This window comes from Panthera tigris, chromosome C1, assembly GCF_018350195.1.
Source record: "Panthera tigris isolate Pti1 chromosome C1, P.tigris_Pti1_mat1.1, whole genome shotgun sequence".
NCBI lineage: Eukaryota > Metazoa > Chordata > Mammalia > Carnivora > Felidae > Panthera > Panthera tigris.
In genome coordinates this window covers 91,735,026-91,879,204 of record NC_056667.1, presented here as the reverse complement: position 1 = coordinate 91,879,204, position 144,179 = coordinate 91,735,026, and the positions used below count along the sequence as shown (strand labels likewise).

The following is a 144,179-nucleotide window of genomic DNA, read 5'->3' as shown; positions in this document are numbered from 1 at the left end:
GACTTAGTACATACTGTGACCTTCAGTGTTGTCCATTATTGCTTTCTAAAAAGCATTTAACATTTTTATTATATTCTAAATTCACCTTGAAAATGTTAATGCAGTCTTACTTTCTAAATCTGTTAACTTTTCACTTCCCATTAGGAATCTCAATCCTGATAACAGTTTCTGCCAGAGATATTTTGTGTGGCTGCCGGCCTTGTAGCATGGCCAGGATTACAGATGGGATTGATCTAGTTAGCAGATGGGTCATAAACTTGATACCAGATTTTTTTCAAGCTGTTAACAAGAAATAGGGAATATTTCAGAGGTTGTACTCAAACCTTTGAAAATCATGTAAGAAGAGAGTAACTGTGAATAACAGCCCCTTCTCTGTATAGCTTTTGTACACCCATCGCCCCTTCTATGTGTAACTGTCTCACTCCTGGTGCTTTTGGCAGGGCAACCCTATGTGGCCATGATTTATACCAAGTGATGTTGGCTGTCTGGCCATAGCTAGTTGGACCAGAGGTAATACTGATCGACATGCTAGCCAGTGACCTGTGATAATGGCTCCCTCTGAATGAGATGAGCTGGGGCTTCCAGATCCTTGCTGGAATTTGGATGGGGAACATAGGGAAATCAAGCAGTTAGCAGTAGATCCTAAAGCAAAAAGAAAGGAGTGAGATAGAAAAGGAGTCATAAGAGGGGCACCTGGGTGGCTCAGTCGGCTAAGCAACCAACTCTTGATTTCGGCTAAGGTCATTATCTCATGGTTCATGAGTTTGAGGCCCGTGTCAGGCTTTGCACTGGCAGTGCGGAGACTGCTTGGGATTCTCTCTGTCTCCCTTTCTCTCTGCCCCTCCCCCTCTCATTCTCTCTCTCTCTCTCTCTCTCTCTCTCTCTCTCTCAAAATAAATAAATAAACTTAAAAAACAAAAGGAATTATGTGGATTCAGCTGGGTTCATACCCAAATTCTGAAGAAGCAGGGAAAAAAAAAAATGAGCAAGGACCTATTAGAAACAACAGGCCCAGGCTCAGTCTATGCATCAGGCAACTCTTGATCTCAGGGTTGTACATCTGAGCCCCACGTTGGGTGTAGAAATTACTTAAAAATCTTATTTGAAAAAAAAAAAAAGAAAGAAAAAAAGAAAGAAAGGAAACAACAGATCCAAAATGGAATCACTTTCACTAAGCCTCACCAAGACTTAACAGCTAACCTAACTGCAGTTACAGCCTCTTCTAGGAATGGATTTTTAAACGAATCAGTCTGGAATTTCCTGATCAGCACTAATAAGGTCATCTGTCTGATAAGACCCCCACCCTGTACCCAGGCTTGAAAGAATCAAGTCTTATAACTTTCTTGTCCCACCCTCCTTCTGCCTATGAAAGCATTTGGTACAACTCCTAGGACCTCCCTTGGATTTGCTAGATGGGATATGACTCATTTATGGATCCTTGAAAAAAGCTAATTATATCTTTAAATTTACTCAGTTGATTTTTTTTTTTTTAGCAGACCTATCAAGTTGAGAAAAGATTAAGTTCTCAAGCCAGTGTACTATGAAAATGCAGCATTTTGATATAGTTTCCTCTAAAAATTCCTTAAGTATACAATTCATATGGTTTTGTGAGGTTTGCCTGGATGCATGGACATTCATATTGTTTTAAGGGATTCACTTTCCAGATTCCCAATTTCTATATCTGCACTTTCCTAAAACCGACCTTCTTCACATCAGTGGTAAAATACTGGTTCTCTGTTCCCTCCTCCTCCTCTTCCACAATAGGTTTCTTCTCCCACTTTGCAAAAGAAAGGTATACATCTCATCCATCAAAATCTTGTAATGGTGCATTGTCCTGGGGTATAAACACCTCAGGGTGCCAAACAAAGTGCCATGTTGGCACTGGTGTTCATAAAGTAACTGACTCTAATGACTAGGTAAAACATCCTTTTTCAGGTGGGGAAGACAGTTTTTTCAAGGTGAGGTGGTATCCAATAAATAAGAGGAGGGCCTAACAAAATTGTCTATTAAGAGATCATTAAAAATAATTTTTGGGGTGCCTGGCTGGCTCAGTCAGAAGAGCATGTGACTCTTGATCTCAGGGTTGTGAGTTCAAGACCCACATTGGGTGTAGAGGTTACTAAAAAAAATAAACTAAAAAAAATTTTTTTAGTGTAATATCACCAAGTCAGCTTGGCATTGTTAAACAAACAAAAAAAGTCCAACTGAATAAATTTAAAGATCTTACTGGCTTTATTCTATGATCATGAATCAGGCAGCATCCCATCTAGCAGATAGAAAGGAGCTCTAAGGAAGACTTTTATAGGCAGGAGGAAGTGGGACAAGGAAGTTATTCCAGCAAGAAGATGATTGTTTCAGCCAAGCTCACCTTCTTATGGGGGACCACAGGGGGTCTGTCAGGCAGATTACCTCACTGGTACTGACCATAAAATTCTAATATTTCTTTTTTTTTTAAGTTTATTTATTTATTTTTGAGAGAGAGAGAGTGAGAGAACACAAGAGCAGGGGAGGGGCTGAGGGAGAGGGGGACAGGGGATCCTATGTTGGGCTCAAACTCATGCACCATGAGGTCATGACCTGAGCCAAGGTTGGAAGCTTAACCCTAAGCAACCTAGGTGCATTCCCCTAAATAATCAAATCATATAGAGCAGTTGGAAGACATTTTCTCACCAAGAGAGAAAATATCAGCCCCCAGCTGTAGCTGGAACATGGTGAGAGCCAGACTGACCTGGGCTCTCAGTCTAGTTCTGCTGCTTATGGAATTTAGATCTTGGATAACTTTATTTATTTATTTATTTATTTATTTATTTATTATTTTAAAACTCTTTTATTTTTGTAAATGCTTATTTCTGAGAGAGAGAGAGAGAGAGAAAGAGAGAGAGAGAAAATGTGCCAGCGAGTGGGGGAGGGGAAGAGAGAGAGAGGGAGACAGAGGATCCTAAGCAGGTTCCGCGCTGACAGCAGAGAGCCCGACATGGGGCTCAAACTCATGAATTGTGAGATCATGACCTGAGCCCAAGTCAGGTGCTTAACCAATGAAGCCACCCAGGTGCCCCATAATTTTTTAAAGTAGGCTCTATGCTCAATGTGGGGCTTGAACTCAGGACCCTGAGATCAAAAGAGTCGCATGCTCTACTGACTGAGCCAGCCAGGTGCTCCAATCTTGGGTAACTTTAGGTCTCAGGTTTTTTTTTTTTTTTTTTACCTGTAACATAGAATCATTGGTACCCAGCTTGCAGGTTCTTATGAAGAGTAAATGGATACTATATGTGCAATGTCTAGCACCACATATACGCTCTGCAATTGCTTAATAAAAGTTATCTATAATGAAGTACTAATTGTTGCTTTACTCTTATGGACTTATTTCCTGGAATCTAGCTCTTTTTGATTCTTCTTGTGGCTTTTATGGCCTGAGACATAAAAGTGTGCCTTTTTGAGGTAGAAATTTATCATTTGTAGCTTTGAACGCTTTTTATTTTTATTATTTATTTGTTTTTAAAAATATTTTTTAATGTTTATTTATTTATTTTTGAGAGAGAGAGAGCCCAAGCGGTAAGGGACAGAGAGAGAGCGATGGAGACACAGAATCCGAAGCAGGCTCCAGGCTCTGAGCTGTCAGCACAGAGCCTGATGTGGGGCTCAAACTCATGAACCTTGAGATCATGACCTGAGTGGAAGTTGGACGCTCAACTGACTGAGCCAGTCAGGCGCCCCTGAATGCTCTTTTTAAATTTGGTAATTTCCCACATAATGATATTCGTCTCAAGATAGAATCCTCACCCACACTGTAAGGGTTAAATTGTAGTGTAGGGCTAACCTGTAGCCTTAAGAAATAACAGCTTTGTTTTAAAACTATAGGTTAAGAGATAACAGCCTTATCCTATCAATCAAGGGATGGATTAATGTTTGATTGGATTGGGGCCAGGGCATGTCTGAACTGTTTCCACCCCCATCTGGGAACTATTCCTTTGTTCTGTTCCCAGGTGATGATAAGACGATGTGGTCGGCTATAAAAACTCTGTACCCCGGCTGTTCGAGACCACACTCTGGTCCAGAGTGTCGGTCCCGATCAGTTGGCCTTGCCTCTTATTGCAATAAACTTTGTTGTGACTGTCACTGGTGCCCGTAGCATTCTGTTTCAGGAGTCGTGTGGATGCAACAATACCTCCCCAAAAGCTTGCATACCAATACACTGACTGCCGGATACAAACTCTACTCAACTTATCAGATATACCCATAGAATTAGTTTCAAAAGTGAGCAATGGAAGAAGGTGGCCCCATGTCTAGGGATTAATCTTTTGACAAGTATGGTAGCAGAGGTGGCAGAGGTTCTGACATCCAGTGCGGAGCCTCAGATGGGCCAACTGGTGTTTTTGGTGGTGGTGTTTTTGGTAAAAAATCCCCTTGGTGGTTGGGTCTTATTCTAGGATGTATACAGTAGTTGCTTTCTCTACTTTTCTGAGAGATTAGGTGAGAATTCAGTATCTTATCATAAATTTCTTGCCACTACGAGCTCTGATTTAATACATTTCTAAATAAATAAATATCAGAAAACTTTATCTTCATTCCACCCATCCCATCTTTTATCAGATCACCAGTTTGGTGTTAAAAGTCATTTTGGGGGGAGCCTGGGTGGCTTAGTCAGTTAAGCATCTGACTCTTGGTTTTGGCTCAGGTCACGATGTCACATTTTGTGGGTTTGAGCCCCACATCAGGCTCCATGCTGACAGCATGGAGCCTGCTTGGGATTCTCTCTCTCCCTCTTCGCCACTTGCTCTGTCTCTCTCAAAAATAAATAAATAAACTTTAAAAAAAAGTCATTTTTGTTTTAAAAATATCTTAGGGGTGCCTGGGTGGCTCAGTCAGTTGAGCATCTGACTTCAGCTCAGGTCATGATCTCATGATCATGGTGGGTTGGTGGGTTCTAGCTCTGAGTCGGACTTTGCAGTGACAGTGTGAGGCTGCTTTGGATTCTGTCTCCCTCTCTCTCTGCCCCTCCCCCACACACTCTTGCTTTCTCTCAAAAAGAAATAAACATTAAAAAAATGAATAAAATATCTTAAATTTTATTTAAAAAAAATTTTTTTAACCTTTATTTATTTTTGAGACAGAGAGAGACAGAGCATGAACAGGGGAGGGTCAGAGAGAGGGAGACACAGAATCTGAAACAGGCTCCAGGCTCTGAGCTGTCAGCACAGAGCCCGACGCGGGGCTCGAACTCACGAACTGCGAGATCATTACCTGAGCCGAAGTCGGCCGCCCAACCAACGGAGCCACCCAGGCGCCCCTAAAATATCTTAAATTTATACCATTCTTTAGATATTTTAATTCTTCGTTTCTCTCACTTTGATAGATCTTTTTAATTCTCATTCTTCAGATACGGAACTTGAGGGCCACCAAGTTATCTGTCCTACTTCCTCTCCAACCATGCTTCTCTATAAGAAGTCCTGATCTTCCAAACCCACAGAGGGAGCCCTATGTCCCCCGTGAGCTTGAACAACCGCTCAGCCCTTACATGTGATTGACCCAGGAGTGGAGATTTGACCAAAGTGGACCAAACAGATCTCTCCTGTTGAGAGTGAGGACCACCATGTGCCTGAGGTCTTGCCACACTATATTGAGAGTGGGATCAGAGTAATTGTGATGTACAAGCAACTCCTCTAGACCTGATCCTGGCAGGGCAGATCCAGGTTTTGTGGGTTTATACAATGTGGGGGAAAATATTTTTATTTAACTAATTAATTTATTTACTTTTAAAGTTTATTTATTTTGAGAGAGAGGGAGAGAGAGTGAGCCAGCACATGTGTGCGCGCGTGAATGGAGGAGGGACAGTGGGAGAGGGAGAGCAAGAATCCCAGGCAGGCTCTGTGCTGTAAGCATGAATCCCATGTGAGGCTTGATCTCATGGACCGTGAAATCATGACCTGAGTGGAAATCAAGAGCGGGATGCTTAACAAACTGAACCACCCAGGCATCCTACATGATATTTTTAGTATCATACAGAGTATAAGCTGGCTCACAGACATCTGCCTTTCTTGAATATTGTAACTTTCTCTGAGTTACTATCTATGAATGAGAAGCCCCAGATAGTTTATAGCCCTGAAGTTAGAGGTTAACTTGTGGAACATTGATAAGGGGGGATAATCTTTTATTTCCTGCTTGATAACAAGGATACTCCAAAGGTGTTTTTTTTTTTTTTTTTTTTTTAAGTATGGAGGTTCCTCAGAAAGCTAAAAATAGAACTACCCTATGATCCAGCATTTTGATATTTACCCAAAGGATACAAAAATACAGATTTGAAGGGATACATGCACCGTGCTGTTTATAGCAGCATTATCAACAATATCCAAAAAGAGGTCAAATTTTCAATGATGAATGGATAAAGAAGATGTGGTACACACACACACACACACACACACACACACACACACACACACTGGAATATTACTTGGCGATCAAAAAGAATGAAATCTTGCCATTTGCAACGACGTGGATAGTGCCAGAGTGTATTATGCTAAGTGAAATAAACCAGTCAGAGAAAGTCAAATACCATATGATTTCTCTCATATGTGGAATTTAAGAAACAAAACAGATGAATATATGGGAAGGGGGAAAAAAGAGGGAAACAAACTACCAGAGACTCTTAATGATAGAGAACAAACTGAGGGTTGATGAAGGGAAGTGGGTGGGGGATGGGCTAGATGGGTCATGGGCATTAAGGAAGGCACTTGGGATGAGCACTGAGTGTTGTATGTAAGTGATGAATCACTGAATTCTACTCCTGAAACCAATATTGCATTGTATGTTAATAAACTAGAATTTAAATAAAAATGTGAAAAGAAAAAAACCCAAACAAATGTTACATTTTTATGGTTTGGTAGGGTATTACTCACTTTTACATACAGCTTAAAAATCTTATTTTATTTTTTCTTTCCCTATGAACACTATACACCTCTAGTTACTCAAATCCTTTTTAAGCAGCTCTGTCATTCCATTGGTTCCCTCACTGATGAGTTAAATAAAACTTTGTCCCATGGTCACTATTTATTTGTATGAGAATTATGCTCTTAATAACATGAGAATTATATTTTACACTATGCATGGAAGTGACTGAGGAACAACACATTACATGTATTCCCAAATCAACTTCTTAGTGACCGATCCCCCCAATGCCACATGACCCAAGTGGAATTATGACAAATGGGTGTTAGAGGAAAAAGAGAGCAGTCTTTATCAAATACAATTAAATGCAAAATTTATTTTAAAAAATGACCATGTAACAAGTGGTAGGCCCTCTCAGGACCTTAGAGGGTCTGATTAAGTGAGGGATAAATTGAATGAGATTGTTTCTCCTCTAACTTACTTAACTTCAGCTATTACATATTAAATTACTTTTTCTTCATAATGGCTCCATATTAATTATGTGGTTTAAAAAACTGTATTCCTGGGGTGGCCTGGGTGGCTCAGTTGGTTGAGCGTCTGACTGCAGCTGAGGTTGTGATGTCATGGTTCCTGGGTTCGAGTCCCACATTGGCTCACCGCTGTCAGCGCAGAGCCTGCTTCGGACCCTCTCTCCTTCTCTCTGCCCTTCCTCAGCTCATGCTCTCTTTCTTTCAAAAATAAATAAACATTAGAAAAATTATCTTCCTACTATAACAATCTTCAAACATTCGGTGCAATGCACTTGGGGAGAATCCTTTTATTAAAAGGCATTCTCTTGATACTGGACCACTTGCTTACACCAACAAAAATAAATGCAAAATGGATTTAATGTCTAAATGTGAGACAATAAACCATCAAAATTTAATGTCTAAATGTCTAAATGTGAGACAAGAAACCATCAAAATCCTAGAGGCCAACCCAGGCAGAAACCTCTTTTACCTCAGCCAGAGCAACTTCTTACTAGACACGTTGTCAAAGGCAAGGGAAACAAAAGCAAACACTAACTGGGGCACCTGGGTGGCTCAGTCGGTTGAGCATCCGACTTCGGCTCAGGTCATGATCTCACAGTCTGTGAGTTCGAGCCCCGCGTCGGGCTCTGGGCTGATGGCTCAGAGCCTGGAGCCTGCTTCCGATTCTGTGTCTCCCTCTCTCTCTGCCCCTTCCCTGCTCATGCTCTGTCTCTCTCTGTCTCAAAACAAACAAACAAACAAACAAACAAACAAACACATTAAGAAAAAAAAGCAAACACTAACTAGTAGGACCTCATCAAGATTAAAACTTCTGCACAGGGAAGGAAACAATCAACAAAGCTAAAAGGCAACCAATGGAATGGGAGAAGATATTTGTGAAAGACATATCTGATAAAGGGTTAGTATCCAAAATCTAGAAAGAATTTACCAAACTGAACACCCAAAAAACAAATAACCCAGTTAAGAAATGGACAGAGAAAGGGGCGCCTGGGTGGCTCAGTCGGTTAAGCGGCCGACTTCGGCTCAGGTCATGATCTCGCGGTCCGTGAGTTCGAGCCCCGCATCGGGCTCTGTGCTGACAGCTCAGAGGCTGGAGCCTGTTTCAGATTCTGTGTCTCCCTCTCTCTGACCCTCCCCCATTCATGCTCTGTCTCTCTCTGTCTCAAAAAAAAATAAACTTTAAAAAAAATTAAAAAAAAAAAAAAAGAAATGGACAGAGACATGAATAGACACTTTTCCAAAGAAGATATACAGATGGCCTACAGACACCTGAAAAGATGCTCAATATCACTCATCATCAGCGAAATACAAATCAAAACCATGATGAGATACCACCTCACACCTGTCAGAATGGCTAAAATTAACAATACAAGAAACAGTAGGTGTTGGGGCCCCTGAGTGGCTCAGTCGGTTAAGCGTTCAACTCTTGGTTTTGGCTCAGGTCATGATCTCACATTTTGTGGGTTTGAGCCCTGAATTGGTCTCCACACTACTGGTGTGGAGCCTGCTTTGGATTCTCTCTCTCTCTCTCTCTCTCTCTCTCTCTCTCTGCCCCTCCCCATGTCCTGTGCACACTCTCTTTCAAAATAAATAAATAAACTTAAAAAAATTTTTTTTCTTAAAAAAAAAATTAGGTGTTGGTGAGGATGCAGAAAAAGGAGAACCTTCTTCCACTGTTGGTGGAAATGCAAACTGGTGCAGCCACTCTGGAGAATAGCATGGAGATTCCTCAAGAAACGAAAAATAGAACTACCCTATGATCCAGCAATTCCACTATTAGGTATTTACCCAAAGGATATAAAAATACAGATTTGAAGGGATACCTGCACCCCAATGTTTATAGCAGTGTTATCAACAATTGCCAAACTATGCAGAGACCCCAACTGACCATCGACTGATGAATGGATAAAGATATGGTTGTATATATATACAATAGAATATTACTCAGCCATTAAAAAGAATGAAATCTTGTCATTTACAACAATGTGGACGGAGCTAGAATGTAATATGCTAAGCGAAACATGTCAATCAGAGAAAGACAAATACCATATGATTTCATTCATATGTGGAATTTAAGAAACAATACAGATGAACATATGGAAAGGTAGGGGGAAGAGAAGAGAGGGAAACAAACCACAAGAGACTCTTTTTTTTTAATTAATTAAATGTTTTTATTTATTTTTGAGAGAGAGAGAGACAGAGACAGAGACAGAGTATGAGCAGAGGAGGGTCAGAGAAAGAGGGAGACAGAATCCAAAACAGGCTCCAGGCTCCTGGCTCCAGGCTCTTGGCTCCAGGCTCCAAGCTATCAGCACAGGGCCTCATGTGGGGCTCAAACTCATGAACCGCGAGGTCATGACCTGAGCTGAAGTCAGATGCTTAACCGACTGGGCCACCCAGGTGCCCCAAGAGACTCTTTTTTAAAATTAAAATAAATATTTAATGTTTAGTTTTGAGAGAGAGAGAGACAGAGTGGGAATGGGGGAGGGACAGAGAGAGAGGGAGACACAGAAGCTGAAGCAGGCTCCAGGCTACGAGCTGTCAGCACAGAGCCCTCTGAGAGGCTTGAAGTCACAAACCATAAGATCATGCCTTGAGTGGAATTCGGAAGCTTAACAGACTGAGCCACCCAGGTACCCCAAGAGACTTAATGATAAAGAACAAACTGAGGATTGGTAGAGGGAGGTGGATGGGAGATGGGCTAGATGGGTGATGGGTATTAAGAAGGGCATTGGTGGGAATGCTAGCTGGTGCAGCCACTCTGGAAAACAGGGAGGTTTTCCAAAAACTGTATGGAGGTTCCCAAAAAAACTAAAAATAGAACTACCCTACGACCCAGCAATTGCACTACTAGGCATTTATCCAAGGGATATAGGTGTGCTGTTTCGAAGGGACACACACACCCCCATGTTTACAGCAGCACTATCAACAATAGCCAAAGTATGGAAAAAGCCCAAATGTCCATCGATGGATGAATGGATAAAGAAGATGAAGATGTGTGTGTATACACACACACACACACACACACACACACACACACACACACACACACTGGAGTATTACTCACCAATCAAAAAGAATGAAATCTTGCCATTTGCAACTACGTGGATGGAACTGGAGGGTATTATGCTAAGTGAAATTAGAGAAAGACAAAAATCATATGACTTCACTCATATGAGGACTTTAAGAGACAAAACAGATGAACATAGGGAAGGGAAACAAAAATAATATAAAAACAGGGAGGGGGACAAAACAGAAGAGATTCATAAATATGGAGAACAAACAGGTTGTTGGAGGGGTTTTGGGAGGGGGGATGGGCTAAATGGATAAGGGGCAGTAAGGAATCTACTCCTGAAATCATTGTTGCACTATATGCTAATTTGGATGTAAATTTTAAAAAAATTAAAAAAAAAAAAAGAAGGGCACTGGTTGTGATGAGCACTGATTGTTGTATATAATTGATGAATCGCTGAATTCTCCTAAAACCAATATTGCACTGTATGTTAACTAAAATTTAAATTAAAAAAAAGGCATTCTTACTCATTTCTTTGTGACTTGATTTATTTCCTTTCCTTAGAACTCCCTTTTCGCCATTTCACCGTATACAGCCCAGCTGAGAAGCCACTTCTCTGTAGATTTCTCTGACCCACTCCTATCAAAGGCAGAATGAATTGTCCACTCATTTATGATCCCACTAGTTTTTACCTATCTCTCTCATAGTACTTATTTCACCCACTATAATTCATATTTTTGTCTCCAGCCAGGGTCAATGGAAACACTAGGGAGAACTTGTTCAATAATACCAAGAGATATCAGGGAATGCTTCATAGAGAAAGTATCCTCTGCAAATGCATAGCTCCTGAATACTTTCATTCTATAAATATTTTTTAAGTATTTATCATGTACTCCAGGAATATGTGGTTGAAGTAAGATATTATTCCCACCCTTAAAGCACTAGGTAGTGCTTTAGGTAACAACGCTAATCAACACAGATTTTTGTTGAAAAGCCGTATTCAAAACATGAAAAAAGATGAATGGCAATGCGTACCTTATTTTCTTAAGTGGTGAGTAGACTGCTGAATAATTTTAGCTTGTCCCCCCCCCCCCAATTTTTAAAAGTAATTCTACACCCAATGACCCTGATTCAAGAGTCACGTGCTCTATGGAGTGAGCCAGCTAGGCGCTCTAGCTTGCCCCTGCAAAAAAGCTTGTATTGGCTAGGTAGATTAGATGACTGTCCTGGCACAATTCTTTCCCATGCAATGTTTTCCTTACCTTGGACAATGTAGATAGCTAAAGATTAATGGTTTCTGACAGTACTGCTTTTGCAGCACTTTACGCTTCTTTTAAATCCATTAGCTTTTTTTTTTTTTTTTTAATATCATGGTAAAATGTGTGACAAGTAGTGTGATTTAATCAGGAGCCATCTAATGTCTGATATGAAGAGGGGCTGACAAATAAACAAAGATCTAATGAAGTCACATTTAACTCCTCTGCTATTTTCCCACAACTTTTCCTTTTTGGTGGCTTTTATTTTTATATTTTTTAAAGGTTTATTTATTTTTGAGAAAGAGAGCGCATGCATGCGAGTGGGGCAGGGGCAGAGATGGGGGACAGAAGATCTGAAGCATGCTCTGTGCTGACAACTGTGAGCCTGATGTAGGACTTGAAACCAAGAACTGTGAGATCATGACCTCAGCCGAAGTCAGACACTCAAACAACTGAGCCCTTTCTGGTGGCTTGTAAATGGCTTTTGTACTCAATTGGAACAGGGGAAAAAAACAGACTTTTGGTAACTTAAGGATCTAACCAACAATCATTTTTTTTTTTCCCAACAATAATTTCTTGAAGGCCAACGAAGTAGCCAACACTGTTAAGTGGGGTAACATTTATCAGAGTGGGTCATTAGTAAACATTTACTGAACACAATTTTTCTATTTTTTAATTAAGTTTTTTGTTTTTGTTTTTTTGTTTTTTGAGAGAGAGAGAGAGAGAGAGAGAGAGAGGGAGTGGGGGAGGGAAAGAGAGTGAGGGAGAGAGAGAATCCCAGGCAGGCTCAGTGCTGTAAGTGCAGAGCCCAACATGGGGTTCGAACTCATGTACTATAAGATCATGACCTGAGCTGAAGTTGGACGATTAACCAATTGAGCCACCCAGGTGCCCCTCTCTCTTCCTTTAAAGAGTTAAAAACTTTAAGGGGTGCCTGGATGACTCAGTTAGTTAAATGTCCTACTCTTGATTTTGGATCAGCTTATGATCTCATGGTTCATGGTTTGTGAGATCGAGTCCAACATTAGGCTATGTGCTGACAGCATGGAGCCTGCTTGGGATTCTCTCTCTCCCTTTCTGTTTGCCCCTCCTTGGCTCCTGTGTGCATGTCCTCTTTCTCTCAAAATACATAAATAAATATTTAAAACAAATCTTGCAACATGAGCAGGGGAGGGGCAGAGAGAGGGGGACAGAGAATCCCAAGCAGTCTCTGACATTAGTGAGCATGACCTGGGGCTGGAACTCACCCCAACTGTGAGATCATCACCTGAGTTGAAGTCGGATACTCATCCAACTAAGCCACTCAGATGCCCCAATGCTTGATTTTCAATCCTCTTTTCTCCATAGGTTTTTACATCTACTAAAGGTACCTCCATGTTTTTCAATTGATCACACCAGAAACTCGGTAAATATTTTGGGGGGAGGGGTGCGCCACAACTTGTTTATGACAAATATTCCACATCCATGACCTTCCCCGGTCAGAAGTTCTCTGAGATAATGCTGTCTTGGCCAGATCCAGAATGGAATCATCTGACTGGCCTCTCCTGAGAATGGCCCTACAGATAGTATAGATTTTAAAGGGCCCATTGACCTGCCTTTCACCATTTCAGCCTCAGTCATGTTCATCTGGTTGGACACAATGATGTAGTTGCTAGCAGAGTGTTTCTGCAGCTTGTGCAGGCCCAGGAACTTGCCTGCGGCCTTCTGCACATCCAGGTCGCACCTGGGGCTACCACAGCGAGCAGAGGTGCACAAGGCTGGGAAACATCCCTGAGTTTTTCACTCCTTACGATCCACCATATCATTATGAAATTGTTAGTTTCACTGTCAAGGTAGGTTCGGACTCTGTCCACACCATTAGACTTTCCCTGCTGTTACAAAGTCCAGGCCTTTCTTGTACCTCTTCTGACTTACTGAAATGGCCTCCTAATGGTTAGGATGCTTCCACTTCTAGGGGCCTCCAATTCATTCTCCACAAAACAGCCAGAGGGGTTGCCTCTGGTCCAGTTCCCAGAGCCAGATCCTGAGACGGGAAGATTTATATGCAATTAATCTTCCCCGGGGAGAAGCTGTGAGGGAAATGGGGGAGCAGGACTGGGAGGAAAACAGGCAATATGCAATTTTGGGTCAAGTACTGTGGATAATAGCCTGATACCTCAGGGGAACTCTGGAGTATAAATTATACCCTATAGTTCTAACTTGAGGAAAGGAGCTGATTATTTATTTATTTATTTATTTATTTATTTATTTATTTATTACAGATTGACTCTTTTTTTAGTTTTTTTTTTTTTTATATTAATCTCTATATACTAACATGGGCATCAAACTTATAACCCCACGATTAAGAGTCGTATGCTCTTCTGGCTGAGCTAGCCAGGCACCCTGAGGAAGCCAACTTTTATATATCCACACTGCTTAGTTGTTGGCAAATGCTACCCAGGGGAATGTAAATTCTCAAGATACTTCCAGCTCTGTGTGTGTGGGCAAAGCTGCTCTCAGTCCTCAGGCAGTTAGCTAACATGGCTCATCTGGGTCTGGAGGCTTCTCCTCTAAGATAGTTCACCCACATGGCCAGCAAGACAGGTTGATGCTGTCGGCCAAAGGGGCAGGGAGGGGGCAAGTTTTGGCTTCTCTCCCTGTGGGCCTCTCCATGGGGCTGCTTGTTCTTCCTCATAGCATGGCACCTGGATTCCAAGAGACAAGAGGTTGTGAGAGGGTGGGCCTATGCCGGCCGACTCCATCTTGTTCTGTGTCCTTCACCTTGACCACACCTCCTCCCCTTGAGTAACCCCCCCCCCCACCTGCCTAACAGGACTTGGACCCTTCCCCAGCCAATTGGCTGAGGCCATAGCCATTACCTCACCAACTGCCCCTAGGCCCCAATAAAACCTTTGTCCTTTTGAAACTCGCTCTCTCTCCCTGGTATCTCATCGCTGCATCGGTGCAGGTAGGGGATTGAGCTCGAGCTAGCTCGAATAAAGGCTCTTTTGCTTTTGCATCGGACTCGGCTCCCTAGTGGTCTTTGGGGATCACGAATTCTGGGCATAACATTTGGGGGCTCGTCCGGGATCCCCAAGACCCCCGAGGGACCCCCAACCCGGAGAGCCTGACTGGCCATGGTTAGTGTCTGTCTGTTTGTTCTGTCTTTTCTGTGTGAGCTCATTTCTGGAATTCTAGTAGTGCCCGACGCGGTCTAAGTGGACGCACTGGAGGACCACGGGCCGGGAGTTTCGGAAGACGTTCCGATCCTCCCTTCTGGAGGGACGTGGAATCCCCTCATCTGTTTTGGAGGGACGTGGAATCCCCTCAAAGGTCTGAGACGAGGTGGGTCGCTCCCGCTGGTCGGCGTGAGGCCGTCGTCTTTGGAGGGACGTGGAATCCCCTCATCGGTTTTGGAGGGACATGGAATCCCCTCAAAGGTCTAAGCTAGCTTTCAGTTTTGCTTCCATGGAGTTGGAAGACTTTCTAGGGGCCCTCTGTTTGTCTGTTTTTGTGTTTCTCTGTTTTGTCCTGTGGACTTACTGGACAGACGTTATGGGAAAGACTCAGACTACTCCTCTAAGTATTATGATTGATCACTTTAAGGATGTGAGGGGAAGAGCTAACAACCTCAGTGTGGAAGTCCAAAAGGGTCGGTGGCAGTTTTTTTGTTCTAGCGAGTGGCCAACTTTCAATGTCGGATGGCCACCAGAGGGGACCTTCAACCTCCCTACCATCCACCGAGTCAGGAGTATCATCTCTCGGCCTAAGACATGCCATCTTGATCAGCTCCCTTACATTATCACTTGGCAGGACCTTGTAGAAGACCCACCCTCTTGGCTTAAGCCCTTCCTAGCCCCGCTCCCTCCAGAGCCAAAACCCATTCTTGCTTTGCAGGGGACAAAGAAGAAGAAAAGTCTTACCCAGCCTTCAGCACCCCTCTACCCTGTCCTACAGGGGGGTACTGAAGAAGAATTAATTTTTCCTCCCCCGTATAACCCCTCTAGGATGCTGGAAGAACACCATCCTCCCCCTCCGGGGGAGGCAGACGCTGTTCCGAGAGCGGGAGGCGGAAACGCTCCAGTGGGAAGCCTGCCCTTTACCAGACAAAGGGCTCAGAGGGAGCAATCTGCCTCCACCGCCGACTCCACTATTCTGTCCCTGCGAGCCACCGGACCCCCAGACACGGAGGGGAATCAGCCCCATCACTATTGGCCTTTCGCCACCAGTGACCTCTACAATCGGAAAGCTCAGAATCCTAAGTTTTCCGAGAAACCGGCAGGGCTTATTGATTTATTAGACTCTGTTCTTTTTACCCATCAGCCCACGTGGGACGATTGCCAGCAGCTTTTGCAGGTCCTGTTCACGACTGAAGAAAGAGAAAGAATCCTCAATGAGGCCCGAAAACTAGTTCCGGGCGCAGACGGGAATCCCACCACCAACCAGGCTCAGATAGATGCCTCCTCCCCCTTAACTCGGCCCCAGTGGGATTTCAACACGGCAGAAGGTAAGGAGAGGCTCCGGGTCTACCGCCAGACTCTAATGGGGGGGGGGGGGTCTCCGAATGGCTGCTAGAAAGCCAACCAATTTGGCCAAGGTAGGAAACGTACAACAGGGAAAAGATGAATCTCCTGCTGCCTTTTTAGAACGGATCATGGAGGCATTCCGTACCTATACCCCCATGGATCCAGAGGCTCCGGAAAGCAAGGCAGCTGTTATCATGGCCTTTGTAAACCAATCGGCCATAGACATTAGGAGAAAATTACAGAAAATAGATAGACTAGGAGAAAAAAGTCTGCAGGACTTACTGGTGGTAGCTGAAAAGGTATATAATAACTGGGAGCCTCCTGAGGACAAGCAGGCTCACGCCATGGCGGCTGCCAGCAGTAAGCAGACTCGAGACCTGGCCAGAATACTACTAGCTACCACTGCTGACTTCCCCGAGGAACGAGACCGCCGTCTCCGGCAGCTGGCAGACGACGCAAGAAAAGGTAAAAGAACCACCAAGGGGGGGAAGCAGAGGCTGCAGAAGGATCAGTGCGCATACTGCAAGGAGATAGGGCACTGGGCCCGAGATTGTCCAAAAAGGGCCGGTGGGAAGGGAAGCAAGACTGATCGAGTAAAAGTCCTAGAGCTAGATGAACTAAGTGATTAGGGGAGTCGGGGTTCGGACCCTCTCCCCGAACCCAGGGTAACTCTTAAAGTGGAGGGGACCCCTGTTGACTTCCTTGTCGACACCGGAGCACAACATTCGGTCCTCCGCACCCCACAAGGAAAACTAGCCAGCAAGAAGTCCTGGGTACAAGGGGCAACTGGTATGAGCCAGTATTCATGGACTACCCGAAGAATGGTAGATATGAGAATGGGCTGGGTATCCCACTCCTTTATGGTAATACCAGAATGCCCCTACCCGCTGTTAGGACAGGACTTACTGACCAAGATTGGAGCTCAGATAACTTTCAGACAAGGGGGGGCCTTAGGTCACCAATTGCAAGGGCCACCCCATCCAGGTCCTGACCATGAAACTGGAGGATGAATACCTCCTCCACCAGCAGGCGCTCCCGAGAGAGAATAATATAGACAGATGGCTACAAGAATTCCCCTCGGTTTGGGCAGAGACGGGGGGGATGGGACTAGCCGCTCACAGGACCCCAGTCCTGGTAGAGCTCAAGCCAGGAGAGAGTCCGGTAAGGATCAAACAATACCCCATGTCTCAGGAGGCCCGGAAGGGGATCCAACCACACAACCGGAGACTACGAAGCCTAGGGGTACCAGTTCCTTGCCAGTCTGCCTGGAACACCCCCCTACTGCCGGTCAAAAAGCCTCACACAAATGACTACCGACCGGTACAAGACCTCCGGGAAGTAAATAAGAGGGTCGCGGACATACACCCAACTGTTCCCAACCCATATACTCTCTTGAGCTCCTTGGCGCCCTCCAGGGTCTGGTATACTGTACTAGATTTAAAGGATGCCTTCTTCAGTCTGCCGCTGGCACCCCAGAGCCAACCCTTGTTCGCCTTCAAGTGGCATGATCTGGAGGAGGGCTACAGTGGGCAACTCACCTGGACACGGCTACCTCAGGGATTCAAAAATTCACCCACCATCTTCCAAGTCCAAGATTCACCAACAGGACACCAAAATAGAGCAAGTTGTAACTGCCTGCAAGACCTGCCAACTCACCAACGCGAGAGCCACATCAAATAAAAAAAGAACCAGTCTCAGAGGCACCAGACCGGGAGCCCAATGGGAAGTCGACTTCACTGAAGTCAAACCAGGAAAGTATGGTTATAAATATCTTTTAGTATTTACAGATACCTTCTCTGGCTGGGTGGAGGCATACCCAACCAAGCATGAAACGGCTCAGACGGTGGCTAAGAAGCTACTAGAAGACATCTTACTCAGGTATGGTTTTCCTGCCATGGTAGGATCAGACAATGGACCAGCTTTTATCTCGCAGGTAACACAGGCAGTAGCCAAGGCGGTGGGGGCAAACTGGAAATTACATTGTGCTTATAGGCCCCAGAGCTCAGGACAGGTAGAAAGAATGAATAGAACCCTAAAAGAGACCCTTACCAAATTAACCATGGAGACTGGCGGGGACTGGGTGACTCTCCTACCGTACGCCCTTTACCGGGTTAGGAACACTCCTTACACTCTGGGTTTTACTCCCTATGAGATCATGTTTGGCAGGCCACCCCCTGTTATTCCCAGCCTTCGAGCTGAACTTATTGCTGAGTTTAAAGATCAAGAACTTTTTCTTTCCTTGAGAGGGCTCCAGAGGGCGCACGAGGACATTTGGCCGCACCTCCGTGCCATCTCTGAGGCTGGCCCGACCCCGACACCTCATCAGTACAGGCCGGGAGACTGGATCTACGTCAAGAGGCACCACCAAGAGACCCTCGAGCCGCACTGGAAGGGACCCTACATCGTGGTGTTGACAACCCCCACCGCTCTCAAAGTAGACGGCATCGCGACCTGGGTCCATCACACCCACGTTCGGCCAGCGGACCCCTCCTCGATCTGGAAGGACTTCGTCACGCGATGGGCCATCAGTCGGGACCAACACAACCCGCTCAAGCTCAAGATACAGCACATTCGACCCACCTAATATTGGTAACTCTGTTAACTCTGCTTGTCATTGCTCATGCTGCCGGCAGTCCCCATGCCCCCCAAAACATCACCTGGCAGATCACAGACACCAGCTCGGGGACAATACTTAATCAGACCTCCCAGAGCCACCCCAGGGACAGTTGCTTCCCAGAACTTTGCGTAAACCTCCAAACTCTGTTCCCCTTGTCACCATAAATGCAGCCGGTCCTATGATTGGGTCCCTAAGCTACATGACAAGGGGGGAATGAAAGGGCAGGCCTACGCCGGCCGACTCCATCTTGTTCTGTGTCCTTCACCTTGACCACACCTCCTCCCCTTGAGTAACCCCCCCCCTCACCTGCCTAACAGGACTCGGACCCTTCCCCAGCCAATCGGCTGAGGCCACAGCCATTACCTCACCAACTGCCCCTAGACCCCTATAAAACCTTTGTGCTTTTGAAACTCGCTCTCTCTCCCTGGTATCTCACCGCTGCGTCGGTGCAGGTAGGGGATTGATCTCGAGCTAGCTCAAATAAAGGCTCTTTTGCTTTTGCATCGGACTCGGCTCCCTAGTGGTCTTTGGGGATCACGAATTCTGGGCATAACAGTTGAAGCTACCAGTTTCTTAAAAAAAAAATTGTTTTTTATATTAGAGAGAGAGAGAGAGAGAGGGAGGGAGGGTGAGTCGGGGAGGGGAGCAGAGGGAGAGAGACAAAAGAATCTTAATTAAGCAGGCTCCAGACTCAGCATGGAGCCTGATGCGGGGCTCCATCCCATGAGCCTGGGAACACGACCTGAGCCAAAATCAAGAGTCAGAAGGTCAACTGACTGAGCCACCCATGCTCTCCAAAGCTTCTAGTCTCTTAATACCTGGGCCCAAAACTGGCATTCTGGTATTATATTCATTGGTAAAAATCATAAAACTTATTCAGACTCAAAAGGAGAAGAACTAGACTCCACTTATTGATAGGAGTGTCAAAGAATTTGGGTATCTTTTTTTTTTTCTTTAAAAAATTTGTGAGGTGCGCCTGGGTGGCTCAGTAGGTTAAGCATCTGACTTTGGCTCAGGTCGTGATCTCACGATTCATGAGTTCAAGACCCTCATTGGGCTCTCTGCCTTCGGCCTGGAGCCTGCTACAGGGGCTTCTGTCCCCTCTCTCCCTCTGCCCTTCCCCCTCTCCTTCTCTCTCTCTTAATAAGTAAACTTTAAAAAAAATAACAAATTTGAATTTGTGCATCTTAATTCCCCACCCCCATGCAAAAAAGGTGGTTTTATTAAAACACTGGGACAGGACCTGTGGGCAGGGAGAGCTGCCCTTCCATCTTAACCTGTCATAATCTTCCTTCTGGCCACAAGCTGTTTACATTCCTTTTACGTGCAAAATGCGATAATCTTCTCTTCAGACCTCTAAATATTTCAGCCTATTTTGAGTATCAGTTTCTATCTGGCATCCAGGATAACTTTTGGTCACTTATTGCAAGGCAGACTCATAAAAGAGGATGTCAACTACCTCCATTTTGACCTGTGAGTACACTGTAACTAAATTCTTCTCTCCAGCTTATCTCTTAACTCAGGCAAAAGACCCTGTAGGCAAAGCATCCCTTGGTGGGAACCAAAAGTACCCCTCAAGGAATAAAGACTGCTGGGAGCCAGCAAGACCCTGAGTGATTGACCCTAACACAGTGCTTGACCTGACCTTTATAGCCCACCTACTTGTACCACCAACCTTTGTCCCACATTTTCCTTGCAGTAACCTGGAAGTATTTTCAGCACTTTGGAGATGAGAAGTTAGTTAGTCCTCTGTTTTCCCAGTGTTGGCCTCATTGACATGAATTCCTTTCTCGTTTCACCAATGCTTGTCTCTCTGCCTTTGGATTTTGTCAGCAGTGAGTGGCCAAGCCTGGTCTGATTGGAACCCTTGTAGCCCGGTGCTCTTGCACACCCAGTTACACACCGCAGTTCCTGGACTTTTGTCTTCTTCACTCAAACCAGTACTTGGTCCATAATAGGTACACTCCACATAGTTATTGAATGCGTAATCTTATTTTTCACTTATCAACTGAAAAAATTTCCAAAGGTTAGAGAGTAGTATTAAATGGTTCATGGGTTCGAGCCCACACGGGGCTATCTGCTGTCGGCACAGAGCCTGCTTCAGATCCTCCGTCCCCCTCTCTTTCTGCCCCTCCCTGACTTGCGCTCTCTCTCAAATATAAACACTTAAAAAAGATAAAAGCACACACACACACACACTTATGTAGAACTTATTATTGAAACCCTTGTTATAGATGTGAATGCATTCACCCAGAGACCTCCTCTTAGTTGGCCAAAGTCCAAGACTTTATTTTATAATAATAATAAGTAGCAACAGACAAAAGGCATCAAATCTAATCATTCTTTAACTTATCCAAACACTGTTTACTGAGGGCCTGCTATGTGCCAGGTAGACAGTGCTCTGACACTGCAGATACAACAGCTAACAAAACCAAGTCCCTAGTAGCTAACATTCCAGGGGGAGGAAACAGACAATAAGCAAGTGAACAAATACTAGCCTATCAAATGGCAATTAAGTGCTGAGGCAAAAAACAATGCAGGGTAAAGAGAAAGGGAAGAGGGGTGGTGGAGAGAGATCTATTTGGCCTATTTGACTTAAACTCATTCTGAAAGCGTAGAGCATGGTCTGTATCTCAGTGGGACTTAGAATCTGGGGGCAGAAGTTAAGATGAGGTACAGTGAAAAAAGAAGATGACAAAGAGTAAGCCAAGGTATTGGCCACGGGAAGGAACAGATGCAACTGACAGCTTGAAGAAGTCAAGATTTGGTGATTGTCCAAATGTGGGAGGGGTGGAAATGGACAGAGCCAAGGAGGATTTTCAGACTGAGAGTAGGAGACCAGGAAAATGATGAACTAGGCAAATTTGGAGAGGGAGCTGGACATGAGAATTCAAGTTCATAAATGAGCTGGCTAGCAGGTTAAGGCAAAAACTCTAGATCCAGGAATCCTGTACAGGCCATTAACTTAAATTCTTTAAATATTTTAAAATTGTGGTAAAATATAACACTGAAAATTTTTTTCCCAGTTTAAATTGATTCAACAAGTCTGTTATGCTGAAACTTACCATCTTATTTAAAAAATTTTAAACATTGGGGCGCCTGGGTGGCGCAGTCGGTTAAGCGTCCGACTTCAGCCAGGTCACGATCTCACGGTCCGTGAGTTCGAGCCCCGCGTCAGGCTCTGGGCTGATGGCTCAGAGCCTGGAGCCTGTTTCCGATTCTGTGTCTCCCTCTCTCTCTGTCCCTCCCCCGTTCATGCTCTGTCTCTCTCTGTCCCAAAAATAAATAAACGTTGAAAAAAAATTAAAAAAAAAAAAATTTTAAAAAATTTTAAACATTTATTTACTTTTGAGAGAGAGAGAGAGAGAGAGAGAGACAGAAAGAGAGAGGACACACAAGGGGGGGGGGCAGAGAGAAGGAGAGACAGAATCAGAAGCCGGCTCCTCCCTGTGAGTGCTGAGCCCAATGTGATCCTCGAACTCATGAACCATGAGATCATGACTTGAGTGGAAATCAAGAGTCAGCCACCCAACTGAATGAGCCACCCAGGTGCCCTAAAACTTACCATTTTAAATATACGGTTCAGTGGCATTAAGTATATTGATATTGTTGTGCAACCATCACTTCACCACCCATCTACAGAACTTTTCCACCATCCCAAACTGAACTCTGTATCCATTAAACAACAACACTCCATTCCTTCTTCCCCCCAGCCCCTGGCAACCACCATTCTACTTTTCTGTCTTTATGAGTTTGACTACATTAAGTGTCTTATATAAATGGGCTCATCTTGAAGGGGAGGAAAAATAATGTTCCCTCTATCCTTCTGAGTTTTTGGCTGAGACCCCTGTAATACAAAACATATTAAGGGGCCCCTGGCTGGCTCAGTTAGTGAAGCATGTGACTCTTGATCTTGGGGTTATGAGTTTGAGCCCCACATAGGGTATAGAGATTACTTAAAAGATAGATTAAGAAGAGAAAAACAGACAAGTTTATTAACATGCATACCTCATGTATACGTGGGAGATACCTGGGAAGAATGAGTAACTCCCGGAGAAAGCCCAAACCAGGCCTTTAAATCCCATCTTCAATAAAGATAAAAGAAAGATGTTGGGGTAGGGGTATTGGGGGAGGCCAGTTATGGGAGGTTACCAGGAAAAGCACAGTAAACAAGGGTGATTTTTTTTTTTTTGCATTTTTTTAATGTTTATTTTTTAGACAGAGAGAGAGAGGCAGAGAGAGAGGGAGACACAGAATCCGAAGCAGTCCCTAGGCTCTGAGCTGTCAGCACAGCGCCTGATGCAGGGCTCAAACTCAAGGACCCGAGCCACCCAGGTGCTCCTTAAATGTTTATTTTTGAGAGAGGGAACGGCACAGAGAAAGGAAGACAGAGGATCCCTTTTAAGGGCTTTGCATTGACAGTAGTGAGTCTGATGTGGGGCTCAAACTCAAGAACCATGAGATCATAACCTGAGCTAAAGTTGGATGCTCAGCCGACTGAGCCACCCAGGCACCCCTTATTGAGCCACTCTCTTAACCATGAGAATAAGTCAGTTAAGTTAAAGAGTTGTGCCTCATTTCATGAAGTGGTGTTGTAGGTGAGATCCTAAAGTTAGGCCATATGGAACAAGCAATCAGGATTTAATAAGAGGCATTTATTAAAATTTTTTTTTTTAATTTTTAAAAAATATTTATTTTTGAGAGAGAGAGAGAGAGAGAGACAGAGAAACAGCACATGATCGGGGGAGGAGCAGATAACGAGGGAGACAGGCTCCAGGCTCTGAGCTGTCAGCACAGATCTCCACGTGGGGCTCTAACTCATGAACCGTGGGATCATGACCTGAGCAGAAGTCAGAGTGCTTAACTGACTGAGCCACCCAGGTCCCCCAGTAAAAGAAAAACAGAAGTTATGGGATAGACTACAAAGTGAGTTTTTGGGTGCAAAGGGGCAGTTAATTGAGAAGATTTCTAGATGCTGGACTTGAAGCATCTTCAGTCAGACTGAGGAGAGGCAGTGGTGACCATAGATTTTCCTGGGATGCAGTGTGAATGTCTCTGGTGATGTCACCAGGTGTTCTAGTGAACTTTCTGGTTTGGCCCATATAACAAGGCACAAAGGTTGTCCATACATGAAGTGTTGTGGTGACTTCCATGGAACTCATATCAAATTAACCAGCTTTGGCTTTCAGGGCTTTTGGAAAAGGACACTTTGTGTTATTACTGATTCCAAGTCAGAAGGATGGGAGAAAACTGATAATGTTAGAGAGTCAGATATTGGAGCAAACTAGAAAAATTCAAGATCCAGTCATTTGCAGGTAGATAACAAAACCTCAAAGACAATGAACAGGACTAAAATCTGATATTCATTAAAGTGTGCTACTGAAAATTATTTTTCCTTGTTCCCTTGCCCCCTTCCAGTATTTGTCCTTTTGCGACTGGCTTATTTCACTTAGCATAATGTCTTAAAGGTTCAACCATATTGTAGTAAGTTAGAATTTCCTTCCTTTTAAGGGCTGAACAATATCTCATTCCATATATATGCGACTTTTGTTTATTGATGGGCATTAGGGTTGTTTCTACCTTTTGCTACTCTAAATTCTGCTGTGAATATTGGTGTACAAATATCTGTTCAAGTCTCTGTTTTCAATTCTTTTGCATATACACTGTTAATAGGTAAACTGAAGCATACTGACATTTTTAGGAATTTGAAAAGATTAACTCAGATCAGGTAGGTCGTAACCACCGTCAGGAACTAGAGGAAAGACCTGTATAAGGAAGATGCCAAAGCAAAGCAGGGAAATTATTTGACTGGTTACAGCTTAACCAATTACCTTATTTGGGAAAGCCTAGAGATCTGTTTGCCCTTGGACATTCTTAGGTTTCCATGTTTTAACCTTGAGACACTTAGAGGTTTAGGTTTGCTTATGTAGGGCTGCCAAGGCACTAGAGTCATCTCAGTCTAACGGCCTCCTTGTTTAATTAACTTAAAAATACCCAGAAGTGGAATTCACTTATTAACTTGTAAGGTTCTGTTTAAAAAAAATTTTTTTTAATGTTTATTTATTTTTGAGAGAGAGACAGAGACAGAGTGTGAACAGGGGAGGGGCAGAGACGGAAGGAGACACAGAATGGAAGCAGACTCCAGGCTCCAAACCATCTGCACAGAGCCCGGGGCGGGGGGTGGAGGGGGGGGGTGGGTTGCGGCAGGCAGGCTCCAACTCATGAGCTGTGAGATCATGACCTGTGCAGGAGTCAGCCGCCCAACCGACTGAGCCACCAGGAGCCCCTGTATGGTTCTGTTTAAATTATACATTGTGTAATAAGGAATATGCTCCTCTAATGAAGACAGTCTGTTCACATTGCAGTTTTAACCCCAGGACAATAGGAACCTCTCAAACAGTGAAGCTTGAGTTATATGCTTTTTACTATGAGACTAGACCCTCAAAACACCAAAAACAAAGCTTGTGTAATCTAACCTTGTGATATTCCAACACCTTTAGCACCGTCCTTTGCATATTGTAGGTGTTGTTTGAAAGTACAGTTCTAATATATAATTTATGATATATCCGGGGATTATTAATTCATTGGTAAACACCAGCTTTTGAGTCTTTTAAATGGAGAAAAAAAAATTTTTCCCAAAGCCGGCGGCTTCGCATCTCTCCCCTCCGCCTCCTTAAACCCTTCCATCACATACAATAAAGAAATAACCGATTATAAAGTGTCAGGTTAAATGTCTGGCAGGAGAAGGACAGGATACAGTAACTTTTCTAGGAGATCATACAGTTGCATCCCCAGCATGCGTAAATTACCAGTTGGAGGTTTGGGGGCTGAAAGAACGTTCTTCTGGGCTTAGATGTTATTGGGCCAACTTTACTCAGCCCAGCGTCCTCTCCAGGCCCCTGGGGATTGTTCTGAGGATCGGAGAGGCGGCTGAATCGGACACAAGCCGCTGGCCGGCTCGCGCTCCGCCTGGCCGCTCACCTTGCTGCCTTCCGCTGCCGGGGACCGTTTTCTGTTCTTTGCTGCGAACGGGGAGAGCCAGGAACCCAACAGCCGCCGGAGCCCGCCGCCCCGCTCGCGGCCCGCAGACGCGCCTGGGGCGCCGCCGCCTCGACTCAACAGTCTCGGCTCCTGGAGGGCCGGGGCTGGTCGAGGTCGCGCGCCAGTGCGGGGCGTGGCGGTAACAGTGGTCTCTACAGAGGTTCCGAGGGAAGGCTAGAAAATGGCCTCGGGACATGCGCTACAGCGGCCGTTAAGAGACGCAAAACCAACGCTTTGGAACCTGGAGCCCGGAGAGGAACAGGGCAGGGCGCGGAGCCCGCGAGCGCCACCTACCCTGAAGATTAGGGAGTACCGCGGAAGAGCCGGCGGCGCAGGTGTGGGCGGTGCAGGTGTGGCTCCGGCGGGCAACGCCCCGCGGCGAGGCGGTGCTAGCGGAGGCTCGGGGGCGGGGCCCGAAGTTAAATAAATACAGTGGCGGCGCGGCGGACCCACTCTGTTTTCTGCGCTTTGCTTTGCTGCGGTGGTCGAACTCCTTACGCGGAGGTAGGATGTAGGGGGTATCGTGCCCTATGCAGACTTTGGCATTGGGTCGCTTGGGGTTGGGGGTGGCTTGAGATAGGACTTAGTGAATAACTGAAAAGTGAGGTGATTGACATGCTTACGTTTTAGGCTGAGAACCATAATTTAGTTTCAAGTCCATCTAAATTGGATAGATGTTGATGTGTTTAGTTTATCAATTACTTGGGACATCCCCCCCCCCCCCGCCCCAGTTTGATTTTGGTCATGTGTGAGCAAGTGCTTGAAAGAAATTCAGGGGAGAGGGGTGCCTGGCTGGCTCTGTTGGTGGAGCATGGGACTCTTGATCTTAGGGTCCGGAGTTCAAGTCCCATACTGGTTGTGGAACCTACCTAAAAAATTTGAAGTTGAGGGCTTTAATGAAATAGTCACAACTGATAGGATTGTTCAGTTTGTATCAACTTTAACAGGAACTGGGAAGAATGTGTGTTACTGCATTTAGCCAGAATTGCCCTAGTGAAGTCACTTGGGCTTTCTGTGCTTGTTTCTTACCCGAAACCATACTCAGTAAATTCTGTGGATTAAATGGTAATATGTAAAGAGAAGGGAGGAAGCCTGCTTTCTCCCTTTCCTTGCCTTTTTTTTAAAACTTAGATTATTTTTTTTAAACATGTTTATTTTTGAGAGAGACAGGATGTGAATGGGGGAAGGGCAGAGAGAGAGGGAGACACAGAATCTGAAGCAGGCTCCAGGCTCTGAACTGTCAGCACAGAGCCCAATGCCGGGCTTGAACTCAAAAACCACAAGATCATGACCTGAGCTGAAGTCAGACGCTTAACTGACTGAGCCACCCAGGCACCCCACTCCCTGTCCTTGTCGATTAATACAGTTCTTTCTTGTCCAGGCTCCTCTTTATGAGAACTAATATTTTGTGTTTACAGAAGAGTTATTGCTGATTCATAGAACTTGAAGGAGAAATCTGCTTTTTGTCTCAACGAAGCTTCAAACTTGGAAACAAAATGGAAAAAAACAGCATGGAAGAGGTAATGCTGCTTTTCTCAACCTACTTGTATGAGTTATCTCCCTGAGAGGTATTGTGAGGTAGTTAGAAGTAAAATCCATCAGATTTAGTCCCTAACATTTCCCAGGGTGTTGGTTGGGATTGAATAAGAATCTACATAGATGAAATTTCACATTGGTGTATCTGAAGTGGAATAATTTCTGGTTGTTAAATTAAAATCTACATTAGACACATCTTTAAAAAATGTATATTTTTGAGAGCTACTGGGAGAGAGGCAGAGGGAGGGAGACAGAATCCAGAGCAGGTTCCTCTCAGTGCAGAGCCCGATGAATTGAGGCATTTTTTTTGTCTGAAGAAATTTGATTTTGGCCACGTGTAAGCAAGTGATTGAAAGCAATTTGGGGGTGCCTGGCTGGCTTAGTCGGTAGAACATGCCACCCTTGATCTCAGGACTGTGAGCTCAAACCGCACATTGGGCTCTGTGCTGGGCGTGAAGCCTACTTCAAAAATGTTTGCATTTATTCTGGATTAATCCAGATATTATGATTAATCATTCCTCATGTTAAAGAAATTCTGACACTTGTAGAAGTGATTAACACAACTCAATGAAAAAGGAAGGCTTTTCAAGGACTGAAATAAACATGACAGTAGGTAGGGAAGGTGGATTTGGGTTTAACTCCTATATTCAACAGTTTGTGATTTATAGCCTATGGGATTTATAGTCTATGAAGACCACAAGGGTGTCAGGGTCTTGCTAAGATTTAACAGGAATCGGGATTAAGGCAGCCCAGGGGGATCAGATTACAAAAGTGGTGGTGAGGAATTTGATCTGATAAGAGTTTAATGAGCTATTTAGGGTAGGGAATTTTTGTCTCAATTGACTTAGTAAAAACTGGGCTAATAAGCAAAGACTAGTCAAGACCTAGTTAGAAGAGGTTTTAAGGAGCCTGACTTCAGTTGGGTCAAGAAGTCTTTGTCAGTCTCCTGTCTCCAGTCTTGGCAGTTCACTCCGCTATAGGTCCCTTGTGGCTAGGAGACTTTATTGTTATTAAATGCATTCATTAGGAATTTTGCTTTCGGCAGACTAAACTCTAGGAAAGCATAAAGCCAGATTCTCAAAAAATAGAAGGCTTAGATGAACTGGAGAGGAAATGCAGTATCACATAGTGGTTGAAAGGCCAAGGTATTCTACAAAGTGGGGAAATTAAGCTGGTTTTTCCTCGTGGAGTTCCTGAAGTTGGGCATGATTGAGAACACTTTTTTTTTTGTTTAAAGTTTCAGCGCAGCACTGTTCCACGCAAGAACGTGATCGAGTTCAGACCTCCATTATACAAACAAAGATACTTCTTTGTTAAAGATATAGTCAATCAATATAAACCAAAGAAGGTAGGTATTTTTCCTTTATTTTAAAATAAAAGTTTATCTATTTTGGGGTGCCTGAGTGGCTTAGTCATTTGGGTATCTGACTCTTGATTTCAGCTTAGGTCATGATCTCATGGTTTGTGAGTTCAAGCCCCACATCAGGTTCTGTGCTGACTTGTGGAGCCTGCTTGGAATTCTTTCTCTCCCTCTCTTTGCTCCTCCCCTGCTCGCCCTCTATCTTTCTCTCAAAATAAACATTAAAAAATCTATTTTGAAAAGAGTGCGAGTGGGGGAAGGGCAGAGAATCCCAAGCACACTTTGTGCTGGAAGATCATGACTTGAGCCACCTAGGCACCCCAGTATTTCTCTTTTCAAACACTGAAGAGGGTCTTATGAAATGTGTAGTCAAAAAATAGGAAAAAACTTAAGGATTTAGCAAGTGTGTTTAGAATATTCAAAGATTTGTTACAAGGGAAGGAAAGGGATTAGGGCAATAGGGAGAACCCTGACTGTAAGATCAACCGGTATCCCAGTAGTTGGGAAAAAAGGTTTTTGTATAAAAACTGGGTGTGGGGAAGTGGGATAAAAGGGTGGGTACAATTTAATTCCCCTGAGGCTATCCTGTTTTCTAGGAGGGAATCCTTGAGTAGAGGCTGCCTTCAAGTTAAGGCGTGTGTGGGAAGAAGAGCTTTAGCTAGTTGGGCTAACAAGAAATTGGGTATACTATAGAAGCACAGTTTAAAGCTGCTAAGACTGTAATTTGCTCTCTGGGATTAGGTTTTTTAAGTGCTTGCTATGTAACCCTTCTCCCCCATAGGTGTGCCTGCTTCAGAAAAGAAAATTACTGATTGCGGCCAGGGCACAACATTGTGGTTTACCTAAAACATTGAAGGAAATGATTTTGCAGTCAAACACATTTGAGGACTGAGTATAGGTTGAATATGCCTTATTTTTTAAAGTTTATATTGAGAGAGGTGCCTGGAGGCTCAATAGGATAAGCATCTGACTCTTGATTTCAGCTCAGGTCATGATCTCACAAGGTTCCTGAGTTTGAGCCCCATACCAGGCTCTGTGCTGACGGCATAGAGCCTGCTTGGGATTCTCTCTCCCTCTTTCTGCAGATCCCCTGCTCACATGCTCTCTCACCCTCAAGCGTTAGAAAAAAAGTATTTTGAGAGTGAGCAGGGGAGGGGCAGGAGAGGGAGAGTCTGAGTGGGGTAGAGGCTGAGAGAGGGAGAGAATCCCAAGCAATCTCTCCATTGTCAGCACAGAGTCTGCCACCCAGGCTCCCCTAAATGGGCCTTTATTACTAAAGTATAGTTGTATTCCCCTTTTCCAGAGGAGAATTAGTGGCTTTTTGTATTTAATAAATTTAATAAATTTAATATTTAAAAAACATATTTTTAACTTAATTTTTGAGAGAGTCCTGGAGAGCGGGAGAGGCCCAGGAGACAGGATCCAAAGCAGGCTCTGTGCAGTGAGCACAGAGCCTGATGCTGGGCTCAAGAATTCAACTGTGACTGAGCCACCCAGGCACCCCCTTAGTGGTTTTTTTGAAAGCATCCTGGTAACTGCTGTAATGGAGAGTTTATGTAATCTTCGTTTTCTAACGGGATGAATTTTGAGGTAAACTTTAGTCTGTTTTTTAAACCCTTTGGAAACCTTTTTGTGCATTTTAAGATATATGGAATCTTTCCTGAGTATCCAGAAATAGTTCAAATCCCCAGATATCCCCTTTAGACTGGATTAGAGCCAATTAGCTACACTAGAAACTGATTTGGGGTATCTTTGGTATTGGGTACCTTTAAATGTCATTAAATTTTTATCTTAATTTCCTTTTCCTAAATTGGCAATCAGAAATTTAGGTGATACAGCTGTGGTAAATGAAGACTTTAGGGCATGATTAAAAAATCCATTTAAGAGTACATAACATTCACAATAAGGGGAATAGGTTAACAAGACTGTGGATAAATTATAAAGCACTGGTAAAGATCAGGCTCTGTCCTGATGTTTGTAGGCACCCTTTTTGTGTGTTAATTATGAAGCTCAGAGGTATAAAGTTTGTATAGGGTACCTGCTTGCCATGTGTGCTGTCTCTGTGCCAGGCCCCCTAGGATGCTCTTGGTACTCAACCTGAATTAGAATTTACTTGTAACAATCCACAAATCTGCCTCACCGCCAACCCATCTAATATCTCAGATTAATTTCCTTTTTGTGTACCTTTTTTCTACCAAAAAGATCTTGGCATAGTGGTTTATTATATTGTAATTTATTTCTAATACCCAGTTTCCTATAAAGGCTTTGGTCATATTTGACTTCTGGCTATGTCTTCAATGTTCTGTTTCATCTGTAGGTTGCAGACTTGGGGTGTGGTAACGCCACACTCTTATGCATGCTGAAATTCCATAGTTGTGTTCAAGAACTTGTTGGAGTAGATCTCCTCATGGATCGTCTGTTAGATTGGAACAGGTAATTCAAGTGGCAAAATCTTAAATTTCTTTCTTTTTTTAAAAAGTTTATTTTATTTTGAGAGAGTGGGAGTTGGGGAGGGGAAGAGGGGGAGAGGGTCCCGGGCAGGCTCTGAACTGTGTGGAGTCCCACATGGAGCTTGAACTCACAAACTGAGATCATGACCTGAGCCGAAACCAAGGGTGGGACGCTTTACCCAGCCTCCCATGTGCCCCTAAATCTAATTTCTTTAATGCTGGACCCCAAGGCAACTCATTACAGAGGATTTAAGTTGCCCCAGGTCTTTTAATTTAATTCAAGGCAGAGCAGCTCTTTGGTCTCTCTCTTGTACACATTTTTTCAGGAATGTTTTTCCTCTACAGAACAAAAATTTGAAATCACTGATCCAAAGGGAGTGGGAAGACCAAAAATATTGAGCAACAACAATATTCAAAATCTTGTTCTCATTGGCCAATTTTGAGAGGAAGTTACCCCTATGCTTAATGCATCAAGTCATGGAAAACTGATATAGGGAGATAATCATCAAAAGATCAGATTTATAGCTGGTGAGATAATTCTAAATTAGAGTGTTCAAATGTTCCTTCTATATTTTTGCAGTGATAAGTTGTCTCCATCAATAGGGGATCATTTAGGTCCTAGGGACCTAGATTTGAGTATTGTCTTGTATCGTGGCTCTGCTGTAGAGAAAGACTCCCGCTTGCTTGGATTTGACTTGATAACATGTATTGAATTGTAAGTATTCTTACTGTGTTGAAGTTATTAGAAAAATGTGAATTAATCTCCGTAAATTAGTGTCCTAACTAGATTTAAGTCCTCTTAATTCAGATTTGTAAAGTATATGCTTGACAGTTTGGACTGGCTTTTTACTAGCATGTTTTGGGGCTTTAATTCAGAAATTTCAAATTTACAGGTAAGCTGCAAGCAGTGCCAGGATCACCCTTTATGCAGATTCACCTATCAATTTTCTCCCCTACCCTTTTCTGAATTAATTAAGGGTAGGTTTTACCCATCATAGCCTTTTGCCGCAAATTCAGAATGTATTTAAAAGCAGGGGTGTTAAATAACGAGTCCCCCCTCACTTCACTTTTAATAAGAATACTCATGTTTTGGCTCTTGGTGATTATGCCTTCCTGGAATACTGTAGAACGGTATTTGGGTCCTTCTCTGGGCTTCCATTCACAGAGGCCCAACGTCCATTTGTCTCCCCAGTGATGCTAATTTTGATAACTCCCCCAGTCAAGGTATATGTTCCTACTGGCTGCCTGTATTAGCAGTTGATCTTGTCCTTGGGTGTGGGTAGACAACTCTACTGGGATCTGTTGCTGAAGCCCACAACTTATTTAAGACATTCTGGTCTTATGGCCCTGCAGGGCTCCTGGGGAGCTTGCCAGTCTTCCCTTGCATGCTTGAATCCATTGTTCATTGTTGGTGCTGCAGACTTCACATGTAGTCTCTGGCACTTGGCTATTCATCCTGGTGTCTGGGTTTGTCTGTTTTCTCATTACACATTCACTGTCCTGGTTGGTCTACCACAGAAGTGGTTGTCTTTGCGTCCTGCCAGGGAGTGGGCAACATGGCTGATGGGCAGAGTGAGAATATATGAATAGTTGATTTTTAGGTCATGTAAGTACTATTATATATTCAGAGAGGGGATAAATCAGTGTAGAGATAGAAAGTGTTTGCTAAATCAACTAGGAAAATAATTGCAAGAGAACTTCATTCTGTCATTCCCATTAACCATTTCAGAATAGAACATTTGGATTCAGAAGATCTGGCCAAGTTTCCCGAAGTTGTATTTGGGTACTTTTCTCCAGGCATGGTTGTCATCAGCACACCAAACTCAGATTTCAATCCCCTGTTTCCAGCATCAACCTTTAGAAATTCAGATCACAAGTTTGAGTGGAACCAAACGCAGTTTCAACACTGGTGAGTTCATAAAGTGCTTCTTTGTTTTTTTGGGGGGTGGGGGATCCCACAGGAGTTTAAAGTACTATGAAGTCAATCTTGACCCCTATACATTACTGAAATTATTTTATCATAATAAAATTCCCAGGATGCAGCTTAGCAATTAATAAGATCCTAAAGGGACCAGCATATTTTGGCAAAATAAATGGGGGAGTTTATTTTTTATGTCCCACAGGCAAGCGTGGAAAAATGGGGTGCACCAGGTGCTTTTTTATATGAGAACATTAGGAGTATCTGTGTGGAGGAAACAGAACAGGGTGTGGGGAGGTGAAGATGTGCTTCATGCCCTTCATGTGCAGGGGTGTTTCCTCCCAGGAGCTTGAAGGGTGGTCATGTTTCTGGCATTAACTGCAAACCCTAACAGGTGTTGGGACTGTAGTCATCATGGTCTTATTTACTCCTAAATTCTCCGTAACTTTCCCTTTCTCTCATTGTGATCACTTGGAAACTGACACTCATTATCCTAAAGCACCTCAGAAGTAAGCAAAACCTGTGATTTGGCACTATCTGGTGCTGTAAGAATTTGCAACGAAAGTATTTTAGTTGTATTTACGCTCTATTCTAGTGGAGGTTCTTTAACAGAACCTCTAAGTTTCAGAAGATGGTTTCTTGTGATTTCAGGGCTTCAAATGTGGCAAAACTCTATAGTTACACTGTAGAGTTTACTGGTGTGGGTGCTCCACCACCATGGGCTAAGCATGTTGGATACTGTACCCAGATAGGGATCTTCAAGAAAAAGCAACCGGATCCTGGCAGCTGGATCCTGGCAAAACCAACTGGATCCCGCGTTTCAGAGCCAGAGGAACATGCTTATCAAGTTGTGAGTATTCTTTGTGAGGTAGCTACTGGGGCAAAAAGCACATAGATTAGGATGGTTAATTATAGTGGGTACAGAGTCCCCACTGTAGAGATAAGTGTAAATGACCTTATTTTGAGATTGACCCTAGGAAGATCCTTCATGCTCACAAATGGTGTCAGAGTTGGTCTACTGCAGTCCAGCAGACCACCTGGCCTTTTTCCGTATCTCAATGTGCACCACAGAGAAAGACCTGGAATCCTAGAAAGCTTCCAAGTGGTTGGGCCAGCTACCCCCCATTGTAATCTGTCAGGATCAGCAGCAGGAAAGAGGAATGCCAGCAGACTTCCTCCACAGCGTGGCTCCGGAAATGACTGTTGGCAGCTGAGCCTCTAAGCTTAAGCTTCTTAGACCCTTTTGGTTGGGTTCAGGAGGAATGGTGAAGAATAAACAACACATTTCCCTTTTTAAAAAATTTTTTTTTAACGTTTATTTATTTTTGAGACAGAGACAGAGCGTGAACAGGGGAGGGGATAGAGAGAGAGGGAGACACAGAATCTGAAACAGGCTCCAGGCTCTGAGCTGTCAGCACAGAGCCCGACGCGGGGCTCGAACTCACGGACCACGAGATCATGACCTGAGCCGAAGTCAGCCGCTCAACCAACTGAGCCACCCAGGCGCCCCAACACATTTCCCTTTTAACAATTTTTCTTTGCCTTTTTCCCTCTAATATCAAGTATAGGAACATTGGGCTAGTGTGAATTTGTGAATAGTGTGACTTGGTGGTGGCTTTTGTGACTTTGATCTTGATAATTAGAATTTTTAAAAGCAGATCAGATAATGTCTGTCAGTAGTTTGATTCCCATTATACTGTGGCATTTTGATTTGCCTTCAGGTTTTTACAGCCTCATTCCCGAGTTTACAGCAAAAACACTTCCTCCTGTTTGTATTGTGTACGGAGGTGTTAAAAGAAGTCGAAGCCATAAGACAGAAGTATGTCTGGATTATGAAGAGAAAGGAATCCAGTGAACCCGAGTCAGAAGAAGACACTGACAGTGGCTTGGTCAGACGGCCCGGATTATTCCTCACCGATGCCCAAGTAGCCCAAATAGAGAAGTCCCCCAAACCCTACTCTGTGGGAAAGAGGTTTTATGTACCCCTGAAAAGACTTATTGGTTATCCGAAGGTGAACCGCTTGGTTGCTGATGTGTCCACGCTGAGAACACTCCTTGCTGAAGGAATTCCAATGCGACTGAACAGAGCTCATACTTCAGTGCAGATCGACTTGGACCCTTACGATTACCCTCACGATTACCGTTAGTGAGCGGGAGCTATCTTTATGTCCTAAAATTCATGATTTTAAGGATAGTTAGGCTCATTTAGAAAATTACAGTCATAACATAGGTAGCTTAATTTTGATATTAACCTCGTTACGTGTTTTTTTTAAATGCTTTTTCGGGTGGATGGTGTAAGTTCACAGTGTGCGTGTTCAGGTTTTTTTGTTAGACCCATGTTGATGTGACATTAAAATTTTTAAAAATAAATGGAGTTATCAATGTTTAAAGCTTTTCCCAGGGAATAAGAGTAACTTTAAAATCTTCTTAGGATTCCCTACCTCCTTTGGGCTAAATTCTGACCTGTAATACTTAGATAAAACACAAGACAGGGTGGGGGGGTGGGGAGGGGAGTGGGTGTTTGAAGGGAAGAGAAGCCTCAGAAGCCCTGTCCAGTTTTAGAGCATCATCCTCTTCGGGTAGTTTTCTGGTTACAATTGGGGTAGTGGTCTCCATTGGGAGAGAAATAGAGTTTCACACAATGGGGAGAACTGGTCTAAATGAGACACTACTTTCTGAAGTATAGGGAGGGGTGTAGGGTGTAAGTTGCCCACACAGGGCAGCTCTATCACCAAAGGGACTTAATTCATCCACTTTCCTGTTCTGATGCCCCTTGGGATGTTTTAGCTTCCACTTGCATATTCCTAGTCAGGAGAAAAAGGAAAAGGGACAAAGAGCATGTGCCAGCTTTGGGTAAAGTTCTACACTGTTAGGCTCTTGTTGAGCGGATTGAAGTCCTCCTTACCACCTGGGGAAGCTGGGAGGTGTAGTCTGATATTCTGGGAGGGCGTATGCCCACTTGACACTCCTGTGAAGGGACAAGGACAGAAAGGACATTGTGGCAACTGCCACAACGGGCATATCTTCAACTAACCTGGGAGAGACTGGCTGTGCAGTGTTGGTGCTGGGAATGGCGTGCTGGGGCAGATTTTTGAAGCCTTTTTGAAGGGTTAATAAGTAGATGGAAAGTAGATTTGGTGAAGGCAGGGAGGGAAAGAAGGGATTCTGGAAGAGAATCTGATCACTGTAACCACTCCTATTTTTTTTTAATTAAAACACTTAAAAAAAAATTATTCGGAGAGAGAATCCCAAGGAGGCTCCATACCATGGGTCTTGAACTCACAATACTGTGAAATGGTGACCCGAGCCGAAATTGGGTCAGACACCCAACTGAGCCCCACCCCCCAGGCATCTGGTGATCACCGTAACCACTGTTAACCAGTTGTTCTTAAATATAGACTGCTTCATCAGTCCCCTACCCCCCTTTTTTTCTTACTGATTTTTCCCTCTTGAATGCATAGGACCAATAGATTTACCTTTGCTGCCCTCCCCTACCCACACAAAAGGCCCTGTCTGTCCTCCCCTTTCTAGGCCTCTGCCTGACTTTCACCCTAGGGTTTCCTTCTCATCTGTGTTAGAGCCAACATCTTAACCCCAAGGCCAACGCTTTATCCTGTTGTCCTCCAGGCTAATTGATCACTGTTCAAGCTTCATCACCTGAAAACTCATGGCTGCTATGGGTGATGGAGCTACAGTCTTCCCAGGGCTCCCCCATGTCTTGGTAACAGCAGCACCTACATTCTTCATGAAATTGGTCTTTACCTTCTATTTTGATAGAGGCCTTTCTCTGCACATGGAAAGCTTCTGTTAATGCTCTAAGCCAGGGGTCAGCAGATGTTCTTGCAGGGACAGCAAATCTTTGCAACCTTGCAACTACTGAGCTCTCCGGGAGTTGAAGTGGAATAGCAGCCAGACATAATATGCAAACAAGTGCATGTGGTGTTCCACTGAAATACTTACTAAAAAGGCAGCTGCTTGATGTTGCCAATAGTTTGCAGTTTTTTCTTTTTGTTTTTTAAAACAAAGCTATCTACTCCAACCTTCTGCAGCACAGAAATGAGATCTCTCTAAAGGGACAAAACCAAGTAGAGACCTGCTTTCGTACTGCTGTAAAAGCAGCCAAAGTCAGGTTTGCTAAGGGAATTTTTGGCCCACTTGTGTGTATGCCAGGAGCAATTAACTGCTTCACAGAGTTCTTGTAAGCACTAAGAAGACTGCGCCTGGCCCAGAGAAATGTTCCTTTATAAGGCAGCTGTGTTAATCTTAGGGATGTTAGGTAACTTCAGTATCTGTTCAGTAATAAGGCTCATTCTTGTATCTGGCTAGTCAGTTCTCACATCAATGCATGTTGCAGGTCTAGAAGGTGAACAGTCCTTCCTTAAGGTTCTTTCTGAGACAACCATCAAATACCTGACTAAAAAACAGTGGTAGGGCACCTGGGTGGCTCAGGTCAGTTGAGCATCTGACTTCGGCTCAGGCCATGAGCTCATGTCCATCCGTGGTTTGAGCCCCACGTCAGGCTCTCTGCTGTCAGTGCAGAGCCAGCTTTGGATTCTCTGTCCCCTTCTCCCTGCACCTTCCCCATTCTAGCTCACTCTCAACCATTTTTAAAAAGTGGCAACCCTATTAACTTCTATGTAGAGAATTTGCTCCGTATACAGCATGAGTTGTATATACTTCAGGCCAGATTTGAGAGGACTCACAGGTAATTGAATGTGGGGAGCTGCTCAGATGAGAAGCCTAGTCCTCTCCAACCACTACCTCTGTTACACCTGCTCTCCCTTTACTACCTCATCCTAGGGCATTCCCTCGTTCTTGTAAAACCCACCACCCCGGGGGGCAGGGGCAGTGCTGGATGGCCACCTCCCTTCATCCCTATTCTGTATTTCTGAAAATGGTTTTCTAGGAGCTTCCCAAGAAAAGGGGACATGAAGGCAATTTTAAAATTTTTGTCTAAAAATGTCTCTTTACATAAGAATCATGTCTTGCTATGAATGGCTTTTTTCTCATTTGGTGAGCTGTGTATTAGCTGCCACCCCCCTCCCCTTTTTTAAGTTTATTGTGGGGGAGGGGCAGAGAGAGAGAGAGAGAGAGAGAGAGAGAGAGAGAATCCCAAGTAGGGTGTGCACCATCAGCCTGGAGCCCAACTTGGGGCTCTGATCTCATGAACCATGAGATCTTGTCAGATGCATAACCAACTGAGCCACCCAGGTGCCCCCCGTATGTAAATGGTAATAACTATTTTTTTGATGCAGCTTCCTTTATCATTAGCAATGTATTTTATAAATTCATTAAAAAGAATGAATACACACAGATGGTACAAAACATGAACAGTAACGCAAGTTCATGCTAAAAAAATCTAGACTGATTATTAGGACAAAAAAAATGTCTCTCAACAGTTTGCATACCCCCCATTTCACTCCCTAGGGACAACTATCAAAAGTTGTTAGCTTTCTTCAATTAACTGAGAATACACACAGATTCCAGTGTTGCAAGAACCAGTGACTTTTTCTGTGGGAATGGTTGTTCCTTTTTCTAGGAAAACCCTTTGAATGGACCCCAGGGTTTTGTAAATATAGAGGCCTCGAAACATTTCAGATGACTTTGCTCCAAGGAATTTCACTGCACTGAATGGCAATAAAAAATGTGGTTCTGTTGGAGACCATTTTATCTGCAGATCTTTTTCTTAAGAGGGAGAGTTGTCAAGACCACAGTTCACCTCCCAGAGTAGGTGTGAAATGGGTTACAAAGTATTAGAACACCCTGGCCCTTGATCTGAGTGAAGGTTTGTCTCCAATTTTTCTTTTCATGGTCTAAAAGTGTAAGTTCTCACGGCACTCTGTCTTCAAGTTTGGTTTCCATGCATTCTATTTCCATGCAGTTGAGATATAAAAGTGTGCAGCTCCTTGAGGCTCAGCTCACATGCTGCCCCCCTCTGCTCCCCACCCTCCTCTGTTCTCTCACTTCCAGTCTCAGGTACATCATATCCTGCACTTGAGCTCTCTTTGAAGTACTTCTGTCAGCCCCTTGGGCTCTCAGTTCTGTTGCTGATTGTCAAGGAATAAATTCCTAGAGGTTTTTTTTTGTTTTGTTTTTTGTTGTTGTTGTTGTTGTTGTTGTTTTTTGAGAGACAGAGAGAGAGAGGGAGGGAGGGAAAGAAGTGGGCTCACCCGATGCTGGACTTGAGCTTACCCAATGTGAGACTTGAACTCATGAACTGTGAGATCATGACCTGAGCAAAGTCAGATGCCTAACCTACTGAGCCACCCAGGTACCCCTATCAAGGAATAATTCCAAATGTAATTTCCTCAGCTAGATGACAACAAAAGCACCTTGTTACATGGGTCCTGTGCATTTAGCTGCTGACAGATCAGGGAGGAGCATGGTGCAAGGTACGAAGTTCAAGGATGCCAGATGTTAACTATGACTGACATCCTTTATTATCTATAGGCTACACATCTTTGGGGATATCCCAAAACAGGGAACACTTACGGGTATTGTTGATCTAGCAAAACAAGCTGGTAGGAGTCAGAAGTCTAAATGTTAGTTTCACCTCTTGTGCAACTACTTTTTGAAGACTGTATGAAGCATGCAAGTTAATATACTTTTTTAAATTTTTAAAAATTTATATTTTAATTTACATCCAAGTTAGTTAGCATGTAGTGCAACAATGATTTCAGGAGTAGATTCCTTAATGCCCCTTACCCATTTAGCCCTTCCCCCCTCCCACAACCCCTCCAGCAACCCTCAGTTTGTTCTCCATTTTTATGAGTCTCTTTTGTTTTGTCCCCCTCCCTGTTTTTATATTATTTTTGTTTCCCTTCCCTTATGTTCATCTGTTTTGTCTCTTAAAGTCCTCATAAGAGTGAAGTCATATGATTTTTGTCTTTCTCGGACTAATTTCACTTAGCTTAATACCCTCCAGTTCCATCCACATAGTTGCAGATAGCAAGATTTCATTCTTTTTGATTGCTGAGTAATACTCCATTGTGTATATATATCCACATCTTCTTTATCCATTCATCCATCAATGGACATTTGGGCTCTTTCCATACTTGGGCTATTGTTGATAGTGCTGCTATAAACACTGGGGTGCATGTGTCCCTTCGAAACAGCACACCTGTATCCTGTGGATAAATGCCTAGTACTGCAACTGCTGGGTCGTAGGGTAGTTCCATTTTTAGTTTTTTGAGGAACCTCCATACTGTTTTCCAGAGTGACTGCACCAGCTTGCATTCCCAAGTTAACACACCTTTTATACATGTTTTGAAAGTTACCCGTCAGCGCTCTATGCCCATTTGTTGGGTTCTCCCTGTGCCTGTGAAACTGTGCATACTCCTGCATCACTGCAGTTCTCTCTGCTTCTCATCCTCCTGTCAGGACCCTCGCTGGAAGTAGTCAAATTAGGGTCTGATCCTTTTATTGGCTTTTCCAGAAACACTGCATTCCTACTTCCACACCTTGGCTTCGATCCAATCAGAAATTTTGCTTTTGTTGGATAGGCTGTTATTCCACTATCTTTGTCTAGCCTCATCCCTCTGGAAGCCATTTATCATGCTGACCATCCACTCCTTTTTGGTAGGAATCCTCATGAACTGAGCTGACAGAATCTTTTAATTCCAAACTGAAGGAAAGTAATTTTACCCAATTTAAGCAAAGACTATAATGCTTATTTTTTTGCAAGTATATCACATTATGTAGAATTCGTACTGAAAAGGGGCAGCTGCCTGGCTCAGTTGTTTGATCTCAGGGGTTGTAAATTTAAGCCCCGTGTTGAATGGAGAGAATACTTAAAAATTAGTAGTGGGGGCGCCTGGTGGCTCAGTTGGTCAAACATTCGACTTCAGCTTGGGTCATGATCACTTGGTTCATGAATTCAAGCCCCATGTTGGGCTCTGTGCTGACAGACAGCCTGGAGCCTGCTTTGGATTCTGTGTTTCCCTCTTTCTCTCCCCTTCCCCTGCTTGCGCTCTTTCTCAAAAAATAAACAAACATTAAAAAAAAGTTAGTAGTGGGGCGCCTGGGTGGCTTGGTCGGTTAAGCGTCCGACTTCAGCTCAGGTCATGATCTCACGGTCCGTGAGTTCGAGCCCCGCGTCGGGCTCTGTGCTGACAGCTCAGAGCCTGGAGCCTGTTTCAGATTCTGTGTCTCCCTCTCTCTCTGCCCCTCCCCTGTTCATGCTCTGTCTCTCTCTGTCTCAAAAATAAATAAACGTTAAAAAAATTTTTAAAAAGTTAGTACTGAAAAAATTTAGTGTAGTTTTTCTTTGTCTTAATTCCATGTTGTATTGGGAAAGAAGGGCAGACACAGGGTCACTTTGGGAGAGTTGAACTGAATCACTGAATTTAAATACCACAAGGTGGCACACTTTTCCCATTTAAAAGTAACTGCACTCAAGAGCTCCCCAATATAAATACGCTATAAAATAACTTGAAATTTTTTGCAATGATACTTGGAAATCACTGCTAAATGGCTTAAAGATGTAGTGGTGAAGTCAGTTTAAGAAATGGTTAAGGAGAGGGGTGCCTGGGTGGCTCCATTCTGTGCTGACAGCTCAGAGTCTAAAGCCTGCTTTGGATTCTGTGTCTCCCTCTCTCTCTGCCCCTCCCCTGCTCATGCTCCGTCTCTCTCTGTCTCTCTCAAAAATAAACAAATATTTTTAAAAATTTTAAAAAATGGTTAAGGAGAACTAGGAGTTAAAAGTACATAGGAATGGGGTCTAAAGTAATTCATGCAGGAAGGTCTCTAACACTTCCTTGTCTGGTGGGCCCATATGGAGTAGATGTCATTGATTTGAGGAATGTCCATAGTTAAATCTTTTATTTTTCCTGAATTTTTGTTACATTTTGTGTAATGTGGGATGGATTAACTCCACTAATGATTTCCTATCATGCAAATGTAAAAGATTTCATTTCCTTACATGTGTCCACACCAGGTATGTGAGATGTAGGTACAGGAAGGAAGGAGTAAAATGTAATGAGGTGGAATAAGGGAGATAAAAACACTGGTGTTGAGGAAAGGTGGGATAAGTCAAGCAGGCTGGGCCTGGGAACTCCATGCTTCAGGTGTGGGCAAAGTAGTATGAGGGCAGAGCAGAGGGCCCTGCCAGGTTCTGCTGTGATCTGGCACAAAGTTATCCCCATCCCACTTAGGCCAGCAAGCAGGATCTTTCTCCTTAATGCACATTACCTCCCATAACCTGCACTGTCCAGGAAAGCCATGGCAATCTGCAGAGAGAGAGAGAGAGAGAGAGAGAGAAAGAGAGACAGAGAGAGAGAGAGACAGAGAGACAGAGAGAGAGAGAGAGAGAGAGAGTGTGCATGCACACATGCACACATGCACACAGGGGAGGGGCAAAGTGAGAGGGAGGGAATCCCAAGCAGGCTCCACTCTGTCAAAGCAGAGCCCCAGGTGGGGCTCAGTCTCATGAACTGAACCGTGAGATCATGACCTGAACAGAAACCAAGAGTTGGACGCTTAACCCACTGGGCCACCCAGGCGTTCCTGAACCATTGCTCTTTATTTAAATTGCTATTGTAATTTGAATGACAGCAAAGGGAATGTCATGGCATTGTTTTTCATCTGTGAGGACCTAGTCAAAGGGAGGAACAGTCTGTACAGTGGTGACACTGAGTATCATTTAAATGAGGGTCTTAACCTAATAGTGGCACATTTATTGACCATCTATGTGTCTCACACTAGAATTAAGCTCTGTACGTAGCTGCTGCACAAAGGCAAATTTTGGCTTGATAATAGTGTGACATGTTTTTCACACTTCATGGGCTCTTGCTCACAACACAGAAGAGTTAGTGGTAGTATTATCTCCATCCTAGATTAGAAAACAGGTTCAGAAGGGGGCTTGGATTCAGTCTCAGGTCTGTCTTACTCTACAGCCCATGTTCACACCACTGCAGGGTGAACCTCAGAGTTCAAAGAAGGATCTTTCACCAGAAGATTCAAGTCTGTGCTATACCATCTGCTAATAAATGAGGGGAACCTCTCAGGAAAAAGTTACACTGTTTTACTTCTGTTTTCTTACCTTGGCAAGGATCTGATGGATTTCTGGCAGAATCTTAACTGACATTTTAAAGTATAAATACTGTAAAGTTTAAGATGATTTTTATTGAAGATTCACCTTAACATTATTACAAATACAATAAAAGGGGTTTTTTTTTTTTGGTAAAAAAATTTCCTGGAATTATAGTTGTACAGTAAAACAAAGAAATACATAAATATGAAGGTCATTTTCCAAGTATTAGAACAATACTAATGGAATCACTTCCATAACAATTTTTTTTTTCGGTAAATATTTACATGATCACCCACAAGCATACCAACTTCCAGAATAAGACATATTTCCAAAAAACAATCAAACAATATATCCTAAGTCTTTCTCTGCATGGGATTTGGTCAATGAATATCAGCAAGAGAATTTTGTTATATATATATATAAGATGAACATAAACATTTGTAAATGCAGACTATGCTGTCTGTGTAAATAAAAAATTTTGCCAGCTTTGTCATACAGGGAGTATCTAGAGACCATTCACATGATTAAAATATACTATGTATATATTATCTTACGAAAAATCACATATAAGGTAATAATAAGGCCTTTGTTTCCAGAGTAGTCTTAAAATAAGGTTAACAGGCTTAATTTCATCCTTTATATTTTTAGAGTTCATATTCTTAAACATCTTGGCTATTAAAATTATGCATAGTACCTAAGCCAACACAGAAAGCGGCATAACAATTTCAGTTACAGTACTTGACTATATTCACATGACGTACCATCTAAGAATTGACCAAGTATAATTTCTGAACTGTCCCAGTTTGACCTGTTAAAACAAAATGCAACCCCATCATATGAGCCCAGTTTCTTTCAAGCATATTATAAAAGTCTTAGGAAGCCTAACAGTTCAGAGTACTTAAATGAAGTATTTTTTTAATTTTTAATTTTTTTAAATGAAGTATTTAATACTGTCAGCTTGAGCTTGCAAAGTGATCTAGTTGGCATGGAAATCTCAGTCTAAAATTACTTCTGGATGTTTTATGTTTTGGTTGGTGGTTCGTTGAGGATTTGTTTTCTTTCTAGAAACAAATGGGCTAAGGTGGTGGATCTTGATGGCTCACAGTTTTCATGAAAAGCAAAACAAAACAGAAGAATCTAGTTTGGATAACATTACTCTCATGGTATTTCCTGGAATGGGATGATGGACTTCAGGATTTTTGGTCAAGACTTTCTCAGATTTTAAGTACTAATGCATATCGGTTGCTTGTATATGGAAGCCTTCAACACCACAAAGGGGAGTCAACCATCAGAATGCAAACTGATGGCCTAGGGCTGCTCTGCCTGCCCCCTTCACATCCGCTCTGGTCTCAGTTACCAGCTCAAGTCATGGGAAGTGGGCTCCTGACCAGCTTCTGTACTTCCCCCAAACAAGGTATTTAAGATTTCTGTATCTAACCACAAATATATAGCTTTAATATGCCGTTATGTTTCTCTAGGATAGGATTAGAAAGACAAGGTTATATATCTGCAAATTCTCTAAGACTGGGTGATTTGAAATTTGATTTTAATATTAAAAATCAATTTATTAAAATCCATTTTTTCAAATCCAATTTTCTAAACTCCAAATGGAACCAAAAGTGCACTTGGTATTTAAAAGGCAATTTTTTTCAGTAGTTACATGGTTACATGTTCTAAGAAAAACCAGAAAAGTAAGGCAGACACTTAAGTGAACTTTAACAAATATTTTCAGAGGACTGTAATGAAATGTGATTGCAAAGTATCCCAATGCAACACAAAATAATATGAAACCAGACTTGCACTGATTTTTCCCTAATCAATTTTTCTATTTATTAAAATGATTTCTGGGGTGCCTGGGTGGCTCATTCGGTTAAGTGTCGGACTCTTGATTTCGGCTCAGGTCATCGTCTCACAGTTTGTGAGTTCGAGCCCCTATGAGTTTGAGCCCCTGCATCTGTCTGTGTGCTGACAGTGCAGAGCCTGCTTGGGATTCTCTTTCTCTCCCTTTCTTTCTGCCCCTCCCCTACTTGCACAGTACATGTGTGTGTGCGAGTGCACACACTCTCTCTCAAAAATAAACATTAAAAAATAAAATGATTTTCTACTACATAAATCAAGATGTATCTGGTGGCTAAAATTATAAAGCCATGATATTTATGCATTTCAAGATTTCCACATTTTGTTTTTAAAAAATAATTCTGTATCATTTTAAATACTGGGAGTCAGTCTTGTATAAAGGTATCAGGCTGAGCGCAGGCAAGATGGACAATGCCTGGATTACAGCATGTTTTACATATCTGAAGAATGTCTTCCCTGAACCTTGCTTACAATCTATAGTTCTTATTTTCAAAACTGCAAAATTATTTGCATTAGTGCCAATGAAAAATATAGTCTAGAAATAATATTTTGAAAATAGAAAAATATGTTTTTAATACATCATAAATATCTCCAACACTACCTTCTTATCTCTGTTAAATACTTTGACACCCCCCCCACCCCCGCAACACCCCCATAATATATAATGGACGGATCAACTCACTTGTTAATCACAGAGAGCAAGCAAGTCTTTACCACTTCAGCTAACATTTTCCTTGGTTAGACTAAAATGTTCAGGTCACATTTTTTCCTTTCAAAACAAAACAACAAAAGTATTAGTAACGACTCAGAAAACCTTATCTCTCAACATTCAAAATATTCTAAAATGGAATTTAACCTTTTAAAAAATATCTAGGTGCAACAGTAGTACTGGATTAATTTGGAATACCTAATCCTTGAATTGTTAAAAAACCGAAAACTGTAACATGAACTACTCAAATTTTTCTAAACCTTTAAATTTGGGTATTGAAATATTTTAATATGTTTTCCCTTTACTTTGCCAAAACAAAAATACCTAGACCAAAATTATTCAAACATACCACATTTTTTTTGACATGGTTTTGAAAGTAAGGACTGGGAATTACTGGTTCTAAAGAATCTACATTTTTCTTCAGTAACTGAATGATTCCAAGAAAATTAAAACTCGTCATGTAAGACCAGAAAAACTCTTCCCACCTGATAAAAAGATGATCTATCTTTCGAGCTTGTTAAACTGGATCCAGATCAGATAATACTTGAAAAGCTGCATTGGATTATGTTATATTTTATTGTCTCAAAACAACAACTGTTATAGTAAAGGAAAAAACATACTATCCCATAGTGGGGAGTTAAAATAGAAAATCACGAGTCTATGTCAGTAATGTCAAGCAGCTGTCCCCTGTCTTATCTGCCACCTCCTTGGAACAATTTTCAGTTTCAGATAAGTCTGAACTTACACAGAAAAGGCTGCTTGGTTTTTGATGCTAAGGTTTTTCTCCTGTTCTGAATTTTGACTCATGAAACCAGCAGATATTATTCAGTGAATAATAGAACAGCTCTTAAGGTGCCTCATGGGAGCCTACCATATTGAATATTAAACTTAGCTTGAATCTCATATATAGTGCTAGCGGGAGTTGTGCAGCTCATCTAACATTAACAAGTAACAATGCATGCTGCATAATAATGGCGTTACACTCATTCACACATCTCAGACTTAAACACGCTTATTCCACTTGTGACGGATACGTTTAGAATTAAGCATTCTCCACGCTTTGACTGTAGTATAGCATTTCCCCGAAGGATGAACACCCAAACTTTCTATCAATTATTTAACCAAGAAGAGTTAATAAACCTAGTACAATACCATAGGTAGTATATAATATTATGGAAGATATCCTTAAGAGATTGTAACTATCTTGACAGAATTTATAGGGTTCAAGACATTCACTTACTATCTCCCAAACATTAAAATTAAATAATTAGAGCCCAAACCTGTTGAGCACCTACCTCTACTACAGGTTTTACACTTCAGGACTGAGCTATACTCAGACGTATAATGTTGTTTTCCCCACCTGGCTGTTTCAAAAGAAAGAGCAGGCTTTCACTATCATGTGCAGTGACCACAGAAGCTGTGTGCCTCTAAACACACGTGGCACAGCACCTGGATACTACTGTTCTGATGTTCCCTTTTGGTGGGTGGGACAGGATGGTGGCGCACACTTTCACAGAAGGAATCAGTGTTGGCTTTCCTCTTGATAGAGGAACGCGCTTCATGTTTCAAATATGTTCATTTTCTCATAAGTGCTTGAATGAAGTGCCTTGACAGCTTGATTGCGCATGTCTCAAACCCCCAGGGAAGAAGCTTCAGTTCACCAGCTTGACTTCTAGCGTTTGATCACAACTTGTTCATAAGCTCCAGACCCCACCCTACAACCAGAGGAAGAAAAAAAACCCTTCAAAATCTTGAACTGTAATGTTTGAAATTGTTCTAATTAACCTTGCACTCAAAGAGTTAGGTGCATTAGGCATTTTCTACTAGATTTGATTTCCACAAGGTTTAAAGATATCACAGATAGAAAACACTTGAAATATTAAATGTTTAGGATTAGTACACTGGATTAGTCTAGACACACTTATTCCTATAATAATCTAGTACTGTTCCTAAATCTTGACCTGTGGCAAGAAATCTTTTCTTTAAACATGTTTATACATAAATCTTAAAATCAGTCTTATCCTAGGGCATATACTGACTGGCAATTTACCCAGGCCTTGCAGAGTTATGGGTGATAGTTTTTAGTTGCAATTATAGTGTGATGTCTTTTTTGTTTGTTTTATTTATTTTGTGAGAGACAGCACAAGTTTGGGAGGGGCAGAGAGAGAGAGAGAGAGGGAGAGAGAGAATCCCAAGCAGGCTCTACACTGTCAGCGCAGAGCCCCATGTGGGGCTTGAACCCACGAATTGTGAGATCATGACCTGGGCTGACGCTTGGATGCGCAACTGAGCCACTCAGGCACCCCTACAGTGTGAGGTCTTTAATGCATCTTCCTGGAAAGTGTGAGAATTTTTTTTAGTCAACATGCCAATGTTTTTATATGTAGTCAGTAACGTAAATTATACCCGTGTAATACAGATTTGAAGTGAAGTGATCTTGAAGAGAGGTTTATTTCTTCACTAGCTTGGTTTGGCAGGCTGCTGGTTGTCCCTCTGAATCTATCTTCTCCTTCTTCGCAGTTTTAGCTGGCAACAGGCTGTCCAGGCTGCTCAGCTAGAGGCCACATTTCCTAAACGCCTTGTTGATAGGTGTTGCCATGTGACTGTTTCATGCCATGGAACATGAATGGGGATGTGTCAACTTTGTCTCACTTGCTTAAAGAGCAATTGCTTGCCTTGGACTGGTAGCAATCCAAGTTTGACCACAGGTAGGGAGGATGGTGAAGGGCAAAATGGAGGGCACGTGCATCCATGAATCACCTTTTACAGCAAAACTCTCTGTCCTAACAGCCTGGCCACTGTATTCTCATTATACGTATCTGTGATAGCAGCTTTGCCGCAAAGCTGCTCTGCCTTGATATTCCAGGTGCTAACTGACCTCTATCAATAAAATATGGAGAATACTAAAAATTTAAAATTAGCAAACTCTGTGAATAAAACAGGTGTTTAAATGAAGTAATGACCTCATCAACAAAAGGTTTGTTACTCCTGATGTACCCAGAACCTTGGCCCTATGTTATAATGGAACACACATGTTCCCTCTATTGTTTCTTCATCTGGGAGGATACAGGTTTTCTACAAGTCTGTAAAAGCACAGTGTCTTTTTGATGGTAGCTGGATTTATTTTTAGATGAGGACTTTTGACCCCTCGAGCAATCAGGCAGGGAGCTGAGTGGTGGTGTTGCATGGAGGGGAGAGTATCACTGCTTTCAGTTTTCACCAGTACCTATCTCCTCATGTGTCAGGATGCCAGGGGCCACACAACCTGACATTTCACTCTGAGAATTCCAGAGACCAGTAAGACCAAAAGCAAACAACATGGTTGGTCTCTTCCCATAATGAAATTTTAAGAGGAAATCCTAAAAAAGTGGGAGTAATGCAGTGGTTACCAGGCCACTGTGTACTGACTTGGAATTCTCAGTTGACTGCTTAGAGGCTCCTGTTCTTACAGATTCATTCTGCAGAAGAAACAGGAACATCCTTAACGGAACACCAGTGAACACCCATTCACAATTACAGATATTGGAATTTGAAGGAGTCTTGGTGAGCCCCACTGCACCCTGGCTGTTAGATGCCCTAAAACTGTTCTACTCTGGCAATAATGTAGTAATAGGAACCAGACTTTCCCTCCTGTTGTAAATAGCTATAATATTTTATAGAACATATAAAACAACAGTTCATATACTGGACAACAAGCAGCACAGGACTGGTCCTGAGAGAAGGGAAATCAATGAAGAAAAGTCTAAGACAGTTTCCTTCAGGGTCCTCCCAGCCTTCACTGCAGGAAGACAGAACCCAAACATAGCCAGGTGGTATTTATGTATGTATGTATATATGTATGTATGTATGTATGTATGTATGTATGTATGTATGTATGTATATATGTATTTATTTATTTATATTTTACTTTCTAAGCAGGCTCCATGCTCAGTGTAGAACCCAATGTGGAGCTTGAACTCACAACCCTGAGGTCAAGATCTGAGCTGAGATAGAGAGTCGGACGCTTAACCAACTAAGCCATCCGGGTGCCCCAGCCAGGTGATCTTTCTGAGTGTGGGAGTCACAGGTCAGAGCACAGGGAGGCTGCGGGCTGGAATTTGTGGGTTAGGATAACAGAAGGAGGGGTAGGGGAAAATAACGGCTGGAGAATTTCCAAATTTGATGACAACTGTAAACCCACAGACCCAAGAAGCTCAATGAACCCCAAGCGGAATAAACACAAAGAAAAACCCAGGCACATCATAACCAAATTGCTAAGAACCAGTCAGTGATAAAATCTTAAAAAGGTAGCCAGAGATGAAAAAAAAATCACATGGAAGAATAAAAACCGAAATGAAAGCAGACTTTTTTGTCAGAAACTATTGTCTCAAAGGCAAGCAAGGAGCAGCCTGTGCAAGCACTCCCAGGCCGGTTGGGCTGTGTCCACTAGACTTTAAGTGTATGACTGGGGATACTGCTCCCCCAAGTCTCTACTACTCTGCTCTGTTCTCTTCATTTTCATGGGTTTACTTTCTTAACCACATATGGTTCTTGTGCCTCTTCAGTGCCTGAGTAAATGACTCTAGTTTCATCTTGTGCTGCCAGTTTCTCTCTCAGAATAGATCTAATGCTAACACATTAGTTTCTCTGAGACACACCAGCTAGTTATGGAGAGTCTATGTGCACAGGTATTGTGCTGGACACTGCAAATAGCTTGATCTCAATAATCCTGCAAGAGAGACCTTTAATTAGTGTATATGGAGTACTGCATACCAGATTATGTTTTAGTCACTTATATGTCTTACCTCACTTAATTTAGGCCTTGTAACTCTTACGAGGTGGGTTCTGTTATTGTCACTATTTCGTAGGTGAGGAGACAGGCATAGAGAAGTGAAGTAACTTATCAAAGATGCACGGCTGATACGCAGGAGGGCTTGGGACTGAACCCATGTAGCCCAACTCCAGAGCCTGTGTTGTTAACCCCAGTGATAATGGTTGTCTTTTTGGTGGTAAGTAAGAGATGTAATTTGTCAGGATCATAGCTAAACTAAGCTAAGCTGGGTCATGATGGTTAAGCCAGGAATGAAATCCATGTCAGACTGCATGGCCCATTCTCTTTTCACCATGATACACTGTCTCTAACATTCCTCAGGCTTTCAGTGGCATGTAACATTAATCATCTACTTCAACCCTTAATTATCATTTTAGGCTTTCATGCATTAGGTGATGATTATTCTTTTTTTTTTTAAATGTAGATTAAAACAAATTTTTTTTTTAAATTTACATCCAAATTAGTTAGCATATAGGGCAACAGTGATTTCAGGAGTAGATTCCTTAATGCCCCTTACCCACTTAGCCCATCCCCCCTTCCACAACCTCTCCAGTAACCTTCTGTTTCTTCTCCATGTTTCAGAGTCTCTTATGTTTTGTTCCCCTCCCTGTTTTTATATTGTTTTTGTTTCCCTTCCCTTATGTTAGGTGATGATTATTCTAACATTCATTTGGAAAAGGAGTGGGAGCCAGAATTCTAAATGCCTTTAGAGCCTAGGTTATTTCTCAAATAGAAAATTAACCTTCTTTCCTCTTAATAACAACAATATAAACAGCTAGCATATACTGACAGCCTTCTGTGTATTAAGCACTACGCTAAGTATTTTACATAAGTTATCTAATTTAATCAGTAAAATCCTATCAACTAGGCATTATTGGTCACTCCCATTTTTCAGGTGAGGAGAGTAAGGCTGACAGAGGTTAATAGTATCAGTGAAGTCAACAGGGGAGGGACTCTGACTTGGACCCTGAGCAGTCTGAAATGAGAGTACAGATAGCTGTTGCTTTTGAACATTCACTATTTTGGTTCCTTTTGGTTGGAACTTCTATTGTTTGCTGTTCCTGTACCTAAATTAATAAACACTAGAGCTTACTGAGTATATTAGGTCATTTGCTCTTTACAACAATCCCATGATTATCCCTGCTTTTCAATGGAGGTAACTAAAGTTCCATTGAAGTTAAATGATTTACTGAGGCCCCAAGTGGTCTGGCTCAGATATGAACTCAAGCCTCTTTAACTCAAAACACATGGTCTCTCTACCATATAATATGTATTACTGTCTTCATAAATGTCATTTTCTACCTGTTCCTTGCTACTAGTCTCTCCTTGTTCCAACCTCCCCACCCCCATCAAATTATGGCCACTTAGTTTTCTAACACGCCAGTATCATAGATCATTTTCCTGCCAAAGAACGACCAAACTGTGCACATGACAGAAAAGGATACATTCTTTGTTATGGCAACAGAGGCTGTTTATAACCTGGCTTTGAGATTCTTACCAACTTCATGTCCCACAGGCAGCCTTCACATGCCCCCTCCTCAGAGTACCTGTTCACTGGCAACTCCCAAAGTGGGTTATATTATTCATAAGCCAGTAAGGTATGGTGGTTAGGTACAACGAATGTGCTCTGGGCTCAAAGAGACAGGAGTCTGAATCTTGGTTTTATCAGTTATTAGTTTTAAGGCCTTGGGAAAATTATTTAACCTCTTTGTTTTGTCTTTTTAAAGACTAATAATAGTACATCGTGAGTACTGAAAGAGATAATGTAAGAATTGAATGAAGCATATATATGTGCCTAGCACATACGAGTAAATGCTCAGTGTTATATTATATATTTACTATTATATAATTAGATATTATAACTGTTATGCCTATACATTCATTCTCTTTGAATCTACTACCAGGAATATCTGTCTTCCTCACATCCACCTGTTAACCCCCCACACTTACTTTTAATTCTTCCCAACTCTCTCTTCAGGTGTCAAATTTCTAGTAAGTTTTCTCTGAGTGAGGTCCCATCTCTGTTCTCTCAGAGTCTCCTCTACTTCTCTATATTATAGTGCTTATTACACTACTATAAATTTTAGTTTGTCTATCTCACCTGCTAGAAAGAGTCAGATAATAAATATTTTAGGCTTGGTGAGCCATTATGGTCTCTATTATACTATTCAATTCTGCTGCTGTAGCATCAAGGCAGCCATAGATAATACATAAACAAGAGTTGCTGTATTCTAAAAAAATATTTTTACAAAAACCGGTAGTGGGCCAATTTGGCTCACAGGCTGTAATTTCCCAACCCCATATGCTAGACACATAGGCTAGCTGAGGGTGAACTGGGTCTTTCTATCTTGCATCCTTACCCACGACTTGGCCCAATAAATAGCTACTGAATTTAATGAGTGGATAACTCAGTGAGAGTTAATGAAAACTATAAATTGCATTTACATCCTCTATAAACCTTAGTTCAAATTAACTACTTCTTCATGGCCTCTTTATATGTCTCTCTCTTACCTACCTATCACAACTGATTGCAGTTAGTTGCTGATGTAGGTTCTCTGCTATATCCTTTGTAACTTTTGGACTCTGCAACGTGCTGGACACGGAGGAGGAACTCAATAAAAGCAGTATTGGTGGAACAAATGAATTAGAAATTCCTTCAGGTTTTGAGCATTAGAGAACAAAATAACTGTTTTGGACATGGGGGCTCCCCAGTACAACTGTGACTTATTCTGGAACTCTAAATATTACATGGAAATACTGAGTATAAGGGATGCACATAAGGGCAGGGGTCAGAATTCCTTAACTGTCCCAAGCCATCTGTGCTCAGTACTATTTGCTGCAGTACTGGAAATCAGAAGTAAGTCTGGCAGGTGCCTTTTCTTCATCTGAATCTGAATAACTACCAGAATGATGTTTGGTATTCTGAACTTTTCTTAGTATGTATGTTAGACTCTTGTAGGGTGGAGAAAGGGGAGTACAAAAAAGGTTAGTACCAAGTGTATGCTGCTGAGTGGTCATGTAACTGCTCATAACAGACAAGATCACTGACTGAAATGTAATTTTGCTTTGCTCTTTTTAAAATATCAGACTAAGAACTATTTTCTAAACATCGTTTTTCATTGCATCTTGCCCAATGCTCTTCTGGTCCTCTACTAATATGTTCTAAAAACACATTTAAGAAAACCAACAAATAAAACTTATTAAATATAATTTCAAACATACTCAAGATAAGGAAAGCTAAGAGCTGTAATTCTTCTCATGGATGCATTCTATGTATTTTCTAGCCTCAATCTAATACAAACTTTGTAACTTTCACCTTCTACTCAAGAACATATTCTTTATTTAATACGATGCTATCTGGACCACGTACCTATTTGGAAGATGATGGCTGCCGAAGGTCGTACTTCCCCCGGGACCCACAAATAACCTCAGTCCTTCTTCTGCAATTCAATTTAAAATATTTGTTATAGGCACACGTATTACATTATTGTCAAATTATATTCCTATCATATTAAATTCATAATTTACATTTAAGTTTTATTAAATACATTTTTATTTTTTATTTTTAGATTTTATTTTTAAGTAATTTCTACACCCAACATGGGGCTTGAGCTCACAACTCAGAGAGCAAGAATTGCACACTGTACTGACTGAAACAGCCCCAAGAAATAAACTTTTAGAAAGCTACACATATATTTTAAAAACAGGCAATTTAAAAGATATGCTTTTTTTTTTTTTTTTTAAGTAGGCTCCATGTCCAATGTGGGGCTTAAACTCACAACCCTGAGATCAAGAGTCACATGCTGTACTGAGTCAGCCAGGCGCTCCTAAAAGATATCCTAATAGTTATTTCTCATTAACTTCCCTAAAGTTGTTTTTCTTTAAAACTGAGTAAAAAAGATTTCTCTTCCTACAAATTTCCATAAGTAAGGTTTAATTACTTCTCTTTACAACCAGTTACATAATGAAACTAAGTCCATTGCTAACTGCTCTCTATTCATGCCGGCGTGAATAATTACACCTTTCAAATTGGTGGCATGTAAATTTTGCCTCAGTGAAAATGCTGAGGAGGGAATAAAGGATTCTGTGATTCACTATCATCTCAAGATCACTATCCAACCCTGAAAATTACACAGTTGTTGTGTCCAGTTATGATAAAGCAGATACAGATATCTGCTGTAAGGTACATAAACATGGTAGACGTTGATGCATACACAATAAGGCTTCTTTAAAATTGTATGTTTTTAGAGGCATCTGAGGGGGGGGTTAAGTCAGTTCAGCATCTATTTTTTTTTTTTTTTAATGTATATTTATTTTTGAGACAGAGAGAGACAGAGCATGAGTGGGGGAGAGTCAGAGAGAGAGGGAGACACAGAATCCGAAGCAGGCTCCAGGCTCTGAGCTGTCAGCACAGAGCCTGACGTGGGGCTCGAACTCACGAGCTGTGAGATCATGACCTGAGCCGAAGTCGGACACTCAACCGACTGAGCCACCCAGGTGCCCCAGCATCTGACTACTGATCTCAGTTCAGGTCTTGATCTCAGGGTGATGAGTTCAAGCCCCACGCTGGGCATGCAGCCTACTTAATCCACATACCTTCTGCACTGGAATCTAGGCTGAAGTCTTGACTCTGCAGTATTTTCTCTACAATATCATCTGCATCCACTCTGGTGTCATCAACTCGCTTCAGCTGAGATTCTACAGAATCTTGCTTCACTGGGCATCTTTGAAAATAATTAAAAAAATTTTTCCCTTGTTTTTATTATGTTACGAGAACAAAGTTGTTTTTTTCCTCTCCATTTAAACAGAGACTGGAAAAATACCTGTTGAACGGTTCTGAAGCGGTATCTTCTTTGCCAGCTGTATCAAGATTTGGTTCAACTATTTTTTGCTCAATTTCATCACAGGGCTCTAGAATACTTTCAATTCCTGTTGATGTGCTTCCCACTGAGGTATTTCTCCTGTGGCAGAGGTCAGAGAAGCTAGATGACCGGGAGTGGCACGAGCTATACCCTGTTAGAGAAAAATTGCTTTGGGTAAAATACTAACACCAAACACACTGCACGTAAACGTTCTCCCACACCCTGGCAGTTACAAGTAATACTTTAGAACAATAAATATCTAAGGAATTCAACTTCACTGTTAGCCTCTACCTGATACTTTTGACTGCTGGCTTGCATAGCTTGATGTTCTAGAATGTCCACAGGCACCAAGTTCATCTGGAACAGAGGCACTCTTTGCTGAAAGATCTGCAATAAGTCATAACATGATGTTACCATTACTGCCAAGAAGTCAATGGTCAATTTGTATTCTTGTCTGCAGATTTTATTAACTACTAAGTTCATTATCAAGAAAAATTAGTTACAAAGTGAAAAGAGATCCTTTTAAATTGGTACAAGGTAGGGGGCAGTTGGAAGATGGCGGCATAGGAGGACGCTGGGCTCACCGCACGTCCTGCTGATCACTTAGATTCCACCTACACCTGCCTAAATAACCCAGAAAACCGCCAGAGGATTAGCAGAACGGAGTCTCCGGAGCCAAGCGCAGACGAGAGGCCCACGGAAGAGGGTAGGAAGGGCGGCGAGGCGGTGCGCGCTCCACGGACTGGCGGGAGGGAGCCGGGGCGGAGGGGCGGATCGCCGGCCAAGCAGAGCCCCCGAGTCTGGCTGGCAAAAGCGGAGGGGCCTGACGGACTGTGTTCCGACAGCAAGCGTGACTTAGTGTCTGGGAGGTCATAAGTTAACAGCTCTGCTCAGAAAGCAGGAAGGCTGGAGGACAAAGGCAGGGAGAGCTGCTGAGCCCCCGGACGACAGAGCTCAGTTTGGTGGGGAACAAAGGCGCTCGCCAGCACCATTTCCCTCGCCCATCCCCCAGCCAAAATTCTAAAGTGAACCAGTTCCTGCCAGGGAACTTGCTCGCTCCTCCTCTGCGCAAACACCCAACTCTGTGCTTCTGCGGAGCCAAACCTCTGGCAGCAGATCTGACTCCCTCCCGCTGCCACAGGGCCCCTCCTGAAGTGGATCACCTAAGGAGAAGCGAGCTAAGCCTGCCCCCTCCTGCCCCCGTGCACCTTGCCTACCCACCCCAGCTAATACGCCAGATCCCCAGCACCACAATCCTGGCAGTGTGCAAGTAGCCCAGACGGGCCACCCCACCCCACAGTGAATCCCACCCCTAGGAGAGGGGAAGAGAAGGCACACACCAGTCTGACTGTGGCCCCAGCGGTGGGCTGGGGGCAGACATCAGGTCTGACTGCGGCCCCGCCCACCAACTCCAGTTATACACCACAGCACAGGGGAAGTGCCCTGCAGGTCCCCACCACTCCAGGGACTATCCAAAATGACCAAACGGAAGAATTCCCCTCAGAAGAATCTCCAGGAAATAACAACAGCTAATGAACTGATCAAAAAGGATTTAAATAATATAACAGAAAGTGAATTTAGAATAATAGTCATAAAATTATTCGCTGGGCTTGAAAACAGTATAGAGGACAGCAGAGAATCTCTTGCCACAGAGATCAAGGGACTAAGGAACAGTCATGAGGAGCTGAAAAACGCTTTAAACGAAATGCAAAACAAAATGAAAACAACGACGGCTCAGATTGAAGAGGCAGAGGAGAGAATAGGTGAACTAGAAGATAAAGTTATGGAAAAAGAGGAAGCTGAGAGAAAGAGAGATAAAAAAATCCAGGAGTATGAGGGGAAAATTAGAGAACTAAGTGATGCACTAAAGAGAAATAATCTATGCATAATTGGTATTCCAGAGGAGGAAGAGAGAGGGAAAGGTGCTGAAGGGGTACTTGAACAAATTATAGCTGAGAACTTCCCTGAACTGGGGAAGGAAAAAGGCATTGAAATCCAAGAGGCACAGACAACTCCCTTCAGACGTAACTTGAATCGATCTTCTGCACGACATATCATAGTGAAACTGGCAAAATACAAGGATAAAGAAAAAATTCTGAAAGCAGCAAAGGGTAAACGTGCCCTCACATATAAAGGGAGACCTATAAGACTCGTGACTGATCTCTCTTTTGAAACTTGGCAGGCCAGAAAGGATTGGCACGAGATCTTTAATGTGCTGAACAGAAAAAATATGCAGCCGAGAATCCTTTATCCAGCAAGTCTGTCATTTAGAATAGAAGGAGAGATAAAGGTCTTCCCAAACAAACAAAAACTGAAGGAATTTGTCACCACTAAACCAGCCCTACAAGAGATCCTAAGGGGGATCCTGTGAGACAAAGTACCAGAGACATCACTACAAGCATAAAACATACAGACATCACAATGACTCTAAACCCGTATCTTTCTATAATAACACTGAATGTAAATGGATTAAATGCGCCAACCAAAAGACATAGGGTATCAGAATGGATAAAAAAACAAGACCCATCTATTTGCTGTCTACAAGAGACTCATTTTAGATCTGAGGACACCTTTAGATTGAGAGTGAGGGGATGGAGAACTATTTATCATGCTACTGGAAGCCAAAAGAAAGCTGGAGTAGCCATACTTATATCAGACAAACTAGACTTTAAATTAAAGGCTGTAACAAGAGATGAAGAAGGGCATTATATAATAATTACAGGGTCTATCCATCAGGAAGAGCTAACTATTATAAATGTCTATGCGCCGAATACCAGAGCCCCCAAATATATAAAACAATTACTCATAAACATAAGCAACCTCATTGATAAGAATGTGGTAATTGCAGGGGACTTTAACACTCCACTTACAGAAATGGATAGATCATCTAGACACACGGTCAATAAAGAAACAAGGGCCCTGAATGATACATTGGATCAGATGGACTTGACAGATATATTTAGAACTCTGCATCCCAAAGCAACAGAATATACTTTCTTCTCGAGTGCACATGGAACATTCTCCAAGATAGATCATATACTGGGTCACAAAACAGCCCTTCATAAGTTTACAAGAATTGAAATTATACCATGCATACTTTCAGACCACAATGCTATGAAGCTTGAAATCAACCACAGGAAAAAGTCTGGAAAACCTCCAAAAGCGTGGAGGTTAAAGAACACCCTACTCAAGAATGAGTGGGTCAACCAGGCAATTAGAGAAGAAATTAAAAAATATATGGAAACAAACGAAAATGAAAATACAACAATCCAAACGCTTTGGGATGCAGCGAAGGCAGTCCTGAGAGGAAAATACATCGCAATCTAGGCCTATCTCAAGAAACAAGAAAAATCCCAAATACAAAATCTAACAGCACACCTAAAGGAAATAGAAGCAGAACAGCAAAGGCAGCCTAAACCCAGCAGAAGAAGAGAAATAATAAAGATCAGAGCAGAAATAAACAATATAGAATCTAAAAAAACTGTAGAGCAGATCAACGAAACCAAGAGTTGGTTTTTTGAAAAAATAAACAAAATTGACAAACCTCTAGCCAGGCTTCTCAAAAAGAAAAGGGAGATGACCCAAATAGATAAAATCATGAATGAAAATGGAATTATTACAACCAATCCCTCAGAGATACAAACAATTATCAGGGAATACTATGAATAATTGTATGCCAACAAATTGGACAACCTGGAAGAAATGGACAAATTCCTAAACACCCACACTCTTCCAAAACTCAATCAGGAGGAAATAGAAAGCTTGAACAGACCCATAGCCAGCGAAGAAATTGAATCGGTTATCAAAAATCTCCCAACAAATAAGAGTCCAGGACCAGATGGCTTCCCAGAGGAGTTCTACCAGACATTTAAAGCAGAGATAATACCTATCCTTCTCAAGCTATTCCAAGAAATAGAAAGGGAAGGAAAACTTCCAGACTCATTCTATGAAGCCAGTATTACTTTGATTCCTAAACCAGACAGAGACCCAGTAAAAAAAGAGAACTACAGGCCAATATCCCTGATGAATATGGATGCAAAAATTCTCAATAAGATACTAGCAAATCGAATTCAACGGCATATAAAAAGAATTATTCACCATGATCAAATGGGATTCATTCCTGGGATGCAGGGCTGGTTCAACATTCGCAAATCAACCAACGTGATACATCACATTAATAAAAGAAAAGATAAGAACCATATGATCCTGTCAATCGATGCAGAAAAGGCCTTTGACAAAAAAATCCAGCACCCTTTCTTAATAAAAACCCTTGAGAAAGTCGGGATAGAAGGAACATACTTAAAGATCATAAAAGCCATTTATGAAAAGCCCACAGCTAACATCATCCTCAATGGGGAAAAACTGAGAGCTTTTTCCCTGAGACCAGGAACACGACAGGGATGCCCACTCTCACCACTGTTGTTTAACACAGTGCTGGAAGTTCTAGCATCAGCAATCAGACAACAAAAGGAAATCAAAGGCAACAAAATTGGCAAAGATGAAGTCAAGCTTTCGCTTTTTGCAGATGACATGATATTATACATGGAAAATCCGATAGACTCCACCAAAAGTCTGCTAGAACTGATACATGAATTCAGCAAAGTTGCAGGGTACAAAATCAATGTACAGAAATCAGTTGCATTCTTATACACTAACAATGAAGCAACAGAAAGACAAATAAAGAAACTGATCCCATTCACAATTGCACCAAGAAGCATAAAATACCTAGGAATAAATCTAACCAAAGATGTAAAAGATCTGTATGCTGAAAACTATAGAAAGCTTATGAAGGTAATTGAAGAAGATATAAAGAAATGGAAAGACATTCCCTGCTCATGGATTGGAAGAATAAATATTGTCAAAATGTCAATACTACCCAAAGCTATCTACACATTCAATGCAATCCCAATCAAAACTGCACCAGCATTCTTCTCGAAACTAGAACAAGCAATCCTAAAATTCATATGGAACCACAAAAGGCCCCGAATAGCCAAAGTAATTTTGAAGAAGAAGACCAAAGCAGGAGGCATCACAATCCCAGACTTTAGCCTCTACTACAAAGCTGTAATCATCAAGACAGCATGGTATTGGCACAAAAACAGACACATAGACCAATGGAATAGAATAGAAACCCCAGAACTAGACCCACAAACGTATGGCCAACTCATCTTTGACAAAGCAGGAAAGAACATCCAATGGAAAAAAGACAGTCTCTTTAACAAATGGTGCTGGGAGAACTGGACAGCAACATGCAGAAGGTTGAAACTAGACCACTTTCTTACACCATTCACAAAAATAAACTCAAAATGGATAAAGGACCTGAATGTGAGACAGGAAACCACCAAAACCCTAGAGGAGAAAGCAGGAAAAGACCTCTCTGACCTCAGCCGTAGCAATCTCTTACTCGACACATCCCCAAAGGCAAGGGAATTAAAAGCAAAAATGAATTACTGGGACCTTATGAAGATCAAAAGCTTCTGCACAGCAAAGGAAACAAGCAACAAAACTAAAAGGCAACCAACGGAATGGGAAAAGATATTTGCAAATGACATATCGGACAAAGGGCTAGTATCCAAAATCTATAAAGAGCTCACCAAACTCCATACCCGAAAAACAAATAACCCAGTGAAGAAATGGGCAGAAAACATGAATAGACACTTCTCTAAAGAAGACATCCGGATGGCCAACAGGCACATGAAAAGATGTTCAACGTTGCTCCTTATCAGGGAAATACAAATCAAAACCACACTCAGATATCACCTCACGCCAGTCAGAGTGGCCAAAATGAACAAATCAGGAGACTATAGATGCTGGAGAGGATGTGGAGAAACGGGAACCCTCTTGCACTGTTGGTGGGAATGCAAATTGGTCCAGCTGCTCTGGAAAGCAGTGTGGAGCTTCCTCAGAAAATTAAAAATAGACCTACTCTATGACCCAGCAATAGCACTGCTAGGAATTTACCCAAGGGATACACGAGTACTGATGCATAGGGGCACTTGTACCCCAATGTTTATGGCAGCACTCTCAACAATAGCCAAATTATGGAAAGAGCCTAAATGTCCATCAACTGATGAATGGATAAAGAAATTGTGGTTTATATACACAATGGAATACTACGTGGCAATGAGAAAGAATGAAATATGGCCTTTTGTAGCAACGTGGATGGAACTGGAGAGTGTGATGCTAAGTGAAATAAGCCATACCGAGAAAGACAGATACCATATGGTTTCACTCTTATGTGGATCCTGAGAAACTTAACAGAAACCCATGGGGGAGGGGAAGGAAAAAAAAAAAAAGAGGTTAGAGTGGGAGAGAGCCAAAGCATAAGAGACTGTTAAAAACTGAGAACAAACTGAGGGTTGGTGGGGGGTGGGAGGGAGGGGAGGGTGGGTGATGGGTATTGAGGAGGGCACCTTTTGGGATGAGCACTGGGTGTTGTATGGAAACCAATTTGACAATAAACTTCATATATTGAAAAAAAAATAAAAATAAAAAATAAATTGGTACAAGGTAAACAACTGCATTGTAGTGAAATCTAAAAAACTTAAATACCATGGTTTATTGAAGAAATATAGTTTCGGGTGCCTGGGAGGCTCAGATGGTTAAGTATCTGACTCTGGACTTTGGCTCAGGTCATGATGTCATGGTTCATAGGACTGAGCCCTGTATTGGGCTCTGTGCTGACAGTGCAGAGCCTGCTTGGGATTCTCGCTCTCACTGCTCCCTCTCAATATAAATAAACTTAAAAAAATATTTTTTTTCATAAGATTTAACAGCACTCTTAAATAAAACCATTTCAGGGTGCCTGGGTGGCTCAGTTGGTTAAGTGTCTGACTGCGGACTTCGGCCCAGGTCATGATCTCACAGTGTGTTTGAGCCCCACCTTGGGCTTTGTGCTGACACATCAGAGCCTGCTTGGGACTCACTCTCTCTCTCTCTCTCTCTCTCTCTTTCTCTCTCTCTCTCTAAATAAATTAATAAATAAATAAACGGAAAAACAAAAAGCATTTCAGTTTTTATGTTCAGTATTTCTCTAATAAAAATGAGTCAGATGTATTCTTATAAATACAAAATTGTGTGCTTTTTGAGAAAATCCTGCTCTCAAAAATCCATCACAGCAGTAAACTAAAGAGCACGTTGTTACTTTAGTATTAGTGTTGCTAGTGTTAGGCTATAATTTGGGCAAATGTCTGTGGTTTAAATCAACACAGCATGCAATGTAGCAGTGAGAATAAAAGTTCTTAAGAATTGATTATAGTATTCAGTTTCCAAGTAAATGTACAAAAAAACAGTGTCAAAGCCATTTCTAGCAGTTCCCTGATAATGTGCATATTCCAGATGCCAATTATGTATTTCCAGAACCAGGTTTCACAGAATGCAAAACTGTGGCCATTTTCATTAGCATGAACTATTTGAAAACTAGAACTGCTTTTCACTTAGAGGCAAAAGGAAACCAACTGAGTAACACAGCAATTACAGCAGCAGTTCTATAAATGATACTGGATGTTGCTGGACCAAGCAATGCTGCCAAATGAGTAAGCTACTGGAGCAGCCTGGCCCTTCTGCAAAGGTTTCTCACTTCTGGGCAGGCTATAAGATACAAACTCCAAACCAGCATCCCTAGTCCACTTTATAGTGGTCCTAAATGCAAAGCTGATCTATGTGAAGATCTAAACCCAAAGACGTGGTTCATATCAAGAATTATATAGGACCAGGGTGCTTGGATGGCTCATTTGGTTGAGGTCTGACTTCGGCTTAGGTCATCATCCCACTGTTCTGTGCTGACAGCTCAGAGCCTGGAGCCTGCTTTGGATTCTGTCTCCCTCTTTGTCTGTCCCCCCCCCCCCCACTTGTACTCTGTCTCAAAAATAAACAAACATTACAAACATAAAAAAATAAAATCTTAAAAAAATGATATAGGACTTTTTTTTTCTTATTAAAATATTTTTTTAATGTTTATTTTTGAGAGAAAAAGTGAGACAGCATGCACAGGGGAAGGGCAGAGAGAGAGGGAGACACAGAATCCAAAGCAGGCTCCAGGCTCTAAGCTGTCAGCACAGAGCCCAATGTGAGGCTTGAATGCACCAACTGTGAGATCATGACCTGAGCTGAGGTTGGATGTTTAACCGACTGAGGCACCCAGGCGCCCCTAGGACTAATTTGTTAATCGCATCACTACACCTTTCTCTTCATTCTTTCAAATAATAACCCTGCTCAATCACATGAGAGAAGAAAGAAAGCTCCTAACTCCTTTTTCTTCAGGCAACTGAACATTTTAGGCTTTTAACTATTGGAGCAGATCTGAGTGTGGCTGGGAGTTTGCCTGGGGAGGTGGCTCTCAAGGTGTGGCCCGGGGCCCGGCAGCATCAGTGTCACCTTGGAACCCAGGAATACAATTTTCAGGCTCCAACCCCGATCTACCCAATCAAAAACCTCTGGCTGCAGTGTCAGCAACCTATGGTTTAACAAGCCCACCAGGGGACTCTGATGGACACTCATGTTTGGAACCACCAACAGAGAAGAGTGTTCGGTGGGGGAGAAGCAACACCTGACAGGTGGCTGGCAGAAGTTGCTAGGCACACTCCTGTAGTGTCCCGTTCCATCTGTGGGGAGAAGTACACCAAGGGGGTGTGTGTCAATACAACATTGAGTTGTTAATCTACCAGAGCCTGACACTTCAGACGAAACAAAGCACTGGCTCACCCCAAAATTGCATAATTAAAACTCTGCTGATAAATTCTTGGCCCATTTCAAGCCATGTACCCACAGAATTTTTTATTTTTCTTTCCAAGATCTTATTAAAAAATTTTTTTAATGTTTATTTATTTTTGAGACAGAGAGAGAGCATGAACGGGGGAGGGTCAGAGAGAGGGAGACACAGAATCTGAAACAGGCTCCAGGCTCTGAGCTGTCAGCACAGAGCCTGATGCGGGGCTCGAACCCACGGACCGCGAGATCATGACCTGAGCCGAAGTCGGCCGCTTAACCGACTGAGCCACCCAGGCGCCCCTCCGACATCTTATTTAAACTCCAGTTAGTTAACATACAGTATAGTATTGGTTTCATGAGAATTTAGTGATTCATCACTTACATATAACACCCAGTGCTCATCACAAGTGCCCTACTTAGTGCCCACCATGTTTCAGCCCATCCCTCTATTCACCTACCCACCTCCTTTACCCACAGAATTTGAAATCTGGGTGGGACTTTGGGAATCTTTCATGATGTCAAGTGGTGCCATTTCTCACAGATTAAAAAAAAACAGTAAGCTACACACCCGTACCTGCTATTCCAAGATGGATTTTGAGAGTCTCTCCACCTTTTCTATCTTCTTCCAGAGATTCAGATTCACCAGCAATTGGTAGAGACATTGATGTAGAAGGAGGCCTGTAAATAAGTATTTCAAAGGATCAGAACTTGATTAATGATGGGTGAATCAGAAAGCTTGAGATAGTGTTAAAGAATGGTTGTGGAGTCAGTGCACCACTTTAGTAAGGTGCCTGCTTAACGGTACCTCTTTGAGGGTGAACGTCATAAAAATCAACACATACTGTATGAGCTGCCTCAAAACTGGAATACACTTCATGGGGAAAACAAAAGATTTTTACTCAACAAAAAATGTTGAGAGCAGAAAGGGGATTGCCTCCACAGAGTCTGGAAAAGAGGGGCTCTGGTTGTGTGTCCCCGGCACCATCTGTGGAGGATGCTTCAACTGTCAACTCTCAGACAAGGCAGGGAGGTTACCTGAGGCAGAGAAGGTGGTATCAAGACCCTTTGTATCTGAGGTCGGAGGGGAATACGTCATGCTTTCCACTCCAGGGCCTGAGCTCTCTTGTTGGCCTACTAACTTCTTAAATGGTACTCACGGTTTTAACTTCTACCTTCTTCTCTGTCAACGGCTTACTTACCCTAGGGGGAATCTGTAAAGAGCCCCAGTTGTTTAGATTGTTTTTTGGGCTGGATTCTCTAGGGGTAGGTGATGGATAGCTTTTCATTGGCTAATTCAAGGCTCCTATCTCCATGTGGAAGATGTGTAGCAGGTTGGGGCAAATCTGAGTTCTAAGAAAATTTTTTTTTTCTTTTCAATAAAACATCCCTAACTTTTGAGGTTGACAGTCTGGAGGAAAACCACATCTTCCTAGAAACTATCCCTTGGTGACCTGAGGTAAAATAGGGAGGTGGCTGAAGGGATAGTGGGTGAAGCTGACCCACTACGTGGCAATTCCTTTTTTGTTTTTGTTATTTTGTATTTACTGAAATTCAAAACATACTAGCAAAGTACCTCTAAAATAAAGATTGCTAAAATAAACTAGAAAAGTATTTCCAAAATACAGATGCCCAAAAATTAGTTAGCCTGAGTATATTAGTTCTGTTGTTGCTGGAACACATTACCACAAACTTAGAGACTTAACATAAATTCATTATCTTACAGTTTCTGTTAGAGGTCTGACATAGGTTCCACTGGACCAAAACCAAGGTGTTGGCAGGACCACATTCCTTCCTGGAGGCTTTAGGGGAGAACCTGTTTCCTTGCCTTTTCCAGCCTCCAGAGACTGCCTGCATTCCTTGGCTCAGGCTCCTTCCTTCATCTTCAAAGCCAGAAAGGCTGCATCTCTCTCTGACTGTTCTGTATTTCGAATTTCCCTCTAACCCTGACATGCTGCCAATTACCTTTTCTCTTGGATTATACCTCTTCCCTTTAAGGACCCGTGGGATTATAGTGGGTCCACGTGGAGAACCCAGAACAATTTCCCTATTTTGAAGTTAGATTACTACTTTAATTCCACCTGCCACCTCATTCTCTTTGGCCATTTAACTCAACATATTCACAGGTTCTAAGGATTAGGTGTAGACATCTTTGGTGGTGCTGGGGACATTAGTCTACACACATTAATATACTACAGTTTAATATTTTTATGACAGTTCAGTAATTGTCATTCAGTTGCCTTAATACAGAATTTATCTTTTTTATCTATGTAAAACATTAAACTGGCCAGATGCAATAGTAACAAAAAAAATGTAATGCAATATAAAACCCATTGTACAACAGTATAAGTAGTGGTTATTTGTATGCATACGTTCATATATGTATATATAAAACTATACATGTGTACACATGTGTATGTGTATATATTGTGTGTGTACATATATTGTGTGGTAATTCTTAAATTCGTATTATATCATGTCAGTAGAATCCTCTGGCTATTTAGGTCCTTGAAGATACAGACATTTAAGACCGTCATCAAACCTATTTCGAGATTCTTTCTTTCTTTTTTCTTTTTGTGTTTATTTATTTTGAGAGAGAGAGAGAGAGAGAGAATGAATGAATGAATGTGGGGAGGGGCAGAGAAGGAATCCCAAGCAGGGACATAAGACTTGATCTCACAAACCATGAGATCACAACCTGAGCCAAAATCAAGAGTCGGATGCTCAACCGACTCAGCCACCCTGGTGCCCTGAAACCTATTTATAAATTATTTTTATCATAAGGTCTCCTAAATTCCAAAATTGCATATCCTGTTGGGATATTTTCAAGTATTTGTCTTGCAAGTATATTGAAGTCAATATATGCCCAGCTAAGGCCATCTTCTCTTCCTAAATCTGCTTTCTTCTTGTATTCTCCAATTCTGTGAATGTCATCGTAGTCCACAAAGTCACTGAAACTACAGTCCTAGATACTGCCTCTGGGTCCTTCCTACTCACATTTCTCCACACCCAAACAGTTTCCAAATCCCACAGATTTTCCCATGTTTTTCCTATTTGTCATCTTTTCTCTGCCTCCAGTAATTACTTTAGTTTGGTCTTTGTACCTTAAGACCACAAGAGTCTCCTAGCTAGGAGCTTGTTATGAACATGTTATTCTCTGATTAAAAGCATGTCAATAGCTCCTTCCAGATAAAGCACAAACTCTTTATAAGGCCCTTTGTAGTCTGGCCTAGACCTACTTCTTCAGTTACCAAAGGCCGTATTTTTAAATAGTGTGAAATAATAGTGGCCTAAAAAGCCCTGCATTCAATATTCCGTAAGAAAAAGTAACATGCAAAACAAATACACTTACAAAGAATGGAGTCTACAGTCCCAGTCATTAATCACTGATGGTGACTCATGCCTGCCTGTCCTATTTTTTTAATGCCAAGTCCTTTGTTCTTCCTTTCACAGGTGGCCTGATTCCAGTGTCTCCATCCCTCTACCTCTTAGACCTGTTTTCCAACTTTCAGTGCTCCCAGCCTGTGGCCTCTTCCCTTTCTCCCTGTCTCCCTCTGGCTCCAGTCTTTCCTGTTCAGCCTGACTTCAGGGCCACAATACTTTTAGCAATACCTTCAGTTTGGCATCCCTTGTTCTGAGGTCTCAAAACACTTGAAGAACCCCAACCCTTGATAATTTGAGCCTTCCTTCACTAACTTAGTTAACTGGGGTAACTAAGCATTACAGAGAAAATTCAATAATTTTGAATTATTGAATCAGTCCATGGGGATTGATATTAATTATGATCTAAAATCTTAGTGGGGCCTTGGCAGCTCTCCTAAGTCTCCCTACACAACTCAGTCGTGTTGAATAATCACTGTGCTTAACGTGTGTCAGTTTTTATTCTATTACCCCTTTTTGTTCTGAAAATGTTTTTGTATCCCTTATAAGAACTTGTTTAATATAGCTCAATTACAGAATGAAGAGATGAGATTTTATTTTAATGTCACAGCAACGTTAAGAGTATGTGAAAAATGACCTGAAGTGACAAAATTACGTACTTGATATTCATGCCCTGTAACAATGCCATAAACTCATGCAAGACGTTTTCTATTCCTGGAATGTTCTACCCACCTCCTCTGCTTGATAATTTCCTATTCATCCTCTAAAAATTAGCTCAGTATCACTCCCTCAGTGAACACTTCCCTGCATTTCAAGAAAAAGTAGTTAGGGACTCAACCATCCATGCCTCAGTAGCATCATATGTTCTGTGTCTGTCTCCCACAGAAGGAGTAAATTTTTCAGAACAGGGGCTGGCCTTACTTTAGTTTGGTAAATGTTAGCACATGGCAGACAATCAATGCACATGTACAGAATAAATGAGTGAATCCTGGGACTCTGGACAAATTAGTTCCTTAACCTCGGAGCCTCAGGGTCCTCACTTAAAAAATATAGATACTGTATCACAGAGTTGTTTCAACATTTAAATTGGAAGACAGTAATATTTACTAAATCATTTTGACAAATAGTACTCTCCTTCCTTCTAGAATATGAATGTTCCAGAACCCTAGCTATTCAAGAGGATTATCATCCCTAGATCTACTTAACCACCATATTGGCAGATGTCAGTGTAGCATGTATTTTTTCTCTCAAGATATCTTTTTTCTCTTAAAATTCTTAAAAAAAATTTTTTTTTAATCTTTATTTTTGAGAGATAGAGAGAGACAGAGTGCGAGCGGGGGAGGAACAGAGAGAGAGGGAGACCAGAATCTGAAGCTGGTTCCAGGCTCTGAGCTGCCAGAAGAGAGACCAACATGGGGCTTGAACTCACATTCATGAGATCATGACCTAAGCCGAAGTCAGATGCCCAACCGACTGAGCCACCCAGGAGCCCCTCTCTTAAAATTCTTAAAAAGATTTTTATTTTTGTAAGTAATCTCCTCACCCAGCGTGGGGCTCGAACTCACAATCCTGAGATCAAGAGCTGCATGTTCCACCAATTGAGCCAGCCAGGGGCCCCTATCCTTTTTCTTTATTAGCACTAGTGGTTGGCTTTTTTTTTTTTTTTTTTTTTTAGCCAGTTTCATTCTTTTACAAGAGTCGGATATTTGATGATTTGCAGAGAACTACAAAACAGAGAAACAGAGTCCAGGGCAGGTAGGTAGAGGGTGACTTACCAGCTGTCTTATTCATAAATACAGGCCTTATGGTATGAAATATATCTTTCAGAAAATGATACAAATTATGGTAAAGATCCTATGCTCATAAAATGTCAAAACTAGAATTTAAAGGTGAGAATGCTGAAGGTCTGCTGTATTCTTGTTAGTTTCTCTAGGTTTTTGTTTTTTGTTTTAGTTTCTCTAGGTTTTTAATTTTTTTTTTTTTAACGTTTATTTATTTTTGAGACAGAGAGAGACAGAGCATGAACGGGGGAGGGTCAGAGAGAGAGAGACACAGACAGAATCTGAAACAGGCTCCAGGTTCTGAGCTGTCAGCACAGAGCCCGACGCGGGGCTCAAACTCACGGACCGCGAGATCATGACCTGAGCCGAAGTTGGCCGCTTAACCAACTGAGCCACTCAGGCGCCCCGAGGTTTTTAAAAACTTTATATCCTGAAAAATTCAAAGACAGATAAAAGCAGAAAGAATAGTAGGATGAACCTCTCCAGCAGTTACTTACATCTATGTCTTAGAAATATTCAGTCATGTGACTCAGTTGTTTTTGCCTTAGTTTCCCCATCTGTAAAATGAGAACTTGGATTTTATAATACTTTTAAACTGGCTTGATGAAGCTCCTCCCTTAGAGACTTTAGGTAGTAAGGTACTATATATTTTTCAATAGAAAAAACTGATATATTGAGATTTATAATACATTTGAACACAAAGATTTTGTGGCTAAATATTCTGAAAAAAATCACTGGACAAATTCCAACACTCTTTTCAGCTCTAAAGTATTGTGATTTTACATATTTGACATATACTGAAATACAATATAATAAAAACAATTTACTTTATCTTAAAAAAAGTTTTTTTTTTTTAAATGTTTATTTATTTTTGGGAGACAGAGAGACAAAGCGGGAGAGGGGCAGATAGAGAGGGAGATACAGAATTGGAAGCAGGCTCTAGGTTCTGAGCTGTCAGTACAGAGCCTGATGTGGGACTGGAACCCACGAAGTACGGGAACATGACCTGGGCCGAAGTCGGATGCTCAACCAACTGAGCCACCCAGGTCCCCCCTACCCCCCACTTTTTTTCTGTTATAGAGAAAAAGTGCGAACAGGGGAGAGGGGCAGAGGGAGAGACAGAATCTTATTTATTTTAGAGACAGAGAGCATGCATGCAAGCGAGTCGGGGAGAGGGGCAGCAGGAGAGAGAGAATCCTAATCCATGCTGAGCATGGAGCCCAATGTGGGGCTCAATTCCATGACCCTAGGATCATGACCTGAGTTGAAATCAAGAGTTGGATGCTCAACTGACTGAGCCACTCAGGTGCCCTCCAAATAATTTACTTTTTACATCAGTAGTTTAAACATTTTTTTTTTAAAGTTTATTTATTTTGAGAGAGAGGGAGAGAGCATGTGTGCACACACATGCATAGGGGAGGGGCAGAGACAGAGAGGGAGAGAGAGAATCCCAAGCAGAGCCCAACTCTGCTCGATATTATGAACTGTGAGATCAGGACCTGAGCTGAAAAACCAAGAGTCGGATGCTCAACCAACTGAGCTACCCAGGCGCCCCTCACCATTTTTCTATTTGGTCCATACTCAGTATGCATAAGTGCATGGATGGGTCAGAGTTGCTCCTTTTCCACTGACAGTTGTACAATTTCAGATTCAGAGAAAAGAGAAAATAACTATTGGGAGTTTGGTTCTCCTGAGAAATATTTTTATGTATCTTGGGATTAGGTGAGGTCTGTTTATTCTAATGAGTTATAAACATCTTTCCTATAAATATAAATTCTAGACTCTCAGAATTACATTCCCAGAGATAATACAGAACATAAGGTGATCTATTTTTGAACTCTTCAGTATTTGAGTTGCACAAGTGGAGAGATAAAATGGTAGAGAAAGGGCCAGAAAGGGAATATTAAGTTCACGAGAAGGAATGATGAATTCCTTTCCTTCCACTTTGTTTTGCTGCTCATTTTGTCATTTTGCCTTAAACTGATTCCACTAGAAAAACACTGTTACCTAAGAAGCCAAATGTAGCATAGCAAAAATTGTTTAGTCTCGAGAGCAGGATATAAAGAAAGAAGCCAGGAAATTACAGTTCAAGAGATGACAACACAGGAAAGGTAAGTTATAGTAAAATGCATAGTTTAATCAATTGATTTTTTATTAAATATGTATTTTCAACTTTAAAAAACACTGTAAATAGGGAACTATATGGATGTTACTATTAAAAACATGGAAGTTGGTGCACAGGGAAAAATTAAGGTTTTCTTTCCTTTACTAAATATATTTTTCTCAGATATTCAAGTGATATATAATTAATTTTCTTTTGTAATTGAGTGTCTTCAGTATTGCTAACAAGCAAGCCTCTCCCCATTCAGCTTACTCTCTCACACTCTGACAGGACTCTTCCACATCTTTCCTCTTTCCTCAAACCCATCTCCATCTTTCCCGTCCGCACTCTTCAATGATCATCTCATTTCCTATTTCACTAGGAAATAAGGAGAAAATTGAAAATAACTTCTATATGCTTCCATTTCTCATATAACTGCATCTAAAGCCATATTCTCTGCATTCATTGCTCTTGACAATCCAAGGACACCGTCTAGTAACTGTCCTTTTTCTCTTCTGTGTCCCCTCTCTCCCTACTGAACCATTCAGATCTGTACACAAATACTATCTCCCATCTTAAAAAACAAACAAATAAACCCAAAGACCTGCTCTTGACCCTGTATCCTCTTTTTATTTGTAACTTGATTTTCTGTTCTTTTTGCAGCAAAATTGTTTATGCTGTCTCCAATTTTTCTCCTCTCAAGCCCTCTTTAACCCACTCCAAAAAGGTTACAGGCTCCCAGCAATCTATCAAAATGCTTGTCAAAGGCACTGGTGGTTTCTGGACAGCAAATCCAAAGGTCAGTTTCCAGTCCTCATCTTCCATGATCTACTTCCACAGTGTGGGACACAGCCAATACCCTTTCCTTTTCGAAACACGTCTCACGCTTGGTTTTTCAGGACAGTCTTCCCCTTTGGTTCATTCCTTTTCTTTCACAGGTTGTTCCTTTGCTGGTTCTTCCCCATCTCCCCAACCTCTAACACTGGAGTGTCCCACCCCTCAGTCTGTGGTTCTTTTCTTTATTTATAGTCATTCCCTCTAGGTCATTTAACCAAATTGCATGGCTTTAACTGCTCTGTATGCGCTGATGACATCATGATTTCCAAAATTGTATCTTCAGCTCGGGCCTCCCCACTGAACTCTTGGTGTTATGTCCAACTGCCCACATGATGTGCCTGGCTGGATGTTAAATAGGGATCTCAAATGTGACATGCCTAACATCCAACCTCCCAACCCCCAACCTGTTTTTCTTAGAGGCTCTGCTATTTCAATAAGTGGAAAAACCATTTCTCTAGTTACTCAGGCCCTAAATCTTGGACTACTGAAAGAGCCTCCTAACCCTTTACCTATTTCTGCCATTCCTCCTGTCGTTGCTCCCCCAAATTGTCTATTCTCTACCTAGCAGCCATAAGTCCGATAATTTTATTCCCTTGCTCTAAACCCTCCAGGAGCTTATTGTCTCACTCAGGTTATAAGTGGCCGATGAGACTCTTCATCATCTGATGCTATCTCCAATCCCCCTACTCCTCATTCTCTCTGTTCTAGACATACTGGTCTCCTGGCAGTTCCTGGGACATGACAAACACACTCCTCCCTCAAGACCTTTGTCCCTGTTCCTCTACCTCAAATGCTCTTTCCCCAAATGTCTGCATGGTGTGCTTCCAACCTCCTTTAGGTCTCTGCTCAAATATCAGCTTTGCCAGGGAGGACTTTCTTGACTACACTCTAAAACAGCAACGTTTCTCCCCACCATGCCTTCCTACCCTGCATTATTTTTCTCCAAAACACTCATTGCTCTTTTTAAATTATACATGTATGTATTAGCTCGTTATTTGTTTTCCTCTTAGAATACATGCTCCAAGAGGTCAGGGACTTGGTCTATTTTTTTTTCACTGCTGTTTCTCTAGTGTCTAGAATAGAGCCTAGCACATGGTAAGGCACTTAAGAGGTATTTGTTGAAGAAATGAATAAGTCTGCGGAGGTCAAATTAAAACATTTAATTTGTATAGTTTCACCCAAAACTTGAAGATGATGAAAGACTTATAGCTTAAATAATTTTAGACTGTGGGGAGCTTGTTTGGTAAAAGGTAATAGTAACTTCTATGTGGGTCAGGTCAGTCTCCTAGGAAGAGAACAGTCCTTCACTAGTAAATATTATGAAATATGAATGCAAAAATTTAAACAGACAAACAAAAAGAAACCACTTTTATACTTTCAGATAAATAATTCATTTACAGAGCTTCAACTTACGTTTTAAAACATGGGTCTCCAGACATCAGCTGCATACTGATCAAAACCTGAATATTAGGAAAAGAAATGTGATTATAAAAGTTTCCTTGAGAGGAGAAGCCACATTCCGCTCATCTATGCATCCGCCACAGAATCTAGGCCAATATTTTCTGTTTAGAAAGTATTAAATAAAATGATTGCTTAATTGGGTTACATCCAGTATTAAGTTGCTGCTTTATACAGACACAGATTTAAAACCACTTTTTAACATTCAAAACTCTGTAACTGCAAAAATCAGAGTGGAAAAGATGGAAACAAAAAGCAAGTGCTGCCCTAATAACAGTTCTGTGGGTGTGTGCTGTGCTGGTCTAGTTTATCTGTCTTTCCTCCCCAATTCCTGTGGTGCCCAAGTGTCTGGAATGTTTCCCTCCAACTTGCCATATTGTTGCCTCATGGGCTGCCTGAAGTGGCTTGCAAGAGCACAATGCTTCTGGCCCGTGTTGCAGCTTTAGATCAGAATTTAAACCTTTGCTAATGCTTTCTGAAATGCTGCTAGTTGTGACTGTCTTTTAAGACTCAACCACAGCGGGCGGGGGGGTGGGGGGGGGAGGAGGAGGCGCCTGGGTGGCTCAGTTGGTTAAGTGTTGGACTCTTAATTTCAGCTCAGGTCATGATCTTGTGGTTGTGGTGAGATGGAGCCCTGAGTCAGTCCCTGTGCAGAGTGTGGAGCCTGCTTGGGATTCATTCATTATCTCTCTCTCTCCCTCTGCTCCTCCCCCGGATTCACTGGAGCTCTTTTTCAAAATAAACAAATAAACATTAAAAAAAAAAAAAAAAGACAGCCATAGGACCTTGTTTCCTTCTTCTGGGAGTAATAATGATAATGGTAGTAATAACAACAACATTAACAGCAATCATGATTTGAGAATTAATTATGTGCCAGGCATAAACCGTGTTTTATAATGCAAGATTTCACTGGATCTTCAACACTCCTATGAGAGATGGATACTTTCATTTTAAGTTCAGGAGATATATTAGTATTTTCAAGATCAGGTAGCTAATAAAGGGCAGGGCTGAGATCTGAAGCTAGGACTGCACAATACTAAAACCCACGGTCTTTACGAAGAGGAGGAGATATAGTGGCTGACATGTATCCTAATATAACCAACCTCATTTCTTTCTTATTTCTTCACCCCAGTGTCTCCACTACTGTTCTTTTCCCCTTTGAGCACTACACTTTCTAAATGTGTGAGTCTGGGTCTGCTGCGCTGGTAGCCTTATCCCCTCCACCACAGTCTGGTTTCTAACTCTGTCAAAACAGCACTCTTGAGTATCTTTAATGTCTGAGGAGGGAGGGAGATGGCACATGCAGCTCTTAAGAAATTGTGTGGGGAAGCAGAACAGAGAGAGTAGGATAGTGGTTGGAGGAGGTGAGAAACGGTTTTTGTTTTAAACACAGCAGATACTAGAACTGTTTCTCCATATGTTAATGAGAATGATTCACTAGAGATAGAGAACATCAGGAGAAGGGATAGTCCAAGTGGCACTGCTCTGGATTAGGCAAGCTCTGGATTCTTCAACCCAAGGGAAGGGATTGACTTCTGACAGGGAGAGGGGCATTTCCTTCATTGTAACCAGGGCAAAAAGGATAACAGGGCTGGACAGACAGGAAGAATCATAAATTTGGCAATGGGACAATGAGGGCATTTGGTTTAATGGCTTCTGTTTTCTCAATAAAGGATAAAGAAAGACCATCAGTTGAGAGTAAGAGTGGTGTATAGAGATCCAAGGGGAAAGAAGGTATATAATAGAGTCTCTAGAAAAACGGGAAAGGATGCTTTCAAAGGAAGTACAGTTGCTTGATGGCAGGGAGCAAGACTGAAGGAATGGCAGCTGGATGGTTGTATGATGTTCTCCAGCAACATTCGGCAACTAGGACGCAAGTCCAGAGAGGACAGTTGAGTCTGACTGGGGTCGGGGATTACTCAGGGGAGAGCAATGAGGGAGACAGGGGCAAAGGAGCGAGGAATATTTCTGAGCATAGGATAACCATGGATACCAGAATCGAAGCTGGATAAAGAGGGAAGTGGAAACAAGTGGAGGCTGGTAGACAGTGAGAGCGGTCAGGTTAAGAATAGCCAAGTGAACAGTAGACCAAGAGGACTGGAAACATAATAGATGGGAGCAGGGGATACATGGAACTAAAATTCTGGAGGTGGTGGAATTTCTAGAGGTAAGTCTAGACTGTGACCATGGGGTGTGGAATGGAGGTGAAGAAAAGGAAAAAGTTCCTGGAGAAGGGTAGTTTGAGGAAAGAAGAGGTCCCAGGCACATGAGAGATTAGCTAGAAGGAGAGAATGCACAGAAAAGACAGTCTGCAAGGACAGATCACCCACCAGATGGTGGAGCCATCAAAAAATGACGACAGAAGGGATGGAAAGAAAAACTGTGAGCCAGGAGCTAAGTCATCATAAGTAGGAGAGAGAAGGTAACTAGGTGACCAGGAGATGACAGCTCAGGCAGGGACACAGCGTGTGTGATACAGAGTGGTATGATCTATAAAAGAGTAATTTCTTTGTAGGGCCAAGTGGGAGAAATGGTGTGAAAGGATCAATGGAGAGCCAGAAGGAAACTACTCCAGGAGTTGGCCCTAAGGAATAGCAGGGGATGGAATTTAAAATTAGAAGGTTATTTCAATTCCCAGAACACCTGGGTGGCTCAATCGGTTAAGTGTGGGACTCGATTTTGGCTCAGGTCATGATCTCACGGTTCAGTTCGTGAGATCAAACCCCATGTTGGGCTCCACACTGGGTGTGGAGCCTGCTTAAGATTCTCTCTCTTGGGGTGCCTGGGTGGCTCAGTAGCTTAAGAGCCTGACTCTTGATTTTGGCTTCGGTCATGATCTCATGATTTGTGAGATCAAGTCTTGCTTCAGGCTCTGTGCTGAAAGTGTGGAGTCTGCTTGGGATTCTCTCTCTCCCTCTCTCTGCCCTTCCCGTGCTCATGCTCTCTCTCTCCCTCTCTAGATAAATAAACATTAAAAAAAAAAAAAAAAAGATTCTCTCTTTTCCTCTGCTCCTCCCCTGCTTGAGTGCATGCGTGTACACGTGCCTTCTATCTCTTTCTTAAAAAAAAAATAAAGAAAAAAAAGAAAGTCATTTCAATTCCTAATGAAAACACTATTCAGAGAAGGATTATCTTTCTTCTTACACTGCAAATATGAAGAAACTTAGCGGCTTGTTCAGCTTGTTTGGGATCAGTCTAAGAAGGAATAGGGCAGCCTGTTTCTTTGGAGTCTGATGCTTAGACAGCATGGCAACATGAAAAGACCACTGACTACATAATGGTAGAGATGCATTCTGGTCTCTGCTCTGCTACTGATGACTGATGACTTTAGGGAGACAGTTAACCTTCTGAGTCTCAGCTTCTTCATCTGTAAAATGGAGAGAATCTATCCCCATCTGAAGAACACTGTTTATCTTACACAGGTATATGCACGTGCTTTGAAATTTTTTTCAGTTATATTTATTGAAAACAAAGTTTGAAAAGTGTAGGTATAGGGTAATTCTTTGCTCCACTAACTTCTGACCATACAGTTTTTATTAGGAATTATTTTCCTTTCTTATCATTAGATAACTTACCATCAAGGGGTAAACTAACTAAAATACAGCAAAAGGTCTGTCTGGTGAGGCTTACTAGGTACAAGACATTTTACAAACATATTCTGCACTGGTCTCATTTAATACTCCCACCAACCGTATGTGTTCTCTGTGGCCACCACACTATGGGGCTGCTGATGCTACTTGGAAACAATATCGCAGATGCCCAAAGTGAGTTCCACCTGTCACTTTACTAGTTACCAGAGAACCCAGTGACTTCTATGTGCCCACCATAGCTGCTTGGGAAGTCACTTTTCGGGAGTGATACATGTTTTAAGGCATTCATTCATCATGCTCCTTACTGTCAATGAGCCTGATGCTGTAGCAGTTGTATGTACTATTCCCTGAATGTTCACAGCCTCAGAAACACCTTAGGATCATGAAGGTGAACATCTGTTACTTTTTGCTGCTTCTGTGATATGGGTAGCCTTTTTCCCTTGAAGGTGAATATTTCAGTGTGGTGTGGTCAGCTTATGATCTCAGTACGGATTCCCATCTTGCCCTTGACTGTGTATACCTATGCTTATTCAAAGGCAGAGATTCTCATTTGTTGACATGTAAATCTCAAAACATGCTTACTTTAAGAATGGAATTATCCTGTCTTGTATTTTTGGTATCATAGCCTTCCAGTAAACAGCGACGAGTGGTATTTCCTGATCCAGCAAACTCTGCCAGGTTTAGATCTGCAAAGCCCAGCTATGAAAAGAAAGGGAATTATATTAATAGAATATCTACTAGGCTTCTATCATATTCTCCTTAAAATAAACATTCAACCCATGCTCTAGACAAGTTTTCTCAAACAACGGTCATTTGCAAGTGTGGCCATCTTAACAATATCTGCCCCATTATTTGCTTAATGTGTATCTTAAGATTGGCTCACCTTTTTGTTAAAATATATCAGCTTTTCTACTCTTAAGCAATATGATCTCTGAAATCACAGACTTGATGCACTAAATATATATTTTTTCCTGTACACACTGAAATATATAACTGTTGAAGTAAAAATAATGTTTATCAAACAATTAAAATCATTCCAAGTAGCAGCAGTACTCATCCAACACTGTGGGAAACGGCAGCCAACCAGTCATGCATGATCACCTGCATATTCATATAGAAAACTGACCAGACTTTCTTTTCCCCATTCTGGTTCTGGCTCCTTTCCCAGTTAACCACTGGTGACTGAAGATAGTGGCAGGTTATTAAATTCTTACTTTAAATGCAAGAAGTAGAATGATTTAAATGTATCAGACATTTTCTTTGGTATAAGCCCCTTCTCCTTCACCACCTTTCACATTTGCCTTGCTGATCTCTCTTTACCTTTCTTTTCCCCTTCCCCAAAGCTGCACCCCACAACAACGCTCTATGCTGCTATCCAGAAGTTCAGCTGAAAGCTGTTCCTCCCTCTCATTATGACCCAGGTTCTTCTCCATTTTCTGAAGTTACCAATGATTGTCCTGCACTCTTCCCTCTGATGTTGTTCAACTTCTATTTCCCGTCTCCAAGCAGTAAAGAAATATGCCCCACCCCCCCCTTTTTTTTTTTTTTTTACAAACTAAGTCTGTTCTACATGACTAAATGTATATGGAATCTTTTATTAAAAACAACAAAAAATGTTTTGAATTTGTAGTTAAGCACATCTCCCTGAATACCTAATGAAGAGTATTAGCCATTTCAAACACTGCTATGATTTTAAGCTGCCTGTTTTAAGATTTAAAAACACATACTGGACACATATGAATGGCATTCAAGATGAAGATTTTAACTACAGGCTGGAGCATTAATTTAGTAGCTTTTACTAATTTTTTAAAATGTTTATTTATTTTTGAGAGTGAGACAAAGAGACAGAGCATGAACTGAGAAGGGGCAGAGAGAGAGAGAGAGAGAGAGAGAGAGAGAGAGAGAGACCCAGAATTCGAAGCAGGCTCCAGGTTCTGAGCTGTGAGCACAGAGCCCAATAAGGGGCTCGAACCCATGAACTGTGAGATCATGACCTGAGCCAGAGTTGGACGCTTAGCCGACTGAGCCACCCAGGTGCCCCTAGTAGCTTTTAACTGGTACAAAAAGAATGAAGAGTAAGAACTTTGAGACCAATTAAAGGGCCACAATTTCCCAATGCAGTAAGTCAGAACACATCAGGCCACAGGTGACATCTACTTAATTTTCACATGGCTACTCTGGCCTTAATACCTTTTAGGGGTTCAGAAGAATAGCCTGGATGCATCCAGGGCAAAGCCACATCCAAATGAGCATGTGAAGATTCACGTGGCTATTTGGTTGCACATTATCCAAAGGCTCTATTTCATACATTATCCTTTTTCTTTAAACCTCCAGCACCTCCTTTCCATCCAAACTCTCTGGTGATGCCTTGCTTTTTAATTCACTCAGAAGATAAAAGCAATCAAAAGAGCGCTTAACTTCCACAAGCTCTTACTGCTAGCCACATCTACTCACCTGCCTGCAGCTAGGCCTGCTTATTATAAGTGAACTGGCTGTGTTCCGATCTGAGGCCACCCACTGTCCTCTGGCCTACTCAAGTTCACTGCTTCAGGAATTCCTCCCTCTCTTCTGCATTCTCGAGTTTCCCTTCTCTACTGAATCATTCCCATTCCACCATGTGGACCCGCTGGAGTTTTTGCCATCTGAATGAACAAAAGAAAACCTCATCTCACATCTCTGTCCAGTCTGTTGGACTATTTTTCTGCTCCCTTTTATAGCAAAGCTCCTTGAAAGAGTCATCTATGTTGACTGTCTCTGGTCCCTTCATCCTTGGCCACTACCTTGTCAGCTTCACTTCCCCGCTTTCTTATTTATTTATATTTATCTTATTTATTATTTCTTATTTCTTCTGGACACAATGTCCTTTTACTTGCAAATGCCAAGTCCACCTCAAGGCCTTTAACACTAACTGTTCTTTTGCCTGAAACATTCTTAGATCTTGTAGCTTTCTTCCTCACTCCGTTCAGGTCTACGTTCAAATGTCATCCAAGGGGCTTTCCATGACCATTCTAAATGCCTTGGCTCCTTCCTCCCTCTCTAACCCTGTAGTTGTCTCTCTTTACCCCTTACCTGCCTTGTTCTTCTCTTTAGTAGTTGTTACCATATCACATACATACATATTTCATATTTATTTTGTTTACTGTCCATTCCCTCCAACCTTCCATGAGAATATAAGCTCCATAAAGGCAGGAATTTGGGTCTGTTTTGTTTACTGCTATATCCACAGTACTCAGAATAGTGTCAAGAACAATGCCTGCCATATGGTAGGAGTTAATACATATCTGTTGAACAAATACCAGCCCACTGGCCCACTATCCACTATTAGAATGCTGGTATTATAGTGTCACTATGCATAATTCAAGTAAAAAAAAAAAGGTATCTGGTCTGTCATCACTAAGAAAGCATATTAAAAGGTGGGGTATGTCAACGTGATGTTTTAGGCTGCAGGTCAACACTTACTGAGCACCTTTTATGTGCTAGGCCCTGTTGGGGACCCCACAAAACAGTGATGAACAGGACAGATAAGGACTGTCTTGAAAGAGTTTACATTCTAGTGAGGCACAAGATAGTCCACATTTCCTTAGGATTGTCTCTGGCTTCACTGAGATAACTGTCTCATTAAAATGGCAAGTGTACATAGACACTAGCTATATCTGTGGTAGATATTATTTCATTTGGCAAACAATTTTGAGCATCTACATTTCAGGTAACACTAGGCATCAGGAATGTAAATCATTCCTATCCTCAAGGAGCTCATGGTTTAGTGAGGGAAGAAAGAAAGAAAACAAATTCTTATAAAAAGTGTAAGTGCTGGGGCGCCTGGGTGGCTCAGTCGGTTAAGCGGCCGACTTCGGCTCAGGTCATGATCTCGCAGTCCGTGAGTTCGAGCCCCGCGTCGGGCTCTGTGCTGATAGCTCAGAGCCTGGAGCCTGTTTCAGATTCTGTGTCTCCCTCTCTCTGACCCTCCCCCGTTCATGCTCTGTCTCTCTCTGTCTCAAAAATAAATAAACGTTAAAAAAAAAAGTGTAAGTGCTGTGACAGAGGAAGGCACAATTAAAGACAGAAAGGAAAAGAGAATTTCCCAGGGGAAAGGACAACTAAACTGAGTGTTTAATGTTCTAAGAGGTGACAGGACAAGGGAAGGGGGAAGCACATACATGGCAGGGAAAACATCAAGTCACAAGGCAAAGAGGCTAAAAGAGCATGGCACACTCCAGGAATTTTCTGAGCGCAGTATGTCTGAAGCATAAGAATAAGTGAGTGAGTGGGGCACCTTAGTGGCTCAGTTGGATAAGTGTCTGACTCTTGATCTTGGCTCAGGTCATGATCCCAGGTTCATGGGATTGAACCCAGTGTCAGGCTCTGTGCTGATGGCATGGAGCCTGCTTGGGATTCTTTCTTTCTCTCTGCCCCTCCCCCTTCCCTGCTCACACCCACATACCCTCTCTCTCTCTCTCTCTCTCTCTCTCGCTCTCAAAATAAATAAACTTAAAAAAAAGAAACTGGAAAATAATTTTTTAAAAAAGGAGTGAGTATATGCATGTACAGACAGATGATTTGTAAACCAAGATGGATCTAAATGTTGCGTTGAAGACTTTTCATTTCGTTTTCCCTTCCAGGCAATAGATAGCTGTTGAAGAATTAAAAGGGTGAGAATGATTGTGTTTGAATTTCAGAATGATCACTCTGGCAGTAATGTAGAGGATGGATAGAGGGAAACATCAGAGGCAGAACAAAAGATAGGAGGCCAGTGCAGGTTTTAAATAAGAAATAATGAAGGTATAACCTAAGGCACTGGCCTTGGGAGTGGAAAAAAGGGATGGTTTTTAAATTAGAAGGGGGAAGTCACAGGATTTGTCAATCACAGCAGATCCTTTTTTTTTGCTTACCCACCATTATTCAATGTTCTGATATTCCTTGTTAGCAGAACACTGACTTTATTCAAGTGTCCACTCTTAGCTCATCTATGTGCAAAAGAAAAGTAACCCAATCCCTAGCTCATTGTTAAACTGTGAGACTAATCACAAGCTAGCCATGGCAATCCATTCCTATTGTCCATGACTGGTTTAAGAGTGGGGATATCATCTAGTTGTGGCTAATGAAAGCTATGGGGAAAATTCTCTGAGGTCCAACTAGGAAAAGTTTTCTCACTCAAAGCCATACATAGAGAAACAGCTGGATTTTGTCATATGTGAACGTGTGAACTAAAACTCGAGCTACCTGGTGACCATGAGAACAGCTAGCCAAGGACAAAGTCATCACACAGAGAATGGAAGAATGAAAAGAGAAAAGTAACATGGGTTCTTGATGATGTTCTTCACTTAGTGGATTAACTAATCCTGAAGCAGCTCTATCTCATATCTCAACTCTATTTCATACCTACTCGTTTTGTGACATTCAAATCTCTAGGTGAGAAGGGTATTCTGGTGCTTATAGCAAAGAGCATCCTGACACTGCAACCAAGGAGTTTTAAGGAGTTAGGCAGATTTGATGGCTGAAGCTAGTGCCCCATCCTTGGCTCTGATGACTGAACTGATAGAGATACCATCAGAGACTGAAAATAAAAGAGGAGTGTGTGGGTTTCTGGTAGTATTACTAATTACTAACTCCTTCTCTTCAGCAAAGAGGTGAGCACACTCATTAGTAATTCCATTTAGCTAGTAAAGGAGATTAGTGAACATGTATATAGAGTGCTAAGAGAGCACAGAGGAGAGGTCCTAAAACCCTGGAGGTGGGGGAGGTGGGATTGGGAATACTTTCCAGGACAGACTGAATTAATAGATCCTATTGCTTAATGGAAACCAGAGATCATCTTCTAGTAGGGAAGCTGAAATGTAAGAATAACATCCCATAATCAGCATTTAGAAAGAGTATGTCTATAATTTATTGTTGGGTCCAATTGTTCAATCTCCAAGTTGCTTTATTTTATTTATTTATTTATTTATTTATTTATTTATTTATTTATCTATCTATCTATCTATCTATCTATCTATCTATCTATCTGAGAGATCATGAGCTGGGGAGAGGGGCAGATGGAGAGTGAATCCCAAGCAGGCTCCACACTGAGCGTGGGTCTCAGTCCCACAAACCTGGGATCATGACCTGAACTGAAATCAAGAGTCAGATGTTCAACCAACTGAGCAATCCAGGTGCGCCTCCAATTTTTATTTCAATTTGAAATCTATATTTAAAAACAGCCAACTTGAACAGCAATAAGAAGAGAAAACCATTTGAGGGGCACCTGGGTGACTCAGTCGGTTAAATGTCTAACTCTTGGTAGTGGCTCAGGTCATGATCTTGCAGTTGTGATCTCGTGGTCATGAGATTGGGCCCCATGTTGGGCTGTGTGTTGAGTGTGGAGCCTGCTTGGGATTCTCTCTTTCCCTCTCTCTCTCTGCCCCTACTCTGCTCGTGTGTGCATGCTCTGTGAAAATACACATTAAAAAAAGAAGAGCAAACCATTTGATTTTTAAGCTTATAAACAGCAAGAGTCATATTATAAGTTCTAAAAGAGTTAAAAAAATCCACTTACCTTTGCATAAGCTTTTCCACCTTTTAATTCCTGTCAAAGATAAAAAACACTATAAGGATATCATATGATTAAAGATATAAAATTAAATATATGTCAAATAATCCTGAAGTAGATATTTACATATTTACATGCTGGAAAATATTGATAGTAAATTTCTGATGATCTTGAATTCAACTATTTGGATGACCATCCCACCCCACCCCCCAAATTACCAGAATTTTATTTTAGAATTTAACTTAAATCTGAAAGAGACAAATGGTAAGAAGACAAACTAATATTTAATCTACCCTGAAGAAGAAATCACTAAAGTGTCATAGACACACTGTAAGAAATTGAATCACCAAAGAAAAGTGAAATTAGTTATCAAAAAAATTACTTGGTAAGCACATTAGTAACACTGTAGATTTTCATAAGAGTTGAAGCCCCCACCCCAGAGATAACCATTATTACCAATTTTTAGGAACAGTCCAAAAGATGTTATGTATTCCCCTTTTATTCAAATATACCATACTACACACACTGTTCTAGACCTTACACACACACACACACCTCCCATAACATAAATATTGTTCCATGTTAGTATAGAAGCCCTCTTAACTAACGTGACCAAGAGTGGCAAAAGTGGAAAGTAACAAAAACCTAATATATAGATACCTTAACATTTTAATTTCAATTTGAAATCTATAACTACACTAATTTGCCAAATCTCTGGATTTAGGACACCATGCATATGTGTGAATTAAATGTAAAACACTTAGAACAAAGCCCTTATACTCTGTATCGTGTTTGCCATTACATGAGGGTGAACCCTCGATATACGAGGGTCAAACTCTCCTGTCCTGACCTACTTTTAAAAATGTGTTTGTTGAATAGAGTTATCTCATCTTTCTTGCATAAATGAGATATAATGCATTATATACCATTTCCATCTTTTTATTATTGAAGTATAGTTGACATACAACATTATATTAGTTTTAGGCACACAACACAGTGACTTGACAATTCTAAACATCACACAATGCTCACAATGTAAGTGTCATCACCATCTGTCACCATACAGCACTATTATAATATTAGTAACTATATTCCCTTATGCTGTACTTTTCATGTCTGTGACTTATTTTATAATTGGAAGTTTGTACTTCTAAACCACTGATTTCTGCCATCCCTTCATACCCCTCCCTTTGGCAAGCAGGAGTTTGTTCTCTGTACTTATGAGTCTGTTTCTGGGTTTTGATCATTTGTTTTGTGTTTTAGATTCCACCTATAAATTTTTTTTTTTAACGTTTATTTATTTTTGAGACAGAGAGAGACAGAGCATGAACAGGGGAGGGTCAGAGAGAGAGGGAGACACAGAATCCGAAACAGGCTCCAGGCTCCGAGCTGTCAGCATAGAGCCCGACGCGGGGCTTGAACCCACGGACCGCGAGATCATGACCTGAGCCGAAGTCGGATGCTCAACCGACTGAGCCACCCAGGCGCCCCTAGATTCCACCTATAAATGAAATCATATGGTATTTGTCTTTCTCTGACATTTCACTTAGCATAACAATACCCTTTAGGTCCACCCACGTTGTTCTGAATAGCAAGATTTCATTCTTTTTTATACCATTTCCATCCTTGAGGTGGTAAATTTAGGTTCTCTGCTCCTCCCCTTTCAATGGACAGCTACGTCTTTTGGTGCAGTACCAGCCGCGTCCCTGAGACACGATGGTGAAGGTCAGAGGAAACAGATTTAGCCATACTGGGCACCTGGATATCAGGGCTGCCTTTAACTCCAGCAAAGTGGATATTGTCACCATCAATGACCCCTTCACTGACCTCAATTACATGATCTACATGTTCCATTATGAGTCCACCCATGGCACATTCAATGGCACAGTCAAATCTGAGAACAGGAAACTTTTCATCAACGGAAAGCCCATCTCCATCTTCCAGGAGTGAGATCCCACCACCAACAAATGGGTTGATGCTGGTGGTGGGTATGTTGTGGACTCTTCTGGGGTCTTAATCACCATGGAGAAGGCTGGGGCTCACTTGAAGGGTGGGGCCAAAAGGGTCATCATCTCTGCCCCTTCTGCAGATGCCCATATGTTTGTGATGGGCATGAACCGTGAGAAGTATGACAACTCCCTCAGGATTGTCAGCAGTGAGTCCTGGACCACTAACTGCTTGGCCTCTCTGGCTAAGGTCATCCCTGACAACTTTGGCATCACGGATGGCCACGCATGATTCTGTGCCATCACTGCCACCCAGAAGACCATGGACAGTCCCCCTTAAAAGCTGTGGTGTGGTGGCCAAAAGGCTGCCCATAACATCATCTGTTCTTCTACTGGCACTGCCAAAGCTGTAGGAAAGGTCACCTCTGAACTGAATGGGAAGCTCACTTGCATGGCCTTCTGTATCCCCACTCCTAACATGTCAGCTGTGGATGTGACCTGCCATCTGGAGAAAGCTACCAAATATGATGAATCAAGAAGGTGGTGAAGCAGGCATCAGAGGGCCCCTTCAAAGGCATCTTGGGCTACACTGAGGACCAGGTTGTCTCCTGTGACTTTAACAGTGACACCCCACTCTTCCACCTTTAATGCTGGGGTTGGCATTGCTCTCAATGACCAGTCTTTCAAGCTCATTTCCTGGTATGGCAAATGAATTTGGCTACAGCAACTGGGTGGTGGACCTTATGGACTTCAAGGAGTTAAGAGCCCCCTGAACCAGCAACCCCGGAAAGAGAAAGAGAGAGGTCTTCAGCTGCTGGGGAGTCCTTGCCCCAACTCACTCCCCCACCTGACACTGAGAATTTCCCAACCCCTACAGTTTCCACCCTAGACCTCCTGAAGAAGGGGGAACTTGTGGAGCCCTACCTTGTCATGTACCACCAATAAAGTATACCATAGGGCTCCTGGGTGGCTCAGTTGGTTAAGCATCTGACTTTGGCTCAGGTCAGGATCTCACAGTTTGTGAGACTGAGCCTCGTGTCGGGCTCTGTGCGGACAGCTCAGAGCCTTGGAGCCTGCTTCGGATTCTGTGTCTTCCTCTCTCTCTGCCCCTCCATTGCTCATGCTCTGTCTCTCAAAAAATGAATAAATTAAAAAAAAAATTTTTTAAAAAGTATACCATATTCAGCCCCCCCCCAAAAAGTGGTGAATTTAAATAATATGAGAAGCAATCTATGGTAAACTCTATTATCATGAATATTTGCTGCCCTTCCCCTTTCCTGTCCCATTGATGTCAGGCATGGCCATTCCCCTAAATCTACCCCTATTATGAATTATCAAATTATTCTTCTTTCTTAGGTTATTGTGATATCCCTTAATAGCACCTTGCACTAAATAAAACTGTCTAGATGATCCCTGTCTCTTCTAGCTAATTCTTTGCTCCCCTCTACAGCCAAACTCCTCAAAAGACTTCTCAATTTGCTGTATCCCACTTAAATTCAGTCTATTTCAAATATGTTTTTGTCCTCATCTTCCTTCTGCAATTGCTCTTAATGTTATCAATGATACTCATTTTTGTAAAAGCCAAAGTCTCTGTCTTCATCTTACTTAACCCCTCAACAGCATCTGACAAGATGGGCCTCTCCACTTCCTTTCCTACATCATTTTTTTCTCTAACCTTCTGCGGTGTTGCAATGGCCTGGTTTTACTCCTACCTCAATGGCTGCTTCTTCTCACTCTCCTTTGCTGGACCTACTCCTGTTTTAACCTCTGTAGAAAAAATGCTAGTTGTACTCCAATTATCCATTTCCCTGCTCTCCAAAGTAATAGAAACCTGCATTTTTAGATGGGTGTCTGGTTACCCAAAATAAAGTAATGACAACATTTTCTACCTTCCTTTTGTGCTGTGGCAGTATGATTAAGATCTGGCCAAAAGGATGTAATATGTGATATATAGGAATTCTTGCTCCTCTTCTGCTAACAGTAATTTATACTTCCTCTGAGTGTTAGACTGATCTAGGATTTGGTTCAGGGTCTCTTGTCTTCTGTCTATATTATCCCCCTGGGTGAGCCCATTCAGGTCTGTTGCTTTAAATAAAACTGTATGCTGGTAACTCTCATGTCTCTGTCTTTATTCTGACTTCTCCTGAGTACCAGATCAGTATCTTCAATTTTTTATTTTTTAAAGTTCATTTATTTTGAGAGAGAGAGCAAGTAAGCATGCATGAACTAGAAAGGGGCGGGGGGGGGGGTGGAGAGAATACCAAGCAGGTTCCATGCTGTCAGCACAGAGCCTGATGCAGGGCTCAATCCCATGAATGATGAGATCATGACCTGAGCTGAAATCAAGAGTTGGACACTCAACCGACTGAGCCACCTAGGTACCCAGACCAGTATCTTTAAATGAGTACTGGACATCCTTGCTTGGAATCTCACAGACACCTCCAATTTAACACGGCCAAAACAGGCCTGCTGATTTCTGCTTATTGGTCCCCCAAATTATTTCACTGTGAGCCTTTACCGTTTTAATAAACAGCACAATTACCTATCTATATGCTCAGGCAAAGGTCTAAGTTATCCTCAATTCTTTCCCCCTCATTTACCACACCCAATCCATTAGTGGAGGGGTCTACCTTGCAGAATCCATCCTGAATCATACCATCTCTGTATGGTATGCCATACCAATAATGCCATACCAATGCAAGCATTGCTCACCTGAACCATCCACACTACCTGTATGGTCTATCTGCAATGCATCCTCCACACAACAGAAAAGTCATCTTAGATCATATATCTCTCCTTACTAAAATCCTCAAATGGATTCCAGTTATAATTAGAATGAAATCCAAACTCATTACCTAATCTACTGCCTCCAACCTCACTGACAAGAGCTTTCCCTCTCCATGTTACCATCTTCCAGCCTGGCTGGTCTTCTGACATTTAAACATGCCCAGATTTGTTGTTTATCCTAAATGGGGTTCACAGTACTTTTGAATCTGTGGCCTGATATTTTTCATCAGTTTTAGAAGATTCTCCACCACAACTTCTTTCCTCTCTTTCTAGGGCTCCAATTATATTTATATTAGACATTTATACTATTTCCCATGTCTCATATTCTTTTCTGTGTTTTCTACTTTTTTGCTCTGTGATTTTGTCTATATATCTTCTTTTGTCTTATTTTCCAGTTTTACCAAACCTCTTTTCACTTCTGATAAACCTGCTGTTAAATCCATCTGTTGAGATTTATTTTCATCTATTGAGCTTTAAATTTTAGTTATTTTTCAGTTCTAGAATTCAATTTACTTCTTTATGGTTTCTAGTTCTCTAATAAAATTCCCCATATCATTCACTTATCATAGTTACTGTAAAAGTTTGTCTCTGATCCTCCCAAGACCTGTATCTTCCATGGATCTGTTTATTTAAATTTTAATCTGTTTTTATTATCTATTTTCCTTTTGATTTTGGTCATGCAATCACATCTCTTGGTATGCTTGATAAGTTTTGTGCATGATCACTTGAAGAAGTAATGTGAGGTTTGGAGTAATGTTATTTTCCTTCAGAGAAGATACACATTTGCTTCTGGCAAGTTCTTATAAGGCAGATCACCTTCATCCAAGCAGGGATTAAGATGACTAGAAGCTGAGTTTCATTCTTTTTACAGGCTGATCTATATCCACTACACAGCTTCTAGGTTGAAACTCATAGAGAATCCCAATGAAAAGCTCAGGGTATTTACCAAGGCCCTTCTTGATGATGGGTCCTGGACTCCAGTTTTTGTTACTTTAGTCCTGTAAAATTGCTGTGATCTCAGCTAGCTTCTTAGCCTCTAGATCGCTGCTTTCAGCTCAGCTTATTAACCACTGCTTACAACTTAAATGCTCTGAGGGAAAAAGCAATGCCAAATGTCAGGCTCATCTCTTTATACTTCCCTTGTCTATGATTCTAAGCTTCTTAAGGCATTACTGCCATGGCAGCTTCTGATACCTTCAAGAAGCTGTTTTTTACATGCTGCCTCGTTTTTCTGGTTGTTCTCAGAGGGACAGGAGGTCTTTAATAAGCTGGTCCATTAATTTCAGAACCATAAGTCTCCAGCCTTATTATAATCTTAGGGCCTGTTACAGATCGCATTGTGCGTTTCTCCCCCAAACCTCTAAAATATTTTGAAGTTCTAACCCTCAATACCTTGGAATGTGATATTATTTGGAAATACACAGTATTCTGTGTAATCTAGTTAGAATGAGGTCCTAATCCAATAAGACTGGTGCCCTTATAAAAAAAAAAAAAAAGAGAGATTTGAATGTAGATATAGATACAGAGGAAAGATGATGTGGAGACACAAAGGGAGAAGAAAGCAGCCACGTAACTGGAGTGATGCATCTACAAGCCAAGGAATGCCTGAGGCTACCAAAAGGTAGGAGAAAGACACGGAACAGTTTCTTTTCTGGAAGCTTTAGAGCAAGGCCCTACTGATTTTCACTTCTGACCTCCAGAACTATGAGACGGTACATCTGTGTTGTTTTAAGGTACCCAATTTGTGGTATTTTGATATAGCAGCTCTAGGAAACTAACACAGGGCCTCTTTACTTGAAGGTATGGGATGGTTACTTTCATGTGCCAACTTGCTGGGTCATGGGGTGCCCAGATATATGGTTAAACACTATTTCTGGCTATGTCTATGAGTGTTTCTGGATGAGATTAACATTTTAATCAGCCAAATGAAGAAAGCAATCTGCTTTCCTTAGTGTGGGTGGGCACCATCCAATCTGTTGAGGGCTTGAATAGAAGAAAGAGGAAGAGGAAGGTTATAGTCTTTCTCTCTCTCTCTACCTGTCTGAATTGGGACACTGGTCTTCTCCTGCCCTCAGACTAGGACTTAACACCATTAGCACTCCTGGTTCTCAGGCTTTGACTTGAACTCACACCATTGGTTCCATGGTTCTGAGGGCTTTGGACTCAGACTGGAACTATGCCACCAACATTCTAGGGTCTCCAGCTTGCAGATGGCATATTGTGGGAGTTCTCAGCCTCCCTAACTGTGTAAGCCAATTCCTTATAATAAATCTTTATCTATATACCTATATCTTGACTCTATTGATTCTGTTTCTCTGGAGAACCTTGACTGATACAAGGCTCTACTCCTCTATTTTTTAAAAAACATGTTTATTTTGAGAGAGAGAGAGAGAGAGAGAGCATGAGCAAGGGATGGGCAGAGAGAGAGAGAGAGAGAGAGAGAGAGAGAGAGAGAGAGAGAGAGAATCCAAAGCAGACTCCATGCTGTCAGCACAGAGCCCAACGCTGGGTTTGATCCCATGAACCATGGGCTCATGACCTGAGCTGAAATTAAGAGTTGGATGCTTAACCGACTGAGCTACCCAGCGCCCCCCAGGTCCTACTCCTTTAGACTGGTCTTTCCCTAAATCTTTACAAAGGTACCTCCTCTTCAAATGTTACCTTTCAGAGAAGTCTGCTGACCCTTCGCCTAATTTTCTAAAATGATCTTCTCTTGAGTTATTCTCTATTATCTTATTGTATTTTATATACAACACTTATCACCATCTCAAACAATCTTATTTGGTTACATGTTTACTCTGTCTTTCCTACCACTCTTCCCCCCAGCTCCAACCAGAAAGTAGAGTCCTTGAGGGCAGGAACTCATTCCAGTTCACTACGGTCCTTTAAGTGCCTAGAATAGTACCTGACACTTTGTAGGAACTCACATATTTGTTGACAGGTGATAGACGGCTTCCCTGTGTCCTAGGCAGCAGAGAGCATTATCAAGCTTTTGGGTTGTTGTTAAATTTATAGGTAAAAAAGGATGATTTGTAGCTTTACTGTATGAGTGAGATTGAGTAATTTTTTATATGTTTGAAAGCTATTTATATTTTCCTTTTTTGTGAAATATATTTTCCTCCTCTTGCCTGTTTTTCTAAAGGATTATTGATCTTTTTGATTTATTTGAAGGAACTCTTTCCATACCAAGGAAATTAGTCCTCTGACATGGTTTGGACGTTTTCCCCTAATTTAGGACTTTGCTTAAGGTATTTTTAAAATGTTTACTTACTTGAGAGAGAGAGAGGGAAAGAGAGCACATGAGCAGGGGAGGGGCAGAGAGAGAGGGAGAGACAGAATCCCAGGCAGGCCTTGCATTGCCAGCATGGAGCCTGGCTAGGGGCTTGATCCCACGAACTGTGAGATCATGACCTGAGCCAAAACTAAAAGTTGGACACTTAACTGACTGAACCATCCAGATGCCCCCTACTTAAGTATGTATGTATGTATGTATTTTTTTTTAATGTTTATTTATTTTTGAAGGAGAGAGACAGAGTGTGAGTGGGGGTGGGTCAGAGAGAGAAGGAGACAGAATATTTTTAAAAAAATTTTTTAATGTTTATTTATTTCTGAGACAGAGAGAGGCACAGCATGAGTGGGAGAGGGGCAGAGAGAGAGAGGGAGACACAGAATCAGAAGCAGGCTCCAGGCTCTGAGCTGTCAGCACAGAGCTCGATGCGGGGCTCAAACTCACAAACCGTGAGATCATGACCTGAGCCACAGTAGCTCAACCGACTGAGCCACCCAGGCGCCCCAGGAGACACAGAATCTGAAGCAGGCTCCAGGCTCTGAGCTGTCAGCACAGAGCCCAACATGGGGCTCTAACCCACAAACAGTAGGATCATGACCTGAGCCAAAGTCAGATACTCAACCGACTGAGCCACCCAGACGCCCCTAAGTTTTTTTTTTTCCCCCTTAAGGTATTTTTTTGCAATGCAGAAAATGTTCATATAGATGAGTTTACTAATTTTTCTTTATGGGTTCTTACTTTAATTCTCATGTGGCTTCTTCTCTTTTTTTCACTGGATGAAAGACAACGAGACTGGAGTGATTCTCTTGGATCCAAAAATGGGCACCATGTGGTGAAGATGGCAGAGCTACTCTAGTAGTCCTGGACCCCTTGGCTATTACCCAAGACAGACATACATTTCTATCTTGTCTACGTTATTGTGTAGTTGGCTTTCTGCTTCAGCAGCTTAACATACGTACCATGATACACTAAACATCATTAAAAAAATATTTGAGAGCGAGTGCACGCCAGTGGAAGAGGGGCAGAGAAAGAGGAAGAGACAGAACCCCAAGCAGGCTTCATGCTCAGCGCAGAGCCCAACACCCTGCTTGAACCCACGAGTGGTGAGATCATGACCTGAGCTGAAATCAAGAGTCAGACACTTAACTGACTGAGCCACTCAGGCACCCCTACACCAAACCATCATAGTCTGAGGAACTGATTTCAGATGAACAAGTTTTACCTCAAATTACCAAAAAAAAAAAAAAAAAAAAAAAAGTGTTTTGGTAATAGACTTTGAATGTTTTTAATTAGCAGTTATGCTTTACTCTGAACTGGTTATATGTTTTCTTTTTATTAAAATTGAAAGATTAACTGGTCACCTTTCAAAAATCATGACTAGAACCCATTTAGTAAAGGTTTCAATATTAAGAGCCACAGCAATAATTAAAGTAGAAAGAGAAGATGGTAGGATGCTTAATTACATCTTGGTTAACCCCTGTAACTTCTAGACAAAGAAATTATACCCTTAATTTGGATGAGGAAACTGATTTTTAGTAAGTCAGGAAAACTGCCTAAGGTCTCACAGTGAGTAAGTGGCATATCTGGGATTCAAACCCAGATCACTATGATGACACACATCCTGTCACTGAACTATACTTCCTTTAGGGAAGCCTCTGTGCAATTATTGTGCTCCAAGTCAGACTGTTTAGAGATCTGTTTTCAGTAAAGGCTTAAAATCTACAAATGTATACATGTATTTTTGTTATATCATAAATGAGTAGATTAAGCAATATAAGAATTTAAAACATAGCCACACAAAACATAGTGCTATCAGTTGATTCAAAAAGCAGAATAAGGTTAAAAGTACAACTTTTTATTTGATAAAGGAGAACACAAGACTGGGGTGGAAAAGAACAAGGCAAGGGACTCTTGCTTTTCATTCCAAGGCCTTCTCTAATTTTTGAACATGTATATGCATTATTTTGGTAATTTAAACAATTTATATAAAGTGGAACATAAAGGTTATTATTATTTTTTAATGTTTACTTATTTTTGAAAAAGAGAGAGAGAGCGCTCGCGCGCAAACAGGGGAGGGGCAGAGAAAAAGAGGAAGACACAGAATCTGAAGCAGGTTCCAGGCTCTGAGCTGTCAGCACAGAGCCTGACGCAAGGCTCAAACTCACAGACTGTGAGGTCATGACCTGAGCCGAAGTCGGACGCTTAACTGACTGAGCCACCCAGGTGCCCCATAAAGGTTAGGTTTTAAAGCCAGCAGTTTAATTCACCCGTAGTGGTGACAAATGGATTCCCTCTTTTCACCCCAAAAAAGTAGGATCACATGTTTTTATATATATTAGGTTGAACCATCTGAGATTATCATCTTTGTAGATTATTTGTAACATGTCTCAACCTAATATGTGGAAAGGAAATGATGTAAAAAATAAAACATGGCCTTGGAATTAGAAAGATGTGTGTTTGAGTCCTCAGTTTGCCATTTACTAGCTGTGTGAATTTGGGCAATTGACAGCCTTTCTGAGCCTCAGTTTTGCTGAAAGTGGAAAAAAATGACACCCATTTTCAGGGTTATTCTTAGACATAATATATGTAAAGTCCCTAAAAACAATGCCTAACAAAGAGAAATTCAATGAATGGGAATATAAATATATATATATAGCCACCCCCTGCAAATATTCAAATAGGGTTAACACTTAAATGTATAATGATGGTGAGATAAGGTTCCTGTATAATAATTTATAACTTCAGATTTTAAAAATTGTATTTGTCACACTAATTTAAATTACTGCTGCAAGTGTGAAGTGAAATTACATAGAGCAGTTCCAACAATAAAGTAGAGCTGAATAAAGTAGAGCTGACTATGGAACTAATTATGGTTTCTGAAAGGGGAGACGTAATAGGCTATTTTTATACCTTCCTCACAGATACTCTGTAGATACAAGGATCCAGGATGCCTGTGGTGGCACTTGCACTCATTTTGCACATAAATGAGAACTTCTTTCTCCAGTGAACACAGTTTGCCTGCACCACTTCCCTGAGGGAACAAAAAAAAAAAAAACACACAAGAAATTACTATTGATGACAGATTAAAAAAAGCGCACACACTCTTTCACTCAGGTCTGTAATGCAGAAGTGGTAAAGTAAAAGACCGTATTTGGAAACATGAAGAAAACAAATCTTAACAATGTGATCTGAAAATCTCTAGTTTTAATTATCCACAGAAGCTTAAAAGTGAAATTACTTATCAATTTAATCAATATAAATTGAAACTTCACTACTCATTCATTCAGCACATAATACATGCCTATTTTAGGTGTGCTGGCCATGTGCTAGGTGTTTGAAATATGAAGATGAGAATGACCACATTCCTAACCTTGGAGGGCTTATAGTTGACAGTATGAGAGACAGAAATATAAACAAATAGTTATTCTGAAATAAACTGCTGTTACAGTTTTACTCCTGTAAAGGAATATGTTGTGCTTCAAGGAACTTGGTTGTTCCTGTCACTGAGATCATTAACATATCAGGAATCAGAGGCAATATTAAAAAAAAAAATCCCTCTATTTAACTTAAAAAAAAATTACATAAAAACTTTTACAGATTTCAAGTTGAGGGCATGTATTAACCTCTGTTCCCTCTCCAAAACATTCTATGTTAATTTTTAAGGCATCATTTAGCAAGGACAAAGAGAATCAGAAAGGAGACAAAAATAAACGACCAGGGATGAGGAAGTGATAGTGATTTAGCAAATCCAAGAAAGCTGAACATTAAGCTAGTTAATAGTGAAGCCAAGAGCAGGTATCTTAGGCTTGTGATGAAGTAGAATGAAGGAGAGACAAATGGCAGAAGAACTGACTGAAAGGTGTTTTAGAAAGAGACCCTCAGATCTTCCTGACTCCTACAGAAGACAGATTTATTTTCCTGATGAGGTAAAACAGGGGGATCTCTGTACTACCTGACTTGAGGGCAGGTATTGAAAATGGCACCACAACATGATCATATTGAGTCGGGGGTTGGGTCGGGGGTTGGTGGGGGGGTACACAAGATGAAAGATAACTTACTGAATGCTGAGACTTCCAACCTTTGTCCCCTAACCTGGCTCCTCAGAATATATTCTTTAACGTTTTATTTATTTTTGAGACAGAGAGAGACAGAGCATGAACAGGGGAGGGTCAGAGAGAGGGAGACACAGTATCTGAAACAGGCTCCGGGCTCTGAGCTGTCAGCACAGGGGCACGATGCGGGGCTCGAACTCACGGACTGCGAGATCGTGACCTGAGCCGAAGTCGGCGCTCAACCGACTGAGCCACCCAGGCACCCCTAGAATATATTCTTTAATAAGATATAGGAAGAACAATCTCTGGGGAATTACAACCAGCCCCAAAGAAAAGCTCTAATGAGATGTATGTTGATGGTGACAAAATTGCTCTGTCTGCTCAATCTACAGTAAATACCTGAGTCAATGAACACTCTCCACATATACAAAGCTGCTGAGCAACTTTTGCTGCCTCATAGTTAAATATGAGCAAGCACTTGAGGAAAGACTCTTAATATGAACAAACTGAGACCAAAATGAATAGCAAAAAGGCAACCAAATCTATACTGGAAGAAGAAAAAAGAGTCTCAGAGAGACAGAAACTGCATCTACCATAAAAGAATAGGATGCTATAAAGCAGGGTATATAGAGAGCTAAAAAGTACTCATGGAAATCAAAACTATTGTGCTTAATATTCTATTTGTCATTCCATATCCACTCTACTCTTCTCTGTGGCCCAGGATCCTGGTCTTTAGGGACTACATCAACCAGGCTCACTTGCACTCTGTCACTGAATGTAGTAAAGGGACAAACACCAGGATAGAGGGTAGGAGACAGAAGGTGGCATGTTTATTCCACTGGCTCTTTCCCTGTCAGACCATGTGGGAAATGGGTAAATGATTAGGGATTGCAGTTTTCTACAGTATGTCCACAGAAGTTAGACTCTAAACTATATGCATTTATAACTTTGTTAAAATAAAAACCAAATCAACAAATTAAGAAACACTGTCAATCGAGTGCCTGGGTGGTTCAGTTGTTTAAGTGTCTGACTCTTGATTTTGTCTCTGGCCATGATCTCACAGTTCATGAGTTGGAGCCCCACATCAGGCTTCATGTTGACAGTACGGAGCCTGCTTGGGATTCTCTCTCTCCATCTCTCTCTGCCTCTCTCTCTGTCCCTCCCCCACTTGTGCACAAGTGCACTCTCTCTCTCAAAATAAACAAACTTAAAAAAACCCACAGTGTCAAGTACTGGAAAATCTGAAAATGAGAACAAGAGTATGTAACACTGCAAGCTATTTTTCCCCTAACTGCCTAAAAAAACCAAAACTGAAGGTATCTTAAAGTGTTATTCAGACAGTTATTCTAGAAATTATGTCATATGTACAAAAAGTCCATTAATACTAACTGCAAAACTCTAAAACTTTGTTTATGTTCTACTTTTCATTTGTTTATGAAATAATAATTCCTCAACAATACTAATTACAGAAACACATCTTTAGATCTTTATCTAGTTTAAAACACCTTATAAGGCAGCAGACTTTACATACCAAATAGTATATGCTATCAGTTACACAAATGGGCAGTTTTAGCCTGAGTAATAAAAATAAAGGAAGTCAGGGCACCTGGGTGGCTCAGTCAGTTAAGTGTCTGACTCTTGGTGTTGGCTCAGGTCATGATCTCATGGTTTGTGAGTTCGATCCCCACATTGGACTCTGTGCTGGCAGTATGGAGTCTGCTTGAGAGGGAGTCTCTCTCCCTCTCTTTCTGCCTCCTACACACACTTGCTCACTCTCTCTCTCAAAATAAATAAATAAATAATAAATAAAAGAAGTCAAGTGAACTCTGTGTTTGTCTTAAAAAACAAACAAGCAGGAAGGGAATATTTACAAGAAATACAGATCTAGTTTATCTAGAGATTAGAGGAAGGCCACATGAAGTCTTGTGGGTCTGGGGAGAGATTAAAAAACAGCAGAGCATCATAAATTTGGGCAGATAACTGAAGTTATGGTGTAGAACAGAGATGGAGAATATGTTTTCATAAAATATGTGACATTGAATCTTAAAGGAAAAAATACACCTCCATAACCCTCTGTTCCCACCTACTTACTACCACTCTTTCCCTTCAGATCCAAGCTCTTTGAAGATGATACTAATGACGATGATGACAACAATGACAACATTTATGAGTGCTTGTTACACACCAGGCATTGTTGCAAATACCTCACATATATTAAGTCATTTAATCCTCAAAACAACTTATGAGGAAGGTACCATAAGGTCCATTTTACAGATAAAAGAATGAGGATAAGGGATAATTAAATGATTGTCCAAGGTCACTCAGCTAAAAAGGGTTGGAACTAGAATTTGAAGAACTGCCTATAGTGTAGACATTTTCCATTTCGTCATTTCTCAGTTACTTTTCAATCTCCCTTAAGAAGGCCTCTATCCTCCAGAACTCTACTGAAACCACTTACTAGTGAGCGGCTAGTTGCTAAATCTAATTGGCTCTTGTTTTTAGCATAGTAGTTGACTCCTCTTATACATTCTTGAAATACTCTAGTCCCTTTCTATTTCTGTGATTATTTCTTTTCACTTTCTACTTCTGCCTCCTTAAAATATTGATGTTCACTAAGGTTCTACATTCTTAGCTTTCTTTTCTTTTCACTCTTATGGCCTTAGTTACTATGTGTGTACTAAGAACATACAAACCTAAAGTCTTTGCCTTTAGTCCTTGGATTCATATATCTACCTACTCACTGGCAATTTCCACCTAGTACTTCTAGTCTCTAGGTAAAGCTTTAGGCCTTTGACCTTTGTCCAACAGGATGGTTGTCCATCAGTGTGACTAGTTAAACTAGTAAAATGGTTTGCCCAGGTGCATATGTGACAGGGACTGCCAGTTGCTTATTCAATATGCAGTCTCCTCTCTTCCTTAAAAACAGAAACATGATTTTATTTAGAATGGCAATGTGTCCATTTAAAAGACTGCACCTTCCCATTTCTCTTACAGCTAGAGATGTGCTTATTACAAGCCAATAAGATATAACTGAAGGTTATCTGATATGACTTCTGTAAAGGCACAGGAAAGGTAATTGCTTTGTGTCTTTTTACGCCTCTTTCCTTCCTCTGCCTGGAAAATGTCATGATGATGGTAAGAATGTCAATAGCCATATTGGGCCACAAGGCTACCTGAAGGAAAAGCCATGTGACAGTGGTACACAGAGACAAAGGAAAATGGGTCCAAATAATCATGTGCCCTGGATGGTCTCCCTTCAAAGTTCTTAAGTTTTATTATTTAAAGTGCTTACTTTGGACTTTGTTATATACGGCTAACTAAATCCTAATAGAGCCTACGACCAATCATGTCCAAATAACAGAATCTGCAGAGTTCAAATGTTACACATTGTGGTAGGTGCTCAGGAATCCCAGAGTCCTGTTCTCTTCATTTAATGTTTACTTATTTATTTAGGGAGAACAAGTAGGAGAGGGGCAGAGAGAGAAGGAGGGAGAGAGAATCCCAAGCAGGATCCAGCTATCAACACAGAGCTTGAGGTGGGCTTGATTCCATGAACTGTAATCAGAGATCAAGAGCTAGACACTTAACTGACTGAGCCACCCAGACACCCTTGCCCCTCATTTAAAATTATTCTGGGGGCACCTAGGTGGCTCAGTCGGTTAAGCATCTGACTCTTGCTTTTGGCTCAGGTCATGATCTTGTGGCTTTGTGGGTTTGAGCCCCACACCGGGCTCTGCATTGGCAGCACAGAGCCTGCTTGAGATTTTTTCTCTTTCCCTCTCTCCCTGCCCCTCCTGCACTTGCACTGTTTGTCTCTCTCAAAGTAAACTTAAAAAAAAAAAAAAACTCTTAAAAAAATAAAATTATTCTGTAGAGTGAGACAGTGGAAAATGAGGTACCCAGACTATATCCTCTCAAAAACAATAGAAACTAATATAATTGGTTTCATTTCTCCAAAGGAAACTAATTAATAAAGCTCCAGTAACCAAATCTGAAGAAATGGAGACCCAAAGACTGCTTGACAAAGAATTCAAAATAATCATCTTAAAGCAGTTCAATGAGCTGCAAGACAACACTGACAGACAATGAAAACAAAATCAGGAAAGTAATACATGAACAAAAGGAGAAGTTCAATGAAGAGAAACTATAAAAAAGAAAAAGTCTGGAGCTGACGCACGTAAGGTCTGAACTGAAAAATTCAACAGTGAGCTTCAATAGTATATTTGATCAAGCAAAAGAAAGAATCAGTGAGCTTGAAAACAGGTCCGTTGAAAGTACCTATTTGGAGGAACAAAAAGAAAAGAACAAGAAAGTGAAGAGAACCTCTGAGACTTACAGGAAAGCATCAAAAGAACCAACATATGCATTACGGGAGTTCTAGAAGGAGAAGAGAAAGACAAAGGGGCAGAAAACTTATTTAAAGAAATAATGAGGGCGCCTGGGTGGCTCAGTCGGTTGGGCATCCAACTTCAGCTCAGGTCATGCTCTCACAGTCTGTGAGTTCAAGCCCTGCGTCAGGCTCTGTGCTGACAGCTCAGAGCCTGGAGCCTGCTTTGGATTCTGTGTCTCTCTCTCTCTCTGCCCCTCCTCCACTCACACTCTGTCTCTCTCTCTCTCAAACATAAACATTAAAAAGAATTTTAAAAAATAAATAATGGCTGAAAATTCCCTAAATCTGGGTAAATAAATATCCAGATTCATGAAGCCTAAAAGACCTCAAATAGGTTGAACATGAAGAGTTCTACAGCAAGACACATGACAATTAAATTATCAAAAGTTAAAGACAGAGAGAATTTTGGAGGCAGCAAGAAAAAACCAACTTGTCATATACAAGGGAACCCTCATAAAACTAAGGAGGATTTCTCAGCAGAAACTTTGCAGGTCAGGAAAGAGTGAGATGATATAGTCAAAGGACTGAAATACAAAACTGCCGACCAAGAATACTATACCTGGAAAAACTGTCCTTTAAAAATGAAAGAGAAATAAAGACCTTCTTATATAAAACTGAGTAAGTTTGTCACCATTAGACTTGCCTTACAACAAGCGCAAAACAGTTTTTCAAATTGAAATCAAATGACACTAAACAACAACAAGAAACTATATGGAAGTATAAATCTCACTGGTAAAGGTAAATATCAACAAATTCAGAATAATATAATATTGTAATAATGGTGCATAAGTCACTTTTAACACTAGTATAAAAGTTAAATGATGAAAAATATTAAGAATAACTACAACCACAAAAATTTGTTAATAGATACATACGGTAAAAAAAAGTAAATTCTGACATCAATAACAAAATCTGTTGGGGGGACATAGAAGTGTCAAGTTTTGGTAGGCAATTGAACTTAAAGAACAGACTGTTATGAGAAGTTTTATGCAAGCCTCATGGTAACCACAAAGAAAAAAATCTACAGCAAATACAAAAAAGATAAAGAATCAAAGTATATTACTACCAAAAAATCAGCAAGTCATATAAGAAGACAGCAAGAGAGAAAAGAACCATAAAAACAGAAAACAATGAACCAAATGGCCATAGTAAGTCTTTACTTATTAATAATTACTTTAAATGTAAATGAACTAAACTCCCCAAAAGGTACAGAATGTCTGCATAGGTAATACAAAAACAAAACCCCAAACAAGACCCAACTGTATGCTGGCTATAAGAGACTCACTTTAGATTTAAGTATACACATGGACTGAAAGTGAAAAGGTAGAGAAAGATATCCTATGCAAATGGTAGCCAAAAGACAGCAGAGGTGGCTATATTTATATCAGACAAAATAGACTTTAAGTCAAAAACAAAGATGAGGTCATTATTTAATGATAACAGAGTCAATTCAGCAGGAAGATATAACAATTATAAATGTAAATGCACCCAACATCAAAGCACCTCAATATATAAAGTAAATATTGACAGATCTGAAGGGAAAAATAAACAATATAATAATAGTAGGAGATTTCAATACTCCACTCTATACGGGGACCTATAATAAATAGATCATCCAGACAGAAAATCAGTAAGGAAACAGCAGAACTGAACAACACCATAGACCAAATGGACCTTAAAGACATATACAGAACTTTTTACCCATCAGCAGAAGAATATATTTTTTTTTCCTCAAGTGTACATGGAACATTCTTTAGAGCAGATTACATGTTAGGTCACAAAATAAGTAAACAAATTTTAAGAAGATCTAAATCATTACAAATATCTTCTCCAGGGGCGCCTAGGTGGCTCAGTCAGTTAAGCATCCAACTTCAGCTCAGGACATGATCTTGCAGTCTGTGAGTTTGAACCCCACATCGAGCTCTGTGCTGACAGCTCAGAGCCTGGAGCCTGCTTCGGATTCGGATTCTGTGTCTCCCTCTCTCTCTGCCCCTCCCTCACTTGCACTCTGTCTCTCAAAAATAAATAACCATTAAAAAAAATATTTTCCAACCATAAGGAATGAAACTAGAAATCAGTAACAATAAGATGGGAAAATTCATTAATACATGAAAATTAAACAGACACTTTTCCAAAGAAAACATGCAGATGGCTAACACACACATGAAAAGATGTTCAACATCACTCATCATCAGAGAAATACAAATCAAAACCACAATGAGATACTACCTCACACCTGTCAGAATGGCTAAAATTAAAATTCAGGAGACAACAGATGTTGGCAAGGATGAGAAAGGGGAACGCTTTTGCACTGTTGGTGAGAATGCACACTTGCGCAGTCACTCTGGAAAATAGTATGGAGGTTCTTCAAAAGATTAAAAATAGAATTACCCTACTACCCAGCAATTGCAATACTAGGTATTTATTCAAAGGATGCAAAAATGCTGACTCAAAGGGACACATGCACCCCAATGTTTACAGCAGTGCTAGCAACAATAGCCAAATTATGGAAAGAGCCCAAATGTCCATTGACAGATGAATTGATAAAGAAGATGTGGTATATATATACACAATGGAATACTACGTGGTGATCAAAAAGAATGAAATTTTGCCATGTATAACAATATGTGTGAAACTAGAGTGTGTTATGCTAAGTAAAATAAGTCAGTCAGAGAAAGACAAATATCATATTATTTCACTCATATGTGGAATTTAACAAACAAAACAGATGAAGGACACTTGGGTGGCTCAGTCAGTTAAGCGTCCAACTCTTGATTTCTGCTCAGGTCATGATCTCACAATCATGGAATCAAGCCCCACACTGGGTTCTGTGCTGGGTGTGGGGCTTGCTTGGGATTCTCTCTCTCTCTCTGCCCCTCCCCTAATCACACACTCTCTCTCAAAATTAACAAACAAACAAAAACAAAACAAAACAAAACAGATGAACACATGGGGAAGGGAAGGAAAAATAAAAACAGAGAGGGAGGCAAACCATAAAAGATTCTTTAAAAATTTTGTTTAATGTTTATTTATTTTTGAGACACACACACAACACATGAGTGGGGGAGAGGCAGAGAGAGAGAGGGAGACACAGAATGTGAGGCAGGTTCCAGGCTCTGAGTTGTTAGCACAGAGCCTGATGTGGGGCTTGAACTCATGAACTGTGAGATCAAGACCTGAGCTGAAGTCAGACACTTAACCAACTGAGCCACCCAGGTGCCCCAAACCATAAAATATTCTTAAATACAGAGAACAAATTGAGGGTTGCTGGAGAGAAGATGGGTGGGGGAATGGGCTAAATGGGTGACGGGCATTAAGGAGGGCACTTGTTGGGATGAGCACTGGGTGTTATATGTAAATGATGAATCACTGGGTTCTACTTGTGAAACCAATACTATACTATATGTTAACCAACTTGAATTTAAATAAACAAACTAAAAGAAAAAAAAAGTGGGAAAATTAATTCATACATGAAAACTAAACAATGACCCTGAGTCAAAGAGGAAATTGAAAGAGAATTTAAAAACAATCTCAAGACAAATGTAAACTAAAACACAACATACCATAACTTATGGATTGTAGCAATCCATGCAGTACTAATAGGGAGGTTTATAGCAATAAATACTTTAAGAAAGAAGAAAGATCTTAACCTAACTTTACACCTCCAAACTAGAAAAAGAACAAGCTAAGCCCAAAGTTAGTAGAAAGGAGAAAATAATAAAGATAAATATAACATAAATCAAACATAAATCAAAGAACAGAAAAAAATCAACAAAAATAAGAGGTGACTTTTTGAAAAAAGTAAACAAAATCAAAGAACCCATAGCTAGACTAAGAAAAAAAAAGTCAAATAAAATCAGAAATCAAAAAGGAAACATTACAACAGATATTTCAGAAATAAAAAGAAACAAGGGACTATAATGAACAATTATATGCTAATAAGCTGGGTACCCTAGAACTCAATAAAGTCCTAAAAGCATACAATTTACTAAACCTGAATCAAGAAGAAACAGAAAACTTGAAGAGACCAATAATAAATAAGGAGACTGAATCATGAATCAAAAACTTTTGAACACAACAACAAAAAGACCAGGACCAGACAGCTTCTTGGGTGAATTCTACCAAACTTTCAAAGGAGAATTAATACAATCCTTCTTAAACTCTTCCAAAAAAATAGAAGAGAGATCACTTTGAAATTTATTTTGAAGCCAGCATCAATCTGATACCAAAGCCAAAGACACCACAAAAAGAGAAAGCTAAAGGCCAATATCCTTGATGAGTACAGATGCAAAAATTCCCAATAAAATACTAGCAAACTGAATTAACAACACATTACAAGGATCAATCTATGCAAATCACTGTGATAAACAACAGTAAAAGAGTGAAAGATGAAAAACCACATGATCATCTGAGTAGATGCAGAGAAACCATCACAAAATTCAACATCCACTCATGATAAAGACTTTCAACAAAATTAGTAGAGTAGGAACTTACCTCAATAAAGACCATATAAAGGGACGCCTGGGAGGTTCAGTCATTTAAGTGTTTGACTTTGGCTCAGGTCATGATCTCATGATTCCAGGGTTTGACCCCCAAGCTCAGAGCCTGGAGCCTGCTTCAGATCTGTGTCTTCCTCTTTCTCTGCCCTCCCCCACTCAGGCTCTGTCTCCCACTCTTTCTCTCTCTCAAAAATAAACATTAAGAAAAAAAAAAAAAAGACCATATATGAAAAGCCCACAGCTAACATCGTAATCAATGAGGAAAAACTGAAAGCTCTTACTCTCAGATCTAGTAGGATACAAGGATGCCCTCTCTCACCACTTCTATTCAATATAGTACTGGAAATCCTAGCCAGAGCAACTAGGGAAGAAAAGAAATAAAAGGCATCCAAATCAGAAAGAAAGAAGTAACATCAGCTCTATTTGCAGATGACATGATGATGTATAGAGAATACCCTAAAGACTCAAGAAAAAAATTGTTAGAAGAAATAAACAGATTTAGTAAATTTGCAGGATACAAAATCTAAATAAGAAAAAAAAAAAATCTGTGGTGTTTCTATACACAAACAGCAAACTACCTGAAAAGGAAATTAAGGAAATAATCCTATTCACAATAGCAACAAAAAGAATAAAATATCCAGAAATAAATTTAACCAAAGTGGTAAAAGACTTGTACATTGAAAATTATAAAACACTGATGAAGAAAATTAATGAAGACACAAATAAATAGAAAGACATCCTGTGTTCCTAGATGAGAAGAATTAATATTGTTAAAAGGTCCATTCTACCCAAAGTGATTTACAGATTCAACGTATCCTATTCAAGAATCTCAATGGGATTCCTTACTGAAGTAGAAAAAAACAACCCTAAAATTCCTATGTAACCATAAAAGACCCCCAAATAGCCAGAGCAATCTTGAAGAAGAACAAGGCTGGAGGTATCAAACTTCCTGATTTCAAAATGTATTATAAAGCCACAGCAATCAACAGTATGGTATTATGAAAACAAAACAAAACAAAACAAAACTAGAAATATAGACCAGTGGAACAAAATAGACATCCCAGGAATAAATCCACCCACTAACACTCAACTGATCTTTGACAAGGGTGTCAAGGAAACACAATGGAAAAAGGCCAGTAATATTGGGAAAACTGGCTATTCACATTAGAAGAATGAAATTGGAACATTATCTCACACCGTATACAAAAATCAACTGAAAATGGATTCTTAGGTCTTTAACATAAGACACGAAATAGTAAAACTATCAAAATAAAAAGCAGAGAAAAAGCCTTAGAACTTTTTTTTAATGTTTATTTTTGACAGACAGAGCGCACGCGCGCACACACACCCATGGGGGAGGGGAAGAAAGAGGGAGATACAGAATCTGAAGCAGGCTCCAGGCTCCAAGCTGTCAGCACAGAGCCAGATGCAGGGCTTGAACCCATGGAGCACGAGATCATGACCTGAGCCGAAGTCAGATGGCCAAATGAGCCACCTAAGCGCCCCAAGCCTTTTTCCTTTTTTTTTAATTAAAAAAATTTTTAAAAATGTTTAAAAAATTTTTTTAATGTTTATTTATTTTTGAGAGAGAGACAGAGACAGAGCACGAGTGGGGGAAGGGCAGAGAGAGAGACACACACACACAGAATCCTAAGCAGGCTCCAAGCTGTCAGCACAGAGCTCGATGTGGGGCCCGAACTCATGAACTGTAAGATCATGACCTGAGCCGAAGCTGGCCGTTTAACCGACTGAGCCACCCAGGTGCCCCAAAAATATTTATTTATTTTTGAGAGAGAGAGAGAGAGAGAGAGAGACAGACAGACAGATTGAGAGACAGAGCACAAGAGGGGTAGGGGCATAGAGAGAAGGAGACAGAATCTGAAGCAGGCTCCAGGCTCTGAGCTGTCAGCACAGAAACTGAGGCTGGGCTCAAACCCACGAACCATGAGATCATGACGTGAGCCGAAGTTGGATGCTCAAAACTGACTGAACCACCCAGGTGCCCCCCAAGCTTTTTTTTTTTTTTAAATGTTTATTTACTTTTGAGAGAGAGAGAGAGGGAGAGCGAGTGGGGAAGGGGCAGAGAGAGAGGGAGACAGAATCTGAAGCAGGCTGGGAGCTGTCAGTGCACACAGCCCAACATGGGGCTTGAACCCATGAACTGTGCCACCCAGGCACCCCGAGAAAAAGCATTTTGACATTGGTCTGGGCAATGAGTTTTGGGGTATGACACCAAAAGCACAGGCAACAAAAGCAAAAATAGACAAGTGTGATTGCATCAAGCTAAAAAGTTTCTGCAGAGCAAAGGAAATATCAATAGAATGAAAAGGAAACTTATGGAATGGAGAAAATATTTTCCAACCATGTATCTGATAAGAGGTTAATATCTAAAATATATCAGAAACTCCAACTCAGTGGCAAAAATAAACACCCACCCATACAACACAATTAATAAACGAGCAAAAGATGTGAAAAGACATTTCTTTTTTTAAAATGTTTATTTATTTTTGAGACAGAGAGACAGAGTATGAGCAGGGGAAGGGCAGAGAGAGAGGGAGACATAGAATCTAAAGCAGGCTAGGAGCCTTAAGGTTTTTTTTTTTAATGTTTATTTATTTTTGACAGGGGTTTGGGGGGGTGAGGGGGAGGGACAAAGAGAGAGGGAGACACAGAATCTGCAGCAGGCACCAGGCTCCAACCTGTCAGCACAGAGCCTGATGCGGGGCTTGAACTCATGAACTGCGGGATCACGACCTGAGCCGAAGCCAGATGCTTAACCAACTCAGCCACCCAGGCGCCCCCTGAATAGACATCTCTTAAGTGAAGATATGATATATGAGAAGGTACTTGTAATCACTAATCATCAGGGAAATGCAAATCAAAACCACAATTAGATATCACCTCATGTCTGTTAGAGTGGCTATTATCTAAAAGACAAAAAATAAGTGTTGGTGAGAATGTGGAGACAAAAGACTCCTCTTACATGGTTGATGGGAATATAAGTTGGTATAGCAATTATGAAAAATGGTATGGAGTTTCCTTAAAAATTAAATATAGAATTACCATCAGATCCAGCAATCCCACTTCTGGGTATATATATCCGAAGGAAATGAAATTGGCATCTTGAGATATCTGTGCTTCCATGTTCATTGCAGCACTGTTCACAATAGTTTAGGCATGGAAACAACCTAAGTGTCTGCTGAGGTATGAATAAAGAAAATATCACGCGCGCGCACACACACACACACACACACACACACACACACACACCCCTACACACCCATACACAAATATTCAGCCGTAAAAAAGAAGTAAATGTAGTCACACAGGGGAGGGTAGAGGACATGCTGCTAAATGAAATAAGTCAGACATAGACAAATACCACCTGACCTCACTTATATATGGAATCTAAAATAGTGGAACTCATAGGAACTCAGAATAGGATGGTGGTATCCAGGAGTTGGAAAGTGGGGAAATGGGGACGATGTTGGTCAAAGCGTATAAAATTCAGTTAGGCAAGATGAATAAGTTCTGGAGATCTAATGTACAGCATGGTGACCACAGTTAACAATGCTGTATTGCATACTTCAAATTTGCTAAACGAGTACATCTTAAATGTTCTCACCAGAAAAAAACAGGCAATTATGTGAGGTGATGGATATGCTAATTAGCTTGTTTGTGGTGGTCATTTTATAATGTATACATAAATCAAAACATCAAGTTGTACCTCTTAAGCATATGTAATTAATTTGTCAATTACACTTCAATAAAGATAAAAATTAAAATTATGGATGAAATGCTGTTATATTTTTACACATATTGTACTTATTTTTCATTACCCGTGTAGCCCTACCCAATGAAGCCACAAACAAGCTCAGATCCACAATCCACTTGCTGGGAATTAAGGCACTATCCAGACATGTGAATACTGTCTCCCAAGTAGTAGACTGATATATATGTTTGGACTCTGGAATAGGTTCTTATGTGAAAGTAAGAAAGTTTAGTGAGCTAAGAGATCAGGTTTGCACGAATGAGGGCTATGAAAAGTGTGCCTGATCATTAATTAACTCATAATGTCACACAATAAAGAATCCTTATTGGAGGAGAAATTCAGAAAGCTGAAGACAGAAAATAAGAGCCCAGCCTAACTATACTCTTGACAATACACTGCCAACCACAGTAAATGCTCGATAAATATTTACTGACTAAATGAGTAAATGTCATTAATCAGTCACAAATAAACACACAATTACTTCACAGTTATTCTTAAACCAACCCCTTTCCTGAATCTAGCACAGCTACCCTAATTCAGTCCCTCAACAGCTCTTTCTTGAAATATGGCAACAGCCTCCTACATGGTCCTTACTCAAATCTACCTTCCTCATTGCTACCAGAGAGCTCCTTCTAAAACACAAATTTGATAATGTCATTCCTGTTTAAAATCCTTCACCGCTTTGCCGTATCTTAGAGGATCAGCTCCAATCTCCTTAACATGGCCATGAGGAGGTCCTTGCTTATCTTTAGTCTCTTGACCCTTTCTGTCTCCTACTACTTATTGCTCCCCATTTGCTTCACACTATTTCTCATTTGTATGCCTTGTTCATGTTTCCTTTCCTTTGTATGCCATCCACTCTCCCTTTCAACTCTGACATTTACCAGTTTAATTCTTACTCAGTCAGTCATTACCTGCTCTGGGAATCCTTCCCCAACTCAGCCTTCAGGTGAAAGCTCGGTGTCATGTATGGCGTGGTTTGCCCTAGTTCCCTGTATACCTCAGGGAACCACTGGGTGTCCTAGAGGACTGCCACCCAGGGAAGGAGTGGGCAAGAACTGGCAGAGTTGGCTTTCTCCATCATTCCATTCAGTCCTCATCTCCCAGGACATGGTCCTTTCCTTTCCTTTTTTCTCTGCCTTGTTTCTGGCAGATGCTCCCATGATTACATATATTTCAAATGAACCAATATTTTAAATTAATTTTAAAAATTTGTAAGCTTAAAAAATAGCTGTCTTTGCCCTTTCTTAATAGGAATTCAAGTAGAAATAGATATGACAACTTAATCTTTTTTGATTTTATAACATCAGAGTAATAGCCCTGGAGTATTAAACATTTTCTCTAAATTAAAAAAAAATTGTGTGCCCAAGACAATTATTCAGAATTTTTTTGTGATAATCTTCAGTGTGTATACACACATACGAATATACATGCACATACACACAGCTGCCAGAAAGCTGTCCAAACTATACAAACAAAAAATAAGTGGCAAAGCTAGTTCGTGACAGTTTGTTATACTGATGGGTTACCATGGAAACAAACTCAGACTACTTGGCAACTGAGACAAAAGTCACATTAGTAATGTTTTCCGTTATGTGAGTCATTAACTTCCTATGAGTTTTATATGGCTGCTTACCCACTTTCAAGAAACAAAGAAAGAGAATAGGATTTGTGTTGAAACTGTGGAGAGTCAAGTATTTCCAAGATAAATGATAAAGTTGCTGATTGTGAAATACACAAGGACTTAAAAGAAGATAAATGTTGCTATGGACATTGTTTATGCTTCAATAGTCAAAAAAATCTAAAAAGTCTTTTAAAAATTAACATAAAATAAAGTGAACACTATGGATCCTTGTGACTTTGTTACTGTACCAGCAAACTGCATTACTTAATATTCTAAGAATAACTTGCATATGTATACTCTACACTTATATTTAAAATTATGCCACGTCCTGATAATTTGAAGTATTTTTAACTTTTTAGAAGCAGTGATAAAAAAAAAAACTGCTATGAGGAATGCAAGCTGTTTTTCCAGACAACGTTATTGCCGGGAGGTTAAGAGCTTGTATCCAGAGCCAGTCTGCTTGGGTTCAAATCCTGCCTCTGCTACTTGCCAGGTGTCACACTGGACATTAACCTCTCTGCATTTTCCTTAACCTCTCTGCATTTTCCATTTTCTCCTCCATGAAACAGGGGTGGTAACAATTCCCACACCTCAAGGGAATTTTTGGAAACTCAGTGAATGTGAATTATTACACACAGTGTTTGAACAATGCCTGGCTTATAGTGGATCTCAATAATAAATATTAGAAGTTGTTATTATTAAGGATTTAAGTAGTACGTTCATTCATTCACTCATTCATTCATTTATTCATTCTGATGGTAGTGTTAGACAGTGAGGGAAATGATGATCCAGTTTGGACATTTTGAGGTTGAGGAGCCTGAGAGTACCTCATTTGGAAATGTTCAGTAGGTGGGTAGATATAGAGACCTAGAACTCCAAAAAGAGGACAGAGCTGAAAACACAAATGTTAAGTCGTCAGCATGTGAATGGTCATTGAGATCATGGGAATGGATAAGGTCACTGAAGGAGAGTGAGTAGAGTAGGAAAGGAAGAGAACGGAGGCTGGAACTCTAGGGAACACAGATACATAAGGTATAGGAGTAGAAGGGGGCAGGTAAAGGAAACCATAGGGTAAATGGAGAAGCAAAGGAAATCATGTCACTGAAACCAAGAGAAAGATTTTTAATAAGGAACTGCTCAAGAATATCCAATGTGGCAGACAGTTCAGATAACAGTATGATGAAAAAGAAGCAACAATGAAGTCACTGATAACACTGGAGAGTGTGGTTTCACAGTGCAAAGGTGAGGGTGAAAGGCAGAAAACTATAGGAAGTAGAGACCGTAGTAATAAAGTAGAGAAATGAGGGTGGGGGTAGAAAGAGGATTTCAGTTAATATGCAAGAGACTTAGGCAAACATGTTTTAGTACTGATAGGAAAGAACTAGTAAAGAGAAAAGGTCAAAGATTTGAGGGTGTATGAATGACAGCACCAGGGAGGAACCATCCCTGAAAATGTCACAGCGGATGGGAACCAGGCAATAATTGGAGGAACTGGCCCTTGACGAAAGAAGGGGCTCCTCTTTCATCATGAGGAGGGAAAAAGAAAAGAACAAGCTCTAATGCAGGCAGGTTTGTCAGCAGATCACTGTTCACTTCCCAGAACTGTTCTGATGAGAAATTTCATATAAACACGCACACTACTACTTGGCATATAGTAGGTCACCAGATAAATGTTGGTTGAATACTCGTTTATTAATAATCTGCCGAATACATGAAAACAAATTTTTGTAGCCTCATACGAGAAAGACTGTGAGTTAGCAGTGACTTAACAGATATCCTAACGAGCAATGTCATTAAAAAAAAAAAAAAAAAGTATGCAGGGGCACCTTGGTGGCTCAGTTGGTTGAGTGTCTGGCTTTGGCTCAGGTCACGATCTCATGGTTCATGAGTTTGAGCCCTGCATCGGGCTTGTTGCTGTCAGTGCAGAGCCCACTTAGGATCCTCTGTTCTCTCCTTCTCTCTGCCCCTGCCCAGCTCATGCTCTCACTCTCAAAAATAAATAAACATTAAAAAAAAAAGTATGCAGTGGGGCACCTGAGAGGCTCAGTCAGTTAAGTGTCCAACTTCGACTCAGGTCATGATCTCATGGTTCATGGGCTCGAGCCCCACGTTGGGCTCTGTGCTGACAGCCCAGAGCCTGGAGCTGCTTTGGATTCTGTGTCTCCCTCCCTCTCTGCGCCCCCCCCCCGTCAAAAAATAAACATATAAAAATATTTTTAAAAGTATGCAAAATTATGCCAATTTTATACTATAATAATTGAGTAGTTGTTTTTATGAGTAGAATACAAATTTTATGTTCACTTAAAGAGACATATTTCTTAAGTTCCCTCATATCTAGTTACAGATTCTTTCTACATACTTTTGATCACATTTAATAGAAACAATCAGAGTAATATAAAAAAGGAGGACCAGCACCCAGTTCACCTGCCAGTGAACATATAGTTTTTCTATTCATAACTTTTCAGCTTAACAGCCAAAGAAAAGCAGGATAATAATGGAAAGAGCAAAGGACAGAGAACAAAGATGTTTTCTATTATAAACTAGGTAAGTGACTAGTCATTTAACCTGATGGGGCCTCAACTTCTTCATTTAGAAACAAGTGTTAAACTAGAAGCTAAAATTTCATGATTCCATGTATCAAAATAATATTTTTGACAAGAATATTTTATCATCCAAGAAAATTAATAATCTATTTTGCTGTAAATATAGACATTCTACATAGCATTGCTTCCCTACTTTTTAGAAAGGACAGTACAGATGAAAACACAATAAAAAATAAGAGAAAAAACCCATGCCAATCTAAGGAAAGACTTTATACTACAAATTTAAGAATACACAGGATAATCTAGGAAAATTTAATGAAAACTACACAAAACTTCCCAATTTTAATAAGGTAAAATCCTTCATGAATATATGTACTTAAAATCAGGTTATGTGAGGGGTGCCTGGGTGGCTCAGTCGGTTAAGTATCCAACTTTTGGTTTCAACTCAGGTCATGATCTCACGGTTCCTTGAGTTCAAGCCCTGCATCGGATTCTGTGCTGACAGCTCAGAGCCTGCTTGGGATTCTCTCTCTCCCCCTCTCTCTGACCCTCTCCCACTCACGCTGTCTCTTTCTCTTTCTCAAAATAACTAAATAAACTTAAAAAATTTTTATGTATCAGGTTATGTGCATAGGAATGAAAGTATGTTCTCCACAACTCTTAAAAGCAAAGGGACAAGGGATTGATTTCTCAGAACTCATAAGCAGATGTGAATTGTGGAATCTATACCTAGCTCAAACTATGCATTGTGTACAAAGGAAAAAGAAGGATACTCTGTCAGACATGCAAGGATTAAAAAACCCCAAAACAATAACAACAACAAAGCAAAGCAAAAAGCTATCACCCAGGTACCCTTTATAAATACAACACTTGAAGAGCTGTGTAAGAATAAGAAAAATGAATTAAAAGTTAGATTATAAGAATCAAAAAAAGGCAAGAAACCAAGTCAGTAAGTTACCTGTTCTCTCAAAAGTACTTTACTTTTGAACAAAAGGACTTTTTTGTTCTTTCTGAGTAGTCTAAAAACATGTTTAACAGCTGTAAACAGCTTCTTCCATCACGTAGTCAATTAGCCAGTTTCTAGATCAAGAAATGTATGGCTCCATTTTGTCTATAAACACCAAATTCTTCAACTACATATTCATCCCTCCATGGCTGCCCTTAAACTCTCAAATTTGATCCCCAATGATTTACCTTCACTGACTCTTCACTAAACTGAATATCTGTTATTCTCTAGGCGGGCTCCTTGTCTCTGCCTTCATGCTGCTCTTTCCCTTGGGGTGCCTCCCCAATGCGCGCTGTCCTTTGCCTACCATCCAACCTCAGGCACACAGTCTAATGGAGAGGGAGCAAAGTTCAGACTCAGAAGATCTGGGCTCAAGTCTAATTTGAACACTGAAAGATGTGGAACAATTTACTTTCCTCTATATCCTAAGTTTCCCCCTTTTATGAAATGTTTTGTAATTAGCTACAAATTGATAAACATATGTTGCCTAAATCTATAAAATGGTATAAAAACTTACTTCACAGGGTAGTTTGAAAAATTATACACACACACACACACACACACACACACACACACACACCCCACTGTGTAAATAACAAAATGTTATGAATCCAGAATTCACTCAAAAGCTTTTTATTTTAGAGAGAGAGAGAGCATGTGCAAGGGAGGAGAGGGGCAGAAGGAGAGAGAATCTCAAGCAGGCTCCACGCTCAGCATGGAGCCCAGTGCAGAGCTTCATCCCATAGCCCTGGGATCATGACCTGAGGCAAAATCAAGAGTCAGACGCTCAATTGACAGAATCACTCAGGTGCCCCAAAAGCTTTTTCTATAATACACTTTCTGAGTCCCTGAGTAAAATTATTCTCTTGTTTTGATAAATTCCTGGGACAGTTTATTTTTAAAATTTATTTCATTTTATTTTTAAAATATTTTTGAGAGAGAGACAGAGAGAACATGTTGGCATGCATACAAATGGGGGAGGGGCAGAGAAAAGGAGAGAGAGAATCCCAAGCAGGCTTTATGCTGCCAGCGCAGAGCTGGGTACGGGGCTCGAACTCACAAACTGTAGGATCATGACCTGAGCCGAAATCAAGAGTCAGACGCTTAAACAACTGAGCTACCAACACGCCCATCCTGGGACATTGTACAAGTGTGTCTGGAGCTGCCTTGCAAATGAAAGATACTGAGAACAAGGAAAATGGGACTTCAGTGAAGTTTTGCTGCATGTTATGAGAGTACTCCCCCTTTGGTATTTTCACAAGCACAATTATTGAAAGGGAACTCTATAGTATGAGAGGAGGTTTTCTGATACAGTGATATTAAGTAGTGAATTCAAAAGAACATGCACAGGCCATGAGGACTGATTTGGAGATACAGATAAGGAAAAGAAGAATGCAGAATGCTTACATTCTTGAGATCAGGAGTGAAATGAGCCAGTGACACAGTTGGAATGTGACAAAATAGCAGGAAAACTATAAAGGCTCTACTCTGGCTGTCTTGGTAATTCTTAAAATAATGATAATGATACAATAGTGAGGAAAAACTCATGCAAAAGAAGTAAATTAAAATAAAGTCACAGCAAGACAGTCGAGTGGTTTTTGTTTTTGTTTTTGTTTTTATTGGAGTGCTACTTTGAAGGGAGGTCTGGGTACTAGACAGAAGAGGGAAGAGATCTGGGCAGTGCTGAAAACATAAGGTTACAGGAGTTGTGCAGAAAAGGCCTGTCCTGGGTATGTGGGTTGGGATATTTCTCTTTTTTTTTTTTTTAATTTTTTTAATGTTTATTTATTTTTTAGAGAGAGAAAGAGTGTGAGCAGGGGAGGGGCGCAGAGAGAGGGAAACACACAATCCGAAGCAAGCCTCGGGCCCAGAGCCCAATGTGGGGCTAGAATTCACGAATTGTGAGATCATGACCTCAGCTGAAGTTGGATGCTTAACTGACTGAACCACCCGGGCACCCCAAGGGTTGGGATATTTCTTAAGTGGCAGAGACCCACTGTGGTATCTCTTGCCGACTGTGAGAACAGTCAGTGTAAGCTTTGTGCTTAGGCATCACACTGCATTGCCTGACACATCTGATACCATTCTTCACATAGAAGGAAACTCCAGGGGGAGCAGAGCAGGTGAGTTAAGAAAACTGCAATGAATACTTAAAATAGCTTCTCAACTTTTTTTTTTTTTTTTGTATGTTGGTTTTATATAGATGACCTTAGTAAAAATAACTGTCAGATTCATTTTGGCTTACTATCACAGTTGGCACTAACGTACAGTCTCTCAAATGAGGAAACGGCAAGTGTTGATATGGCAGTTACTACCGAATTCCTGGTAGCTTCAGGAAGGCTTATACTTTATTAGGATAATGAAAGAGTTTACAGTTCTCAGTTGTATGTAATTACAAATGTTTATCATCTGTATTACTAATTTAATGATTGAATTAACTTTTCCATGAATAGAAATGCATTAATAGATATTATAAAGGTAATTTATGGCTGCTTATAAAATGTTCTTTACTAATTTAGACGACAAGCAAAAGTTTGGAACCAATTATTTTCTTTTGCAGGAAATATAAACAATCTTTCGAACTATCTTCCTGGGGTTGTTATTTCTGTAATTGTCTCTGCCTCGGAAACAGAGAAAATAGTGATATCTACAGAACACTCCAAGGAAGATATTCATTTGAGCTTTCTGAAGTCATTCCTTAAAGAAATGACCAAAATGTGGAGACCTTCAAGATGGTACACAGAGGTGATACTTAAAAACAAAACAAAACAAAAAGCTTTACGGGACCCTGAAATGGCCTCAAAATGTTAACAACTTCATGTTTAGACACCAGCACTAGAGAATTCTCAGGAATTGCTATTGAAATGTGGTTGCAGTCTGTGAACAAGGAAATAAATAAAATTTTAACTAGAAAGAAAATGTCACCAAATGAGTTTATTCCAATGCTATGCTAATGATGACTCACTAAAATGAAATGAAGCAAACATGTAACGTCCAAAATCAATACTCTGGGTACTTCCTCATTCATTAAGATAAAATAAGACTTGGGTGTAAGCTAGTATCTAAGTCACAATGTTTGAAAATAGCATTTGATTAGGAAAAGCCTGAGAATTTCTTCTGAAACCAATGTCAGGGCAGGAAATTCTTTTTTCTTTGAGATTATGGAAAGGTATTCAATCATGGGTTTGTTTAAAATATCTGTATGCCTATTTCCTCTTACATTGTTTCTTCAGGTCTCTATCCTAAACATAAATACGTAAAACTGTTGTTTTTTTCCTGTGTTTCCCCCCTTTACCAAATTCCACTTTTCTCCTTCTCTTCATTAACAAACTTCCCCAAAGAACAATTACACTCCATGCTTCTGCTGCTTTACCACCTGTTCACTCCTTAACCCCTTGAAACCTGATTTCTGCTCCTATGATTCCAATGAAACTACTCTCTGAAGTTCACCAGTGGACAACAACATGCAAAAGAATGAAACTAGACCACTATCTAACACCATACACAAAAATTAACTCAAATTGGATTAAAGACTTGAACATAAGACCTGAAAACATAAACCTCCCAGAAGAAAACATAAGTGGTAAGCTCCTTGACATAGGTTTTGACAACGATTTTTGGGGCTTGACACCAAAAGCAAAAACAACAAAAGCAAAAATAAGCAAGTGGGACTACACCAAACCAAGGAACTTCTGCACAGCAAAGGAAACCATCAACCTACTGAAAAGGAGAAATATTTGCAACTTATATATCTAACAAGGGGTCGATATCCAAAATATATAAAGAACCCATACAACTCAATAGCAAAAAAATCTGCTGATTAAAAAAAATGGGCAGAGGAAATGAGTAGAGATTTTTCCAAAGAAGACATACAGATTGCTAACAGGTATAGGAAAACGTATTCAACATCAGTAATCATCAGGACAATGCAAATCAAAGCCACAATATCACTTCACATCTGTAAGAAAGGATAGAATCAAAAAGATAAGAAATAACAAGTACTGGTAAGGATGTGGAAAAAAGGGGGAACCCTCATACACTGTTGGCAATGTAAATTGGTGCAGCCACTATGGAAAACAGTATGGAGGACCCTCAAAAAATTAAAAATAAAACTACCATACAATCCAGCAATTTCATTGTTGGGTATTTATCAAAAACACAACAAAACACAACAAAATAAAAACAAATGAAAACACTAACTTCACTATTAACGTACTGCTCCTTAAAATGGTTTTTAATTATAAACACAATTCAAAAAGTTATTAGAATCAAAATGTCTGACATTCTACCATCCCATTTACCCCCTACTGGATAAATCCTACTAATCTTTCAAAGTGTAGCTCACATACCACCTTTTCTAAGGAGTCTTTCCTATTTTCTCAGTCAGGATTAACAGCTCTGTTCCCCCTCTGAACTGCCAATTTGTACATATACTGTAGACTTGGTCACTCTGCCCTATATTGCATTTAACAACATATGTGTCAGTATCTCTCATGAAACTGCAGGTTTCTTGATGATGAAAATTGTTTTATACCTATGTTTACAGTAATTATTACTATATTATGCTATTATATATTATATTAATATATATTATTTTAATATATTTATAATATTGTTATTATGAAGGATATACCATTTGAGATGATGAAAAAGACTCATGCAAAAGACAAAAATAAATGTCATATACAGTAATTTCACATAACAAATTTATTAAGGTAATACATTTAATAAAAGATAAACCTGAAATAATATTATCAATAAATGCTATTTGCTGGTGAATGACAAATATCTTAAGACTTATGAAACAAGAAAAAATAGCTTATATACCCTGCTTTGTGCTCACTCTCTCTCTCTCTCAAATAAATAAACATTAAAAAAAAATCAGTGACTGATACTGTTAAAAAAATAGCTTACATAAGCACAAATACAAGTAGGAAAAAGAGGGACCTGCCTAAAATTGTTATACAAAAATTAATTACTACATAACTGATACATCTTAGTTTTATTAAATCATATTGTTTGTAGAATGACTGAATGGACTCATCAATGCTATTTCAGAAAATTCATGGCAAAATATTCCTTTTTAATGAAGTTTTAAAAGGAGAAAACTTTCTTTTTGATACTAATCAACTTTAAATATACTAATATGTAAACAATTGGCTTGACCTAATAAAAATTGGGGGAGGGGGACTGAAATACTTATTTAGAAACTGTGGTAAAATACACATAACAGAAAACTTACTATCTTAACCATTTTTAACTGTACAGTTCAGGAGTCTTAAATACATTCATATTGTACCAAATCTTTAAGAAGTCTTTCCATCTTGTAAAAGTGAAACTTTGTACCCATTAAATAACTTCCCATTCTTCTTTCTCCCCAGGTCCTGGCAACAACCATTCTCCTTCCTGTCTCTATGAATTTGACTACCCTAGGTAACTCACATAAGTGGAATTTACACACACACACACACACACACACACACACACACAGTGAATGGTAGGTGAACATATTATTTGTGGTAATTCAGACTACAGAATACAGCTATCAAGCTGTGAAGACATGGAAGAAACTTAAATGCGTTATTACTGAGTGAAAGAAGCCAATCTGAATAAGGTTAGCTACTGTATAATTCCAACTATATGACATTCTGGAAAAGGCAACCTATGGAGCCTGGGATTAGGGAAAAGAAGGGATAAATAGGTAATACAGAAGATTCTTAGGGCACTGAAACTATTCTATATGATACTATTAAGATGGATACGTGTCAGAACACATCTGTCACAAAAAGCCCATGGGACACCAAGAGTGAACCTGAATGACAACCATGGACTTTGGGTGATAATGATGTGTGAATGTAGGCTCATCAGTTGTAACAAATGTACCCTCTGGTGGGTGATGCTGATAGTCCAGGAAGCTGTGCATGTGTGGGGCAAGGGGTACATGGGAACTCTCAATTTTTCCCGGAACGTAATAATGCTCTAAAAGTTAAGTCTGTAAACAAACAAACAAACAAACAAACAAACCAAAAACAAAGAAGGTGAGAAGTGACCTCAGAAGAATCAGAAGTGGGAGGTTAAAGTGGAGAATAAAATTCATGAAAACCAAGATAGTCAAGTTTCAAGAAAGAGGTAAATTTACCAGATAATTTTGAATAGAGCACAAACAAAGGAATAAGAAAATATTGACTAGATGTGGTAGAGATGGCTGATGATGTCAGCAACGACAGTCTCCACTGAGTGGTGGGGTGGAAATCAGAGTATAGGGTTGAGCAGGGAGGAGGAACACTTAAGAGGCAGCAAATGTGGATTACTGTTTCATGAAGTTTGGATCAGAATTGTGCAGAGGGAGAGGGAAGTTAGATGCAGGTGGCGTCAAAGATACTCAAAAAAATGAGCACTGAACAGAAGGAAGAACATTTATCCTCTGAAACAGGGTGACAAGGTTAGTGAGGGTGAAGATCACGTCTGTAGGTAGGGGACTGAGAGACACAGACAATCAAGGAGAAGGCCTCCTAGGAAGTGGAAGGAAAGATGCGCGTGACCTTGTTTTTGTACTCCGAGAGGTGAAGTAGTAGAGACAGCTGGAGCAAATGTCTTGTATTACCTGGGCCTTAGAACGCTAAATTATTTCATGTCCATATTGGAAGTCTTCAGGCCATTCATTTCTCTATATACCTCTCGTCCCTGTAATTCACAGGAAAAGACTATGACGCAGATCCTAGTCGCCCAGCCTGCCTGAATCCCCAGCTGGCTCTTTCCCACTGTTCTATCCCTCCTCGCTCTGATTCATTCTCCTGTTGCTGCTCTCCTTCTCAACTCGTTTGACCATGTTGCCTGAAACCCTGGTTCCGGAGGGGTAAGTAAACTGATATAGCCTGAACCTCTTCATATAAGAACACTCTGCTCACTGCCTAACTGAAACCAACTATCTCAGGGGGACACTACTTGTACTGAAGCCCTGTGGCATAGGTGATGCTTATTCTCCACCCCCATCTTCCACAGAAGGCGGCACTAGAATTTCCCTAACTCCTCAATGTCATTTGTAGGCTGTAGTTCTACTTCCAAGTTTGAGGCACACAATGTCAGGCTATAGTATCAGCCTACACTCTTCTTCTCCTAGTTAATGTCACACTGAAGCACATCTTTTTTGATCTTTCTCTCTTCACCCCCACACCTGCAATCACAGTCACTATTTAACATCATGCACATGACGTAACACCCTAGACCCAGAGTTCTTTGCCCTATGCCTATTCTTACATCACTTTAGTAACACCTGCACCCTGGACCTTGCCAACCCTCCTGACTGCTCTAGAAGGAACCTCAAGCTTCCGTATCCCACTCTCTGAGCACATCTCTTATTCCACCAAATCTGTCACAGCCTCATTCCTTCCATACATACAATCACCCAGGCCTGCATCTTCTAACCATTTTATGTTTTCCTGATTTATCTTTCTGGCCTGGTTTCTCTCCTTATGAAGTGCAGATCCCATGAGTGACTGCTTAAATTCCTTTCTCACCAACACTCTTAATTCCCTTGCCTCCTTAGTCTTTCCACATACCTAACAAACATCTAAACCTGAATCAAACCTTCTAACCATTTCTTCCTATCTCACTATCTCAAACCTATGAGCACTGCTGAAGAAAAATGCATTAACATGTACATTGCCATCACTAAAATTCATGTTTTAAATTCCACTTGGGCCTTTTGGATTTGTCTTTGGTCAGCTTCCTCTCCCATCACTTACAAAAGCTTTTCTGATCTTTTACGTTATCCTCATGTTCCTTATTCATCCTTTCACAGTTGCTACTGAGAAAGCTAAGGTCGTCAGATGAGAATTCTCTTAAATGCCAGCCTTAAGCCAACCTACTAACTTGGCATAAATCACACACTCCTCTGCTTTTGGCTCCATAGGCCCTACAGTATCAAAGTTAAGTCCAAAATCCTTATAGAGACCACCCTCTCTCCCTTTCTTTATGTGTCAGCAGTAATACACAATTATAGTAGTGTCCCCATGACCGGTGGGGGGGGGGGGGATGTTCCAAGACTCCCAGTGGATGCCTGAAACCATGGATGGTACTGAACTCTATGCGAACGTTTTTTCCTATCTATACATAACGTACCTGTGATAAAGTTTAATTTATAAATTAAGCACTGTAAGATTACAGATTAGCAACAATAAGTAACGATAAAACAGAACAGCTACAATATACCGTAACAAAAGTTATGTGAATGTGGTCTCTCCCTCAAAATATCTTACTGTACTGTACTTACCCTTCCTCTTATGAGGATATGAGATGATAAAAGGTCTGTGATGAGCGAGGTGAATAATGTAGGCACTGTGACACAGCCTTAGGCTACTGCTGACCTTCTGACCATTCATTAGGAGGATCATCTGCTTCCTGACCCCAGTTGACCTCTGGTAACTGAAGCCTCAGAAACCGAAACTACAAATAAGGGAGGGGAATACCACACACAGGTATCCCTCACTTTCTGAAAGTTTGTGTCACGTTTAGGAAAGACCTACATTGGTGCTGGGTTTTGCTAACTGAAAGAAATCTGAAGAGCATTTCTGCTTTTATGAGAAAAGTTGTTACCACACGAAAGGAGATCTTTCCTAAATGTGAAGTGGTGTAACGTGAACGTTTGGAAAGGGGCGGGGGTTACTCTCTCCTTCAAAGAGTTCATAATCTTTTGGATAGTGTGATAAACCCGTCTTCACAGTGTTCCCTGTACATACCATGCTGCTGTTCCTGCATGCTCCTTCAGCTAGACTTTTTTCAAAATCTTGCTGAGGAATTCTCTTCCATGACACTTTCCCTGCTCTACTCTCCTCCCCCAAACAGTTAAACACTTCTTTCTACTTTTTCCTTTATTTATTATTACTACTGTAAATTTTATACTATGTGGAAATTTTTCATAAAGGCAATTAAAAGAACAAGTTTGGGGTAGAAACAACTATAGGAATTGAGTGTGAGGTAAAACTGGAGTGGTACAGTGAGGTAAGATTTCATTCATTCAACAGACAACCACCATTAATTAAGGACACAGTATGTGTAGTAAACATTACAGGAAAGCAGTGGGTGGACTGTAGGTTGGGACACGTATGGGCATAAAGGTGATGAGACATTTGACTTAGCTCTTGAAGAATGGTTGGAATGTGAACCAACTGAAAGAATGGTGAAGAGGTGGCCAAAGGAGAGAGTACCAAGGAGACAGAAACCCACAGACATTTGGCTAATATAAGCTGAACAGTCTTGGCTAAAATGGGAGACTTGCGAAGAGCAGTATCAGGAAATACTGATAAAAAATCAGAAATCAGAAAGCCCTGTCACACAATCCTGGAGTTAGAAAGGGCTGTGAGAACCGTCTAGGTCACCAATCCTTCTAATGAAGGACAATATCCCTGACAAATGGACCAGAGACTGAGGTAGCCTATTTACTACTATATTCTAAATGTTAGAGATTACTTTTCTAATATCATACTGGATAGAGAGATGCTTTCTTTAACACGTCTCCATTGGTCCTACGTTCTGTCCTCTGATGTACCCAGCATAAGTCTATTCCCTCTTTATGAGATAGTCTTTCAAATGTCTCTCATTTAAGTGATTTGTGACCTTGAACAAATTATGTTGCTTTTTCTGAGGATCGACTTTCTCATTTCTAAAAAAGTGGTGTGACAGAGGCTAGCTGTACCCTGATATCTGTCCTCCCTTCTCTTTACCATAATTGAATCTTTTTCTGAGTACACGGACACCCAAGAAAGACTATATTTCTCAACCTCTCTTGGGGCTAGATGTGGCTTTCTGCTTAAGTTCTGGTCAATGGGCTATGAGCAACAGGGACCTCCTCTTCCCCTTTCCTTTTTCCTAGTGGCTAGAATTCGGATGTGGGGTGAACCAACTTAGACCCTGTGGATGAGAACAATACCCTGGGTATGACAGAGCAACAAGATAAAGTCAGGGCCCCTGACAACTTGACAGAGCAGAGCCACCACATCAGCTTGGAATTTATATGAGAGAAAAACAAATGTCTATATGTTTTAAACCACTTATTATTTTTCAATATACATGTTATAGCATCTAATGTATACCCAAACCCAATAGGAGGCAGCATCTCTATAAAAGGGATTTTATCAGAATTAAATAAAATTAAGAATGTAAAATACACACACACATACACACACTCACATACACACTTTTTTTGTTTTAGTATTTGAAGACTATCATTTTCTCTCGAGTCTCACTCTAGTCCCCCATTGTTAACATAATTCAAGATTCCTCAGAATCTTAACAAATTTCTTTGGATCTCACATAGTATCCCTCAAAGGCTGACACCCCAAACTGAACACTAATTTTTTATAAGCCATGTACATAGGACAGCATATACTTCCCTAAATGACTTCTCTATATATTTAATTTGGGGGTCTCTGTGTATTTGTCATCCTTAGCAAAGATATGACAGATGCTTTCTCTAAATATCTGCATTCTCTTGATAAATATTTATGAACTGTTTACTGTGCAAGACTTAGTGATGCAACAGTGAATATCAACTTACTGGTTAAAATGATATTAACAATGTTGTTATAAGACACAACTATCCAGTAATGAGACTGAATTTTGAGGACTTCGTACTAGAAAACCACACCTTGAAAAAAGAAACATATGTATTAGTACTATGTTTCTTATGTCTGATATACAATAATCTTAGGGCAAATTTAGAGGGGCCAGGTCCAGTGACCTGTTTAGTGGTGTCACATATTGGAACCAGTTTTCTGAGACTAACATTCAGAAAAAGTCATACTATATATATTTACCTACAATTTTGTTAGAATATAAAAATGAGAAAACATAAAACTTGAAAGGCAGCAAAATTTAGTGATCAAGAGTGTACCCTAGAACCAAACTACCTCCTAGCTCTATTGCTTATTAACTATAACTTCCAGTGCCTCTTTGCAGTTCTGTTTTCTCAGGTATAAGCAAAAGTAACAACAGTAATAATGTAATAATAGTACCTTCCTACTAGGAGTATTTTGAGGATATAAAGGCTTAGAAAAGTTTCTGGCACATGGGAAAAGCACTAAAAAATGTTAGCTATCATTATTACAATATAGTATTGTAATAATGTGAGATATTCTAATAATGTGAATAGATGACCCCATTTCTGGTCAGGGTATAAAGAATTTTGTGACACATACTCAATGGTGAAAAGTGAGAAGCTTTCCTAAGATCAGCAACAAGACAAGGATGTCCACTTTCACCACTTTTATTCAACACAGTACTGAAAGTCCTAGCCATAGCAATGCGGCAAGAAAAAGAAATAAAAGGCATCTAAATTGGTAAGGAAGAAGTAAAATGTCACCATTTGCAGATGACATGATACTTTACATAGAAAATCCTAAAGATTCCACCAAAAACTACTAGAACTGATAAATGAATTCACTAAAGTTGCAGGATATAAAATCAGTACACAGAAATCTGTTGCATTTTTATACACTGATAATGAACCAGAAAAGAAATTAAGAAAACAATCACATTTACAATTGTACCCAACAAAATAAAGTACCTAGTAATAAACTTAACTAAGGACTTGTACTTTAAAAGACTTGTACTTTAAAAATTATAAAACACAGATGGAAGAAATTGAAAATGACACAAATGGAAAGATATTCCATGCTCATCGATCAGGAGAAAAAACATTGTTAAAATGTCCCAGCTATACAAAGCAATCTACAGATTTAATGCAATCCCTACCAAAATACCAACAACATTTTTCACAGAACTAGAAAAAATAATCCTAAAATTTGTATGGAACCACAAAATACTGTGACTAGCCAAAGTAATCTGGAAAGGAAGAACAAAACTGGAGGAATCACAATCCCAGATATCAAGATATACTATAAAGCAGTAGTAATCAAAACTGTATGGTATTGGCACAAAAACAGACAAATCAATGGAACAGAATAGAGGACCCCAAAGTAAACCCATGATTAATTAATTAATGTCAATTAATCTTTGACAGAGACAAGAACATGCAATGGGAAAAAGGTAGACTCTTCAACTAATGGTGTTGGGAAAACTGGACAGCTACATGCAAAAGAATGAAATTGAACTACTTCCTTACATCATACACAAAAATAAACTCAAAATGGATTAAAAACCCAAATGTGAGACCTGAAACCATAAAACTCCTAGAAGAGAGCACAGGCAGTAATTTTCCTGACATCGATTGTAGCAACATTTTTCTAGACATGTCTCCTAAGGCAAAGGAAACAAAACCAAAAATAAACTATTGGCATTATATCAAAATAAAACTTCTTCACAGCAAAGGAAAAAAATCAACCAAACAAAAGACAGTGTACTGAATGGAAGAAGATATTTACAAATGATGTATCTGATAAGGGGCTAGTATCCAGAATGTATAAATAACTTATACAACTCAATACCCCTTCCCCAAATAATCCAATAAAAATAGGCAGAGGACATGAAAAGACATTTTTCCAAAGAAGACACACAGATGGCCAAAAGACACATGAAAAGATGCTCAGTATCACTTATCAGGGAAATGCAAATCAAAATCACAATGAGAGATCACCTCACACCTGTCAGAATGGCTAAAATAAAAAAACACAAGAAACAAATATTGGTAAGGATATGGATAAAAAGGAACCCTAGTGTTTGCATTGCTGGTGAGAATGCAAACTGGTACAGCCACTACAGAAAACAACATAGAGGTTCCTCAAAAAATTAAAAATAGAACTATGTCCAGTTATTGCACTACTGGGTATTTACCCAAAGAATATGAGAACACTAATTCAAAAAGATACATGCACCATTAGGTTTACTGCAGCATTATTTGCAATAGCCAAATTACAGAAGCAGCTCAAGGGTCCACTGATTGACAAAAGAAGACGTGGGGGATAAAGATGTGATGAAATGCATAAAGAAGATGGAATATTATTCAGCTATAAAAAAGAATGAAATCATGGATGGTTCTAGAGAGTATAATGTGAAATAAGAGAAATAAGTCAGTGAATGACTGGAGGAATACTATATGATTTAACTATGTGGAATTTAAGAAACAAAACGAAGAAAAAAAGACAAAAAAACAGTCTTAACTATAGAGAACATACTGGTGGTTACTAGAGGGGAGGTGGGTGGGGGGGACAAGTGAAACAGGTGAAGGGGATGAAGAGTACACTTATAATGAGCACTGAGCTGCGTATAGAATGGATGAATCACTATATTGTACACATAAAACTAACACTGTATGTTAACTGTACTGGAATTAAAAAATAAATTAATAAAAAAAAAACCCTCTGTGATGGGGGGGGGGTCGTCCAAGATGGCAGCATAGGAAGATCCCAAACTCACCTCTTCCCACAGAAACATCACATCTATAGCTACATATGGATCATTTCTCTCTGATAAAGATCTGAAAACAAGATGAAGTACTCTCCACAACAAAGGAAAAGAGGACCACATCAAGATGGGTAGGAGAGGCAGAGACACAGTCTCACAAAAAAACCCACCCCTGGTGTGGTGACACATAAGAGAGAGGGATCTCACCAGATAGGCACTCTTCTGGAGGTGTCAGGGGTTGGTACTCCACAATGGGCTCTGCAGCCCCTGGAATATGAACCATGAAGACAAGACCCAAAATGGCTGGTTTGTAAAACCAACAGGACTGATGTCTGGGGGTCCCAAAGTGCTGTAGGATACTATGACTCCCCTCCTGGAGAGCCCATGTACATCCTTACTCACCCTGAGACCCAGTGAAAAACAGCAGTTTGAAAAGAACTGAGGTTTTGTGTGAAGGAGATTCATTTGCTGATCTGGGGGCACTGGGCGGAGGAACGGAGGCTAGTTTAGATGCTTCCTAGATATGAAGGCACTGGCAGAAACCACTGTGGCACTCTCCACATAGACTACTAGCACAGGTGGGTGACCTTAGATGTAGAACTGCTTTGTTAGGATGGGTTGGGTAAGCAGTCATGCTTACCTCTCACCTGCTGAGACCAGAGAGCACATACAGTTGTGGAGTTCTCCCACTCCCTAGCTACAGTATGCCAGCACCGGCTGTTCCAACCCCCCGCCCCCTAGCTGGGGCTGGAAAGTGCGAGTAGTTGGGGCATCCTCCTACTCCCAAGCCTAAAGCCTGTGTATGTGCATGGACCAGGCACTCACTCACTTGCTACACTGCTGAATCATATGAATACATGTGGTTAAGACATTTTCCTGTTGCTTTTCTAACACTGGGGAGCATGTCCTACCCCCTAGATTTTCCAGCTCCTTTACTAAAGCCAGGGGGCATGTGCAATCCATATAGGGGATGTCTGTTGATTATCTGACCCTGCTGGTCAAGAGGACTGGTGTTCCAGAGCTCCATGGGACTGTAACAGTCCAAAAGACAGCTCTTGGCAGGCCATCATGACCTGGGGACTACAAAGACAGCAGACTGAAACACAACTCTAGTCTTCCTGTGAAAAAGGCCTATTTACTTAGCCTGGAGCTTCAGCTCAAGGCATAGGCTTCAGGTTTCCCATACATCTAGAGGCTAACGAGGCCTATCAGGGAATGTAAGCGGGAAAATAACATCCTTGTGCATGCCACTCACCTTGATACGGCTCAACGAGCCTTCCCAGATTTTTGCAACTGTTGCCCAGGGAATACCTCAAGATCTCCTGGTCTGGAGGCTAATATAGATTATGACTGTGGCTCCATAAGATTGTATATATTTGCAAACTTTAAAAGCTCCTGCCTGAGGGTCTGGCTTCCAGTCTGAAACTAGATGCTAAATGAGATTCCTCCCCTTGGATCACTAACAGGTATTGGCACAACCTCAACATGGGAATATCAAGAATAATAAATCAGGTGGCTTAGACAATCACAAAGGTTTGAGAGATAGTCAAGAGTTAGGGCAAAGTTGAATGACAAGGATTATCACCTACACAAGGCCACTCCTTCAAGACAGAGAGGGAGCTGTGTCACCTAATACACATAAACAAACACAGAAAGTCAAGTAAAATAAGGAGTCAAAGAAACACATTCCAAATAAAAAAACAAGGCAAAACCTCAGAAAAAGGCCTAAATGATACAGGGATAAGTAATGTACCTGATAAAAAATTCAGAGTAATCGTCATAAAGACACTCACCAAACTCAGAAGAATGAACACAGTGAGAACTTCAACAAAGAGATAGAAAATATATTTAAAAAGTACCAAACAGAAGTCACAGAGGTGGAGAATACAACAGCTGAACTGAAAAATATACAAGAGGAATTCAACAGTAGACTTGGTGAAGTAGAACTATTGATCAGTGAGGAGGAAGATAAAGCAATGAAACTCACCCAAACAGAAGAGCAAACAGAAATAAGAATTTAAAATATAAAGATAATTTAAGGAATATCTAGGACAACATCAAGTGGAATAACATTTGCATTTCTGGGGTCTTATAGAGAGAAGAAAGAGAGTAAGGGGCAGAAAACTTACCTGAAGAAATATGGCTGAAAAATTCCCTAACCTAGGAAAGGAAACCAATGTCCAGGTCCAGGATGCCCAGACAATTCCAAATAAAATGAACCCAAAGATGCTACCAAGACACATTATGATTAAAATGTCAAAAGTTAAAGAGAGAATCTTAAAAGCAGGAAGAGAAAAACAAATTGTTATGTACAAAGGAAACCCCATGAGGCTATCAGCAGAAACTCTGCAGGTCAAAAGGGAGTAGCATAAAGTATCAAAGTGCTGAAAGGAAAAAACTTCAAACCAAGAATACTCTACCCAGCAAGGTTATCATTTAGATTTGAAGGAGAGAGAAAGAGTTTTCCAGACAAGCAAAAGCTACAGAAGTCCATCACTATTAAAATGGCCTTATAAGAAATATTAAAGAGACTTCTTTAAGCTGAAAAGAAATGGCATTAATTAATAACAAGAAAACATATGAAAGTAAAAATCTCACTGGAAAAGGTAAATATATAGTAAAGGTAGTGTACTAATAACTTATAAGGCTACTAAAAGGCTAAAAGACAAAAGTAGTAAAATTAAAAACTCTAATAATTAGCTAAGGGATACATAAAACAAAAAGATGTAAAAAGTGACACCAAAAGCATAAAATGTGTCAGGGGAGAATAAAAAATGTAGAGTTTTGGAATGTGTTCAAATTTAAGTTGCTTTCAACTTAAAGTAGACTGCTATATACATAGGATGATATATGTGAGCCTCATGATAACCACAAAGCAAGAACTTATAGCAAATACACAAAACAAAAGGAGGAAGGAATCTGAACACAACACTAAAGAAAGTCATCAAGCCACAAGAGAAAAGAGAAAGAACAAGAAAGGAAGAGAGGAACTACAAAAACAACCAGAAAACACTTAACAAAATTGCAACAAGTACATATCTACCAATAATTGCTTTAAATGTAAATTGGACTAAGTTGTCCAATCAAGAGATGTAGATTAGATGAATGGATTAAGAAACAAGACACATCTATATACCACCTACAAGAGACTCACTTTAGAAGGGCACACATAGACTGAAAGCGAAGGGATGAAAAAAGATGTTCCATGCAAATGAAAACAAAAAGAAAGCTGGTGTAGTTATACTCATATTGGACAAAATAGACTTCAGAATATTCTGTTTAAAGCAAAAATGATTAAGATCACAAACCAGCAAAAAGATACAACATTTATAAATATAAATACACCCAACATAAAAGCACCAAAATATCTAAAGCAAATATTAAAAGACCTAAAGGGCCAATTGATAGCAACATAATAATAATATGGAATTTTAACACCTCAATTACATCAATGGATAGATTACCTACGTAGAAAACCATAAGGAAATATTAGCTTTAAATTTTTTTTTTTTAATGTTTATTTATTTTTGAGACAGAGAGAGACAAAGCATGAACGGGGGAGGGGCAGAGAGAGAGGGAGACACAGAATCAGAAGCAGGCTCCAGGCTCTGAGCCATCAGCCCAGAGCCCGACGCGGGGCTCGAACTCACGGACCGCGAGATCGTGACCTGAGCCGAAGTCGGACGCTCAACCGACTGAGCCACCCAGGCGCCCCGGGAAATATTAGCTTTAAATGACATGTTAGACAAGATGGACTTAATAGATATATACAGAATATTCCATCCAAAAGCATCTGAATACACATTCTTCTCAAGTACCTAGGAAACATTCTCCGGGATCAAATCACATTGTAGGCCACATAACAAATCTCAATAAAGTCAACAGGACTGAAATAATATCACTCATCTTTCCTGACCACAATGGTATAAAACTAGAAATCACAAGAAGAAAACTGGAACAACTACAGGTACATGGAGATTAAACAACATATTACTGAACAACTACTAAGTCACTGAAGAAATCAAAGGAGAAATAACAAAATATCTAAAGACTAATGAAAGCAGAAATATACCAAAATCTATGTGATACAGTAAAAGAGGTTCTAAGAGACAAATTTCATAGCAATACCTCAAGAAATAAGAGAAATATCAAATAAACACTTTACACCTAAAGAAACAAGACAAAGAAGAACACATGAAGCCCAAAGTTAGGAGAAAGAAGGAAATAATAAAGATCAGAGTGGATAAATAAAAGAGAGACTTAAAAAGACAAATGGTCAATGAAACTAAGAGCTGGTTCTTTGAAAAGGTAAATAAAATTGACAAACTTTTAGCTAGATTCCCCAAGAGAAAAAAGAAAGATGGCTCAAATAAATTCAGAAATTAAAGGGGAGAAGTTACAACTTCTCAGAAATACAAAGGATCACAAGAGGATACTAAGAACAATTATATGACAACAAATTGGACAGTGCAGAAGAAATGGATAAATTCCTAGAAGTTTACAATCTTCCAAGACTGAATCATGAAGAAATAGAAACTCTGAACATACTGATTACTACTAAAGAGATCAAAACAATAATCAAAAATCTCTCAACAAACAGAAGTCCAGGACCAGATGGTTTCACTGGAGAATTCTACCAAAAATTCAAAGATTGAATACCTATCTTTCCCAGACTCTTTAAACACTATTTTTTAAAAGTTTATTTATTTTTGGAGAAGGGTGGGGGGAGAGCACACAAGCAGGGGAAGGGCAGAGAGAGGGAGAGAGAGAATCCCAAGCAGGCTTCTGCTATCAGCAAGGAACCCAATGCGGGGCTTGATCCCATGAACCATGAGATCATGACCTGAGCTGAAATCAAGAGTGGGATGCTTAACTAACTGAGCCACTCAGGCGTCCCCTTCCCAAACTCTTAAAAACAAAACAAACAAAAAACACTGAAGAGGGAAAGCTCCTAAACTCATTTTATGAGGCCAGCACTACCCTGATATCAAAATGACATAATGATACTGCACACAAAAATAGAATTACAGGCCAATATTCCTGATGATCATAGCTGCACTATACTCACAAAATACTAGCAAACTGAATTCAACAATACATTAAACGGATCATATACCAAGATCAAATAAATGGGATTTATTTCAGGGATGCATGGATGGTTAAATACCTGTAAATCAATCAACATTATGTACCACATTAACAAAATAAAAGATAAAAAGCATACAGTCATCTCAATAAATGCAGAAAAAGCATTTGACAAAATGCAACATTCACTCAAGATAAAAACTCTCAACAAATTGGGTATAAAGGGAATGTACCTCAACATAATAAAGACCATAACTGACAAAATCACAGCTAATGTCATACTAGACAGTGAAAATCTAAAAGCTTTTCCTTTAGGATCAGGAACAAGACAAGGATGCCCACTATCCTTACTTTTATTCAACACAGCATTGGCAGGCTTAGCCACAAAAATTATGCAAGAAAATGAAATAAAAGGCATATAATTTGGAAATGAAGTGAAATTGTCACATTTGCAGATGACACTATTTGCGGATGACATGATACTACATATAGAAAGCATTAAAGATTGTACCAAAAGACAGTACTAATAAACGAATTCAGTAAAGCTGCAGGATGCAAAATTAATACACAAAAATCTGTTGCATTTCCATACACCAACAACAAAGTAGCAGAAAGAGAAATCAAGAGAATAATCCCACTTACAATTCTATAAAAAAGAATAAAATAGGGGTGCCTAGCTAGCTAAGTCAGTTGAGTGTACAACTCTTGATTTCAGCTCAGGTCATGATCCCAGGGTTGTGGGATGGAGCCCCATGCTGGACTCCATGCTGAGCGTGGGGCTTTCTTGGGATTCTCCTTCTCTCTCCCTCTCTGCTGCCCCCATCCCCCTTTATGCACTCTTTCTCTCTCTTTCTCTCTCTCTCTCTCTCTCTCTCTCTAAAAAAAATAAATAAATTTTAGGAAAAAGAGTAAGTTACCTAGAAATAAATTTAACCAAGAAGGAAGAGACCTAAAAACTGAAAAGTATAAGACATTGATGAAAGAAACTGAAGATGACATAAAAAAGTGTAAAGATATTCTAGGCTCATGGACTAGATTAATATTGTTTAAATTAAAAAAAATTTTTTTACATTTATTTTATTATTTTTGAGAGAGTGAGACAGAGTGCAAGTGGGGAGGAACAGAGAGAGTAGGAGACACAGAATCTGAAGCAGCCTCCAGGCTCTGAGCAAGCAGTCAGCACAGAGCCTGATGCGGGGCTCAAATCCAGGAACTGTGAGATTATGACCTGAGCTGAAGTTGGATGCTTAACTGAGCCACCCAGGCACCTCTGGATTAATACTGTTTAAATGTCCATACTACTCAAAGCAATCCACAGATTCAATGTAATCCCTATTAAATTCCAAATACATTTTGCACAGAACTGAAACCAGTAATTCTAAAATTTGTATGGAACCACAAAAGATCCTGAATAGCAAAAATAACATTGACAAAGAAGAACAAAGCCAAAGGTATCACACTACTTGATTTCAAACTATACTACAAAGCTATGGTAATCAGAACACTATGACACTGACATAAAACTGACACACAGATGAGTGAAAAAGAATAGAGAGCCCAGAAATAAACCCATGCATATATATTCAATTAATTTAGAACAAAGGAGGACTACCTGGATGGTTCAGTCAGTTAAGCGTCTTGACTTTGGCTCAGGTCATGATCTCCCGGTTTGTGAGTTCAAGCCCCATATTGGGCTCTGCGCTGACAGTGCAGAGCCTGCTTGGGATTCTCTCTCCCTCCCCCAAATGCACTCTCTAAATAAATAAATAAAAAATATTAGGACAAAGGAGGCAAGAATATACAATGGGGAAAGGACAGTCACTTCAATAAATGGTGTTTGGAAAACTGGACAGCCACCTGCAAAAAAATGAACTGAACCACTATCTTATACCATACATAAAAATCAACTCAAAATGGACTAAAGACTTGAATGTTAAACCTGAAATCATAAAACTCCTAGAAGAAAACATAAGTGGTAAACTTCTTTACATTGGTCCAAGTGATGTTTTTTGATCTGACTCCAAAAGCAAAAGAAACAAAGCAAAAATAAACAAATGGGACAATCTTAACTAAAAAGCTTCTGCACAGCAAAGGAAACCAACAAAATGAAAATGCAACCTACTGAATGGGAAAAGATATTTGCAAGTCATATATCCAATAAAGAGATTAATATCCCATATATAAAGGATTCATACAACTCAATAATAAATAGACAAACAATCAAATTAAAAATAGAGAGGGGTGCCTGGGTGGCTCAGTTGATTAAGTGTTCGACTTTGGCTCAGGTCATGATCTCACGGTTCATGATTCCAAGCCCCATATCAGGCTCTCTGCTGTTAGCACAGAGCTGGCTTAGATCCTCTGTCCCTCTCTCTCTCTCTCTGCCCCTCCCTGTGCTCTCTCTCTCAAAAATAAATAAACATTAAAATTTTTTTAAAGATTAAAAAAATAGGCACATATTTCATTTTATTCATGGCTGAGTAATATTCCTGTGTGTGTGTGTGTGTGTGTGTGTGTGTGTGTGTGTAGACACACATCTTTTTTTATCCATTCATCAGTCAATGGACACTTGGGCTGTTTCCATAATTTGGCTATTATAGACAATGCTGCTATAAACATCAGGGTGCATGTACCCCTTTGAATTGGTATTTTTGTATTCCTTGGGTAAATACCTGATAGTTCAACTGCTGGATCGTAGGGTAGTTCTGTTTTTAATTTTTTGAGGAACCTCCATACTGTTTCCAAAATGGCCATACCTGTTTGCATTCCCACCAACAGTGCAAGAAGGTTCCCCATTCACCACATCCTCACCACCACCTGTTGTTTCTTGTGTTGTTGATTTTAGCCATTCTTATAGGTGTGTGGTGATATCTTATTGTAGTTTTGATTTGTATATCCCTGATGATTAGTGATGTTGAGCATCTTTTCATGTGTCTGTTAGCCATCTGCATTTCTTTTTTTTTTTTTTTAATTTTTTTTTTCAACGTTTACTTATTTTTGAGACAGAGAGAGACAGAGCATGTACAGGGGAGGGGCAGAGACAGAGGAAGACACAGAATCTGAAACAGGCTGCAGGCTCTGAGCGCTCAGCACAGAGCCCGACGCGGGGCTCGAACTCACGGGCCATGAGATCATGACCTGAGCCGAAGTCGGACACTTAACCAACCAAGCCACCCAGGCGCCCCAATCTGCATGTCTTCTTTGGAGAAATGTCTGTTCATGTCTTCTGCCCATTTTTTAATTGGATTATTTGTCTTTCGGGGGTTGAGTTTCATAAGTTCTTTATATATTCTGGACACTAGCCCTTCATCAGATATGTCATTTGCATATATCTTCTCCCATTCTGTAGGCTGCCTTTTAGTCTTGCTGATTGTTTCCTTCGCTGTGCAGAAGCTTTTTATCTTGATGAAGTCCCAATAGTTTATTTTTGCTTTTGTTTCCTTTGCTTCAAGAGACATATCTACAATGAAATCTTGTCATTTGTGAGGACATGGATGGAGCTAGAGAGTATTGTGCTAAGCAAAATAAGTCAGAGAAAGACATTACCATATGATTTCACTCATATGTGTAATTTAAGAAACAAAATAAATGAGCAAAGAGAAAAAGAAAAGAGAGGCAAACCAAGAACAGACTCTTAATACAGAGAACCAACTGATGGTTACCAGAGGGAAGGTGGGTGGGGGGATGTGTTTAATAGGTGATGGGGATTAAGAAGCACACTTGTTTTGATAAGCACCAAGTGTTGTATGGAAGTGCAGAATCACTTTGTTGTACACCTGAAACCAATAATGCACTATATGTTATCTAACTGGAATTCAAATAAAAACTAAAAAAAATAGGCAGAGGATTTAAATAGATGTTTTTCTAAAGAAGACATACAGATAGCTAACAGGCACATGAAAAGATGCTCAACATCACGAATCATCAGGGAAATGCAAATCAAAACCACAACGAAATACGTTACACCTTTAAGAATAACTATTATCAAAAAGACAAGAAATAACAAGTATTAGGGAGGATGTGAAGAAAAGGGAACCCTACTGGTGGGAATGTAAATTGGTGCGGCCACTATGGAAATCAGTATGGAGATTCCTCAAAAAATTAAAAATAGAGCTACCATATGATCCAGCAATTTCACTACTGGCTATCTATCTGAAGAAAAAAATATTAATTCAAAAAGATATACTCACCCTATGTTCACTACAGCATTATTTACTATAGCCAAGATAATAGAAACATGTGTCTATTGATGTGTCCATTGATGGATGAATGGATAAAGATATGGTATACATATATAATGGAATATTATTCAGTTATAAAGAAGAATGATTTCTTGCCATTTGTGGCAATGGCACAATGGATGGATCTTGTATTATAATAAAAGAAATAAATCTGACAAAGAAAGACAAGTACTGTATGATTTAACTTACATATTGAAACTAAAAAACAAAACAAGGGACACCTGGGTGGCTTAGTTGGTTGCGCATCCAACTTCAGCTCAGGTCATGATCTCATGGTTCGTGGGGTCCAGCCTTGTGTCGGGCTCTATGCTGACAGCTCAGAGCCTGGAACCTGCTTCGGATTCTATGTATCCCTCTCTCTCTGCCCCTCCCCTGCTCACACTCTGTCTCTGTCTCTCAAAAATAAATGAAAATGGTAAAAAAAAATTTTTTTAAATAAAACCCAGACTCATAGATATAGGGAACAGACTGGTGGTTGTTAGAAAGGGTTGGGAGGATGCGAAATGAGTGAAGGGTATTCAGAAGTACAAACTTCCAGTTATAAAATAAATAAACCATGGGGATGTAGTATACAGCGTGGGAAATACAGTCAATAATAGAGTATTAACTTTGTAAGGTGACAAATGGTAATTAGACTTATTGTGGTGACCACTTTGCAATGTATACAAATGTCAAATCCCTATGTTGTACACCTGAAACTAATATGATATATATGTGAATTATGAAAAAATAGAATTCTGTGCCATATGGCCAAACAGCATTTCTAATACTGGTTATTTTTCATATTTGCTAATCATTAGTATTTTTTACCTTAAAAAGTCAACTTAATGTACTGAAGGGCAAGTTGATAATTCATCAAGGGCATTAGAAATCTGCATTCACTTTGATTCAGTAATTCCATTTCTAAGTATTAGTCCTAAAAAATAATAATGGATGTGCACAAAATTTGGTTTTAATGATGCTCACTGTAGTGTGTTCATAAAAGTATTAATTAAAAAGATAGCAGAGAGGGGCACCTGGGTGGCTCAGTCGGTTAAGCATCTGACTCTTGGTTTCAGCTCAGGTAATGATCTCACGGTTTGTGGTTTTGAGCCCCATAAGGGGCTCTGTGCTAATGGTGCGGAGCCTGCCTGGGATTTTCTCTCTGCGCCCCTCACTGCCCCCAAGTCCCGCCCCACTCCTGGGCACTCTCTCAAGATAAATAAATAAGCTTAAAAAAAAAAAAGGTAGCATAGAATAAAGACTATTTCAAAAGAGGCATGGTTCAATTAACCATGGAGATCCATACAATGGAATGAATGATAACAACCTATTAAAAAATATTTTGTAATTGAATATGTAATGATATGGGAAGATACATTAAGGGAAAAACATATTAAGTACATTATGATACTATTTTGGATTTTAAAAAACTATGTGATGTGATGTGATCTGTGGGTGTGTATCAATAAAGACTCCCATGTTATATACCAAAATATAATAGCGATACTTTCTAGTTGGTCCTTTATATGCAACTTTTGTTCTTTCTTTTTGCTTTTCTATTTCCTAAATTTTTAAAAAAATTTTTTAAATGTTTGTTTATTTTTTTAGAGGGAGATAGAATCCAAAGCAGGTTCTGCACTGTCATTGCAAAACCCCATGTGGGGCTTGAATCCACAAACCCAACCATGAGATCACGACCTGAGCTGAAGTCGGACATTCAACCTACTGAGCCACCCAGGCACCCGTCTATTTTCTAAATTTTTCATAAGAATCTCTCACTTTTGCAATATGGAAAAAAATTACTAAAAATAAGTACACAATGCGCAGTGAACTAAAATCTTGAAAACATGAAGACATACTCTGGCCAAAGAGAAGAAATCCCTTCAGCTTGTTTACAGAGTAAAAGATCCAACACACAGATGTGCTCATTAGTTTCCCAGACACTCCCTGAATTCACATGGTTTTTGCCACAGGCTCATGTGAAACTTAGAGAAGTATTTAGCGATGAGCACAGAAAAAGCTGAACAAAATATGGCAAACTTGGGAATCCTAAAAATGCAGGAAAATTTTCTTCTTATTCCTTTATTAAAGCAGACAGAAATGAAACTTCTTCTCAGTCTTAAGAAACCTCAAGAGATTTAATGCTTTTACAAAGAAAGCATGCTCTTAAAAGATTTAAATAATGTAATTTTCTGTCTTTTTGAAAGGTTCAAAAATATTTTATTAGGCAATAATTGGGTTTCAGTTTATTAGATTACTGTAATCATACAAAGTGTTATCTGAATGTTTTATTTATTATGATATGGAAAATCTGACAATTTTAATAACATTTATCACAAATAAACACATTCTGGTCTTTATATTATTTCTAACCCCTTCACTAAGCACACTTTCCCAGGAGAAACTGGATCCTTCTAAAATTAATTTTCACTACTAATCTTTAAAAAGGCAAAACAGTATAAGGAAATTCTAGATGAAAAGTTTAGTAAGCAGCCTTATTTGCAGTAGAACAGAACCTAAGAAATCTACAATAAATGTCTCTAAGTGCTTATCAGGCTCACTGTCATCTCAATGTTGTGTGTTAAACATAAAACCTACCTCTTCATATCCTCCCCCCACAGTATTCTATCAACAAATACACCTCAAATACACCACGATATACCTCAACAAAACAAAATGAAACAAAGATTCTTCTGGACTTCTTTGTCATGTCATAAGGGCATTTGTCATAGCATTATCATTTTATCAGTTACTTATATAGAACAACCTCCAAGTTCAGGTTCTTATTAGCTCCTTCCTGGGTTATTTTAACAGACTCCTACTTTGTCTCCCCACTTCTAGTCTATCCCCACTTGAATCTGACAAACATCAGCCCGCCAGCCATCTTCAATACCATTTTAATCACATTACACCTTAGTGCAAGAATCTCAAATTGACTTTTATCCAATGAGCAGTGGAAAGCAAACTCTTTGTAATGGTTTCAAAGTCTTTATCTTTGCTTCTGTTCGGTGTGAACTCTCTCTGCAATCAGGCTGATCTGTCACCAGCTCCTACTGATAACCTGCTCAAGCTGCCCTCTCACCCTCACTTCCTTGTCAATGCAAATTCAGCCTCCTGGCATGCTCAGCTGAAAAGCCAATATGGTTTTCAGTAACCATTTCAGCTGCAAATAAATTCTCTACCTACAGAATTTCAACAACACTCATATACTGTCTCACCCATTGATTAGCCACTAAATCATACTGTCTCCTACTGGTAAGCAATTATACATCTATGATCTAATTTCATTAAGTAGAGCTAATTCATTTATGGGCATTTTTATTTGTTGTCCTTCTCAGAGCCCCTGATACACAGTTAGAAACCTGGTAAATGCTCAATTAATATTTGGTGAGCAATGAATGATCTGCATCTTTAATTTCTGTATAAAGCTAAATATATTTATAATTTGATATGTACCTCTAAGGCTTTTCTCTAAAAAAATGAATTATTATTTTATGTACATTCATGCATCAGGGGTCTCCAAGAATATCCCCAGGTTGAGTGATCCACTGGGAAGACTCATAAGACTCAGCATATAGTCATACTCATTTCTAAGATTTATTATAGTGAAAGGACACAAAGCAGAATCAGTAAAGGGAAAAGGTTCATGGACCAAAGTCCTTGGAAACCATGGGCAAGTTTCTAAGTCTTCCCAGTGGAGTCACCCAGAACACAGTTTCTCTGGCATCAAATTGTGGCAACACCTGTCGTCTACCAAGGAAGCTCATTTGGTGACCCTTCCCCTGGCACAGACCAAAATTCCAGACTCCTAGAAAGTATTCAGCATAAATCACATTGTTTGTAGTCTAGGCACAGTGAGACACTCTAAAGTTTTACATCAGTGTAGTGAACTGGTGACCATTCAAGTTCCCTGATGCCAGCAAAAACATTGTAAGCAGGCCTTTTTAAGAAATTAGTTTTGGGCCTGCTATGTTAACCCTTTTCTATGAAGTTAATTTCATATATTTTTTTAAAATGTTTATTTATTTTTGAGAGAGTGAGACAGAGCGTGAACAGGGGAGGGCCAGAGAGAGGGAGACACAGAATTGGAAGCAGACTCCAGGCTCTGAGCTGTCAGCACAGAGCCCAATCAGGGCTCGAACTCAGGAACTATGAATCATGACCTGAGCTGAAGTTGGATGCCCAACCAACTGAGCCACCCAGGTGCCCCAATTTCATATTTTTTTATGGGAGAAATGTTATAGCGTTAGCCATATTTGATTTATAGGAGGCACATAAAGTTATTTAAAAAAATTAAATTCTAGCATTTAATTACAGATGCAATGCCTAGCCTGGTACCCAATAATTAAAAATTAGGTAATTTAAAAATAATTCACATCCTTTAGATATTTCAGGTTTTTTTCTCCCCTTGTAGAATAAGGTACATTTTTCAATTTTTTTTAATGTTTATTTATTTTTGAGAGAGACAGAGCGTGAGTGGGGGAAGGGCAGAGAGATAGAGGGAGACACAGAATCTGAAGCAGGCTCCAGGCTCTGAGCTGTCAGCACAGAGCCTGACGTGGGGCTTGAACTCACAGACCGCGAAATCATGACCTGAGCCGAAGTCTGACACTTAACTATTTGAGCCACCCAGGCGCCCCTAAGGTATCGTTTTCAAACCAACACTTTTGTAATTGTCAGGATAAAGGAGTTAAATATCAACATCTAAAGGAAGCAAACCCTCTCAGACAAGCTCCTCGTCTTCTCTTTAAATGTCAATTGGGTGCTAGAGCACTGTGATATCTGTTTTTGGTACATCAACTTACTAAATCCTCACAACAACCCCATATGCCAGTGATGGTTTCTATTTTGTAGATGCAATCTTTGAGAGGCTGAGTAACCTACCCAGGTTTACCACGGTGGAGTCAGGATTTAGGCTCAGATCTGCCTTATCCTAAGTCCTTGCTCTTAGCTTTACACAAACTACCTCTCCCTAACAAGGCACAGGCTCCTTATGAATCATTTCCCTCAAAACTACAGGGGTTTGTATTTGGCCACATAGAGCACTATTCTCAACCTTACTGATTTTCATTAAGGTCACATTTTTGTTGGAAGAGAAGGGGGTAAATTTAACCCAGGATACTCTGCTTTTTCCTTTCCAACTCTTGCAAATTAGAAATCAAATTATACCCCTTGCTTGTTAAAACCATTAGGAAGCTTCCTACTCAGCACAGCACACTTTTCTCCTTCATCTGGCATCAATCTGAAATCAGACAGACCCATAACAAGATCTTGGCATTTCACTTACCACATGTGGATGCCTTGGGAAAGTTAACCTGAGTCTCCGTTTATTCATTCATAAAATGTGAATCCCTACCTCACAGGTTTTCTGTGAGAATGAAATAAAGTAATAAGCTTAAAGGACCCAACTTACATGTATTCGCTGAATAAATGATTACCTGCAACACTGAAATAACGGATTTGTCAGTAGCAAGCCAAATCAATAATCTGAGGGAGGAAAGAGTTAAGAGAGAAGTAGTGCCCTGACCACCAGGTGTCATCACTGGCCCAGAAGAGCTGGCCTAACAGCCATTAGTGGGGCATGTGACCCTGCAGCAAACAGGGTAAGATCCAGGATAAGGCAGTCATTTGTACCTACAGGACATTCAAGAATTGGCTTTGGTTTTTCAACGCTTTAGGAGCTGGTACAATAGTTGGTGCACCATTTTAAGTTACACTGTTCTCCTACCAGTGTGTTAAAATGATTGCAGTGTAATTAATTAGCTGAATAGCCACAAAAGATTTGTCATCAGTTTAATTTTTAAAAGTATCCTTGGCTGTTTTTTAATTCTGAGAGTCAATAATGTTTTATAAATCCTTGGCTTCAGCCAACTAGCCATTACATTTTCTGGCTTCTACAGGCTTCAGTGTTGCCATTGTAGACAATCTTCTGGCCCCAATTTCACAACCTATTTATCTTATTCTCTTTACATTAATAGGGATGACAGATCAAAAGAAAGCAGAATATTTTTTAGGGTAAAAATAAAGTTCATGAACAGTAAATTTTGGCAAAATAAGTATTAATTGTTAATCTCTTTTCTTGATCTCAGGAACTTAAAAGTTCGTTTTTAAAAATTATGTAAATTTCCTATTTTCTTAAAGAACACTTACCTTAGGGCAAATCTGTCAACCTACCCAATAGACCTTAAATTACTTAAGGAATACTATCACCCTTGACTTCAGTCCGCAATCTGCCAACGACTCTCCCTGAGAGTGCCTTGGGGTTCATTTCAAAATGAGCACAGGTCTGGGCTCTCCTTCTGGTTCCAAGTCCTTTATACTGAGAGCCACTAGTGGCCACCTCAAGGCTGGTAATTCAGTGAGTGTTGAGCGCGTAACTGGAGACGCAGCTCTCCGATGAGGCACAGACTGTTGTCTCATCTGCCAGGGAACACTTGACTGAAGTCAAGACAAGCCTCATCAGGCCTACCCTGGCCACATCCTGGGCTTCTGAGTACCCCCCCCCCCCCCCCCCAGTAAGAAACAAAAGAAAAGGAGTTAATGCTAAGCACAGGTTTCTGTTCAGAGCGAGGGCTCTTGGAACGCAAGCGGTTTGGGTTATTTTTGTTTCTGTTTCAATAACAGTTCAATTTCCACTTTGCATTTCACAAATACGTAAATGTCTTAAGAGAAACCAGAAGCATTCTCTCCCTTCTGGCCACTGCACCCATTCCTAGAGAATTTAGGAGGGAAGAGTAGATACCAGGAACCATCTGGAATCAGGAGAGCAGGAGCCAAGCCCAGGTGGGATGGACCCATTTGCGAAGCACTTTGTGCAGATCAATAAACTCCTGACTGATTTCAGACTGGGTCCCTAGAGGACGAGGAGCTCACGAGGCTGGCCTTCCCCCTGAAGTAAACGGGCCAAGGAAAGACAAGCTGCCCATGAAACAAACCCCTTCGGGGCAGGCGGAACGGCTCGGGAGGCGCCGAGGGCGAGTTACCTGGGGGACTCCGCGGTGAAGCTGCCGCCGTCCAGCAGCCGCATCTTGCAGAAGAGGACCCCATTGACGAAGGGCACCGAGGAGAGCTCCTCGAGCTCAAAGTCCACCTTAAACTTAAACTTCTTCTTCTTCATCATCGTGAGAGCCAGACGCCGGCGAGCGGGATGCGGGGGCGGCCCCAAGGGGCGCGCGGACCGGCGCCGCCGCCTCAGCTCGCCGGACACCCGGGTCCGCGCAGCCCCAGGGCCAGGGCCAGGGCCGCGAGCTGCGCGCGGAGGCGCGGCCGGGGGGCGCCGCGGGCCGGCTAGAGCCGGGGCAGGGGCCGCCGCCGCCTCCGCCGCCGCCTCTCGCGGCAGCCCGGGCCGGGGCGCGGCGGCGAGGACCCCGCCCGCCCGCGAAGAGCGATCGTGCTGCAGCTCGCCTGGGCGGTGGGCGCCTTTTCGGTGTGCAGCTCGCCGCCGCCGCCGCGCGTCTGAGAGCCCAGAGAGGCGAAGACTTGAAGACTGCCGTTGCCGCCGCCTCCTCACAGCCAACGGGGCCAGAGGCGCCCCCAGCGGCGGCGGCCAGCAGCGCACCGCGGGGCGGAAGCGGGAGGGCGGGCGAGGAAATTCGGGGCGGGCGGGCGCTTCGCCGGGAAATTGACCCACGAGGGCAGTTAGAGCGTCACGCCTCTCTGGGGTTAAAAAAAGACAAAACCCAACCAAAATGGAGCTTCCTTCTACAGCTTCCCCCCAGCCTTCTTTCAGTTTTTGCTTCGCCTCCTTTCTCCCTTCCCCCTCCAGTGATTTTTTCCACCCCTCTTGAGTTTGAGAGTCATGGGTTAGTAGGGTTAATCAGAATCTCCACGACGTTACTTTCGTCAAAT

General features: G+C 40.7%; 2 protein-coding genes across 4 annotated transcripts; one reads left to right on the top strand and one right to left on the bottom strand.

Annotated features, from left to right (window-relative positions):
- Positions 1–26,043: 26,043 nt before the first annotated feature.
- On the top strand, positions 26,044–35,478 carry HENMT1 (HEN methyltransferase 1). Its single transcript, XM_007090053.3, has 8 exons — positions 26,044–26,348; positions 27,263–27,364; positions 28,618–28,728; positions 31,058–31,173; positions 31,771–31,905; positions 32,920–33,099; positions 33,760–33,958; positions 34,830–35,478. Exons 2-8 carry the CDS (start codon positions 27,341–27,343, stop codon positions 35,253–35,255), a joined length of 1,191 nt encoding a protein of 396 aa, XP_007090115.1. The 5' UTR covers positions 26,044–26,348; positions 27,263–27,340; the 3' UTR covers positions 35,256–35,478.
- A 7,773-nt stretch (positions 35,479–43,251) lies between these two features.
- On the bottom strand, positions 43,252–143,508 carry FAM102B (family with sequence similarity 102 member B). 3 transcript variants are annotated; one of them, XR_006221774.1, is made up of 12 exons: positions 143,315–143,508; positions 94,689–94,809; positions 83,763–83,792; positions 77,813–77,929; positions 73,596–73,642; positions 64,660–64,763; positions 55,668–55,763; positions 55,338–55,527; positions 55,111–55,238; positions 53,885–53,954; positions 45,678–47,419; positions 43,252–43,946 (listed from the first exon to the last, which is right to left on the bottom strand). XR_006221774.1 is itself a non-coding variant. In XM_007090052.3 (11 exons), exons 1-11 carry the CDS (start codon positions 143,449–143,451, stop codon positions 47,377–47,379), a joined length of 1,083 nt encoding a protein of 360 aa, XP_007090114.1. In that variant the 5' UTR covers positions 143,452–143,508; the 3' UTR covers positions 45,171–47,376. The 3 variants fall into 3 exon arrangements, 1 of the variants encoding a protein (XP_007090114.1); XR_006221775.1 differs by lacking the exon at positions 43,252–43,946 and having other exon boundaries at positions 45,171–45,764; positions 47,000–47,419; XM_007090052.3 differs by lacking the exon at positions 43,252–43,946 and having other exon boundaries at positions 45,171–47,419.
- Between the last annotated feature and the right edge of the window lie 671 nt (positions 143,509–144,179).

What these genes read in the sequence shown, in the direction of transcription:
- HENMT1 (XM_007090053.3), top strand. Translation starts at nt 27,341, where the DNA reads ATGGAAAAAAACAGCATGGAAGAG. An exon ending in AAAAAAACAGCATGGAAGAG is followed by an intron (nt 27,365 to 28,617) that starts GTAATGCTGCTT and finishes TTTTGTTTAAAG; the next exon opens with TTTCAGCGCAGCACTGTTCC. An exon ending in CAAACGCAGTTTCAACACTG is followed by an intron (nt 33,100 to 33,759) that starts GTGAGTTCATAA and finishes TTGTGATTTCAG; the next exon opens with GGCTTCAAATGTGGCAAAAC.
- FAM102B (XM_007090052.3), bottom strand. Translation starts at nt 143,451, where the DNA reads ATGATGAAGAAGAAGAAGTTTAAGTTTAAGGTGGACTTTGAGCTCGAG. An exon ending in ACAGAGTATCTGTGAGGAAG is followed by an intron (nt 83,793 to 94,688) that starts GTATAAAAATAG and finishes TATCTTTGACAG; the next exon opens with GAATTAAAAGGTGGAAAAGC. An exon ending in CCAGCAGTCAAAAGTATCAG is followed by an intron (nt 55,528 to 55,667) that starts GTAGAGGCTAAC and finishes TTTCTCTAACAG; the next exon opens with GGTATAGCTCGTGCCACTCC.